Raw genomic sequence first — 101886 nt, forward strand, 5'->3', positions numbered from 1 at the left:
ATGAGCTCTTTTCATGGCAAATATGCTGAGCTAAAAAGGGGTTATTTCTTCCGGAGCTTGTGGTGAATAAAACCTTTACCGGTTTGTGATTTCTTGTGCCTGAGAGATTCACTAGTGGATGCATATAATAACTTTATGTTAGTTTGGGATGCATCAATTTTAGGATTTGTACCTCCGTGTTCTGGCCACATTTTGCTCCGTTGCCCACAAACAGTATACATGCACAAGTATGACATGTAAGTGTTGAACTGAGTTGTGACTGTGCATTTATTCGTTGAGTCCTTACTCGCTATTTCGTACGTCAATTCTCACTATCTTTTGTTTGTATTGATATATTTTTTACAGACAACTTGGTAAAAAAGGGTATATTTGGGGGGCCAAGACATCAGAAATAAAGACGAAATGGTCTGGTGGTATTTGTGTTGTAGATGTCTTTTCTAAGGTGGTGTCAAACACACGCTGTCCCAAATAATATTGAAAGCTGACCCCCCAGCGGTGTACCACTACACCAAGAAAAATGTATTTCATTTTTCCATTTAAGCATGCAAAGTCCCAAGTCAATATACATTCAGGATTTATGAGGGGTTCTAAAATCCTAAACGACTTTAGTTCATAAACTGTGGGTACGACTGTATTACAGTACAATAAACTACACCTGTAAATTCTTCAATTTTTTGCACCCACAGTTAGCCTCATGTTGAAGAAGCATTAATGAAAGCTTTCTTAGGGAACTTACACTTTAACTATCTCCCCCTTTAAAGACTATTATTGTACTTTATAAATAGGCAAAGGGATCTAGCATTAATTCCCGCTTAGCTTGGTCGTATACAATTCTTTGATGCCACCTCGTGATCTGTCTTTCTGCTGATATGAAAAGGTTACATTCTTGAATTTAATGACAAGCCGTTTATAAAAACAAACGTTAACTTGAGCTCGAACACAGACAAAAATGAAATAAATCTTTGAAATTAATACAGTGCTATCATTATCCAGCAGATGGCGGCTGTTCCGCACCGGATTTACTGACAGCCCAATGAACAAATAGGCATCCCTACACCCTGTGAACGCACCACCCACCTCGATGAGACCACTTTAATGATTTTCATATCGTCACTACGTTGCGGCGTAAGACAAGATTATACCTACCCAGGCGTATTGGTCGTGCTATCTACCGGTAAGCAATGACGTAGTTGCCAGATGGCCAGTTAGTATTCGAAGCGGGTGCAGATCACAGTCTGTCTACACTACGCGAAGTCTCCTTGACGCATGTTGTACATATGCTCGCCGCCTAACTTGTGCGTGTACGGTGTGAGGCATCGGCTTACTTGTAACATTTTTCAGTAGTAAAGATCTGCGGAAACTTCTGATTAAACCTTTTGACGCAACTGAGTTGCTTCAGGCGAAATAACGCAACTGCTATTATTGTTTTACTTGGAAAGATGAATCTCTTTAAAGTGTGCCACATCAGAAGTTCCTCCTCAGCAATTTTCGTACGCTCCGCTTTGCAAGTATGTATGGAAGATATTGTGTAAATGGGCAACTCTTCGTCACAATTTGAGAGATACTGCGTGAAAACGAAACACTCTGTACCAGTTAGCCACAAGAAGCCGACGGTTTCCCTCTTCAGGTGCCCACATGGTGCAACCGTGGAAGAGTTTTGCTGTCCACGAATAAGTAGCGCGCCAACAGTTCTTTCGGAACTATGGACAATTAAGTTATGTGAGAGTGATGATAGGCGGGCTCCAGGGCTTTAATGTGATTTTGCTGGGCAAAGGCTGAAGCTATATTAATTGTTCAAGGGATCTAATTAACTGAAATGTAGGAGCCACCTCGACTGGATATCCGTCAAAGCTGTTCGGTTCCAGACGTAAAGTAAGTTTCAGATCCATTTTTTTCTCATGAACTCCGAACACTGTGCCCGCATGAGCTGAAGACACCTATACCCGAGCGGGCAGGACTCTGTCATTTATAGACCTGTCTTCACTGCGTTTGGATTTTTGTATATACTCGTGAAACAGTTACATATCTGCAGCTGGAAAAAAATTCTTTGAGAAAACAAAAAGAAAATAAAGATTCGAACAACCAGCAGCAACCAATCTGCTCGGTGGTCAGAATCAGTGAAATGTCAACTAATCAACTATGACCCAAGTCGCCGAGTTCGTCCCCCTTCTGTTTATCTGTTGCCCATGCTGAGAGTAACATCAGTCAGCGGGTAAATACACCCAGCGCCCTCCCCCGACATTAAGGTTTATTTTGGATCAATTAAGGCACAGACCACGTTGGAGGACTGGTATGCTTTTGCGGGCTTAGTTCACGCCAGTTCGACATTCTATGAACACCGGGCTCAAGCGCCTCACACGCTGATATCGTTATGCATTATTTTGTGCCCGCTGCGCCGTGGACGTTGCCACCTATTCTTGGATCGATACTATAAAGTATCCCCCCCATGCTATCCTTGCAACGACAGGCAACCTAGACCTCTGAACAAGCACCACCAGGCAGCAGGGAGTAACGTAAGAGGCAAGTGAGTGGGCGCGGGCAATACCCTGGTTCGGAGTGTCTCTACACCCACCTTCCCGTTAAAGCCAATCATCTGTGCCGACACGCGACGTAGCCCGCGTTGATGTTAGCGTGCAATTGCAGTGCCTTGAAAAAGAAGACAAGACCACTCAGGCGTGACAACGCAGTTACTGATCGTCTCTACCCGGCCTCAATTCTACGCTTAGTGTAACCATGCCTTGTGTGAACTCCAGTCCAAGTACACCACGTATTCTGAATTTGCCATGGCGTGGGTTGAAACAAATTCGCCCTGACGTGTGAAGGACGTTTTGCCAATTAAAAATACTTGTACATAATGTTTTATTGCTGATGGAGCTAAAAAAAGTCGAGATTTCGCATTCATAATGGGAAAAGGTTGACGTCATCAGACGATATATTACAACATTTACTACTTACAAAATTATTTACAAAATGACGCCAGCAAACAATTTTCATATTCCCTCGCCCTAAGAATACCCATGATGAGTCATGGTTCTAGGGAATTTCCTCCAAGTTAATAGTCCCTAGCGGTGAACTCGAACAATGGATGGTATTCCGATGGACAACCTATCCTCCAACCCGGCGGGGGTTGTGACACAGTCACCAGCACCGGCCCCTACTATCCTTGAGCTGGACGAAGCACCGCTCGTGGACGTCCCCTCGACCCCCAAGCGGACAGGTTTGAAGGTGCAGTGCGTCTACTATATGCGCGTCTTCCTACAGTTCATGTGTTCCTATGTGGGCCTGACGGCCATTCTCGCTGGCTATCTCGTCTTTGGTGCCTTCGTCTTTCAGGCTATCGAGGCACCCGTGGAGACCCGAATGCGGAAAGAAATGCACGCCGACAAGAAGTTCTTTTTCATGAAGATGTACGATGCCGTGTCTGGGATGAAGAGAGAGAACTGGACACAGCAGGCACTTCAAGAGCTTAACCTACTCCAGAAAGACTTCATCCATTTCTATAATTACGACTTGGAGGTAGACGGAGAGCACGTACAGAAGTGGTCGTTCGTAGGTTCTATGTTGTTCTCCCTGACTGTTATCAGTACTATCGGTAAGTCCTTGCCATTACATTAAGACCGTAGTAGTCTGTCTTTTAACTATGGAGGCAAGTATAATGTTCATCCATATTACACTTTACTGAAGGTAGTTTCAAAGACAAGACTGCAAATTACCCTTAAGCACCTAATCACTTGTCCCATAAGCTTTGCTCAAATAGAAACAAAGATCGGCTCATAAGTTGACCCGATAAGTTGTTAATCTCTCTTTCGGGAGTTTCCTTTATATTAACATGCGTTATCATGTTTGCAACAGTCGGAAATAGCAAAATCTGACGGGCCTGACACACATCCCGGAAATTTTGGGAGTACTTTTCGGTACTCCGGTGATCTGTTTAGGCGTTCTGCCACAGCGCTATTTAATGCAACGTTTGGAAGTCTTTTGTGTCATAATGTCTCAGACATGAAAAAATATTTTTGTGTGTGCAGTGAATGTACCTTGATAACAATTTTAGCAGTTTGTCATCACTGAACGGTAGAGCAGATCACCTATTATTTGCTCATGTTGTTTTCGTTTTAAGAGACTTAATACAACGTGATGGCGCTCTGTGCCTTCCGAGAAAGTACAATTTGATACCAGGATGATATTCAGAAGTTGCTAGGTCACGTTCTGAGTTGTGCCCAACTACAAAGTCAGGCCACTCGTCAAAATTATTCAACCAATAGGGGCTTTGCCAGGTAGCCATGTTGCAAGGCAGTTCTTTTGTTTCACAGGGACCCCCGGTGCCTACCCTGTGAAATATAACAGCTGGCCTGCAAGATGGCAACCATGCAAGCCCTCCGTAGAGTATTTACAGTCTGCCAAAATGCAAGGGCCTTCACTTTTAAGAAAGCACAGGAAATCCGTTTTGACGGATGCACGGAAATGTCTAAAAACATGGTCACACACTAATAGAATTAGAGTCTTTCATCTTCTTTTCTTCATGGAAGATGGAATAACTTCAGAGTTTGGTGCCATAACTGCATTTAAACCAAGTGCAGCTGTTATCTGACTGATGATTTGGTGGGTTATTTACCCGATAGCTTCGAGTGGCTCACTCTACCTTCTAACTCTCACAAACAAACGGAATTGTAAAGGAAGGAGGGTCTGCACAAGTTTATGCTTGACATATACTCATGTTACCATTCCTGTTTGATATTACTGTCTGGGAGATATGCAATGTTTATGGGCTAATTTCAAATGTTTGGATAATGAGTCAAACAGTGATGGCTAATTCGTTTCTTTCAGAGATGTGTCAGCTTGATCGCAAACGATGTTCCCCAGTCATTATCTGCCAATAGTGAATGTTTATTTACGGCATCCGGCTGGTAATGTGATTTCCAAACCTCACTCAGCTTCCACCAAGCACATTCCTCTTCAAAATGTCACGACTGTCGATGCCTGGGAAAGGGAGTGCAATCATGTACAGTGCGATGATGCGCAAATTTCATGCCCCCTGTAATAAGCCATCATCTCATCAGTGGTGGTTCTATATGAATCGTGGGTGAAGACCTCAGAGAAATGCAGGGCGAAATCAATGCATGTGGTGCCAACCATTAAATGACGTTAGGACTGAATTGCACGCTTAAGCACAAAAGGCAACCCGTTGCAAACGGAGAATACATTAAGTTGACACATTTCAAGAAGGTGGGAAAGGCCAAGGCGTTTCGAAAGATTTGAAAAGAAGAAACGTCAACCAGAGGTTCGTGTTCCACGGCGCGTATCCAGCATTTCTTATAAGGATAATTTGATGGGTTCGAGCAAGCCGAAGGAATGTCATGCAGGGATGGGTATGGGTCAAGCTCCCTGGCAAAGTTTGAAGGGAGGATGCTTTCTCTGCATTATAATGCATCATGTTTTGATAGCAAAATATTAAGACCTCAGCTAGCAGCTGTTTTTTCCACTTTGGCCGAATGAAAAATTCCATTTTTTCACAAAACTACTCTGCAGGTAAAGAAGGTGGTTGCTGACACCTCCAACTCCTTTAGCTCTGATACCACCGACTAAGATTACAAATCGCTTCCTTTCGCACAAAGTTGCTCAGTCATCGGTACTCTTAATTAATTTTTTTTTAAAAAGCACAATGTAATAAACCCGATGATCACATTCCGATTTTTTTTTTTAGTGCGGGTACCGAATTATGCATCTTTAATATCCAAGTCAATTCCATCCTTTGGTCATAGAACAGGATGTCCCATCCTTCCAAAATAGATTTAAATTGGTACTGTGGAATAGATAATTCCCAGCTTTGTTTACAGTATGTGGGAATATTCAAACACGACGCGATGACAAATGCACTCAAGTTTGGCAGTGGCATTTAACACCAAATCATCAATCTCCCCGCATGATCAAAAGGCGGATTTTGGCGCATGAGCAGTTCAGAACATGCCTCATAGGGCCTAGAGAATACATTAGGTGTGTGTGAATCTTTGTCGCATATGTATTTATTGTCCCTCGGGGTTTGAATGTGGGGACCGGTAGCGGGCAGTGAATGTAAGGGAAAACTATGTAAGAGTATACGAACTACCTGTAGCAACGTGCAAGTCGTGAGAACTACGTCATTAGACAATAACTGGGTATTTTCTCTGCACAAACAAACTTACGTGAAGTAAACTTTGTTTTTGCATGTGACAAACGGACAAAAGAATTATTGGTAGCATTTCTTTAGTTGCCTCATGGCATGATTCAGAACAAGTTCGAGAAAACTAAAACATTTGAGAGTGCATTGCTCTGAGTAGGACGTTGTGTCTCGTCAATTTGATGAACGTCATTCCCAGCTAGTGCAGACGTTGATTAAATAAAGCAAATTTGTGCTGCTGATGAATCAAATAGTCACCATAACAATAATGTAGAAATGTGTTTTTAGAATGGTTGATTACAAACTTTAAGTGAGAAATTGCTACCGGTCCCCTTTTTCGGGAGTAAGCTTATGATATGAATGCTAATTTGGAGCTCACCAAAATGTATGTCTTGAGAAGAGCAACTGAGCTTTCGATTTCAAAATGATTGAAAGTAAGACTAAACCATGTCAGAAAAGGAATACTCGTCAGATGCATGTCAGATGGTCATGGTAAATACAGTCTGCGTTGGAAAAAGTCAAGGTCATTTTGGCCAGTACACTTGGAGAGCGCAGTAGAACAGCTCTGGGAAATTGTTAGAAATGATTTTTGAATCAGGGCCCAAGTTTTTCAGCAGCACCATAGTTGAGCCGTTTGCAATGTTAAAAAAAAAATGTTTGCTTCAACTTCCTAGAGTGTTGCTGTCGGTAGTCGACAGGTGAATAGGAAGCCAGGTCAGAATTGCTGGGAAATCGCTACTCATGTCTGGCCTTCTCCCCACTTCATTTTATGTAATTACAGCAGTCCAACCCGGCAGATTCGACCGATGATGCTCATGTGTAGCCGTGTCATTTTCGACTGTCCACTTAGGGGGTTTACGTTGAATGACAGTGTGTATCTGGCAAGTTCCCCCCTCGCTAGAAACAGTTGTGTAGTTAAGATTGCATCCAGTGCTGAAAAGTGAGGCTTGAAGGGGGTAGAAGCCTATCATCCTCGCAGTTATACCTCAAACAAAATGTTGCTAGTTATAACAAGCCCATCTGCAGTGTGGGTCTTAAAGTGGGGGAAAACATCAACACATGAAATGTAGCAAATAAATTGCCAACAAATATTGTCCGCCTCAAAACAAGGATTATAAAGAAATGAAAACAATTCCAGATGTCAATTCACCGGAATGCACATCATACTAAAATAATTTCAGACACGTCGAATTTGAACTTGGTAGTACATAAGAATGTTACCGGCAGCGATGTCTGTAGGTTGAGAGTCACATGCATGCGGAAAATTCAATATACATTTAAAACAATAGCGGCACAACGTAGTCTTTGCTGAAGGCCCGGCCGTATGTTCTGGTTTCGTACCCCGTTTATAATCTCGAGATGAAAAAAGAATTTAACTCCTTCATTTTTTTCAAGCTTGAGATTATAACTCTGCAATAATCTCATAGTATCTGTCCGACAGATGACACAGAGCAACCCAGGCGTAACGGAACAAGAGACAAGGGCCGTATGGATTCACCCTTAGGGGACATTGCCGGTAATCATATTAAGATCCAACTCAAGATGAAGATGTTGTTCACGAGATTATCAGTCAGCTACAGAGAAGATTTTTTTTCCAGTGATAGAATTCACGGGACATTCGGTCCGTTGGAAAACATAGATCAAAAACGTTTACAAACAGTTGGTTCTGTCATTCCTGTATGACGTCACTGTTAGTGTGTGGGATCTACACTAAAGCGAGTTTTTAAACGTACAGCTGGATACTAACAAACCAAAAGTTCGAAACAAAAGTATGCATGGTTATTCCAATACATTTTGATACTATGTTGTCCAAATTAAAAAAAAAAATACCTGAACTATACAAGAAATTTCAGGGTAGCTACAGTCTACAGCCCGAAGATGTTGGTTCATTTTTATTTCTATTTATTATTATTACTTTTTGGCGAATTTATATTGGTTGTTTTTGTTTTGTTTTGTTTATCTTTTTTTTTTTTCTCTTTGGAAACTCCCTCATCAACTTCCTTAATTTTCAGCTCCGGTACAACATAGGTCATATTAGCTCAGGTACAAAAGAAGCTCTGATGGAACCAAGTATTGTTTTCCCATCAAAAAAAGAAAAATTGTCTGGTTCTTGTATTTGTTTAGATCGTCCATTTGTTAAAAGGATATACAGCTTGTTTCAATTAAGACAAGTAAAACAGATCGTGTCCATGCAGAAATAAGTATTGCTTGCTCTACTACAACGTAGCGCTGTAATGATCTAGGGATTAATATTGGCAGGTTTGCTCTGGCAAGCCAGTAGCAGTGCCTCAAATAATCTTCAATGAACTGATATTCTGACACGTGGACTTTGTGACTCACTTCTGTAAAGATCTTTAGCTGCCATGGTAGCTGACTTCTCGATACTTTATTGATAACACGGCTTGTAAGCACTGCATACAAATCTATTATCAATAGTGTCCTTAAACGGAGTTCTTGAAATCAAATCTCTCAGCAGCATCTACTCCCGTTCGCTGACATATAGCAACGCGCCTTCAGGCAAGGCGACAGTTCATCTAATCGTTGATATAATATGCCTTTCCCTTGATCATTTTAGTAACCAAGTCTTATCAAACAAAGTTTTAGGTACAGGCAAAATTTTATCTCCGTTCACATATACTAGTTATACCAACTAATCAAGCCAGCTGCTTGAAAAACCCCATTGAATTTGTCACAGGAAAAGCGATACGACACAGAACCCAGTAGAAAGTCAATAAAAAGCAGAGAGGATTATGGCTTTTAATCCCCTTATAATCAACAAACAAGACCACATTCTACATTTAATCGCAGGATTTTTTATTTGCTTTAATTTCCAATGGTTTTATCCATTTCATTTCATTTTAAAAAGATATACCGTAATATTTTCTAAGGCATTAAAGAGCAACCCAAAGGAAAACATGTTTCCTCTGATTTTATCTGTTCAAATAAATATGGAAGGATCCAAATCGACGGCGGTGTCATTTGTAGTCAGAGCTCAACTATAACAAACAAAAAAGGACCTTTTTATATTCATGCCAAGATTCGAATTCTGAACATGCTGAATGTAGATTGCATAGTTCTGAGAAAACAGAGAAACTGAGGGGAACCCTCGCCCTGTGTTCGTAGTGGATAAACCCTTGTGCATGTAAACAATGCATGTAGCCATTGTTTGTAGCCACTGTTTGGCATGCACAACGGTTTATCCACTACGAAAACAGGGCAATGGTTCCTCTCATTTTCTCGGAATAATGCAATCTACATTCAGCATGTTCAGAATTTGCATCTTTGTATGAAAATAAAACAATCTTTTTAACTTGTTTTAGTTGAGCTCTGAAGACAAACGACACTGCGTTCAATTTTGATGCTTCCAGATTTATTTGAACAGATAAAATCAGAGAAAACATTTTTTTTCCTTTGAGTTGCTCTTTAAGTAATGTGTATTAAGTGTTATGTAATTGCTCAGGTGTGTTGGTGTACTGAATGTCCAAAGAAGTTAGTTATCACTTTCAAATGTAGTTCTCGGCATTGGTGTGAATTCCAGGGGATGTTGTGATACACACCCACCCTACCTCGGTTTTGGATAGGGACAAGGGCAATATGATCATTCCTTCAGTACAAATTTTAAAAATGCTTTATCTTATCGCCTCCTTGGAGTCAATAAATAGAGAGAGGATGTAAAAAAGGCAGCTCGATGATACCTTATTGTCAGGTTAAACGAACAGATTACAAGCTGAGCTGATATTAAGATGTTATTTTTTTAATTTGAATGACGTTTCAACAATCCCAGTTGGCCGTTTGAGTTGGTGTAGATTTGAGGCGCCTAATATCTTCAGTTTACACGTCGTGTATTAGGCTAATACCACAGCAGGTTTCATTGGAATATGCGGACCCTACAAAACTTAATTCAATTTTGGGTTGTCTAAATGACACCGATGACAATGTCACATTGTTTCCACCCCCCCCCGCCCACCCAACCCTCATGTGTGCAACTGCGCACGGCCCAGTCACAAATGCATTATGTCGATCTGAGACATGACTCCAAAAGGGTAATGGAATACAAGTAGCTGATTTTTTTCCCTGACAAAAGAATACAATGAATGATATGAGGGGGGGTCAGCTTAAACAATATATAGCTAGACGACTGTATGATGGAATACAAGGGCGATTCCTTGCCTATGACTGAACATAAAGTTAACCGCACATCAGCGTTAAGAAGTTGGTATTCTCAAAACGAAGGGGGTAATGCATCCGTGCTAAAAGATGGATCAGAAATGAAATGTTGAATATTGCACGTAGACCTTCAGCATTACAGAACAATCAAAGAACCGTTGGTAGCACAATGTTCTTCGACGATGCAATGTGGTAAGAAGGTCTGTCGAACAAACTGTGCTGTACGACACAAAAGTCAAGCGAGACGACAAACAAGTGAAGTGTACAGAGATGACAAAACTACAGAGGTGCAAAGTGACACGGGGTCCTGCATTGAATTTATACACGTAATCAATACTGAACCTAACCAAGACCAAGCTGTATTCCCAATGCACCAGATGGTTGGTGTGGGCAAAATACAACCAAGGGCGTAGACGAGTCTGACTCAATTAAAGCCATTACTGGTATAGTTTTCCTGTGATCCGGAAAGGGTCATTTTTAGACGACGTGCATCAGGATGTTAATAGCCCCCTTCATTAACGTTTTTACATCTGTGGGCCTTAAGCTGAGAAGTTGCCGTGGTGACGAAGTAGTCTTTCAAGTTTTCCACTATATAGGCTAGATCTATTTATAGTGCTTTCGTATGGCTACACCCTACGTACGTTAGAATCGTCGCAGCCTTTATCGTGTTTGATAACAATACAGCAAATTTGTTGTATATTGGGGTCAGTGGCTTTGCCGGTGACCCCAGCCCTGCTTTACATTTGAGTCGTTTCATATAATAGTTGGGATATAGAAACCAATACAAGCCACACACTAGCTCTTCTAGAAATGGATCGTGCTGATTGTTTCTGAAAGGTCTGTCATAAGTTCTTCAGCCCACATATGCATGTTGCAACATAGTAATATCAGTGCATGTGAAAGAAAAGACAAGGACTATTGACAAAAAAGGGAAGTCCAACTAAAGGGTGAACGTACAAGGAAACTCCTATCAGCAAAATGGGCAAAATATGCCATCACAATGCAAGGCATCCTACTGTACATGTTGGTACGTTCTATTAAAGGACACGATATTTCGAGCTGTAAATGTATAGCGTCACCGTGGTACATCTTCGGCAGTGGCACAATACAAAATGATGCAAAAACCACTTCGTTGATCGTTGGCGGCAAGGGCCACTTCGGATATGCAGCGGAACTGCTGATGCTAATCGAGTCTGACACAAATCAAATACCCTTATGCACTCTGTAATCCATTATTTTACTGTAAAGCCAACGGTGCGTGTGCCGTGGTGTTAATCCCTTTGCACAGTTTATTGACGGGGAATTCATTTAGGAATCTTGTATTCAACCTACTAAATATACTGGTTACCAGAGCTAGTTTAAATTAAAAGACAAAATGTGTTATATTTGACACATCTTCTTACTAAATAATATTTTTTTTGTGCTGTAACAGAACGCCGTAAAACTACTGTTACACATTGTTCTTCTTTTCTTGATTGTGCTCTGAAGTGACTAATCTAAAGCGAGTTTCATTGACACGTATTATTTATTATAAAAATGGGCTGAAAACGCATCAGGAGTTTTGAAATAAGCAAGAGCAATAGAAAAATAAATTCTGTTAGGCTTATGTTTAATATATCACATTTATATCGTGATTTATATCGTAATGTCAAATATCTTGTATATGTGTGTCTTTTGTAAATTTTATTGTATAATATAGGTAAAGTAGGCCTACTATTAAGCCGTCATTCCATCAACTACGTTGCCGCTTCATGTTGCTGCTAATTTGCGAATTACTCATAATCATTTTACTTGATGTTAGCCCCCCAGCAGTAATTTTTGGCCTAACTACTGTCCCATAAATAAAAATATATCAGTGTAATTACGTGTAATTTTTTTGCTTCAACAAATGATCAGTGACTTCTGGGCACAATAAATATTAACCTGTCTGTGGTAAATTGGGCTGAGAAACATTACGTTCATCCAAAATGTTGTAGCGTATTAAATATACGCCAGATATCATAACAAGTAAGATTGTGAGGGAAAAACCCATTCGTCAAGATGGCTGTGGGCAGATCGGTCCTTACTCAATTTTTAGCACATTCAGTTGAGTGTTTTCGGTGACATACAGTCAGTCCACTCATTCAAAATAAAAGGATGAAGGGGAGTTTCTTGGCAAATTTGCTGAAGCAAAATTCGGCTTCAAGCGAGCAAACAGTGTGGGCTTCGTTTGCCGTCATTAAACCCTCTTCAAAGAAGTCCGGTTATGACTCCCGAGGCAAGCTATTTTAACATCCCCGACACTAGCCCGGCCAAAATGGAATGTTTCTCCCCTTCAGTCCATCACGATAAGTGTGATTTAATTACTTCTGCAAGGGTAACACACGGAAATCAAATACACTGATCGGTGCAATTGCTTAGCCTGTACCCAGGATGGAACAAGGCATGAAGGTTGGGGTGTCTAGCATTGGCCAAGCTTGATACGAAACTGTTCACCGTTCACAGTTTGATTTTACCTGATGTCCTGGGTACCAGGCCAGAGGTTGCCTAACGGTCGCCGATCTAAAGTGACCATTGTTATAATTTAAGATCAGAGAAAACTGAATAATTGTTTTCAATCAGTTTTTAGTAGGATTTTTGTATTAATCAGTTTTGCTGACCACTGAACGTTCTATAAATATGCACGTCTGAGGCCTCTGAAACAGTCCTGCGTATTACGTATTACGGGGCTAAAGTCCGGCAGCTGGTCAGATGCTGTGATTGGGCGTTTATCTACCCTTCTATGCTTCTCTCCACCTAAGAGTAAATTGGCATCTGAGAGGACAGAGTTTTTTTATTGTGTTTAATGTCCCCAAGGAGTTGAGAAAGCTTCAGGGATGTGTTTAGCTAGTACAGTAACAATACAGTGCACAAACAGTAACTTTACACGGTAGTCTTGTTGCCAACCTCATACCAGTTTATTTCACGTAGTGCATGCCGAATGAAGGTTGAAATGGTAAAGGAATGATCTCACACGTGAGGTTTTAAAGTTTTATTGAAGTTTATTCAAGACTGGCGACGTTAGCTGAGTTTAAGCTATTTAGCAATTACTTGCGGAATCAGTAACTAGGCCAACTTAAAGTGACGTTATAAGTGATACAAAACATTACCGAATCACATGTTGTCTAATTCTATTTGACATTGTAAAATAGCTGAGACTGGCTCCTTATTCGGCACTTAATCAATACATGTGTTCCGTGTGGGAATGTGAGACCAGGTATATTACTAGGGTCGTTACATAACCTATACTTAAAGAATATACAGTGTCTTGGTAAGCAAAAAATCTTACACAAAAAATTTTGCAAATTCACTTTGTTTTTAAAGTAATCAACCCACCAAGGAGCTCGAATCTTCAACCGGTTACGGCAAACAAGGAGCACAATCGACTGCAGAGCTCCCTGATAGGGATTGGATGCTACCACCTGCTTACAACTTTGAAAGAAGGTGTACATGTTTAAATATTTAACACTAACACACAGAAAACAGCTGATCTTCCCTGAAAATGTTTGCATTTCAATTAAAGTGATTCTATACGTTTACTGTGTGTTTCAGTTATAGAGAATCAGGTGCTTTTCTGCCTAGATTTTTCAACGGTATTATAGAGTCAACATTCCAGTTTTCGACCGCAGAATGCAAGCAGATGTTAATTAAAATAAGATATTTTTGAGAAACTTTGCTCGTTTGTATATCAGGACATGATTTCGTTACGGATGCGACGACGCGAGTAGAGTTTGCCTACGAGTAAGGTTGAACAGCTTATGCAATCTGCATGTGTCAGAAGCCTGGTTGCTGAGATGCATCATCGCGTGTAGTTAGACACGCCATTCGGTTTCATATTCTATTTCAAAGTGATTTTGTACTCATTCCAAGATGACTATCCTAACTCATGCAGAACTTTGACACAGTCTCGTGTTGCTATGTGTAATTATTTATGCAAAATATAATTTCCAAGTGGAATGAGGAATCTTACCGTACCGAAGCCAACTTGAATTCTCAAACCATTACAATTAAAAGTAAAATGTGGCCGGTTCACAGTTCGTGCTCAAAGGACGAATAATAAAGTCACAATTGCATGTTGGATTTCTTGGTACTTGAATATTTACTCTAGTTTTACTACAACATTTCGACTTTACAACAATTTGACGGGTACCGGTAATTTGGCAATAATCACAACTAGGGCACGTTATAGCTGTGGTTTGTAGTTTTGGGTACCGTGGTAGCTTCAAAAACATTCCAGTAAATAATAAATACCATCTTTTTGAAACTGCTACTAGTGGACCGGTGTACGTTCAAAGCCAATCGAAAAAAGCTGTCTGCATACAACACCCTTTTGAGGGAGCAATTTGTTTGTATGAAAGTGAGAACAAGATTTATTCAAGGGTCTCAGTCTGGAGATGCTATCTTTGTGTACTACGTGACTACATTAGGATCCTACAATTGCAATCCCACCGCTATGCGACCTCGGGACCTGTCTGCGAGATTTCTACAGAATCTCGGTACTGATAGCAGCTGTGGTATGTTCTTGTGGGGTCGTGAGGAAAAGATGTCGGCTTCCACTGACGTTTAATTTCAACAGTGTTAATTTTTACTTCTGTCGACGACACACCAGGGAGACATACGAGCACGCACTACGATCTAAATCGAGATCATATAATGTCGTTACGCAGATTCCCCTCGCCAATTACTTTTTAATTAGGGTCCCAGCAAAGAAATTAAAGTTTCGTTTCCATTTAAACGCGGCTCAAAGAAATGCTTAAGCCATATCGGTACACAAGGCAGGCAATCCCTTAGGGTATGAACAAGTGGGACATCAACTTCTGAAGAAAATGTACCAGCCTTCCGGTCGTTGTTCAGTGCTCGAAAAGCCGGGGCCTGGGCTGATCTTTCAAGCGGTGTTCACTTAATTAAAACTCCACAAGAGAATAAACTGGTATCACAGTTCATAATTCTTAAATATTTCACCATAATATGAGCGCTTATGTCGTTTACCATGCTCTGCGGTTCGGGATGATCTTTGTCTAAATCCGATACTGGTATAACAAATGTTATACGGCCAACCGGCAATTTTCGTCTCATCACATCTAATAGTTACTCAAAGTAAATTTAAGAAATCTTGCTGACCTTTACAAATCTGCACGTAGAAACTTAAATGTCAGCGTCCCTACTTTTTGATGTTAACTGTTTCCTGCACAGGGAGAAGAAAAGTGCCACACGATTTACTGCCACTTTAGTTAGTCACCGGAATCACGTATTGATTTTGCGGGGGCCAGCGCAGTAAAGCAGTAATTGGTCCGAAACTAATCATAATATGTCAATTCAGATATCGACATGATCCATAATTTGTGCCGCAGCGGCGGGTCAATAAAATTTCTGTTTAGGGTTTTTAAAAAATGGGCAGGTTAACCAGTGGATCATGGTGTCAGCATTGTGTAATCGGCTCGTCTGTCAAGCAAGCAATAAACCCATGAATCGTCGATTTTTCCAAAAAACAGTTTATGTCATTAAGCTATTCTTGAACAGTTAAAATGGAAAAGAAACTACATGGCTTTATGCTTATTAACAAGAACAAAATGTACCCGTTTCTCTATGTTAACCTACCGATACCTGCACGCATATATCGTTGGACCAATGGAGACGGGGCTAAAGCATCGTTCCTAAACGATGAAATGTCTGCAAAAATAGGTGTGACATGGCCTGAGAAAGATAGATAAATATTACGAGTTCTTTACAAAATATTACAACATAATGATAGAACAGGCCTTTTGACCCGTCGTTGTGGTCTGAATTTTAGGCAGTGTTTGCAGACACTGTGAACATGAGCCTGCAAGTGGGCCTCCATCAACTTCCCCAACCACCCACCCACCCACCCTCACACCCAAATGAGTAAATATTTACAATCCCGTGATGACCTCCCATGTTGTCCTTCTGTTAGGACGTGAAACATTTGGGTCTGTCAACAAATTTGGGAACCCATTTTTCATTGTTCACGATTGAATATAGAAGCAAAGTCACAGAGGTGGCCGTTAAAACGGACGGAATTCCTACGTTTTTAATTGCGATGGAACTATCCTAAACATTCCGTCGTCGCGAACAGAGCACTTGCTCTTTCGTAGCATATGCCACACAAATTGATTTCGTACATTTCTTTCATGAGACCATACTAATGTATTTGTTTTCTTGGAAACCATGAGTGAACAGTGTCAATCGGTCTCCCGACGAAAAGCTCAAGTTTCAGTTTGTCTGGGACACATGTACGGTACAGTATGTTCAGACTCAGTGTTTTTGATGTACTTTTTTCCTCGAAAATATAGCTTTGACATGGAGATCCATATGTATTACCGAGAACCTATTCAGACATTTATCAGAATCGGGCAGTTATAGAAGACTGCGTGAACACCGATAATTTACGATAGTGTTATTACTGTAGAGGTGCATGAGACGGTGAAATCCCTTAACTAGCTGTGTGACCAGTGAATTCTGGTACTGGTTTCACTGAGAAAAGTACATAATCTCACGTCCACACGACAAGGTACTCAAATCATGCACAGAAAAACAGTCGGTCATTTCTTTTGGCACGTGACAATGTCACTTTGCTGACGATTCGAGCCACACAGCTGCCTGAGGCTGAGTTAGTCCATCGAATGGCAAAGACTCACACTTGAATAATTCATCGCTGAATATCGGCATTGAGTATGTAATAAGCAGATGTAGACAGGTGATGGGAAAGAGTCTGAATAGGCGGTATGGTCTCGTGTGAAGCTACAGGGACGCTGTGCGGTTCGACGGGCTCAGCAGGCTCAAATGACCCGTGGCAAGAGCACAGACCACACAAAACCCCTTTCAAGAGGAACTCCGTGGAAAATCTTTGGTGCGATGCACATTTTACAGTTTCAAGTGCCATCTGAAGCCCAGGCCTTGATATCAAAAGTCTTTAATGGCACAGAGGTTTTTTTTTTTTTATGACGGACGAGAAAGTTACATATGGTACGTTAATTCTTTCCACAATTTATCAAGACGCAAAAACCTTTTTACTTTTAAACTTTTTATCTCATTTTTGTGATACCTTATTTTATCTGTCAAATACTACCGTACTAGTAATACTTTCATACTGTTTGGAATAGGCTTTAATTTGCTAGTTTTGCCATTTTTTAGATGCATGTGTGAATCATGGTATCACAGTACCTATATCTCAACTATGATTGTGGAAATAAATTTAAAGAGATAGAAAGTTACGGCGCAATATCATTGCCATTTTCAGCGAAGCACGTCCAAAACTAACGCACGGATTTAGAATCAGCTTTAAAAATTTTACTCCTAGTTTTTTCGTTTGTACAAGAAAACCGGGCGATTCAGTTATCCTGCCATTGTATCTAATGCTTTCTTCCTGAGTTTCTGAGCCTGTATTTCATATTTTGCACCCAAGAGCTACTGACATAAAAGGAAATACATTCAGTTTCTTTCATATAACATGGTGCCCACAGGCACAACTTCAATCTGCAGTTTATGTGGTAGAATTTCCTGAGTGTCTGCTGTGTTCAATTGTCTGAGACTGTAATTACTCCAAGGCATTACAATCTGCGAGGTAAAATATTGCAGTAAAAACTAGCGTTGTTATGTCAGAGACACACACATAGTGGGATTTGTAGAAATATACATTTTATCCGATTGTTCCAAGTAACCTCGCCGTTTGCAGATTAATGCTGTGGTCAATTTTACAATCACGAGTGGATCTTAATGGGATAAGGATGACATTGTAGATGAACGATACGGTTGGCTGTTTCAAATCCATCGAGTCTATGTCGAGGCCATTATGGTAGATGAGTCGATACTGAATGCGTAAAATTGAACTATTGATTTATCAAAGTCGTTGAAAGCTTCGTTTCTTTATTCCGTCATTTGTTCTCATAAAGTATGTCATGTCAATCTACCTTGATAGACATCTGTATAGTTTGAAATCACTTTTTCCAAAAGGAAAAAAGTTATCGAATGGGCATTTTTGTCCCTTGAACAGGGAAATGCCATAACCATCTTTTTTGTGGTTTAGCTGTGCCTGCGTGACTAACGAATGCCATGTCTGCATGGATGCACTGCCTCATTATTCTGGATTTAAGACTGATCATGGTTTGTGGTAACGAGGTTGGAAGTGAAGCTTTAATAAACAAAGCGGGTTTTTTCCTAGTTTTGGGGGGGTGGTAGTGTTTCGTTACTGATCGAACTCACCTGAACTGGCTTTTCAATCAAGAAAGCACACGAAGGTTGAAGGAAGGTTACGGTAAATTTGACGGTTGATTGACTTCAAATGGTGTTTCAGACATTATTTTAACTGCAGAGGTAAACAGAAAGACGTTGCTTTGAAAAACAGGCGTCGTTATTCTACAGTGCAATTTACGTTTTTGCACTGTAGTTAGCAATCGCTCGTGTCCATTTGGGGAGTGTTTGGAAACTTACAAAATACCAAACCTACATAACATCTATACCTCTTCCCCTTTAACGTCTCATTTGCTGTTTTAATTGCTTTCCGATTCGTAAGTATATTTGAATTCGAAAAACACCGTGTCAACAGACAGGTTTTACCTTTATATGCAGAAAAAATGGTTTCCACACCCCTTAATTTCAGTTGGACATGTCCCACGTTTACAAATACCAGGAGATAAGAATGACTTGCCAGAGGCCTGTGTGCGGTATAGACAAGCCATATTTATTACATCTGGCCAGGTAAGCGTGCGCCCTCGTCATCACTCAGTGCTGTATCTGTTCAGAGAAGGTCGGTCCTCGTAGAGAAAGTGTGAACAGACATGGATGCCTGATGGCGGTGTGCAATATTAATCATAAGATCACGTTGGCTTATATCGCAGCATTGGCTGCGGCGCCCGCCTCATAATTTTGTAGGTATACTGGAAGGAACGCTGGCCATAACCATATTTCAATTGAGCATAACTGACACCAGTCGCATGACGTCACTGCGATACGCCACGTGTGCGAGAGTAAAGAACGCATATCAGGTTTCGACTGTAAAACTTCACGGAAAATCTTTTCCTTACGACACTTCAGGCGATAAACATTTTTGTTTCTTACAAGCAGTGATCTTAATTGTGTTTCAGTAATGGCTGTGGGCCGACGGATTACGTGTTTTTTTATCGACGACTGATTTGTTGTGACGTCATCATGCAAACTTTGTTATTATACCTCTTATATCTATAGGAGTAAGCTTTTCGTTTCCGATGTCGTTTCAGCAAATGAACGTGCAAATTTTACTTTATTTCACCGAGTTTCCTTTTCCGATCTTTTAAAATCACTGAATTGAATGATATATGCATTTGAAATCAAGATATGAAAGAGTTTGGGTTTATGGGTAAGCTGACAAAGAAATGAAAAAAAATGAAAACATAAAGTACAAAGGAGCATTTTTAAGTCGATACTTGGACATTGGTACTATGAATTCCCAAGCAGCGAGTTTCTCTCTGCCCTAGTTATCAGGTGACCAGTTGGATCATAAACATTCAGATACTGCATCCTTGACATTTTGTCTTGGGTATAGAAGATTTCGTTAATGGCCATCATCAAAGAATACCCCAAGATTGGCGTGTTGTTTTATATAAGGTAGCATGCTTGGCATGTCAGTGGTTTATGTGCAGAGTCCTGGCTGCTGTACAGTTAAAACCTTTGAGAATGTTAGGTCATTTGATCAGCGTGCCCCCAAAATGACTGACGTTTTCAATTTTATGACGTGGCATTTACCGTGCGAATTTATGTAATTATATACAAAGTGAAAATGTCACGGTCGTATGACGAAATATCCCTGCTGATAGAGTTTAGGCTGTATCCTTTATGGGCAGCGCAAGAGCCTTGGTATAGAACAGCTCATATATGTGTGTACCTTTCAGTGTACAGCATTACTTTAATGCTTGTCTAAGCTAGATAATGAAACAGACTATTTCAGCTAGGGTAAAGGTTCATATAGTTACAAGGAAGTTATTTTAGTTTACAACTACATGTACTTTTTTTCTTGAAAACAAAATACGAAACCATATTTTTACGCATGCCCGTCAGAGAGGAGCACACTCTCAAGTTAAAGAAGCCGATATTCGGAAGATCAAGAATAATAGAAATCGAAATGCCACTCTACCCTTCTGTAATCTGCAAATCCAGTTATACGAAATCAATTTCCAGGCAGGGTGCGACCTCCTTCACACATGACATCGGCCCGCTGCAACCGCTCCAATCTGGGTCTCGTAAACCCAGGTGTCTTCCCGAGGTCACCCGGGAATCCAAGAGCGGTTTTCCGCTATAGCCAGCTGCCACTTCAGCCTTCAGAGCTGATCAGAACGGACTCATAACGGTTTTAATGTTTTAAAACTAAGAGCTCCGCGTTTTCTCGTCATTAGAGAGCAGTAGATTTTGATGGTAATTTATGGTTGGTTAGCGGTATTACCTTGTCACTTTACTGCATGCTTTCGCCTTTGCTTGCAGTTTATTGTTTCATTTAAGTTCCAGCATCAGAATTACTCAGATAGGACATAACAAGAATTAAGAAAAAAGAAGGAAACGCTTAAGTATGATTTGATAGTTATGATATGATAATTTGCTAATCGCTGTGTGGATCTGTTCAACAACTCATGTATCCTGACTGAATAGTATGCTGAATTATACTACAAATGTACAACTAAAAGGTGGTTCTTCTTGGTAGGCTTTTCTTGTGATGTGTCCACTCTGCAAATCAGCTGTTGGTTTGGTTTGGTTTGGTTTGGTTTGGTATAGTTCTCTTTTACTTTTTTGTTTTTCTTTTTGTTTCCAGCTTGACTGATGTGGTATTGGAAAGTACAGTGTAGACCTAGTTCTCTTCCTTTCCGAGTGTTTTCGTTTTGCCCATTGGTCATTGCGACATAGCTGTGCCACTCTTCGATTTCCATACCACTAAAACAATGATCCCTGCAGAAACTTGATCCACTCCCATACTCTTCAAAGGGAACGTATAAAGTTTCGTCTGTGGCGAGGATCGCTCTCTGGAAAATTTTGCAGATAGATAAGAGCGAATGTTAAAACACCAAAGAGCCGCCGGCTCTCGAGCATTCTTCTTGAGCATTCTATCTTGAGCATTTGCTACGCTGAGGTGGTCCCACGAGTGCTTGAGCATTCCACATGGTGTGAAATGACGAGTCCCCATATTTATAGCTGAATTCATACACTATGACACCCTGCATTTCTGTTTGCGAACCAGTACCCATATTTTAAGGTAAACAGATTTGTCACAGAGCCAGTTCTGAATCCTCAGCTGACAATCTGAAATAAATGCTCCCTCAAAAAAGAGAATAAAATTATTAAGTGCATGCAATCCTACCTCACTTTAAAGACGACATTAGGATGAATTCGTAACATGTCTGTCTTACTTGATATAACATATTTATCAACCATTTGTTTTTCCCTTGCAAACGTTGAGGAATTGGTGTAATTGTGGCATCAATGAAGAAAAGATCTGATAGAAGCTTCATTCCCGAGACACATGGACAGGTGTTAGGGGTGCATACCGGATACGTTCTGCTTGATATAAGTATCGTTAAGTTTGAAAAGCCATGTTCATTGTAGTATCAATCGTATAAAAATAGCATAACCAATTAGGGAATTCGTTTTTAAAAGCCCCTGAGTTGAACAACACATTGCAGGATTTGCTGGTAAAGCTTTAACTAAAACTTGGCATTGGCTGGGCGAGATAATTCTTGACAAGCCAGGTGAGTAAGATTTGATCATATACTATTAATTACATTTATCATCAGCATTTTATTCTACTTTTCTCAATGCCAAGGTATTTCGGTTTACTTTAAGACTGTTACATAGAAACAATATTCTGCATGCTGAAGCTATTTGTCCCAAACACGGTCTACGTACCCGGTGTACTACTGCCACGTTGAAAAGCATCCTCGTTCCACAATAAAGAAATACATGTACCAGGCATCTGGCGTGGAGATATACCATTAAATTACTGACATCACTTAGCCCAATTGTGATACATCCATTAACCGCACAATAATCATACCTAGAAGCGTTTGACGCATTGCTCTGATTCGAACCAAACATGTAGCATGTGCGATTTGCATAACTGGTTAAATAGCTCAAAAATAGACAAAAACAGTGTACAAATGTTCATACGGCTTCCGTAAAGAAACACTTTGCTTGCATCTCCTTGTGGATGAATGGAAGCTGCTGCAAAGCCAATGCTCGGTGACAGAACTGGGTTGGTCAGCTGCGTTCAGAGACCTGGGAACTAAATAAACTCTTGGAATTCCAAATAAGATGTCATTCCTTGTAAGTAACGAGTAATACTCCCAGAAGTGCATGGTGATGGAGGAGTGTTCCAATTAGCTTGCTTGGTTGCACGTGCTGTCTGAACATCGCGTCTCTTTTCTTTGATTAAACTCTGCATGGGTATGTTCCCGCCAATGCCATGGGCGATATCAGACACGATAGCATAGGCAGTGTCGCCCTTCGTCGAACATTTCAATTAATTTTTAATAAACAACGACATTGAAGACTGCCATTTTCTGGGAATAAGGCGTTGTTTTGACATTCTGGTTTTCACATTCACTATTGTCAGATTATTTTCTTCGGATGCGATCCTACGTAACATCGTAGCGTATCCCGTCACAAGTCAGATTTTAAAAAATTAATCAAGGGAAGGTGTAATGCAAAGTAAGTCTATACCAATGTAAGAAAAATCCCCTTGATACTGTAATCCCTCGATACAGCCTTTTCTTTACCTGCGCCCCTAGCCGTGGGGGGGGGGTGCTCAGATAATCCGTATGGAATGCCAATTCCTCCAAGGAGCACAAAAGTTTTCCACCAACAGATGTAAACATCCCGCGGCGATCCAGCCCTTCCAAAAGGTCGGCATTCAAGCACTTTAGATCTGCGATAAAATTTCTAGATTTATATTTAGCTTATCGTGTTAAATGGTGGCTGGGCTGTATCTTACAATTGCGTTAGCTGGGTCACAACATTTTGTTTCAATTTCAGACGGCCAGATGCTGGTATCTGTGAAAAGGTTTCATTTTCGAATACACCTGAACGCAATGTAGTCTGACGTTACTTGAAATTAATAGTTTCGCTGCCAAAACTTTTAAACAGCCCATTGCCTCTTGTATGTTCAAGGAAAACTTACTCTAAAAATTAGGCATCCAAAAGCGATAATACAAGTGTTCATATTTACAGTTGAACCAAAGCTACCTGTGGGGAAATTCAAATGTTCGACTATGGTGCAACTTTCATTGACCATTTACACCAATGCATGGAGCCAACAAACTATATACACTGTAGACTTGCACGGCTTTGAACGAAGCATACGTGCCAGCGCAAGATCTTTTAGCAATTCTTATTCACGTGAGACGAAAAAAATCCCTACCATAATGCACCACAGCCCGTAATCATGAACATGCATCTATTCCTCTTACGTTCCTGGATCGATAACGAGTTCAGCATGAATAGCCCAGTAGATCAAATAACTTAATGTAACGAATCCCTCCTCAAAAACATTGACTGACATAATTGAATGCAATTGCATGATCGATCGATGGTAAATACATTATCGGAAAACCAGTTTAACGTAAAAAAAAGTCACTGCATTAAAACAGATGCAACGCTTGTTCATAATTCCGAACGAAGATATGGTGTCTGAGTTCATGACTACCATATTAGAAGACAATGATTCCAGGCATACTGCAAATTTATTTCTAATGAGTGAGAAAAAGTACATGTCATCTTGGTGAAAGTTAAACATTTGTCAGATAATGACTTATGTAAGAATTCATAAGCCGAGTCAAGGTGAGTTGCAGTTTAAATGAAATTAATGGTGATGGAAGTGGGAAAACGCAACCAAAGCGAAAATGCAAACCAAACGCTAAAATGCAAGTCAGGGTTATTTATAAAGTGCACAGATATCAGACATTAAGTTGTAAGTAACTATCATCAACAACAAATACCTGCCCACCCGTGGGCACTCACCCAGCTATTGTTATACTATTGAGATTTTGAAACTGTCAAACTCTTCTAACATTCACCAGCACAGAACAGATTTAGTGATTTCCAATTATGTACAGTAGACGGAAGATATAGGAAAACAGTTCCAACCGAATGCAATCCATGTCAATATATTTTTATTGTCCTTGAATTCAAGGTCACTTTAATAAACACCTGGAAATCACTTGCTCCCTATTCTTTCATTTGATATCAATATTTTACTGCCATACAAAAAAGACAACATAAATCTAAACGGGAATGAATAAGAAGTCGGAAAGTCAATCAAACAGTGCTTGTGGCATAAAAGAAGGTTTCATGGCCATGGGCGTAAATTCCGGGGGATGGGGGTATACATGTATATCCCCCACACGTTTTGAGGTGGGAAGACGCGCCACTGAATCATCCCCCGCACTTTTTGTGGTGAACAAAAAAATATAAAAGCAGACTGTGAAGATTTTTTTAGACCTCAAACAATTAAGATGCATTCAATATCACTAAACAAAGGAAAAACAATTTTAAAAAGCTATAAAATAATAATGCCATTTTGAGTCCATATTACAGATGTACATCAATATTATGAATGCTGACAATTTTTCTTGGTCAGGCAAGTTATCCCCCAACATTTCTTCATCCCCCATTCCCCTAATTTTCGGCACAAATTTACCTTACTGGTCTTGACAGTGGTGCGCATCGCAGGTTTACACGTGCAAATACAATTAAAGGGGAAATGACAGTTGTGCAAAGTACATTAATATGTAATATGAGATCAATAACCATAAACGAGGAACAAAATGCAGCTGGGTTTGAGCTATCAAATACTCTTCGCTTTTAATTTTATATTATTTGTGGGCTGTATATAGATGGCCGAGAATTTAATCATTTCTGTACAGGTGTGTTTATTGGTATCTTTTAGAGAAAATGGGGAAAATAGCATTGTTTCACACAAGAATGCTTTTGTGGCTTTCAGAATCTTCATTTATTGTACATGACATGGGAAGCGAAGTAAAACCAAATGATGGTAATACGGTTTCCACAGCTCAGGCATATATGAGAGCAGAATTATGCAAGGTTGCGGTATATTAATGGCGACATTTTTTGAAAAGAGAACAATGGTAATTGAACTTTAGCTCTGTGACTATAGCATTGTTGCCCGTGCCTGATAGCAAGGTTCCGTTGTGACTTGTGTGTTTGAGTGTGTCCTATTTTTATTTCAGTAACGAAAATCTGTCTTATTACTAATCCTCCTGATGTGATTCTAGACAAGTTTAATTTCCATTAAATCGGCATTATGTCAAAGTCCAAAAACGACTTCATTATTGCCAAGTGGCAGTGAAGTGGAGCATCCATGTACGCTTCGCATACCTGGAGATCCAGATAATGTGGCAAGGTAATCCCTAGAGCCAATTACCATCCCAGCCGCCTTTCCTTCCTGCAGGAATCCAAACAGCCGGGAGGTCAATTCATTTTTCTCTTGCCGGTCAGTGCGTCCTGCATGTGGACATAATATCTACGGTCGCACTTGTTACACGTTATATTTTTGATGCGGCCTTTCAGGTAATCCAAAGTAAATTGGCAGAAATCCTAACTGAATTGTGAGGTTATTCCTGCACCTGAAATGCCAGGCGATGGAGATGGCTTACACTGTTTTACAGAGAGCCTGGGTTTCTCATTAATTCTTTGGTCATATTACATGGAGGACCAATACTCAGGGTCGACTTGTTTTTACGGTTTCTGTTACAGTTTTGAAAGACAGCTCTTGTTTATAGTCATTTAGTTGCAGCGCAGTGAACTTCAAGGCGTTTATTCCTGCAATATTTCGATAATTCAGAAAAGCTGTAGCGATTGTTATTACATGAAACAGTAATGTGTGACTTAGCTATGTGAATCCTCCTGAAAAGATTATAATACGGTCGTAGATTTCAATGTCATATCTAAATACCAAACATGTAACGGTTTAGGAAAATGACGACTTTTGGGTAGATTAGTGATACAAACAGCTCATGTATCTTCAGCTAGAACACTGTTTTTATATTTAATGTACCATGGACATAACACACTATCCATTTGCTGTTTACGACAGGTTACGTTTGAAGATGCAAGTTTACATTTTTTTATTAGTTGTCAATGAACAGGATAGAACGGTACAATTTAAAGCGTTATAAAATATTAATATTATAGTTATGATCGAAGAGTGAAGAATGCACAATCCACGATCCCATTCTAGATAATCTGTGAGTCTAAAGAAAGGTAAAATATTTTCAAAGATCTTTTCCAGTATTGGTTACTTTTGCGTTTTAAATATTTTCCATAACTCATGGGATATTCCCCTTTGTGTGTAGGAGGGACAAATTTAATTAAACCATTTTTCATTTATTAATTGATGTGCTTCAATATGATCTTGCTTTGTTTTGCTTGAAAATAATGAGCCTGTAAAATTTTTGCCTGTGTGTGTGCTGGTACTGTAGCTCGTATCTCTCCTCCTAGTTTGGGTCATAATCTTCCCCGGTTCCTATGAATATGTTGAATAAGATCATATTAGAAAGAGAAGTGCACCAGTAGCTTTTCTGTCTATAAACAGTATTGAACAAGCACTAGTAATAAATTATAGAATGGTAGATTTATACGCCCCGTCAGTTTTGTTGCAAAGACTACAGACAGACGCAACCTATGTGTTTTAGCTAGCAGTATGGGCAATTTAACCTAGGTTAATATTATCGCAGGATCATGTATCCCGGCCTGTTTACAGGTAATGTAAAAAGGGTCGACTTTGGTCAGGTAAACCAAATTCAAATTTTCACCACCAGTAAAACCACATTTAACCCTAGCAGTCCTGAATTCTCCAACTTTAGTATGATTTTGCACACACCCTAGGGAGTTACGGTTAATATACTGTATTTGTTGCTTTGAAGATGGAGTGGTTTTCTGTGTGAGTGCCGCCATTTCGAGGGTAGGTGCAGGAAATTTAAAGCACACCTGGTTTTGACTGTTCTTATTTTAAATCTAGTTGATAAGGTAAACGCAACGCAATACTTCCTATTAAAGCACAAAATACCTCCAATTACACCCTTGAATCTGAAAGTTTCAAGTAGAGATATTTCAAAGATGGTATTAGTAAAAGGAATAGAGGGAAATATGCATTGTTCTTGTTTATAATAAAATGTCATTCCCAATGTGAAACTCTGAAGAATATACGGACCAAGTTTGATCTATCACAATCCAAGCATACCTGCAGACTGAGAGTCACGGCATGATATAATTTATAATGTATTGAAAGCAACCATTTTCAACATATTATTCTTCTATTTTGTGTGTGCGCATACCGTTTTGCATTTCACCCAATCCCTTTGAATGAATTATGTATTTGCCATAAATATATTCTGGGGTTTCGACGCCCGTAGAATGTTGAAGTCAATCCATTCACAGCAGGTGTATGGACAGAATACCGTTCTCCCGGTTCTTTGTGATGAGTAAGGTTTGTGTTGGTTTGCAACAGTGTCAAATTCTTTCACGATCGGAGACAACTCTGCATCGGCTTGTCGTGATCCCTGACCATCCCGTGCGGTAATATTGAAATATTGCATTGCAGGAACATAACAGGCATGTCATCACGTGTACGGTTAAAGACGGTAAAAATGATTAAGCGCTTTGTTGCTGACCTTTCCAGTTATGACAAGTTTAAATCCTAGATGACGCCATCTGTAAATAAACAGCATACGGTTTTACTCATAACTTAAAGTTCGAATGTTTACAGCATGTTTCACGTTCAGACATGTTTCAGATAGTTCCTTCAGATTATGCGTGCTGAAGATTAATTTGTCCCCATAAGTACTGTTGAATTTAGAGATTGCTTTCTAGAAATGTTCAAACAGCCGCAGTTTTCACAAGAATGTAATAACACCTAAGGTGGGCGATTGGTTACTTCATAAAATGACATGTACGGAATTGTTTTGAATGACAAATGTGCTTGTGGTATAAAATATCAGTAGTCTCCGACCCAGGCCAAATTAGTATGACGTTGAAGGCGTCGTCACGGTAGTGTTTCTTTGATAGGATGAAATTATTTTCTTTGATACTAATGATGCATTGTTCACTCTGTACCAGGAGAAAGGCATAGCATGCACACCCATTTATGGCGTGATTCCGGCTATGTTTTTGTCATGACACACAAACCATCTACGGCTAAGCAGTCTGTCGCAATGATTATCATTTGACAATTCAGATACATTTTCTTATTGAGTCAGTTCTGCGTTCCAACTGCGCATGCCCGAATTTAAGCGTGTCGGCGGTCATTCGGGAACTCAATACGCAGGCTCGACGTCTGCCCAATCGGCACAGTGATACACCGACTGGCGGGCGTGCTTTGTTCTGAAATGACCTTACCTTTTTGAAATATTGAACTAGCTCAATACAAAGTAGCTGTGGGACTGTGTTGTAAGTTTGCATATACCTTAATGGTATATGTTATTAAGGCCACTGTAATCAGAACACACTGCGGAAGAATATCAACATGAATTAATAGTTCCAAAATTGTAAAATTCTAAATTAATGTATGTCCGTGTTTCGAGATAATTACAGAAAATGGGCCTGATATAAAAAGCATCTTTAGCAGCCTTCGGAAGAAGTCATTAGTTTATGACTGGCATCATAAGCTATTAGTAGGGTTCTGGATAAAGCCAGCCCAACCCAATTTGAGATGAAAGATACAGCATTAATTTCAGGCCTAATGAGACAGTTTGTTTGCAGACTCTATTCCCTGCCGTTGAGTAGTGTACTAACGATCATTAATTCTTACGCTTGTCATAAAGTCTGATTAGCGTCTACTTTGAACACGCTTTTATCCGCCATTTTTCAACACTTGCGGGACTGCAGTGATTGTTTACCTATAGGATGGAACGTTAAAACCTGGGAATTATTTTTGTATGTTCTGCGGGCGAGGGTCTTAGTAAATCATTGGTACAGCTCGAACAGCCATTAAATCTAACAGTTGTGGTTTTTTGGTTTTGTTTTTGTTTTTTATCAAAACCAACAAATCATATGTGAGAAGGAATATTCTAGTTACGTTAGGCCAGCATTATTGTCATGATTAAATTTCAGTGTAATAAGAGGCATTTCAGAAACCGACAGCACACTCGTCATGGACGCCAAAATGTAACTCAAACATAAATTCTGTGTGCTCGTTCCTCGAGTTCTCGTGTAGACAATTTCCCTACGGTTGGCAACGCGCCTTGCCCAAAATGTCAGGGAATAATTGACGTAGACAGGAAGGCGAAAGTATTACATTGAATGTGGCGGTCCAACTGGGAAGGTCATGAACTGACTGTGAATGAAAATGAAACGCCGTTGCTTTGACTGCTCGGTATCCGGTGATGACTGTGGCTGAGAGAGAGAGAGAGAGAGAGAGAGAGAGAGAGAGAGAGAGAGAGAGAGAGAGAGAGAGAGAGAGAGAGAGAGAGAGAGAGAGAGAGAGAGAATTATATTCTAAACAGAGAATTAAGGTTTACAATTATGCGGAAGTCACTTGTGGCGTGTTCTCTCTCTTGTAGTTGTGTTGCTATTAAGAGCAACTTAGTGGTTTTGCCGTTTTCTTTAAAAATAATTGGCCTAGGCCTCTTAGGGTCGGTTTGTTTTTCGTATTTTCTACATAAAAAGTGCACTTTTTTATCTTATCCGAACTTTGACGACATAGTTTTTATGTAAGAGTTTTGCTGTGCTTTATAATCTCAAAAGATAATGAGAAGTATATTTTTATCAACATTTCATTCATCGGGCATTCCCAAATGCAGTGAAATTATTCAAAGTGAGAGCCTTTGATTTCTCCAGACAACTGGTTATTCGGTTGTATTTAGCTCTAAAGTTAAAGCTGGATCCAGTTAACTATACAGTTTGCAGTCCAAGTTTCCAAACAGTCGCGTGCGTCTGTGTTTCAAGGAGATATGTGACAGACAAAATTCCATTTGTGGGAAATAATAGCTTCCTTGTGTACATGTATCTTCCTTGTGTGTAGATGTATCTGGTGTGATGAACTTGTTTGCTAAAGTGTAACGACAGGAGATGTATTCGTGTGTGACCCTCTTACTGATAGCGCATCGCCACCAATTTGATAAGCCTTACACCTCGTTCATCTTGGTGCCTGTCTGTTGCCAGTATGTCCTGGTCTGTGACACAGTTCATCCATTCCTCCCTTATCGTAGGATGATAGCTGCAAGGATCCCCATGCCACATCACGGTTTGCTGCCTGTGACATAGATGTTCAAGGAGTCTACTTTCAACACCACTGATTGCTTTTGAGGAATGTCTTTGGTTTGACCAAGCCTGCACTTTTTGAGGGGTCGTGAAATCAATATCGATGTAAGGGCACCAGCCTTTTCTCCGCTGGTGCACAGATACATTTTCTGTTATCTGTTTGTTGATTAGCCATCACACTTAATGCACCATACTTCTAGGGAAGAGCAAAATCTCTAATATTTCGCTGTATTTGTTTCCAGACGGCTAAGCAGGGTTTGGTTGATGACCGCGATGAAGATTAGGGGTTTACGGTTCTCGCTCTCAATGACGTGGAAATCCAGCATCCAGAAGACGGCCAATTACAGTTTCTCAAAAATAGCATTGTCAAGGGATGGTTTTGCTGTCCTGTCTACTATTAATTATCTACTTGATCGTCCCGCGTTGCCTTTTAATATGTATGCCGATGATTTCAGAGACACAAAAAATGAGGAGAAACGTGCGAGGAATATGTTTTAGGGGCGTTTGCATCTCACCGGGTACACTATTCTAAGAAGACATATAGAAGTAATTTTCTGCAATTATTTTGCACATAATGAATGCAGACAGTACAATTCAGGAGAGAGGAGGGTTTGAATAATACTTTGTCTTTACGCTTGCGAGTTCAAGAAATATTAAATGCTACAGATTGCGTTCATAATAAAAAGAAAATTTGCAGTACAATTTTTGAATATCCCAGAGGATACCCATTGGGTTATATTATATATTTTGCCACTTACTTCTTCCAGCCAGGTAGAGTGAAATATTCAGTAGGTGACACGCGTAACAACATTGATTTTATTTATTTCAGTCAATCATGTCCCCCACCCCACCCCTTTTTGGGTATAAACATATGGTCCATGATTACGCGTGAGGCTGTTTGGAAGCGTGATCTGCAGCTGCCGTAGGCAGCAACTTTGTTTATTTCCGCTCCCGTGCTTTTGTACATCTTTTCAGAATATTCCAATCAGTGTTGTACGCAGTAAACAATGTTCTGCATGGTCACTGTATATACTGTCCTTATAAAGAAGCAACAGAACCATGCATTTCGACTTTTAATTTGCAATTGCCTGCCGTTATCAATCAACATGGCCATTTGATTAGTATAGGTAATCAAATGACAAGACTTTTGAGAGGCCTAACACACACACAGTTCCTAGATCCAACCTCATTGCTTGATGTGTTCGGATATTGTCTGTTTTCATCCAAGTGTAGGTCTTCGATTTGTAAAACATGTTCAGTGTAAATATAGACCTACATTCTGTATAAAGAAACAATTAAAACATAAAAATGGTAATTATCCACAGCCACGTTTGGAAACCGCCGTTTCTTTGAATATCACAATGTAATTGTCTGTTTTATTCATCAATTTATTATGAAGAAACCAAAATCACTAGGGTATTTCTGTATAATGAGTCATCTGGCGACTTATTGTATTACTGCAAGCATTAATCACACGAGCCAGGAACGTTATACCCTAATCATAACCAGACTTGAGTCATTTTAGTTGGAATTTTCTGAGAAATTTCTTTCCTTAGAACCTATACAATCGGCAATCCATTGTGCGTGCCAAATAATTCTTTCATTCTCAGAAGGAACGCCTCACAGAGATGGTCGTGAGAACTGTTGACTCCCAACCAACCAATCTGGAGAGGTTTCTGTCTGTTGCATAGATATCTGGGTTATGGAAAGCAATTTCAATTGAGTTCATATTAAAGCATCCTATTCACCGCTCTGTGTATATCCAAGTCTAATTTACTGCATGTTATTTTGTGTATTGTATTGTCTTGGTATTGAATTATTTCCTTGTTCTAAGATACGCACGCCAAAGTGGTATTGACCACGTGAAATACTTAGTCTTTATCTTGGGTAACCTTGCAGCGGTTTTGTATCAATCATTTTTTAAGGAACTTAAAAAGAGCGACTATTTCTTTGCCAATTGTCACTAAATTCGGATTTTGAATCCTATTAAGTATAAGCAAAAGACAGGTATTGTATGGTGACGGGGACAACGCACAACAATATAGTATTTCAGTGTAATCCTCCAAAAAAGTAACAACAGGCAATTTCAAAGCTTTTATTTGGAACAAAATTGCAACAAGGTCATCTGTTTGTGGAGAACAAAACCCAGAGCTCAATTAGGCATTTTTTTCACAGATTTAAGCAAATTTCATAATATATAGATATTAAATGTTTCACAAATAAGACTGACCCAATTACTCAAATGGGGAGTTATCATTGTGTACCTTTTCCACTTGCATTATGTTTGGACATAAATAACCAAATTCATCATCTACTCATGTGATGAAAAATGCACTCTGTGAAATTTTTAATAGAATTTCTTCTCAAAGATTTTTTAAAAACCTTGAATGCCGCAGGAAAATTAAAGAAAAAGAGAGGCCTCACATTAATAACAGTGTACACAATGTCTTTACGTAAATTCCTCGGTTGATCATATTATTTTTATTTTATTTGACTGTGAAATATTGTACACATGCATACTTGTTCGCAGGTGTCCTTACTGGTGAGATATTCAATGCAACATCGTTCCTATTCAGCTGATGTAATTCTACCTCCCGATCATGGGATGGAATTGATTTCCTTTCCATTCAGAATCTACGTCGCTGCAAAGCCAAAGATATCTCGGAAATAATGAAAAGTAAACACACCCTTCATAATTTCTATCTCGGGAGAACTGGTACCCTAATCAATAGAGCAGCACATGCAATATAAGGCCTTCTTGAAATCAAGGAGTCTAGGACTGTGAGCAAGCATAACAAACTTCTTTAGGTTTTTAACTTTTTGTCTTTTTAATTTCACATCTGCCAGCTTGTCATGTTTCTTCCATTGCCAATTGGATCTCTTAATAACAAGCATATGTTCCACTCCATGGGACGCTCATCAATTTTGATATTGGCTGTGATACCCGTAAAAGGGGGTACTCCCTCAGGGCACCCTGTTTTTGTTTCATTTCAGTTCCCATTCATAATCCAATATCACAGTGATATTAATTTCGTAAATCACAGACTGAGATAAAATACCATGGCAAGCAGCATTGCGCGAGTGTCGGTCTTGTCCAATGAATATTCAAGGTTGCGGCTCTCACATTGCATCTCAGCAGGTCAGGGGTTCGCTGGGTCCTTATTTGATGATGAAGAGTTTAATTGAATCCCATCACAGCGATGCACCTCAAGGAATCGGTCGACAGATGATTTTCTCTAATGAAACACCCTTTGGTTTGAATGGCCGTGCGGAACTGTTCATAAACACAAATGCCCGCTCTTCGCACTTTCATTTGTACCGGGTTAAGGTGGCTGTCGCTGTGCTCCAGGTAACGAGCACAAACTCCGGCTTTTTTCGAGCATCCCTATGCTGATGAACAAATACATCCCATTGAATCTTCCTCCAGGGCCCTGCATCATTTCCGTTGACCCTGACGGGGTGTGAAATCTACGTCCTAGACACCTCTTGAAGAGTCGAGGATAAAAATCAATGATCAAGCCATAGCAGATGGAGCCCCCCTACATAGCAAGGATACTTAAAGACGTATATGGGCTTCATATAAATCAGTTTGAATAGGAAATATTTATTATTCCCACCAGTTTAAAGTTTAAAGCGTAAATACCGGGCACAGTGGATAGTGACCCTTATATGACAGCCTGACAACACTCATGGATTATGCTTCAAAATAATTTGGGATCATTTTAGACAAACTATGTAGAACCCGATGATATGATTATTACATGTTTACTAAGACGACTAATCTAATAAATCTTGCTGACGTTATACCTTCCAGAGTTACAGTAATACCCCAATTTCATGTCGATGTGACAGCAGAAGTCGACTATCTGTATATATAGGAACCTTGCATTCATTGAAAGGGAGCTTTTCTAATTTATTGTTAATACGTGGCTGTGCACTTTCTTTTTTCAATAAACACTTCTTATTTGCCGTATAAGTTGACAGTAGAACTCTAATTATTCTGGCAGTATTTCAGAAAGTTAAAAACTATAGCCTATGAATGTCCCTAAATGATTGTTAATGGACCTGTGAAGTTACTGCTTATGTAGTTCGAAGTGTATAATTATACTTCATTTTTTTTCCAAGTATATTCGGCAATCGTTATTTTCATTTTAATACGATAAGATTCCATGTACAAGCTAAAAAGCAGCATTTTCCCTTCCGAGGAACAAAGCTGTTTTTTTTTTACCCACAAACACAAGCAAGCATGCAAACAGATTGTACAATATAACTAACAAATCAAACAGGCATTTAAAATGGGAGTGATTAAATACTATATAATCAGGTGAACATTTTGTGGGAACCATGAGCTAGGTCCAAACAAATAAAAAAATAAATTAAAAAAAACAAATTTGAAGTTTCGCTTTTGTGATTTTAATGCTCATTTTGACACTGAGTCACCGATTTGAGGTAACTGATTTCTTTATGTACAAGTGAGGATCAGCGCTTATTGAACCATGTTTTAAAAAATCACCCTTCAGTTCGACCGAAAATAGCAGGCATTTTAATTCAAAGGAGGTTAGAAAAGTACAAGTCGGTCTTGAGGCCTTTGCCCTTTACTTTAGCGAGAAAATGCTGGCGCATATGAACACCGACACACGGTTTCACTGTTTGACCGTTCCTTACCATAACTTCACTAGTGAGCGCATTATTAATACGTGTGCTGTGGCTGGCCCTGCCACCTTCTGGCCTGGTGTTAGCTTTGTCGTGTAAGCAGACGGCACACCAAGGAGGTACATCAACATTTGGCGCGAGACTTCAACACAAAGTGATCAAAATTAATTTCTCATCTCCCCAGTGCAGGGCAGCTGCAACACGAATGGATCTGTTTATCTCCAACCAGGTCCCCAGCGCGCCTGGGCTTAAGCTAATTTTGCACATACCTAGACGAGGCAAATTAGCTAGAAGTGCTGTTGGAGAGGCCAATAACCCATCTTCACCGTTAACACATTGGACACGCGTTTTGATACGCAAAATATCTAGGCTTCTAACTTCACAAAACTGAAACATTTGTTACCTGATCTAAGGTCGAGATACTTTGAGATTTAGCAAGAAAACGCACATGCCAGTCGTGTTAGTTGAACATTGATATCAAAACGGGTCATCTTTATTTCTTTAAACCTCACAGAGCCTGAATAGGAAAGCTCCCCGAAATTCTTCCCTGTGGGAATACTCGGTAAATCGCGATCCCACTTTAATTCCGTTTCAAGCTCTTTAGCCATTAAACAGCCTCAAGATATGGCGATAGAAGGTATATGAATTTTGGAGAGGGTATAACTGCAGATCATACATAACTATAATTGATCGTTGATACTGTACGAAGAGCAAGGGATTCTGCTTCTGCTATCGATATCAATGCAGCTTCTGCATGAGGTGACATTACATTTATGTCACAGACAAATCTTGTAGAATCGAACGCTAAATATGCTGGCAATCCTGAATGATGTACAAAGAGTAATTTGCCTGTTAACGTCTATGAAGAAAAGTACATTCCTTTGTATTAAAATGTCCTAAATATACAACTGTTTATGGAAACTGCCAACGCTGGCTCCGCTGAAATGTCAGCGTGCTGGCCAGTCATTAAAAGCGCCGCTGAACATTTTCAGCAGGCAGCTGGAGTTATTAACCCCTATTATCCACTTGCAGTCTTGGTAAGGGAAGGTCGAATATCGTTTACAGAGCCTGCGGGGAGGAATATAAACACGTTCTTGGGTAGGTCCTCGGACAATTTGGTAATTTATACAGTAGAGAAAATAGAGACAGATGAAAACGGGACAGCGCCTGCTGTTAGAAAAACACACCATTAGAAGAAATGGGTCGTACTTACATGGTGTGGTGTTAACTGTAGCTGACTTGATGATGTTATCGGATACACAAAGTATTGTTATAGCTGTTCCAATGCATGTATGACCGTGGTCTAATAATAAATACTTTTATGAAGTTGGCTTTTCAAATGCATGTAAAATAGATGTCAATTCGCGCACCATTTCCTTCTGTGCTTAAATAATGTTGATGAGTGACAAAGCAAAGTTTATACATTAGTTTAAGTGAAGAGATGATCTCAAATATTCAGCATAGTGTGCTCTTACACAAATTTTTGAAGAAGCTTACAAATAAAAAAACAATTTACGTGCAAACCGTTTATACAGAACAGGTGTTCTTTTATAACGGTTTCATATTACAAAAACGTTAAACACTGTCTTGCCATATTTTTTTTGCACTTTTCCATCGTTTTCCAACAACAACATCCCCCAATTATTTCTGGTTCTTATAAGTCACATAAAAAAACTTAGAAAACATAGTGTTGGTGGAAGTAAGAAGCAATGGAGTAAAATAGTGTGGAATTTTGAAAGCTTATATTTTTCGTGGAAGATGAATTAAAGTAACAAAAATTGCTCAGAAAAATAAAGACATTTGTCAGAAGACCAGTCATTTTTAACAACTGATAAGCAAATATCTCAAATAAGGTATCTGAACATTTTGGCGCACATTACACTTATGCAGTTTCAGGCGTTAAGTTTTAGTAATTAGGTGAAATAAAGGAAAATATTCAAACTAAACTAAATTGAAAATAACATTTTTCAAAGCATTAAAGTGGTAAATTATAAAGTTGTACCTGTGCCCAGTCTTATAGCCCCCCCCCATGTGGGACAACTGGGTTTCTGTTTTTGTGCGATAAATGTATTTTGAAAAGGGACATGACTCTTATACATTTTTTTCAAATCACTTCAAAAAATAATATCAACTTTGCAAGTGCCCCTGTTACTTAAAACGGGGCACATCCTTTTATTATTATTATTATCATTTATTCGATCAGATATTTAAGAAAAAAGAACAACACAGAGATTGGCAAGGGACAAGAAAAGTAAAAATTTTTAAAAATGTGGTGTACGGACCTAATAAATAGCAGTGCTCAAAAATGAAAATAAAATGCCTCTTTTTCTCACATTACATTTTTAAAGCGGAGGGATGAATGTCGTGTCCGAAACAAAAGACCAATGAAGAGACCAAGTAAAAGCTGACACAAATTATCTCATACTTTTCATGAAGCGCACAATACCTACATGTACTGTATAGGCTTCCTTCATACCAAGTAAAGCAGCAAAAATACGCAGACCGTGAATACCAGTGCTTTGGGAAAATGAAAATTTTGACTGACAAAATAAAACAAATTGGTACTGTACTCGGGCTCCTTTCTTGCTCATTTCGTTCAAGTTACTAGTAAATGATGGTATAAACTGACCACATTTCTGGGGAAATGCGCTGGTTCTCATTTCCGCCATTACAGAGGAAATACACGTAATGGTAATCCGTAAATTCAAATTCAAACATTGAACGTTGTGCAGCACTTGACTCAAATGTGAAAAAATAATGTAATGAGAGGGGATCCAAATTAGCGTACAACTTTCCCAATGACCGCGACACAAATTAAGTTCCTGAATGGAATGACACCCTGCATTTGCATTATTTATCAATTCAGCTGCCTCTAATTTCATTGCTATGCGATTCATTTCGACACAAATGAAAATGATCTATTATTCATAATGGTACATAAACTGCAATGGAGCGCTTCGCGCCTCTTGGAGCCATAAAAAGTCAGAGGAGCGCAATAAAAAGTCCACTTCTGTTCCACCAGCTGTCTAAGTGGTTTTATGTTATAGTTTGCATAAACAAAGCCGATTTCTTTTACGGGAAATACCAGCAACTACAGTGTTGCTATTCACACAAGGGAGCCGCTGAGATATTTTTTAGAAATTACCGTTACCAGGGTTATTGATAAAGGGTGAGATTTGAATGTCTGCTTTCAAAATATGGCGTCCATTATAAAATGTAGACCCACCATCAAAATGAATAAAACCATTAAAAAATGGAAATACTAAATTGTGGACAGAAATGTACTTGTATGAATCTTGCTGCTTCTTTTTCTTTTGGCTGTGTAAAGTATCAAAAATTAAGCAATTTTACTATTTGTCCGCAATTTCGGGTTGGTTTGCAAAGGAAACCTCCAGGTTTGCATTAACTACGAATTTACATTGAAAAAATAAAACCAAGTCAACCACACAAATGTACAAGTGGCTTATTGCGAAGAAGACGACTGTAAATTCAATTTTCAAATAATTTTCTGAAGACTTTCCACAAATAGTCGGGGAAATGTACTTTTTTGCACTCTCAGTCCAGTTTGTTTGCAATAAATATACTTGACCTACACCCAGTTAAAGTTTTGTGAAATTGGTCTGGTGTGACTTGCCCCAAAAGGAAATTGTATCATCAAATTAAGAATTTCTCTTGTTTTTCTTCAATACAAAGGTTACGGTCATATCGCACCTGTCACCATACCTGGCCAGATATTTTGTATTCTCTACGCGATGGGAGGGATACCCTTGATGCTGCTGGTGCTAACCAATGTGGGTCGGGTCCTAGCCAACGTTGCCAGACTGCTCTACATCATGTATACCAGCCGGCTGTGCCAACGAGTACGGATGAGGTGTCGACAACGCCGGTCGAGGAAAAGGGCTCGCAAAATGGCACGAAGGAGAGGTATGAAATGCCAATTTGGACGATGCATGGCGTTATATATTCTGGCCAAAAATCCACATGATAAACCCATTTGTAGTCGCAGCAGGCCAGTTTTTTTCTAAGTACTACAATGTACTACAATCGGTTGAATTCAAAAAAGTTCTTACTCACAGACAAGATGACAAGCAAGAATGTTGTATGACGTGCAGTGATTCAAAACTGATGGCAATTGATTTTCGCTTTAATTAAGGCAGGTTCATACCAGGCGTGAAAGTGAATGTGAATTTTTGACATAAGAGTAAACATTTGTGAAGCGAATTCGCCAAAATTTAACACATTTCAACTTACACAACATTTATGGGCAGATCTTTTGTGACGTTAAATTCGCTTAACATTTGCATTCCCCAGTAGTATGAACCAGCCTTAACACATCTTCCAAATTTATTAAATTTTATAGTAAACATGCGGGTCTATAAAATCGCCCAGAGTAGTTACACTACCGCGAGATGGCGCTATTGCAATATACTGCACCGCCTGAGAACATTATTTTAGAGCACGTAGCGGAGGGCGCTGTCACACGTCTGCGTTTTTTTGTTCAATAATATTCCCCTCGTTCCTTTGGATCTGTGGAGCATGTCCTTTTGAATTAATTAGTAAACTTCCTTTTCTTTTCTTTTTAATTCGCTTTAATTACTGCGTTAAAAGTGTTAAGGTCTTCAGTCACCAGCTTGTGTTTTTCATCTTTCACTGGTTATTTGAAGTAAAAAAAAGGCTGAATTAGGACATTCTTACCGCTTGGAAAGCGAGGACAGAGTTATCGATGCAAACAACCTAGGTCACTGGCTACATTCTGAGTCTAGCTGTCAGACCAAACAACATTCCAGAACGATTTATGTGATATTTTCTAACACTATTGAATTTAGGGTATCTTCTAACCCCAAAAACCTTTCACGAAGACGGGGTCTTTCTGCTTGAAGACGCACTGTTCACCTAGTTGTTTGGTTAGGGTCGCGGTTGGGTTATTATCAGCCTGAAGTGCCGTTTTTTCTTCCCTTAGAAAAAAGGTAAACATTAGACCTGATCACAAATAACCACGTTTTCTTTATCGACAGCAATGGCTCGCAAGGACTCGTCAAGATCAACTCGCTCCAACCGCAACCGAAGCAACAAGGGCAAGAAGTCTCGACCGGTGAAGAAGACCCCAAGCCAAGCCACCATCCGCGTGGACACTGAACCGTACCGAGAGGGCCGCCCCATGTCCGTCAACATGGAGTTGATTCGTAGTGAGCCGCCCCTTCCACCGTCTTACGCTGAGTCGAACGAAATGGAAGACAAAATATCTGATACCCGTGAAAATGCTGAGATGTTCTCTGAGGAGGCCAATAAACCTAATATGTCCGAGGCTCCGGGCCCCGTGCACTTTAGTATTTCACCCACTGAGTCCTTACCAGAGGTGTTTCCCCTGGGGGCCCCTCTGAAACAGCCTATCGCAGGTAAGGCACCCAAAGCCGACATGGACGATGACTTTGATGACTTAAGCGACCTTGACGAGCCGGAACCAGAAGAAGAGCCCACAAAGCAAAATGACAAGCAGTCAATGGAATTTGGGACAAAGCCTGCTCAAAATAACAAATCAGATTGCAAAGGGAGCATATCGTCAACGCCACTGTTGCAACCTTTGCAAAGGGAAGCCACATGCACAAACAAGGGGCCAGCGTCCTCTGAGGTTGATTGCGCAATAACAATAGAGGAAAGCGGTGATCATCATGAAGAGAAGAGACTGGGTCGTGCTTCTTCCTCGATCGCTCTGGGAGAACTTTGCGAAAAGCGTCTACCTCCGAGGCAGTTCTCGTGCATCGAACTACGCCAGATAGAGGAGCGCAGGTCAATATCCTTCAACATGGAAGGCATTGCAGAGGAGGAAGACAATTCCCCAAAAGAGAATGATGTTTTCCTATCCAAGGAATCGCAAAGTGTGGACGACCTGAACGCAGAGGTCATCGGTAGTGCCTCTGATCTCAACAAACGCAAGAATAGTCGTGGAAAGGGCAAAACGAAGAAGAAAACTAAAAGCAAATTGAAAAAAGACGGTGAGAAAACGAGCAAGTCTAGGTCTTCAAAACACCGGAAAAACGCAGAGCTAAGAGTTGTCGAGAGAAGGAAAGGTACACCCAAAAAATTACGGACAAAAAGACCAGTTATGTCGCCGCCTACGCTAAGATCGCTTCACTCAAAACAATTAAAAATACTGGACAAAGCAACTGCCGTTCGCTTGGCAACGTATGATAAGGACTTTGGGAACAGCCGTGAGGACCTCACGACACTTATTCCCGCCCTCAAACACGAAAAGGTGCGGCTGTTGTGTGAGTACGATCGCGGTGTCATTCGTGACCGTGTGCACAATCCTCGTGGCCAACGCCGCCGCCGAATGGCAGCATCAGAAAGTGGAAGCACGCGGAGTCGAAGCAGTAGGGGCGCCCGAAGAAGGAGAAGAAAAGGCCGAGAGTCGGGCAGCACGACTCCTGTGGGCTCGGACCGGACTTCAACATTCGACAGTGACACAGAATCCACAGACACGGACGATCCAGGTGCTGATCCACTCCAACAGGCTGAAATCCCCATCGGCCCAGTCCTGGCTTTTTTCTTTAGCTACGTCGCCCTTGGTGCCGTCACGTTCTTCTTTATCATGGACAAGTGGAATCTCTTCCAGTCTTTCTATTTCTGTTTCATCACGCTCACGACGATAGGTTTCGGAGATTATGTTCCTGATGACAAGCTAAGCAGTTTGCTGGCCTGTTGTTTGTACACGCTCGTCGGCATGGCCGTCACGTCTATGTGTATTGCGCTGATCATGAAAAAGTTTGTGGTCACTGTTAAGCACATTGGGCGCCGGGTTGGAATCGTCGGAGAAGACGATTGACAAAGCGCCACAAGCGGTGAGGAGAGTACCCCATCGCACCAGGACTCCTCTTAGTTAATTCTCTGCAAATACTGAAACATTCATGCTTGTACTATGAGTTCCATAATGTTATCGCTGTTGACAGCACATAGATAGAAGCTAAACGTCCACTGTGGTGTAAGTCAGTATTTATGGGTGAGCGGTGAATGACCGATTTTATTAAAAGAAGCCTCAAACTTAGTATATACCTTTGCGCGAAAGCAGTAGTTTTTACATCTTTTGGTAGTGCGCAAACACGCTTTCAGAAAAGATATAACGGTACTCCCTATTTGCACGGAGAGTTGACTGTCTCATATCCGTGACATGTGAGGTTTAGTATATTTCGCAGCCATTTTATATTTTATTTTAATTTACTCCCCATGAAAAAATGAAATAATCAATTTTCCGTTTCAAAAGGCATGTGCTAAACTTTAAGTGTTTGGGCCCAAGCAGAAACGCATAAAAAAGACTGCCTTAAAACAATATATTGTACGCAGATTTTAACAGCCTTCCTCGAGGTAATAATACGTTATGGACGGCCAAAAATATTATGACTTCGGCGAGAGAGGGCGCTGCAATGGATAGACCTTTGTCTTGTTACCCCTAAGCTTTGCACAAGCAATTTAGGCAACCAAAAATCGATTGCTCTTTATAAAGGTTCTTGCACAAAATGCAGGACACAAACGGTCCCCACGGGCCACCATATGGTAGATGTTACTTCTCCAATGTCATTGTCAATTATTTTGGCATATTCACTAGGCAGATACAACGTTTTAGTACCGTGCAATACAACATAGAACGTCATACCTATGACCTGCCAATTTCGGAACCTTAATCGAATGAAAAATGTTTCGACAGTGTTATCAATAACGTTTTGTGAATTCTAAACAAACAAAATAATACAACTGAGCTTGAGGTACTTTGTGAAGAAAGAAAAACAACTGAGGATGGGAACATAGTTTTTAAGGGGACAGGTTCGGCCTCAGGAAGGGCTTGCAGTTGTTTCTAAACAATGATATACTAAATATTTCTTTGTATAATATCCGTCGGCTCGTTAAAAGCCATGTGTTATTGAAATACCGCCCTCTGTGTACCGTTACTTTTCGTTACTCTTATTTAATCAGCCATCGAATTTGATACAGGTGTTATACTTATTGTTGTAATCAGAATTTTTCATAGTTTGTGCAAATTTTTACTAATTGTTACTTACCAAGTCTTTATTCGATGGTTCCATTTACATTGAACACAAAGCGGATTCCCGCCCTTTATTAACTTGACATAATAGACAGTGGATCGTGTCAAACTTTTCTGGACCTAATCACACATTTCATTGTAGGTTGTGAATAATTACTTTTGTAAGTCTTAAAATAACCAGCCTATGGTCACTCGTTTTCGTAGAGGAAGTCCCCTTGAAAAAGCTGTGAATGACTGGTCAAACAAACAGCGAAATCGATATCGGGCGCTGTGTCCAAGCAACATTGCGAGAACTCTCCTGGCAAGGTTTGCCTGGTTAAGTCAGATTATGGTGATTGTGGCAACCAAGACAACAGTTGAAATGTGATGTTGCGAGAAAAGTTTAGTTCCGGCTCGCAGAGTCACACACGTCACGAAGGTCTGACTCACCTTTCAAATTAACGAGGGTAAACTGGTGCAGCTCGGCTTCTTAAAAGGTACAATGGAGGTAATGCAAACAGGGTTGGCAAGGGTTGCCTCCAGCAAATAATCCCAGTATTCGAGTTATGCTTTAAACATTAGTAAAATTTTGTTGTCACTTTGAAATCAATTTTATGAAATTCTGACTTATTAGCGTTAACACAAAAGGGGAGGGTAGCTCTCTTTTGGGGAGGGAAGCATCTTACAGAGACAGATTGACAGTCAGAAGTAGAGAGACCACTTCAGGGGCGTTTTCACGGAAATTATCATTCTATCCATTCTTCTCTTTTATTTGAATTTTGTTCCTATAATCTTTTCTTGCTCATTTTGAAAACAATTTCCCATCATCCTGGGGCTAGTGCCTCCCGCCTCCTGGAACACCAATGTTTGAAGATGTTTTTGAAGAAGTCATGTGCTCTACAGTCCCCCCCCCCCTTTTTTGCGTTTTTAATGGCTATTGCTTATGCACTGTCTGTCACATCTGACAGGGTGATTCAACAAAGCTTTTAGTCAGATTGGATTGAAACTTTGCAGAAATAATGAATTTTTTTCACATTGGCACAAGCTTTCTTAGAAAACTGTCATCAACTCGTCGGGATCTGAAGGGGCCGGGGAAATTAAAAGCGAGGAACCCGTCACTCCACCGATGTAAGGAGATCCCAAACGGCTCCGTTTAGAGAAAAGTGGCTGGAAATACAGGCGCCAAGAGATAGGAAAATCTTTTTAACATGGTTATTTCATATATATTTGAGGTAAGAGCAATGACTGTAATTGATATCATTTTACAGGAATATCTCCGGCGTGTTTTGAGCCTAATTAATGAGGACATCTTTTTAATATTGAATTGCTTCTTTTTTGACTTACGGTGAAGACTCTCATTTTGTACTAAACTCCCAGCGTCAAGTGGTTCAACTGCGGGCAGGGGCGTGGAAGGCTGGAGTCTCCCGGATTTAAAATTTTGAAATTTATAAGCTGCAAGTAATTTGCCTTTAGAGTCCCCTTTGAAAAAATGTGTGTGCATCTGTTGTTCCCTCTCCCAGACATTTCATCCTATCTACGAAACTGTTGTGTCTCAAACTCTTGTGACATGATAGAGTGTCTATCAGTGATTATAATGTTTGCCATTACTTAATCAACCTGACGCGTCGACTACCTGCTTACGTAGTGGCGTTCACAGAAATAGCATGTTCATTGCGATTAAACCTTCAATTTAATGAGAGAGAGGCAGGTGTGATTACCAGAAAAGATCGAGAGCATGACATGTATTGTGTCTTTCGCTCTCTCTGAAACTTCCTCACTAAAGTAACTGAATCTTCGATTGGAGTAGTGAGTAGAGATGATAAGAAACAAATGTGTTGAACGTTAGAAAATAGTTGTGGATGATGCTTGGGTTTAAAAATGTAGTGCTCTGTCAGAAAACAAATAGAGGGCTTTCAAAGGGCTTGTCGGTTCATTTTCAGTGTTTCAAAGTGCTTAATGTGGTTGAGTGGTTGAAGAAAAAATTTAAATGACAATCTTGTTCTGTGAGGATTGTTTCATGAAACACTTAACGAAAGAAACACGAGTATACCTCTTGAAACAATTGAAAATTGATCATTTTACTGATGAACCGTAAATTGGTCGTGTAAGAGATGATTCAAAATTTGGCAGGTGTGTTGAATTAATGAGGAGATTAGTAAAAAGTCTGTGTGACTTGACAACTGACTGCCTACCTGACCAGCATAGACTGACCAAAATTGCCCGCATAACCTAACTGATGCTTCAACTGACTGACAGACTGACCGGCTGGCCCACGACAACTAACACAATGGCTCGCTGATTCCTGCCTTTTTGTCCTACAAATCCACTGACCACTTGCCGACTGATTTACTGACCGACCAACTGGCTGATTCCCTGAACGACTGATAAACCAAATGAGAGTCTATCCAACCGAAAGAGCGGCTCACTGATTCCGACCTACGAAATCGAAAATGTAATGACTTGCAGACACTTCAACTCACCCATCTACTAACTGACTGACTCGGACTCAGAAAGCGACAGACTCAGTGGGTGACTCGCTATTCCAACGACTCCTAGCTGACCCAATTCTACATCTACCCGCTGATTTCATTGTCTGCTCAGTGAACGATCTATGCCGTGAGTAGTTCGCAAGTGGACTAGTGGGTGTGCTCGAGCAAGCTATTCGTGTTAACATGAGTATACTCCTTAGTGCTCGAACAGCTAGAGTACCACCCACGGGGAGGGGGGTATACTCTTGCACCCGAGTGTAATGCGCATCCTGCTCCTGTTAGCTGGAGTAACCCCGGGAACGCACCCACTGACTCGCCTCTTAGACTGGTTCATTGATTAGCTGAAAGACCATCCTACTGACTACCCGATCGATTGGTAGACTGCACGTTAACTTCCGCGCTCTCCCCCAAATGACTGACACATTCATTGACTGAACGACTGAAACGGTGACATCCTTGCTAACCAAACTGTCGACAGACTGACTAATAATACCAATATTGTCCAAACGCCGTACAGACGTTTCGACGACTTGACTAACAGGCCCACTACCTGGATGACCAGCAGACGATCAGAATGAAACCTTCACAACATAAGCCTAATTGATTAGCATACGTTTTTGCAAGTTCAAACACAGGGGACGTGACCAGCAGACTGAATAAAGTATAATGCATAAAGAGCAACAGTTTGGGAAAAAATAAGCCTATCGCTTAACTACCGAAGTTCAGCAGATCATGAGAAATATTCGTACGAAGGTGCGCGATCTCATATACTCACACTTGATATCAGAAGTAACGACAACACGTTTTACCATGTACCAGGACAAGCAGTGGTGAGAATATTTGAATGTACTAGAGACGAAATCAGAACATATGATCCGACAAAGGATTTTGTGTACCGGGTCCGTTGTAAGGATCAGAGTATATTTTAATTATCTTCACGAATTACATAAACATTCTGTTGTCAGATTGGCCCAAAATCGCATAAGTCAACGGATGTCTGTCTTTCGCAAGGGATATTAACTGCCCTTTTGGTCCCGTTTGGGGATGTAAGATGTTCCCAGCAAACACCATTTTAATTCTCAGATATTGGTTACATCTATTATTGGTTTCATTTTCCAAGAGATACCCTGCAGCATTCAAATAAGACCGTCAACATTTGCAACTGTATGTAATTCTTGCAAATGGCAAATGTATGAAACGTTTGTGTTTTCAGAGGGAACGACAATATTGAACCAGTTTATTACCGTAACGAAATTAAACAATGGAGCGTGTGTACAACGAAATTAAAGCAAAATAAGCAGCGCATTCATCACACTATGGTGCGAAACCAGAGGGAAAATAATTTCAATTTGACTTGCCTGTGTAGAAAAAATAAATAAAAAATAAATCCACATCTCATTTGTCCGTATATTATCTGCAAAGAATGCAGCAAGCCTTTTTAAGAGCTTGCAATATGTAATTGTGATAGGTTGGATGAAAGAGGTTTTTCCTACGTCGAAAATAAGGTAAATAGAAAAGTTCACTTTTCAACGTTTTTAATTCCGCTCTCACCAACCAGCAACTGCAAATGTATTGTTGTAAATATTTCGAAAGTTTGTCGTCTGTTTTATCTCTTGTGAATTTTCAATATTAAACCAACTTAAATGTAGCTAATTGATCAGCACCTTGAATTCATTGCTTTTTACGTATACGTTAAATGTAAACACTTTTATCTACTGTAAAATAGAATTGAAACAGGAACGTGTATTGCTAATTGAAATATTCCCAGTGAAATAGAGATGCCCAGTACTGTATTTAAATCAAATATTAGAGAATTCAGAGAGACGGTGTGGGGTTGTCAGAATATAGTTTGTGGGATTAAATTGCTTTTCACATTGTTTCTTTAAAAGCAAAATCTATATTGTAAATAATAATTTCAGGAAAAAAGTATTCATATTCAAATTTGGCAGAGTCCAAACAATAAAATAACAATGCTAACTTTGAAAATCATTATTGAAAAAACAGGTTTGCTTTCTCTGCTCATTGCTTAATTTGAATTGTTTCACATCTATTATTAAATTTTGGTGTGTCTATTTTTTAATTCTCACATTATTACTTTTTGTTTTCCTGCCATAATTCTTGTGGGGAGTTTCAATGGAAAAGTCCTCAAATATCTGTGTTTGGCAGCCTTCCGGCTCGTTTTTCTCTTGACAGAACTTGAAAGGCGATGTTCTGTCGATCTCATAAATGTGTCATGTTTTGTGTCATGTTTGATAATAAATTTTTGGACTTTTTATAAATACGCAGGGGTTCTATATAGAATACCTAAAAGCAAAATAATAAAGCGCAGCCCCTGCTTTGGGCCTCCTGACCAGTTTTCCGTATTACTCAAGTATATCGTGTCTTTGGCATTAATCATGAAGTCAAGTATCTTCACGAAGAAAAAAGAAGATTTGGCGGTGCGTCACAAAACAAATCCAGCTGTTTCTGTCATTCAGCGTGTTAGGTTTCCCGGACTTTTTGCCAAACATGATTATAAAGTGTCACAATGTAGGCCGATGAACCCAAGGTGATTAGGTTTTGTGGGTGTTGTCTGTCTTGATGCCACCGCGCCTCTCCATAACACCCCTCGGCAGCTGTCTCCAGAAAAGTCGTCGTCTTTCTTCGAACAATACACTTCACCCTTGGTCTCCGCAGCTCCGCATCTCTCGGGGCACGATGCACGCTGTTGAAATAAAAATCTTCTGTACGGGTCCTCCAAGTCGGGAAGTGCAAGGGCATTTCTCGTAAGGCCCACTGTTGGAGGTGTTTTGCGTCCGTGAATTGGGCGGGGGTGGGCAATCCTTCTTTTTATCCATCCCATCTCTGGGTACACGACTTCCGGTTTTCGTGTCAACGTCGTTTTCAGCAGCGCACAAAAGAGAATAGTGGCATCACCCCAATCAGAACAAAACAAAATGAAGTTAAAGGTTACAACTTCCTCAAGCTTTTTCGAGTTTCCTGGGTATCTCGGTGAAAACTGTTCAAAGATGAGGTCTCCACCCAGATGCTTGCACTTCTAAGACATGATACAATCCTGCTCGCAATAAACATCTGAATGATTATGGTGTGAGAAATGAAAATATTCGAAAGATGCTCTTAAATTTTCATGTTCTATTATATACTAGACGAATTTTAGAAGCCTGTAACCTCTACCACGTTAAGATTGAACTTCAGTATTAAATAAATGCCATCTGGGCAACTCCTGCACAATCATCAGGAGTTTATATTTAAAAGAGACTATGTGAAATTTGCAGTAATTATTCGTTAATTCTTAAATGTCTTTTCCTGTTACATTTTTTTCCAAACACGTGTAACGCTCATGGCTCATTTCTAAGGTGTAATTGGAGAGGACAACCAATGAGTATTCCCTTATAATGGAGAGGCAAAGTCTCACAGGATTTACATGTAGCCAACATTAATCTCTGGGTGAAATCTGGCCGTTTTGAAAATGTAAATCCAAAGCACGCGCGTCGTTAATAAGATTAAATGGTGACTTAGCACAACAAGGGGCAGTTCCGGCCGTCAGAGACTGAAACTTGGTTATTTACGTGTTCGCCCAAGGTCTGACCCAGAACCACATTTCCGGTAGCTAAACTTATTATTCTTAGGGGGATCTGTAAATGTTTTCATGAAATTTATGACCTCTCTGAGGAATGAAGGTACATTTTTGGAGCTTTCTACACTTATTTGGGGGGGGGGAAAGAACACAGACCCCTGCAATCACTTTTCTTTCATTCAAAAATCATTCCACCTTTTGGGGAGCATAATAGCCCCAATTTCCCGTCCCCATCTGCCCTTGCGTTCGACTGTAATCTTTACTGTATGACATGCATCAATAATTGATTAGTTTGTTGAAGCCACTATCTGCAATTCAAGTCAAATGCCGAAAAGGTCATATAGCAATATGAAGTGAAAATCATATATACATGGAAGGTAATTGACACGTGATTCAATAATCTTAAAGCTAAACCAATAATATGGGGGGTTTGACGTGCTTTCTTTCCCAGAAAGTTTATCCAGCAAGGGGGGCGCTTTTCTTAATAAGGACCTGTTCAAAATTACATTTTATAATCAACTCTACAAAAAGATTTTTAAGTTTTCTAAACGAACTAACTATCAAGGTGAAATTGCATTCTCAAAAGAGAGAAACTTTATTAACAAGTACAACTGTCTTCAAGCTGAAGAAAACTTGCCTTAATGCTGCCCGAATATCTTCATGTGCATAACGAAGATCAACATGAAAATTATTCCATAATGTTCATGCAAATTTAGCCAAAAACTTACATATGCCAATCTACTTTTGCTTCCATGGTCTGACGTGCACGAGAATCATAAAAACTCAAGAGATTAGGTCAAACCATAAAAATTAGAGCCACATTTAACATTCTTCAGCACCTTTGGAGTGTGGCTGTGCGTTAATATGTTTGCATTGGTATAGTGAATGTTGACATTACACAATTCCGAATGGCCTTCGCCGATGAAGAAAAGAACTGATCAAATTATTACAGTCACTAGACAAATCTAACGTTAGGCACGTCGTGGGACGCACTAAACCTTGATTTGCCTTAGCAAGGTCAACACTGGGGGAAAGTGTGCGCTTCACAACATTAACGATACCCCAAATTACAAGAAAGCGATGAAGCTAGGATTAGTGCAGCAGACAGACGAGCGCAGACTGCACTTCCTGAAGGTTGAAGGTCTTAAACCAAGCTTTCCCGATTCGGATCCACTTAGAATGTTTCAAATGGTGCATCAGACATGAGAGTTTTTAAAGTGAAGGTGGTGGCATGTAAAGGAAGAAGCAAGGCCTTCGAAATGTATAATGGCGAGCGTCAATGTTCATTTTTATTCTCTCTTAACCTTGATATATTGTAATACAATGTATGTCCTTTTTGTTTAGTGTCTATTGTAACTTGTCTGTGTAACTCAGATGCCTGTTAATTAAATACCCATGTAGTGTGTGTGGTGAACCCGTGAAAAACAATCAAAATGGAACATTCTGCGATTGTTGCCAGTCTTGGACTCATCTTAAATGTACTAACCTAGGTCATATTGACTACTATATTTTATCCAATGACAATGAAGTTTGGTTTTGCTCATGTTGTCTAATGACTATATTTCCATTTAATTCTTTGGATGACAATGAATTCAAATTAAAAATTTCTGAATTGGATTCAAGTACTAGGAGAGTCCTTGACTTTGAGACACTGATTGGATTGAACTTCACTGAATCGCGCAGTATTGAACATATTGATAACTTACAACATTCTATAATTGATTCTTGTTATTATTCTTGTGATAACTTCATAAACTTAATTAATCACGATTCAACTAATATTTTTTCCTACCAGTATTTAAATATTAGGAGCTCATCTAAAAATATTGACAACCTAATTTTTTTCTGCAATCCCTTATTTAATCGTAATATCTCAGTAATTGTCCTAAGTGAGACTTGGTTAAAAGAGAGCTTTCCCATAAATGTCCTTAATATGCCAAGGTATTCACTGTTATATAAAAATAGATATGATAAAATCGAAGGTGGAGTTGCCTTAAACATATCTTCAAATTTGTGTTCTTTCCCAAGCACTGATTTAAATGCCATGAGCAATGAATCTGTAGAATGTATGTTTGCGGAAATTGTTACACCTAGTTACCAGAAAAACATAATTATTACAAGAGTATATAAGGCACCAGATGTCAACTTTGACAACATTCTTTCTTGTTTTCAAATATTATTCTACCGTGTATCTACTGAAAATAAGTATAACCTAATATCTGGTGACTTTAATATAAATTTACTTAATCTCGACAACAGCAGAGAGGAATTCATGGACATTACGTATTCTTCTGCAGTATGCAAATTAGAATAACACTGTGGATAAGTTGGCCGGAACATTTTTGCTGAAAATGTTTTCCCAAAAAAACACTTGGTTGAATTCTCAGAGAGGCGATATTTTCTTGTCAAGGGGCAGGGGTAGTCTAGCATTATTGGAATTAATTATGTGACTAGTATATGCTTTGCAGGTGGGATTTGTACTTGCCTTATTCGGAAAAGATTTTTAGAAGTGAATGGAATCATCACATTGTCATTTGTTAAACAACGGCTTTTGCAGGTCCTATGCAACCCATTTGATGGGCGACGCACGACGGGCGACGCACGACGGGCGACGGACGACGGGCGACGCACGACGGACGACGCACGACGGAAAATGGCATGTTTGGAACTGGAAAATGGCAGAATTGGGACACAACAAAAAGCAAAATGCGACGGACGACGGGCGACGGGCGACGGCAGATATGGAATTCCATAAAAAACCATACAAATTCTGAAAATACATTAATGAGAGATTATTCACAGGAAAATTTATTAAATCTAAATTCACAATTAAATGCTAATTATTCAGTTGTTCAGTTGTTTATGCACAAGATGCCAACTCGGCTTTTGTTAATTTTGTGAACATTTTTTAGTGAGAATCATATATCATGATATCCCCCTAAAGCGCAGCGATGTAAACTCAAATATGTTAATTCCCAAATCACCTTGGGTCACCATTAGTCTGTGTAAATCTATATGTCATAAAAATAAACTTTACCATAAATGTAAGTGTAATTCCTCTGATGAAAACCGCTCTAAATATGTACGCTATAAAAATATATTGAAAAATGTCCTTCGCCAGGCTAAACGTAATTATTATGCTAAGTAATCCAATAAACAAAAAGGAAATATCAAAAACACATGGAAATTAATTAATAATGTATTGCAAAAGAACAAGCACAAACCATTTACATCAATTAATATTGAACGAACCTCTACCAGTAATCCACAACATATAGCTGATCATTTCAATAAATACTTTTCAAATATTGGTACAAAACCTTCGTGGCCACATTCTTTCAATAATTATAATTTCTCAGACTACCTCCTTAATTCAAACCTTAATTGTATTTTTCCCCGTTACAAATGACGAAATTATCAATATTGTGTTAACATTACTGAATAAAAAATGTGCAGGAGGCGATCATGTTAATAGTTCTTTGATAAAGGCTGTGATCCATGCAATCTGCAAGCCTCTAACCGCAATAATAAACTTATCCATTTCTACTGGGATAGTGCCAGATGGCATGAGGGCTGCAAGGGTCACTCCCGTTTTTAAGAGTGGTATTCCTCTCATTGTTAGTAATTATCGACCTGTAATTCTTACTTCTTTTTCTAAAATTTTAACGCGTGTGATTTACAAACGTGCAGTATGTTCAATACGGATTTAGGGAAAATCACTCAACATCACCTGCTATAATCAAATTAATTTATAAAATAACTAATGACTCAGATTCACCAGTTACTACTATTGGTATCTATCGAGACTTTTCTAAAGCATTCGACCCGGTAAATCATGAAATACTGCTTTCCGTGTTATATTATTACGGTTTCCTATTATACTAGGCAACGTACTTCCACCGGGTTTTATCGCGTACTAAACTTGCTGCAACCACGATAAAACACAAAGGACCATATATCTGCCAACACAATTACAGATTTTGTGTCCGTATCATTGGATCGTAGCAGGACTACATTCACCACGCTTGTAAGCATAAAATGAAAAACGCCCCCACTTGAAACACAACAGAGGGCCACTGCTGCGGTGCACAAGCTAAACTGGTCCAGCTTACAAGGGTGGCGAGCGTAGTCCATGCTACAATCCTATGATACCGACTTACTCATAGCATGGCGTATTTGGTGTGCAACACTGTACTTATAAGTAACGGTGGGTAGTCGGATTGGGTGGATGAAGTCCGATACGTCAACGCCTTTTTTTTACTGATATACTTTCCTTTTAAAACGCAGTCCACTGAATTTTAGGTGGTTTTCATCATTAATTAATCAATAAAATCGGCATTGCGGTAGATTTCTTCAATTTCCTCTTTAAATTTGATAATATTGATGCAGTCACTTATGACACAAGGATGTGAGTATAAAAGGGAATGGTGAACCAATTTACTTTTTGATCACCCCAGCCGGCCACCCATTGAGGGAAACCTTTATTTTGTCAAGATAGAGATATCGAAGTGTCACTATGAGTAACCATGTAAGCCAACAGGGGAGCAAAATGAAAAGAAAAATTGAATTTTGGTTTTCCCAGTACACTTTCAAATCATCTTTATAATACTTAGTTTGCTCACAATGACACTTGAAATAGTTGAAGTGACGCAGATGCCCTTTTAGATATTTTGTAACATATCATCCGCGAAACAGCATACAGTGCCCTTTTTAAACAATTATTTTGAGCGTTTTAGTCCCTGCACTGCGAGAGGTGATGGGGTATAATGGGACTGCTCTATTTCACAACACGACCCTTGCAGCCATTAAGCTGCAGCTTACTCGTTCTTACTAGTACTAACCTATCCCTGGCACTGAAGAAGGTCTGACCGTCTTTGCAGTGGTTCGTCAAACATTCGTGTCTATAGCAGTGGTAGCAGTCAGTGACTTCCGCTGATGTAGATATCATGCTGACGTTTGGCCATACTTTAACTCTATAAGAGCCGGCATTTTGTCGGACCATCTTGCTGCCCGGGTGCGAATTCAGCCGACCCATGCTCGATATTTAGTAAACTTGGTACATAGGTAACCACAATCATTATCACCACAAATTTTACGATTCCACTCACTCCAATAAAATTGTTTGATGAAACGGTCATTCTAAATTTACGCTAGTCGACCCTTATGCATAAAGCACATCAGTAAGAAAAGTAGACATTTTTGGCTGACTTCTCTCGGAACAAAATGTGCACAGGGCAGCTTCAGTTTGTCTGGTGTATGTAACAGTGATTCAAAGGATTAGGGTGTGAAATAATACGCTGCGATAGTGTTTAAACACTACAAGGGGTAAGATTGCGCCCCAGTCTCTTTTAGGATTAAGTGCCCGTAAAGGTATAGTCCTGAATTTGCAGTTTTCCAAAAAGTAACTGACGAAATTATTATTGAAAAGTACACCTAGTTTAAAGACGGATATTAACTCCCTGTGGAACTCTTCTTTCTTGAAAGCTGTCCACTTGAAAAAAAAGTGAAACAAGGTTATTTCCGACGATGCGTTTGAATGTGAATTTTTGGAAAATTGCCTTTCGAAGCACACAACACAACACGCGCGCTGCTACTATGCTTCTGTGGTTCAGAACATGTCCCAGACGCCGAATGCGGGCGCAGCTCAAAACACGACTTGGCATCTTTTTTCTCAGAATCTCAGATCTTTTTCAATTCATATGCACAGTATGCACTGAGCTAAAAAGGCATCAGTTTTAATCTTAGGCATCCTTCTTTGAGTAATTTTGTTGCCTCCAAGGAACAAAATGCACAAATTGCACATGATAGACTGCACCTCTAAAGACCAACCATTAAAGATTTGTCTTCGATCTTATTGCACTCAAAATCGAATGAAATTTATCAGATTCGGCGATCATACAATATAAAATATTAGACATATGCCAGTTAGACAATTCAATACAGATTTTTCTAGTTTTTAAAAGCAAAACTCAAACAAATGTTGATATTGATGCTGGAATTAAAAGTTGGAAATGGAAGATTATAACTCTTTAAACAGAGAAGTCAAAAGACCTGTTTACAAAACGTCTTCATAGTCGAGTGTTTTGAAAAAAAATATATATAAAGAACTCCAACGCCTTTCCATTTTTTCAAACGTTAACTTTATTCATTGGATCTGACACAAATAGCTGTAACATTATCTGCAAAGATATGTTGAATATCAGCTATAGCAAACTACATCATGTGCCGTTGGCATACCAAACAAATAGCAAGATAAATTTGTTACCATTATGCATTGACGAGCCTAATGAGGCATGTTTGTTGACTGCAGGATTTTTTGAAAGCTGAAAAATTGATTTCAAAGATTATTATTATTGAAATCATCTAAACAGGCATCTTGGAATTTCCAGCATCTTTAACCCCAGCTCATTCCAATGTTTGGACAAAAAGCCCATGTGAGCTGGAGTGTAGAATTATATCGTGCGAAGCTGTGTTTACCCAATTAAAACCGCCTTAACCTGCCTGCATTAATACCCATTCCACTGCTGTCAAACTTCCAATAAAGGCTATATTCAACCTACAACAATCAGCAGAGCGATACCAATGGATTCCTGAAAAGTCTCCTTTTGTTGGCTCGGCTCTTAATCTAAAATATCAGAGTTGATATGGCTGCGGGCTATTTTCCCTCATTTTGTTGTCCGCGGGAGTGGGTCGGGAGCCTTCCCTTGATTCGTCGCCGACTCTTTTCACGGAGTTTCCGCTCCATATTCCAGCCCAAAAGGGGGCAATCAAAAAAAAGGGGAATGACATCATTATGGTTCCTTGGAAGGGGTTGAGTTTAATTGGGAGGAGAGAGTCATGATCAAAACCTATTTGAATGGTCCGGGCTGCTGCTACACAGCATTTCGGCCTCTTCCCCATGCTGGTGCACCCTCGCTGCACGATCTGCCCTGCACACGACGCAATTGAATCGTTTCATGGTAGGTGTCACTATCCTTTTTTTTTTTTTTTTTTTTTTTTTTGCTCTTCCCGAGCAAAAGAGCGTCAAAGCAAACGTATTTTGAAGGCTCAAGGAAATGTTTTGTATCTGGCTAGACAAAAAAGTAATTATTTTCCAGTGTGACTTTGAAGGTACTCGTGTTGCGTTGAAAGAAGCCTTTTGTGGGAGCGAAACGATTCTGAACATTGTTAATTCACATTAAGAAATCATTTAAATCAACGTTACCGTACTTAATTCACATTTCAACAAATGGATGATGATACATGCAAAACATTTTCTGGCAGCCACATGTGTAAATCTGCAATCAAAGGAGAAAGAGGATTGGTTTCTTTGACCTCAGATCTTGCTTCGGTATTTTGCACCAGATCTCCAACCTTAGTCCTTAAAATTAAATAACATATTTTTGTTGCTTTGAGTCCGGTCTTTCTTGTGACGTTAGTCACCGTTTCATTTCAGCCACGTTGACAAGTATTGTCTTTGAACTGCTGGCTCGGACTCGGAGTGGGAACCATTGTGAAGTCGAAGCCCTGGGCAAAACACTTTGCTATAATTGCTTTTCTCCGCCCTACAGCTAATGTTTACCGTAGAGGCCTCACTTGCTGTTTGCGCTTTTGACTGTGAACCAGTTGTTATTTTTGGTTATTTTAAGTGTCCAGGCAAAAAGAAGACACTCTCCGTTGAAATGACACAAGCAATGGTCGCCAACATGCTGTAATGCGTCACCCCCCACAATTTCTTTTGTTTCGTAGTTGAGTAACTAGCCATTAATACCTTAAATATGAACGAACACGGACAGAATGACGGGCGAATTACCTCATTAGGAAAAAGCAAAAAAATAGTGCAGGTCAAACTCTGTGCCATTCTGTTTTCTTTTTAATTCCAGGAAGACATGTAAAGAGAGAACCGGAGTAGTTAAAGAGTTAGTTCTCAATAATATACTCTTCAGTTCTAACATTAACGATAGCCGTCTCCACAAGTAAACCGGTCTTTCTTGTTTTGCTGCCCAACTGAGAGGGCAAAATTAAAATGTAAGGATTAAAAATTGATTAATATTATTACCCCGTCGTTGGGCTCACAATTACAGCTTTCCACATCAAACTGGCTGCCGAATATAGTTTCCGTCCGCAGACACTTATTTTGTAAGGATCAGCTAATTCAATTTGCGCGTGATTGATTGGAATAACAGTCAGTGGAGAATGGATAAAAATTTAACCAACACTTAATGGAAGCATGTGAAACATGACAAAAAATTGACACCGCCAAAAGGACCGGGTAAATGAAATCTATAATGATTGAAGGGATTTGTCAGATTCAAAAGCGGCCAAAAGGAAGAGGCTCATAAATCAGTTCCCTTTTAAAAAGTATTGTCAAATAAATTATATGATCACACTTACAATATACGAAAGTGCATGAAATAGAATATAAAGTGGTTTGCCTGCGCTTCCAAAGCGGTTTTCTTTGTGAGGAAGTATTGATGTCAGGACATATCGCCTGTGTGGTACACTCAAATGAAAAGCCTTTGGTGCCTTGCAATTTTTGAACTTGTTTATCTAAACCGCATTCACTGAAGGGAAAAATATTCTGCCTTCTTTGTCTTTTTCTTGGAAAAAAAAAAGGTTTATTCAACATAAAAACATAAAAAAATGCGATTTTGCTAATTGACGTCATCGCCTTCGCACGGATGAGTATAATAATAAGTAATGATAACTATTTTTGTGAAAAACACATTTGATTCCCGAGTCGAAGATTTTGTTAGGGGATATTGGTTAAGAATTTAGGTGCCAGAAATTTACGCCAAAAATGCATACTCTTTGAATCATTACTCTTATTTATTGCATTGTTGTTAATTTATACTATAATTTTCTGAACAGCGATGCCACCTGGCACAAGAATCCTTGTTGGGATCTTGTATTACGAGCAGACGCCAGAATTATTATTGTGCGGCTTACGTCAGTTCTGTCTGCTACTCGTGTTTTTTTTTTTTTTTCGTGAAGCACTTAAAAGCAATGGCCAACGTTTTCATGCAGACACGGCTTGCTTTATTGTTATTCTGTCAAGCTTCAATATAATTATTGTGAGTTCAGTGTTAATTAATGGGCTCTCTACTTTGGCAATGGTTGATATGTTAACATGTTTGAACAATGCACAAGGAAGTCCTGGATTTAGCAACAGTTAAAGATTCCTCGATACCACTTAATTTTTAACTGTTGGTGAACTGACACAACAGTTTCTTATATTTTAAATCTGACAAGTCGAATCATTTCGGTCAGTGTTGTTGGTTTTCCTCTGGTGCATGTCATTGCAGGTTTTTATAAGATAAGCCACCTGTAGCAAGTATTACTCTTTCAAGTTGGCTATATAGTACCTTGGTAACAACCTTAGAGTCATTGATCAAAGTCGAAGACACGAAGCAAAAATTGGATCCAAGGGCGTGCACATATATCGTAATATTGACATAAACACCGCCAGGATACAGGATATTACATATTCAATACGTCCTTTACTTCAAGGGGTAAATAATCAAGCCCACTTCGGGTAGAAGTCCAACGCCCGCAATGACCCTCCAGATGTCCTTTGGAAGTCTTGCCGTTCTTCCCTTGATGTTTCAAATTACTTGAATCTGAGAAAAAATTGCATAAAAGTTTCGTGCTTATGAAATTTCACTTCGCGTGTAGAAGGACACAGACGGAGGCAGATTTTAAACGCGCGTTTCCCTGAATAAATATATGTACTCTCCTACAACCCTTGTGACAGAATTATATTTCAGTTAAGTAACCTACGTTAACTTTATTCAAGTTGTCATAACATCACGCATAATTTTAAAGAAAAGGCAATATTCTAAACAGAATCACCATCTGCTTTTAAAGTTTTTACAAGCTATAGCATTCTTCCTCAAATTATGGATCCTAAAAGAAAGGTTAAATCTTTTAGAAGTCCTCTTTACAGCCTTCATGTCTTCCAGTGGTTATTGAACTGTACAACAAGCAGTGACGTACATTAAAAAAGGTGTCCTTCAACTTATCTGATCAGGGCTTGAGGTTTATAGATGAATCCTCTTCTCTCTATTTGACAAACTGTGTAGGCCTTACTCCATAGGGAGTCAGGCTTAGCGCGAAACCAAGTATTATAGCCTCTCAGATTCGCTCGAAGAACACATTAGCCTCCCGTGCACATGTCCAGGTGGGTGGCTGTGTGAGGAGCCCACAGAGTGCCGAGTCACAAAGGGGGTTAATAGAATCAGCCATTCTTAGGGGCCAAACGGGTACAACCTCTCAAAATGCACTGAGCTTATATGTATTTCTCATTACCTCCTGCGTGTCTTGAGTACTTCAAGGTTGCTTGCTGTATATGCTTCGGGAATTAGCATTGTTGATATCTATTTTATTCTGGAATCGTACACGTTTTAATCTTAAAAAAGTATCATGGCAGCTGCTAAGAAAAGTGTTCTTTCTCACGTTTTTCAAAAACTGTCTCACGTGTTGGATTTTTTTTCCATTGTGCTTATTTGACCTGTTTAAAATCTTTTCTTAATAGTACTTCTCCTCTCAGAGGCGCCATTATGTTTCTCAGTTTGATATTTTCTTTTGATATCAATAACCCCAAAATGTAAGTCTGATACGCTGAGCTGACGTCGAACTCGTAGATAATCGTGCTTAAGCAACACTACGGTACTGGGCGATATTCTGATATAATTCCCATCTTGTCTGGACCCTATGCTCCATTGACACCGCGAATCCAGTGACTTGAAATGTAAAATCTGCAGACTCAACAGGACAGGTGCTTTTCACATCCTTGAAATCCCGCGAAGGAAATCCAGCCGCACTTCACTGAAACAGTTGAAATTCAAAGGAACCACACTTTTCAGTTTTTGTTCAGTCTTTTAGCAAAATGCCTTCATTTGTTGGTTTGTTGGGAAAAATCGAATCTTCAAGATGAAAAAACTCTTGGTAGGCATAAATTACAAATAAAAGCAATAGGAGGAGAAACGAGGCAAGAAAAGGGAACGCACAAAGAAATAAAATAGCTGATACATCATACCATACATTATGAAAAGCAGCGTACAAAAACAAGCAAAATACAAATACGACCAACTTATCCTCAACCCATGAGTCATTTGTAGATATCGTCGTATCCTAGCATATATCAGTAAAATAAAGAAATTTCCTTCTTGTGGTTTGGAGTGGGTAGGCTGAAAATCAAAAATACGTTCAAGTAGCCTCTTTTCAGACGAATCGTTCTCTTTTCAATACGCCAATTAAAATAAAAACAAGAAGCTGTCGCAAACTGCTCACTAAAGCCGTAAATGCTTACTAGCTGGGGTAGCTGGAAACGAATTTTAGCGCGTAACACCATGTAAGTTGTGAACGAGAAAGGAACTGAGTGATGTTTCATAATTTCCCTTCTAATTTCAGCAAAGAACAACAAAGTCACTCATATTCTCCTGTAAGTCCCTAATATACAGCCGCTTTAAAGAGCACCTTTTGGGCTACAAACAATGGCAACATCATTGTTTGGCCTACAGAAGGGTTTATCCACTACCTACACAGGGCGAGGGTTCCCGTCGTTTTCTCTGTTTTCCCCGAAAGATGCAATCTACATTCACAATTGTCATCTTGGCATGAACAGAAAAAAAAGAACTTTTTGGCTTGATACAGTTATATAAAATCAGAGAAAACCTGTTTTCCTTTGAGGTGCTGTTAAACACCTCAAGTGCTGAAAATCAGGCAGAATCACTCCACATGCCATTTGTCCTTTGACTTTGCCCAACGACAGTCACAAATACAAGGTTGCAAGTGTTTCCTATTTTCTCAATATTGCACTCACTTGTAGCTTTCACCACAATTCGCACGTTTGTTAGGCAAACAGTTCTTCCAGACTTTGGTGTTTCAGACACTTCTCTAGGACAGTTTGAAGATCAAACAGAAATTACAGTGACTTTTGAGTGTTGCCCCTTCTCTAGCTCCGAAGAAATACACTAGTAATTTTTCCTGGTTTTTCCTTTTTATTAAATAAAATTGGAACTATATCTCTCAAATCCCAGCAGAGGTAATTGCTGTTACTGGTAATATTTACTTTCCATCTAAAATAGCTCTGTACGAAGGCAATTAAACTCAACCTACCAACTCAGGGTATTTTAGATTCCGTCTCGCTCAAACTCGGCTCAGTTTTGTGCGACTGAGTTCCGGTGAAGACCCGGTCAATATTTGACATGCGCCGTAATTTGACGCTGGGAGAGAAATCACCAAACCGCTCATTCGTAGAGAAACACTGAAAAACAACGTAGAGGAAGTCCACATTTTCCAAAGATACAATGGCTTCTTGGTCTGCCATCTTAATTACATTTCTATCACACTAAGGCACGGCATTGCCAATTTGGCAGCCCATCGTGCGTAATCAGCAACAGTGGTAATTATTTCACGAGGTGTGCGCCCTATGGTGCTTTTTGCACTTTTCTTCATTTCTTTAATTCATATCGTATCAGTCGGGACACGCTCATTTTTGCCTGACAGCGGGAACTGTAAATAATTTCAGCAAACAAAGCTGCACGTCACAATTTATTCTTGAATATCACGATTAGCAAAATACGGCGTCTTATATGAGACCAATTTGTTGTCTGTCAGTCAAATTTAAAATTACATTACTGAAAGTGCACGCAGGTCGAGGGCTAAGACATTACCCCGCTTCAATTTTACCAATAAACCTAGTCCTTGGAGAGACAGCAAAATCCAAAGGGGTATCTGTCAACAAGGTGTCATAGATGATACTTCTAATTATATTTTCTTTTCCAGAAAACAATTCCTACACTTAAATGTCGTAATAGTACTTTGCAAGCTTTTACCTGACGGAGCACGAGACTAAAAATGAATGGATGAGCGAAGGTTGCGGTAAAGAGGTTTATTTGTACTACAATTTCCGCTCGTTATCTGTTGTTAAACGAGCAGCGTTGCACAAGCTCTGCCTCGGGGCCAGTCCTGATTGCAAACTGACGACAAATATACGCTAGTTTGTATGTACACAACATCGCACATCGTGAAATTTTGGTGTTCCTTGTAATTTTAACGCTATCAACAACAGTAGAAGATTTGACAGCATGTGAGTCAGTTTTATTTCCAGTTTGTTTGGTTCAATACCTCCAACTATATAGCTTTGTGCAAATTAATTGTAGGTTTGTCTTCAGAGTAGTATACCACTTGCGATGACCTAAACTGATTAAAAGTTTGTTTACACCTACACACAAAGCAAGGAAATTTGGTGTTGTTTTTTTAAAGGAGTCAGGTTTGATGTATCATTTCACGTGGCTATTAATAACTGTTATCTTCTCCAGATGCAGTGTCGTGACCAGGCAGTTTCTCTTATACATTGACAATATACAGAATCCGTCTTCACTTTTAGTCAACGTCGACCTCAAAAGCACACCCAGGCATGGGAACTATTCTGATTCATTGCTGTGGTAGTGAGAAGTGGACACGTACCAATTCTCTTGCAATTTTAGTTGAATACGTGCATTACATGACTTGACCTTCATTGTGGACGTACAATCCTCACAAACACTCGTCCATTTTCAGTTTGGTGTATACTGATAGGATGGAGATGATTATCACGATGCAACTTCTGGAAATTATTTATTTGCGAATTAGACGTTCATTCTCGTACCCGTAATGCCCTATTCATAAACCAACCCGAACTGTTGGGCAAAAAGGTTATTCAACCGCGATGATTTTTCTCCTAGACTATGGGCAAACCTATTTCTTTTTGCCTAATGGTTGTAGAAAATGACATTGTACTGCCACTTTTCTACCCAGCTTTTTCACCTTTTTGCCCAACAGTGAAGTGATTCACCCGGAACCTAACGTTGGGCAAAAAACGTTGCCCAGCGTTTTTTAACCTTTATCATTTTATTGAGACTCAGTAGTGCATGATTCTTGCTTATACCTTCCTTCCCCTACCGTTAACTAAACAGATTATCATTTCTTCGTAAAGAATACCACATTCCAAATATGTTGAAGTTGTCGCGAATTTCCTGACGCTTCCTACCTCTAATACAGATTATTAATTACTGTTGCCATTGCTGCTTAACTCTGTAAGTCCATATCAAACGACTTGACAAAATTCTTTGTGGACAGAGCGTAAACCTCACTGGACTTTTAGGGAGAGGAAATACATGCGATAAGTGAGGCTCCTGCAGTAACTGACATACATCAAGCATACCAGTAATATATTACTAAGTACAAGAGAATATGTTGCAACTATTTGGATAGCATTGATAAAGTTGTCACAGAAGGTCAGTCAGTCCATCTGGCTTTCGTCAAATACGGGTTAGTGGAAAGCCGAAACGGTTCAATTAAGCCCCCCCCCCCGTTTTTCTGAAAGATATATTCTGCGTAATATAATAATAGGCCTAATGTAAATAATAAATCTGCGATATAAGAGGAAACAGAAGAATTTAAAAATGTCTCTGATAATGCCTGCGACAGTTTCTTGGGCTATCTACACCCCCACACACTATTATGGAGTGGTTGTAATATTGACAATGGGAGCTTCCTTCGTATCTAAGTTGAACACAGTCCTCAGCCATAAATTATCAGCTTTCTAACGTGACAAGAATGTAAATTAAGGAATAAGTACGCGTTTTAGAACCATCGGACGACTGGAAGTTGGGCAAGTTACTTTGAAGTTCATGTATATTTGATTTGAGAAAAAAATCTTTTCCAAATAAGAGTAAAATGCTCATTCAAACAATTAGTAATTTAGTATGCTCTTGGGTTGCTAAAATGTTCGCAGTAAATACCAATGCCCATTGTAAACGCATTTTTGCGTCAATTGAAAACATTTAACCGTTTAAATTAAACACTTTTCGGAAAGTGTGACTACCCGATAAACATGTTTTGTGTCTTGTTATTAACACCAAAATAAGTCACTGTGTCTAAATTCCTTAACCCATCAACACGTATTTGTTTAAGAAATGAACACCAGAACTTGTTTAGCTTTTGATTATTAACAAACCAACGCGTTCATTAAGTGTTACCAGGAAGGCGTTTAAAAGGGGTTGAAATATGAACACTTATTTCTACAGTGTTACATTTAACATTTCATCATTTAATGGATCGGCAAGATCGAGAAAATGTAAGCTCCTGAAGAGAAACTGCGAGAGACGATAATAAATCAGCCATGATGCCTGTCGGTGAAAGGATCGAAGGTCTGGGATGAAAGGATCGAAGACCTTGCTTTAAAATTATCCTTTCTTCAGTAGTTTTCAATATCGAACCAAATTTTTGATTCATGATTGAGCAAAGCTTGAGCATAATGCGCTCCTATTGAATCGTTAACCATAAGTGAACCCAACTTTGTTTGCCTATTGCTTTTGTCGTACGGTCACGCCGCTAAGTGAATATTTTAACAAAATAGTTCAATCACTAAAGGCTTCCCTACTAATTGCTGGTTCCACAATGTGTGCATTCGACCAGGCTCTCCTTAACTTAAACACCGTAACCTCCGCCGCATTTCATCGCTAGGGTTATAGTCACACCTCGTTTTATTCAAAACTGAATCCACTATAGCACCTAATGATTAAGTGGTTCAAGATGCCACTGACTGGCAATTGTTTAAAAGCGGTTCCGTTTGTCGCTCCAGAGAAGAGTTAAGTGTGATAGAGAGGAGATGGCAGCTGCTTCGGCGCTACATTCCTGTGTGGCAGCGTTCTCCAGCCACGCTCGTGGTGATTAATGCACGTGCCTGTTGACTCACTCAACACTGTCCCCTGGGGGGTCTTCATCTTAACAGCTCTTAATATCTCATATTGAGAGTTTCGTACCGGCCATCATTACCGGCTATCATAGTCCGAGTACGCAGTCCCGTCCCGACCAATGAAATTTCATTTTTGCACGAGTTCGACAGACTTTCTGTTCTCGTTGGGTCGTGCAGACTTTCTGTTCTCGTTGGGTCGCGCATTGTGACCCACAAGGCATGTTCCAATCAAACTTCGCCGTCGTGGCAAGTACATGTTCCTCCCGATGTATTGACTCTAGATCCCAGGTAGGAAATTGAGGTTGTCAATTAAACCCGGCGTGGTTGATACCTCTGGGACTTACTTGTCTCCTCCACACTTGATCCCATTTTGGAAATTCTCGGTACTGTCCATCTACTTTCTGAATAAAAGGGCTGCATATTTTTGAAATTTATCTCAGACTTACTGAAGACAAATTGTATCTTAGACGGAAGATTCTTGTGGCTGCCTGGGCTTGAAATATACGAGTTTCTGGAGAAGGCGACTGTTACATATAGCCAGACTAAGAAAGCTGTATGTTTAGACCTTATTACGTAGCATAAAAGTGAGCATACATGTAAGTCAAGGTGCAGGCATGTCCCATGCTTGAAAATTAAATACGTTCCTTGGCGCTTCAAATAATGAAGTAGGCCCTAGTTAATCATTATTAATTATGCATAAATATGACCCAGTGATTTCATAATAAAAGAACAGTCTATACCGTAACGCGTACGTACTTTTGTTGCGCACATGGGTGTCGCGCGGAGGCCCTTACCCTGGGCATTTTTATTGAAAAAAACAGTTTTCTATAAACAACATTGGCCTTTGACGCATTTTCTCCAATTCATTTAAGGAAGATCAAATTGCCCTGTGACTCCTCACTTGACAATAGTGAGTTGGTGGGTCTTGATCAGGAACTTGTTGACTTGTTGTCAATATCTTTGTCAATATATATGTTTGAAAAACATATAAGAGCTTGGCAATGTTTCTGGGAAACTTTAGTATGCATGTCATTTTAAGGGTATATATACTATTTCCCACAATTGGGTTGAAAAGAAGAAATGTACGAGACCTTTTTCACGTCAGTTGATTGAAATTGGCCAAAAAAAATCATTTCATCCATTATACCTCATCCTAAAATTACTATTTCTCATTAACAAAAATTATTGCATTAAATTTGGTCATTTTGCCACATATCCTTCCATATTTTTAACATTTAATTCCATCCTAACGTATCCCATGCATTTGGTGGACTTAAAAAATAGACCCAGTTATGTAATTCAAGGTCTGTGAAATAGAATAAACTTTAAGAACCAACTTGACGCTTTTTATGGACACATACTACCTCTTTGTGCATAAAAGCAAACTATGGTTAAGGATTTTCCTTTAAATCTACCACTTCTTTGTCCCAAAAGAAGAGGTCTCTCTCGGACGTTTGTTCGACGTATACCATCTAACAGGTTTATCCCAGTGGCGTATCCAGCAGGGAGAAAACTTGCCTGCCCCTTTCGAATTTTGGGGCTAATGTTTCAATTATAATGTATGTCGGGGAAGCCCTCCTGAACAAACACATATGAAACGAAACAAATGAACCAAGCCTACCACGCTTAACAAAACCCTGAACAAGTCGGAACAGCTAGCAGAGATTGTTACATTATTTCATGTACGCTTCCTGATGTAATGTGCTTTAAGATCATAGTCTGGATAGGGATGTTTCATTAACGAAAAATATTATCCTACGACATTAAATTGCTTTTAATTAATATTTAATTTACTTATTACAAGAACCACTGTTCTTTTTGAAAAGTGGTTGGTTATATGTAAACAGTCTCCTAGTTACGGAGGCCGTTATCACTACTGTTTAGACGAAGTATATTTTTTCACCTTCCCAGCCACCAATAAATAACGACTTGAAGCATAACAAATATGCGTAGTTTGGATTCTGCCAAATTTGCACAGCTGCCTCAATGACACACTAACGAAACACTTTAAGAAGGAAGTGTCTTTTAATTTTTGGTTTCAAGTTAAATCAAAGTATTGGTTAGAGGTTAGTATTTCACTAGGCACGGTCAGTAATAAAACGGCTTTATAAGAGAGGGATTTCTAACGTTAGATTTAGGTTAAACTGCACTAGACATATTTGAAAAGTACTGAAATGGACTGTGGAAAGACTCGCTCTATATAATGGTGCACTTGAAAAAAGGGGGCGAATTCACGGAATTCAGGGTGCGGCGATGGATTCCCTATGTCAAGGGATGTACGCACGCGCACCAGGATAAATTTCTCTCAACTGCCGAATTGTGGAAATTTGGCATTACAGTGCAATACGGACTGCGTGTTGCATAAGTTACGTGGGAAACCTCGCAAATCAATAAAGTAGCCTGCAGGCATGACTTTGGCAAGGTATCGTATGTACATTCTGAATAGAGTGCAGGAATCTTAGTGGCCATTTCTGTCAGGAGAGTAAAAGTTCTAAAAATGAGTGGTTGGGACTCACAGCTATAGTGCACATGCCAGAGATGATGGGTCGGCCAGTTCATTTAATTGCACCGGGACAAACGTACAACTGCTTAAAACCTGTCTTACCAATAACGCTAAAAGAGGATGGATAGGCTTGTTACATTGCTTTTAACATCAGTTTCACGATCATCAGATTAAAGACAGCAGCCGAAACACAATACATGTACAGAAATTTCAGTGGTAAAGGAGTGGTATGAATCTCAGTGTCACAGAACAAACCTTGATTCGCATACAAGACTTTCGATACCGAAAATATTAATTAGGCAAATATAATCTGCAAACATTTTTACAACGGTCTTGGCACAAGGTTCTGCCCACAGAATGCTGGTTATCTATCGGACTCTTCAATCGCTGCTCAACCGGCTTAGGCAAAAATGAGAATACCGGCCATGTGGAACGCTTCACCTCTGCCAACAAAGTTCATTTGGCGGGGTCTTTGTACAAAACATCAACCCAAAGCGCGGTACCAGCCTGCATCCATTTCACTGAATTAGCAGTAAAGTAAAAAGCTATATGCGCCAGTGTTATTATGTCTCAGATATCAGTTGTAGTCCTTACACCCACAACATGTCCTTATTTGGTCCATGTTAGCGGCTTGGTTGCCGATGAGTTGAAGTGTAAAGCACTTACAGCAATCGAACCAAGCTTCTCAGCGTTTGGAGGTGTCCGGAATGAAGTGCACGGCAACCTGTGCAATCGCAACTGGGCTAAGTAATTGCCAGGGTGGATGTTATACAGAACTTTCGCAGATCGTTCACGTAGCGATGTCGGAATGAAGCATGTCTGAAACGACCATGATTTTGCTGCTTGAAATTTAACCCTTAGGCGTTGAAATCGATCAGATGTGATGGCATAACCCGTTCCATTTGCACATCGTTTGAGAATGCAACGGTATAACTGAAACTGTGTTACCAAAGGGTGATGACAGTATAAAGATCGAAAAGTCGTTTTGTACCTGAAAACGTACTTTATTGCGGCACAAATTGGTTGTCTTATCCAAAAGCACAAACGCCAAGGAATGTTGGCCCTAAGGTTTTAACCCCCCCCTTCAAAAAATAGACACGTCTATGGTTCAAAAAGACATGGACCAAGACACAAAGTTATTGAAGTCCACTATAAAGTAAAATTGTGTACGCTTGTTCACGATGTTGAACCACCTGGAATGCCCTCGGCGAATACATAAGTTGGAGTCTTTCAGTGCAGGGGAATCCTTTTATGAAAACTGATGATAATCCAGCTGCCGCATGCGATGATTATGAACACCTGTCAGTAGGAAGCCGTGGAATCTTAGCCTTACCTAACAAACCTACTCCTTTCTGAACCTTGTCTAAGGATATAACGTGTGACGTGAAATTTCAACAAACTAAGACAATCATTACGACACGGAAGAAAAACCACAGGCAATTTTCCTTGTCAGGATGCCAGGCAGTTATATTCGATTAGTGTATATTAAGAAAGTTTGAATAACGTTATTTTAAAATGGCTACGGGAGACTTTATACTTGAGCATATAACTAGCGGCTGCACCTGTTTAAAACAGCAAGACATAAGCCTCTCCTCCAGCGACTACTCGTGTAAGCAAGTTGAGATACCAAATGTTGGGCAAATTGGCACTCAACCTCCTCTGTGTATGTGCAGTCTGTTCATCGCAGATCTGTGATCTCAGGAAAGCATTTTGGCCATTTCCAACTACGAATACGCTGAGACTATTGACAGTACCTTACTGGGCCGAATGACAAAAACCGAGGTGGCATGATCAAATAACTGATTCGCAAACGTCTGTAAATGAAAGACGGCAGACAGCAAAGGATTGTAGGTGCAAAGGACGTTGGTTGCAAAATATATGTGATTAATCTACAGAAAGATATGGCTTTATCACGTTATTTACGAAAGCATATCATCCGTAATGGCTTTTATAAGGGAATAAATACGTGCTTAGTGAGTATTAGACGTTATTGAGCACATACTTATTCCCAATTCATAAACACCCCCTTTTTAGTCAGAGAGTCAAAAGAAGTCAGTATATGATGGACTTCAAACAATTTTGTTCTAGAATTTTACTTTAATTTTCCCAAACACCCTGTCCATTCGAAGGTGTGCAAGTTGTCCAAAGATGGAACCACGAATTTCACGCGTAGAGCATTATCACTTCTCAGCGGGCATTATCAAATACCAAATACACGGTCAAATTGCACGTTGTAGATTAGAGAAAACTATCTAGGGTATTTATGAATTAAGCTTCACACAAAAGAGTGGGTTAACCTGTAAACAAATGGTAGGAGTTTTTAAATGATCTTGCACATCGTTGGTTAAACAAATAAAATTACCGAAGAAAACAGCGGACATGCTTGGGTACAAAAAGAACACACGTCTTTTTGGCAGAGTTTCGAAATCTTTAAAAAGTAATGCCACAGAGCATACAGTGGTTTTCGCAAGGGCACAAACCAATCATTTCAATACACAACATTTTAAACCAGTTTCGAGTCCAATGCGTGCAATATGCATCGTCGGGCTTAAGCTTCGGATTAACTGGAGTTGATTATACACATACAATAAATGAAACGGTGTTCCACCTCACGTTCGGTGATCGTGTATGAGCGGAACTTCAGAGGAGCAGAGGGCCTGGTTCCCTTTAAAATGTAATGGCGTATGGAACACGTGCTCTCGCTAATAAATCGATCCAACCGCCTTGTCTTCTGACTACACCAAGGTAAACTATGGAGAGGTCTTATTAGCTGTCTGATCGTTATTACGTGACGCACATAGCTCCAGACGCTGCCCTGGACTCTCGCTGCCCAGCCCCCGCAACAGACCCACGTAAGTGAGCAACCGATATCTCTTAAAAAGACTGCCTCCCAAGAGCGCCGGAATTATTTAGCTACTTTTTTGTCCTCTATATGCAGCCAACCCGAGATAAAGCTGATCGACCGGCGTGGCCAGCCAATAGACGCGAGGGAGAGTGCAAGAGCCCAAACTCAGATCAAGAGACCGAATCATTTGGCGGAGTGTCTACGGGCGCGAGAACACCTGACGCGTTCACTGCTCCAACGGTGCACGGTTTGTTTCAACTCAGAGGGATAACAGGATAGTGAACACCAATTATTCAAGACTCAGCGAGGAACAGGTGGTGAGTAGGAAGTTGTTTCAAGTTCTGGCCTTTAATGTTGTGGAACACTCTAAAATTCCCTGGATAAAGAAGGAAATCTCGCAAATTTATGTGTGTATGTACCGTGTGTAGCAAGAAGAGAGCCTTTCGTCCTTATTCTGACACCGGTTTATATTTTCTATCCTTTAAATCAAAACCACTATAGCAATAAATACACATGGATGAAAATGTAGGAATATTAAATATACGTTAACATTTGCGTAAGGTTGGTTTTTTTTTTCATTTTCAACATAATTCGTTCTGATTTCCGATCCGAGTTCCCGCCTCAGTTAATTACTGTTAGAAATTAATGATGGAAATGTGTTGTGTTCAGGGGCGTATACTATCGAGGAGGGCACGGGGCACGTGCCCCTTCCCCCCAGCAGATGCCCGTGCCTCCCTCCAACCCATTTGAAATCTGTGAAAAATCTCCGTTCAAATGCAACTGCAGCTTGTTTTCTCGCGGTGCCCCTTTGAAGAAATGTGTGCCCCTTCGGAAGCCCCCCCCCCCGTACATTCAGCTCTAATGACGCCAGTGGCTGTGTTACGGCGTGCAGAACAGTATCGAATCATTTACTGCAAAATTTTAAACAAAGGCCATTTAAACTACAATTTCCTTTTTATGCCGTCTTTAAATTACTTTTCTCTCTACATCAAATAGGTTAAAACGACTAATTTAGCGTAATCATATTTTTCTCGTTTTCAGAACATTCTGTCTTTTTCATAAAGCATCCCAGAACAGCAGAATTCTAACAGTGAAATTTCAATAAATTCAGTACGGCATTGTACATGGCTTCTGGGTTTTTTTAAACAATTGAATTTTGTCATATTGACATATGCCGGTACCACTGCATTTGTTTGAATTTACTTTGGAATTAGAGAAGTATCAGAAGGCGACAGAAGTCGTGTTTGTTTCGTTTTCATTATCCACTGTAAATGCATTGTTCGTTTTGGTGTATAATCTTTAAAACACGCAACTAACTTATTAAATTCTGTGAAAAATAATCCGGTTTCCGGTAATGATAAAATTTATTGCCCATAAAACCAACGCTGCCGTAAGCTGAAAGAAAATAAAATGTCCCTTTCTCCTTGTTACCTTTTTTTCATCGCTTCTAAACATTACATAGCCTAGGGTTTCAACAGAATATATGACCGAATTAAATGCAATGTATTTTAAAGTCGTTTATCAGCGCAGATATGTAAGTGTCTTCTTTGGAAGGCTGAAATTTTCAAGTGGGCTTGTCGGGCTCATATCCAGCAGTAGTGACGCCAGACCGATTTATACCTAAATGGAATACAGTGCAGTGTCTTACTGACGTCAAACAAATTTTTCAAACTATTATTAAAAGGATTCACTGTAAATAATTGAAAAAGTGATGTGCACTGAGTACTACATTTCAGATCTGAAATATTTGAATTTGCATGTACAGTTGACCAACAAGTATACTGATCTGACTCGCTTGAGAAGGCATTCTTTTCGTTACTTTCCATCAACAAAACATTGTTTCTTGTAGAAATGATGCAAAGCTGTGTCATTCTTTGTAAGGAAAGCGGTTGTTTGATTGTTAGGACTCAAGCGAAAATTTGAAGATGAAAATTCGCAATCAACTTTACCCCCTTCCCGTGTGGCTTATGTCATTCAATTTGCATTAATTTCATTCGTCCGCTGTGATTCGGATTTCTTGTCAGTCCTTAAATTCTGTGTTCATATTAATAGCACTTCTGTTCAGCTGTAAGGAAACGACGGTAGTGACGGTAAAACGAGACTGCAGCGTAGAGTTGTTACGAGTTGTCATCGTAACGCCGAAATCCGAACGGCAGGGACCCATGTTTTTAAACACTCTAGAATGAGCACATCCTGACATCCTGACCATGTCAACTTCTTCAACGTCTTATGTCACTGAGACAAAGAAGACCCATGCTTTATCATCAAAACACTCTCAGATGCGTCTGTGGAAATATCTGCAAAGCAATCACTGTTATTGCCGGTTGTTATTATAAAGGTAATTCATTTCCCTATGTAAATCGCAAGCATCTGTTTGTTTATTGGTCGAGCGCAATTCTCTTTCTCCTTCTGAGTATATCCTTAATCTTTGTTTCATTTTATTCATTTCCTTTGTTTAGTTGCAAAATGACTTCTTGAGGCCCCAAAAGTAGGTACATTTTGCATAAACATTATTGATATATGTCCCTGTACAATGTCGCTCTCAAACGCCCTATTGAGTATATAAGTACGAGGCCTAAACTCGTTCTCTAACTGGTTAAGTTTTCAACTGCACAAACATGCACATTTACAAATATTTGGACTTAAGTGGTAGTTTTTCGTCAATACTCACTCGGTTTTAACGACTGAAATTGTTAAAATATACGTAGCCAATTCCTGCCATTAATTTTATGACAAAAATCCCTTGCGAAGTGTTCAGCACGAGAATTTGGTTCAAACAGCATTTTCATCGACCTCGTTGCGCGCGAACTCTTTGTCTGCGCTCCACATATTATTAAACAAGCAATTTTAGCAAACCCTTCGTCTTTCCAAGATAACGACATAGTAGGTAGATAATTCCTCACCTCCACGAGGAAAAAGAAACGACGTTGAATCTGGGCACACAACTAATCAATTAAAACGTACTCTGTCTCCGATTCGGATCGAACTCAAACGCCCGCCCTGGCATTCAACCCTGACATGACGGACTGAAGGCATGTTGAGTTATATAGTCGACATACACCCAAACATTTCGGTTATCTAGAGCTGAAATGTTACAGGCCGAGAAAAGAAAGCAATGCCTTGATATAAATCAAGTAAAACGATAGGATTTAGGTCTTACGAAGGAGGTGAGTATAATAATTTTATGAACGAAAAAATTGGCGACCACGAGGTAGCATTTGTCTCTTTACTTTTCCCAGAACTCGACAGCATCAACTTACAACAGCTTTGACTATCATTGCCAATGGCCGTCTGAGAAAGTTCGCCATATTTTCCATGGCAAACTATAGCTATTCCTGTCGTTTCTCTTCGGCATTCTTTAAGTGGTGTAGTGTGATAAGCTCCAGGCTAAAGCAAAGGTGTTTTGCTGTTTAGCTGACCACACATATGGTCACTAACAAAGCCTCAACTTTTCAATTCAGGAAATGAATGAAACACGATTGTCCGTCTCCTTTTCCTTTTTGCTTTTATTTCCTTGCCTCTTGCGTTTTACTATTAAAGGGAGTCTAGGCAAATAAAGTGTGCTTAATTCACAAAAAAGAAGACTTCCATTCAACGGAATTTTCCGCTCTGTTTGTATATATTCTTTATTAATAGACCGATGCCAAAGACAAAACGTTATTTTGAGAAAGGAACAGCCGCAGAGAGTAACTAGTATCCCTGTGCCTGATTTTTTTGTAACTGTACTTTGTGTATACAAAAAACAGCATAGCCAACTTAGGGGCAGGAAGTGCGCACTGTGGAATATGGAACCAAATTAGGAAAATACGGGGAAAATATGAAATTAGAGAAGGAACAAGACATTTATTTGTTATCTTAGGAGACGACTGGATCGAATTTATTTAAGGATTTCAAGGTAAAACAGCAGGTGGCAAAGCTTAGAAACACATGCTAATTCGAGCAAATGTGGCATTACATGCGGCGAAGAAAAACATTGTGAACCCGGCCCCGCGGTTGATGGAAATGAACATTGATCTCTGTGAGCATTGAGCTCTGTTAGCATACAACGCATTCAAACCAATAGGGGTTTAATGAAAACCAGTTTTGTTTAGAAGATACTAAGACGAATGGACATTGTACAGCCGAATGGACATTGCGGCTGAAGTTAATCAGATTTGTAGATTTATTAGTCAAAAAGAGTTGAAAAACGAGGACAACGACCACTCGAATTACGAGAATTATATAACATTTTGAGCAGCATTTTTAGTCTCGTGCAACAATGAAAAGAAAACAGTGGCCGCTCTGGTGGCAGCGTGGAATAGTGGATAAGATAAAAACGTCCGTCCTTGTTTCTAAGATGACACTCTTTCCTTTCCCTTTTTTCCAATATTTTTTCTTACAAATTTTCTCATTTTCTCTCCTGTTAAAGAGATACGTTTTGTGGTTTATCTGATTTCCTGTCCCCAAACCTGTAGATTTAATGCTTGTTTCATTCAGCTGAAGTTACACTCACTTCAAAGCGTGCCTTTAACGTTGGTAAGCCAGTTTATAAATGTGCAAAATGTATCACATTATACGATAATATATTACTGCAAAGTTTCGAAAAGTGACATTTTTTTCTGTAAACACTTCTTCTATTAACGCCGCATCTGCTCGGGGGAAACGATATAAAATTGGCAGGGCAATGTTACCCCTAAAAGACATTAAGTGTTTTGCCGAAAAAAATGATAAATTCGGCAAGCAAGGTAAAAGGAAATGGAAACACTCACATATTTCAAATTAAAATGTTTGCTCCTTTAATTACACCACTTAGCGGCGCTCTTTGCCACATATTTCTCATGAACTGATTTTGTACGTGAGCTTGCTGATCTTCCTCATTTGTTATAACACTGTGCACCATTAGTAGCAAAAACTTCAGGTTCAAATGAAAAGTTGTGTTTTTTTCAAGGATTCGATTCTGAATACAGATATGCCCAGTGCATGTCAAGGGATTACACATCTACATTCAAGACAAATATGCAAATGGTCAACTACGAGTAGATATAATGCGTTTTGGGGAGACTACGAACAGTCCCACTGAGTAACATCACCTTACACCCGAGTAGGATCACCTCAAGAACACTTCAATATTCGTCCAAATGGCTAAATTTCTGATAAATCCGAGTACCTTTTATCCATGCAGTCAACACAAAAATTGTCAAGCAATTCATGGAAATGCTCTATTTTTTGTACATGTAACATTGGCAAAATCTACCCAAACTCTTCAAGGCAAGTGTGTACGAATTTGACACGCTTGTGTTACTTATCCAGCCGTGACACCGACCTTCATGACATTCAAAGGTGGAGATAAGCGTGATTTAGATGGCAAGTTGGACATGTTCTACTGGATTTAGTAAATGTCGCACGAGTTATTGCTCAAAGATAAAGAATACTGCTTCGAAGATTTCACTACCGGTAACTGACAAAAACAGGTGGCTGAAAACTTGAGATGTGCACATTAATTTAGCCTGCGCTCGGCCAAATATTCTTGCGCATCTTGTTTGAGATGCGGATGTTTGCATTTACTTTCTATTCCAACAAATGTCATTTGGTCATTTCATTTCAATATTTGTTATTTAAAGCCTAAGTTGCTCGATATGGTCATATATTTCATATGTTGAACGCTTTGTGACTAGTTCGAATCTAGCAAATTATAACACCATGGATCACGTTGAATTTTAACTTTTTGCTCTAAATGTAATCACAGGTACTCGAAATTGCCGAGGTTGGGAAAGGAATTGCTTTGGTCAATGCATTTTATCTTGTCCGTCAACGTCTGGAGCGGTGCCAAATATCTTTCAGCGATTCTTTACTCCCTGCATGGAGTAACTGAAGAAACAGGAGCATACCGGTACAAGATTGGTACCCGAAGGCGAAAGACTAAAGCCTGTCATTAACGAGTCTTACTGCTAATCCGCCATTCACTTCAAATGCAGAAAAATGGTCTTTTAATGAATACTATATGGCACAGCATTTATAGCATTTTGGATGCAACCGAAGTTCATAAGGTATATTAAATGCAGGCTAAAATCTACACATGAACAGGAAACAGATCCTCTCATCCGAACACCGGTAATTTCTAGATGGTGTGGAAGGAACAAAACGCCGTCAATTTCTCATCACGCAGGCAGCGAGCCGTGCTCCAGGATACAGCACACTCACTGTCAATCCAAAGTAGCGTGAGAGGTGTCCACTGAAGCAGGTTTGTTGGCATCGACTGGGATGCATCCACTTGTCTTTGAGCATAATTAGCTTTACGGATGATAGAGCCACATCATTTCCATCCCGAAATTAAAAAATCAAAAGCGAACTCTGGGAAGTCGCCTGCCTAGCACGATTGCAAAGGACCGTCGTAGGCAGTTTGTACTATGTTAACACGCACAACCATATGCACTTAAAATGCCCAGGTGAAATTGATCGGTAAAATCACCGATGATCGTGCAGGCAATCGATGTTAGAGATTCCCACACTCAGGCATGCTCATCATATCAATAAAACAGTTCACCAAATGCCTTAGAAGTGAAAACACTCGTTTTGATTCCATTCATTTTTTTTAAATAACACATTTTTTTAATGCCACTGACAAGCTGTTGCTGAAAACTGGTGCAAAGTCTTGTTTTGTAGGGGTAATTCGTTTATTTTACCCCAGTTCCAGTGAGCTGTTCAGTGGCCATTCATTGTGTTGGAAAATGCAACTCTCATTAGACAGGTGTGAAAAATATCCTAAGGATTTGGCGAGTTATGCAGCCAATAAAAGAATTGGTTCGTATTTTCATGTTATTCAATTGTTCTTCCCATTTCCTCTTAATATACCTAACATTGTTGCATAAGACCCATCAGATGATTGAAGGTACACCAAACTTTCGGTTTAATTCTACCCAACTTTTGAAAAGCGTTTTTATCCCATGATGAGATACATCTACTTTCAGAATTACGGTGTAGGTGTCACTAGAAACCATCAGGTATTTTGCTATACTGTGGACTTGGCAATATGGATGGACCTAATATTGCAGACTATATATCTTCAAAATCAATTGAACTCTGAAAGAGTGAAGCTATAGTGACAAGATGTTTGAAGGTGAAAACTACTCTGAATTTAGATTGAAACAGTTCGAAGAAGAACCCGTTCAGTGGAACATCAGGTGAAATCTCGGATTTTTTGGGTGAAGAAACATTACACTGATTCATCTGGCCCCTTTGGGCTCAGTTGGAGGGAATGAAGTTTTATTTGAATGGAGTGAATTTCACTCTTTGGAATTAAGAGAGATAGCGTCTTTTTTGTAGTAAGGAGCAAACTATATTCGTACCTGCAAAATAGTGCCATCTTCTTGTGCCAACATGGTGTGATAATAACGTTATGAAGGTTGTTTAGAGTCTTAAAAACGGCACTGGAGCCCCGGGCAAGCTATTAAAACACGATTTATCAAGTTATCGACAATCGATCTTACTCTCTGCCTGATTAATCTGTTGCGACAAGAAATGGTTCCCACGGCCAACGAAGCAACATCCAAGGGGACATTAGCCATGGTAACAAGCTTGACTTCCCTTACGGCAGCGTTAAGACTGCACGACAAAGAAACGCGATCGTTCATAACTTCAGATTTTATATCTTGAGCACAAAGCTCACCAGGGATGCTACTGTTAGGCAGCTAAGCTCGTGGGAAAAAGCATCTATATTCATTCATCTTCATGAAACGGCGGATCGACCTTTGTAATAAATTAAGCAGAGCCTGGCAACGTAGGAAATAAATTCAATTTTGTCAACAGTCCAAGGGATCTAATATTCTCAAAGGTAGAGTCTGCGGAAAGAGAAAAGGGAAATGGCTCGTGGGAAAGAAAGGTTCTGTATAACAAGGAAAATGGAAAGCAAATAGGACAGTCTCTATATAAAAGTTAGCAATAGTGATGGATTGAGAGTATATATCACCGCTTGCTGAGTCACTTATCCACATGGTGTTGCAGTACATGTATAACTAGGGTGAGAAACTCCACTTGTTACCAATTACAAAGGGGTCCCTGCCGTCTGAACCCTTTTAAACATCGTAGAAAAATGTCATACAGCTGTGACCAGTTAGCCACGAGTTTTGTAAATGTGGTGTGGCTATATTCTCTCCTGTTGGTGTAGACAACTTTTTTTGTGGCCACTACGCATTGCCTTTTTCACAATTTTGCGGACACATGCATAGAGCTTGTGATTCACTGTTCCGTTTCATGATATTTCTTACCTTCTTCACACCGTAGAGATACAGAATACATTCCATTTTTTCTTTCTTTTTTAGTTGTATTTTGCTTTGTTTTGTTTGGTTTGGTTTTTTGTTTGGGTGTTTCTTTGTTTTTGTTCAGTTCGGCCGGTTAGTCAGCTTCATGTTGCAATATTTTTTACCCAATTATTTACCTAATGTTGTTGACCTCTCTGCTCAGTGCAATGTATGCCTATTGGACGGCGGTGATCCTCCCTTGTAATAGAATTTGTCTGATCACTCTTTAGCTCTAAAATTTTACACTAAAAGTTCTATACTCCGAAGAAAAAGGAACTTATTTTCACTTCATTATTGGTTTTAAAAAACAGTGGTTAGCGTTTACGGTCATCATTTCCCCTGGGGAAGTGTTCAGATTTTTCTTTATCAATGCCAAATTTCATTCTAGGGTGATAGTTTGTCTCGACTGAAGCACCGCTGAGTCACCATTGTCTTTGCTTCTGAGTTTAAACGCTGCAATGTATGCACCATTTGGCGTGTCTATCTTCGTTACAACATCCTTCAGTGACTGTGTTTTGATTCGCAGTAGGCAGTCACTTGGATTAAGTTTCTCCCTTGGGGAATTTTCTCTGACTGATTCATCCATTTTCCCCTTTTCGCTTGAAAGACAGGTCTACTTCCTCTTAGTAGATTTGGAACTTGAGTAAAGATATAAAAGATATAAGGCACTATACAGAAAATCCTGCTTATGGAGCTCAAAGCCGATATAGTGCGTAAAATGTTGGATGTAGAAGTACCCGATGTCCTTTGAGGGATCAAAATGCATATACACCTGTACACTCGACGTGACGGCTGTACAGATAGAGACGACACATTTCACATCAAGAAGTCCCTCTCACACTGTTGCTGTACATGTACCATACCATAAAACAGGACATACTGACAGCACCAATCAGTGATCTACAACGCCTAAAACAGCAATATTTGGTTCTCCTGTTTTGCGTGTCCTTGAGGGAGCGTGGCCAATTGTGGGGTACAACCGCAAACATCATAATTATCACGGTGTTCTTTGTTTCTGACCGGCCAATTTTGCCAGTACCTTTGGCAGCGTAGCCTGGCCAGTTGTGTAAAGATTTGAGATCCGAGCTCACCAAATACAGCCAAACAGATGATATTAGATTAAAGTTTACGACGTGCTTGGCCTGTTAAGCATCTAAATGTTTATTTAACCATAGGCGGTTTGGTTGATATTCCTTTCAGTTACTTATTTTTAATCTTGTGCAATAGGTTTAATTCATCAGATTGAATCCAGTACATAAACAAATTTAAATCATGGTCGTACATTTCAGAATGGCAGTAAATACAAATTATAATATTATGTTGCTAATAGGGCTAGCATGAAAAAAAAGATTTCCGTCGATGAATAGCTAAATTATCTCCTTCAGCTATACTGTGAAGCGTCAATTCCTTCCAGCTTTCTTACTGAATTCATTGAAGATTGATTTCAGGAGACTTCTTTTCGTACTTGACTTTAAGAACAACTCCATGTCAGATGAAGTGACTCTTGAAATAAAACTTATGACTGATTTCATTTAAGTGACAATTTTAATCAAGTCTGTTACGAGACGCGATATTTGTTTTTAATACCTGTCTCAAATTAATGTCAGCAAATAGAGGTTGACCCTGAACATTGGCGGTGAAATCAATGCCATGTTCTTATGTTCCAAATCTGTCAAATGCGTTTTTCAAATTTGACACAGAACAACATATACAGATTTTTTCATCATCGGTGTATTGCCAAAAAACTTCAACACAACAATAAAATAAGCTTTCTTTGAAGTCAGAATGAAGTGACTCCCATCCATTTTAGAACTTCCCAATTTTAGAACGTCCCAAGCGACGTCGAAATACTTTCATTGCGCTCCTCATTTACAGCAGTTGCTAAGCAGTATAGGAAGGAATTGCAGCACTGCAAGAAACAGCTTATTTTTGCCTTATTTCTTATAGCAGCAGGGTATTTTAATTTTGACACATTTTATTAGTTTTGGTGTTATGAATTTGTGGACAGTACGTGCCAGGTATAACTATTCTTAAAAATTACATTAACGGTGCGGGTTACAGTTTTGACATTACCGTGGCGAGGCCTTTTAGTATGCAGATCTGATTTATCCTACATTCTGTGCAAAGATCTTCCATTATCGAAGTTTTTGACTCCAAGGAAACTTATTTCCGGACACGTTCCTGTGAAATTAACGCTTGGCCTGACAGATCGCTTTATCCCGTTTGCATCAAAACCACTAACGGTTGTAGTGTGATGCAAACCGTTAATAATTTTAGTTTGCACGTGCCCACACGTGCCAATGCATGACCTAACGATTCTCACCCTCCTTTTTCTCTCTGTCTGTAAATTTGCAGGAAGATGATGAGGTCATACTTGGTTCTCTGTTGTCTGGTCATCTGGGTGATTCTTGCGACCGGCACGTTACCAAGTAACGCGTTGAGTCCGTGCTGCGCCATCACCTACAAATGCCAGCTGCGAAGCGACTGCCCGTGCGTCAGGAGACAGATACAATGCAGAGACCCCGTAAAAGGCACGTTAAACAGCGGTAAAAGGTCGCCCCCTACCGATAGGCAAGCCAATCCTTTGGAGAGTAGTGGTTTCTACGGCGACCCCCGGATGCGAGCATCCTTGTTTCGGAGGGCGCTGCAGTTGGCCAACATGAACGACGGTGTCTTGTGATGATGCTCGCGATTCAAAATGTCTATTTTTGGTTCCAACTCCCTCATCTCAACCACGACGACGCTGACCAACCCTGGACCTGCATTCTACGACAGAGAGACTTACAAAAGTGTAATAGACAAAGTGACCAACGCAAAAAGAAACAGATATCAAGCACCAGGAAGACAAATACAACAAAAGATGGACTATGGGAAATATAAAGGATTGACGATATCAATGTGATAGTGCAAATTGATTTAAAGAACCAATACGCAAATAGACTCTGGTGTGTGCTGATTGAAAGGGAAGCCCGAATGGCAGCCTGAAACTGCTATTCAAATGCTTTACCATAAATGCTGTTAGGTTCGTGATTTCTTTTAGTTTTAAAACTTAAGTACGGAATGTAATTCGGCAGAGGCACAGTCAGCGTACGTAACAAGAGAGTAAGACCATTTAGATTTCCTTTAAAACAAGTACCATGATAGAAATCTGAAAGTTTCCCGAAATAGTCTTTCTACATTTTTGTTTTCAGTTAAATCTGTTGACAGCTCACTTGTAGACGGATATTTATCACTTTATTTATTGTCAGCATGTTCACCTATGAAAGTTACTTCGTTCAAAAGTCCAAGTGATGTAAAAAATAAAAGGAATTAATTCAGCATGGCCTCTAAGGGCTGTCCATCAACATTGTAGGAATAATCTGAGCCGTTTTATATGCATGCAGTGGAGATCGAGGGAAAAAAGAAAACATGTTACTTGAATTTTAACTGAGCGCATGATGACTTCATATCGAAACTTTTCTAGCTAGCGTGTTCATGGTGATTCATAGAAGCAAATTATATTAGTCGCTTTCTTGTAAAGGCTTGCAATGACAAAAAAGACTTGGCATGAAGATAAACGTGATTCAGAGGTGCCTGCAGAGAGCTGTGTTTGTGCCAGCCCACTTGGGTGACAAAGCATAAAAATTTGCACCGAAAAAAAATAAACGCTCCTGCGATAAAAGCATTCGAGTTTATTTAGTATTTTCTGCAGAGGCAAAACAGATAAGCCTTCTCAAAAGCCTTTTTTTTTAGATCCCCCCATATATATCTTATGCATGTACATTAATAAACTCTCGTCCCACTGGAATGGCAAAATGTGTTTTGCCGCTGAAGGAAGAGTTCAGCAAGGAGCATTGGTAGTCATGTTCCGGATTGAAAGATTGTTAAGCACAAACGCGAGATACCCGAAATCTATATTGTAAAACATCAGACAACTTGCTCATTAACCAGACATGAATAAGATCAACGCTGATAGGTGTTGCAATACAGTAGGTGGTTTCATTTAGCAAAGCTAAGTACAGTGCTATTGTAATCCTCGATATGGCGAATCTTTCTGATATTCTGGTCGTGTTTGTATTTTAAAGATTTATTGACTCAAAATAGAATGCCATCATACATAACTCTGCACATTTGATTCGGTGTCCGTGTCAAGTGACGTTCGTGGTATGTAGATTTGTCTGTTGTCCGGTTAAAAATTTAACGCAATGAAATACAAGAATTGGGTTCAGCCAAATTATTTTTGGACAACTTCAGAAATTTCACAGTCATTGAAATAAAAACTGAAAGCATAACACAAAGTATTATAAGCGCTACAATAGTATGTAATAGAATAAAAGTCAAATTGAACCTTGACAAACTTATATAAAACAGAAATAATTACTATAACGAAGTAGATGTGTCCACGGACATGTTAAAGTCATATTCGACCTATTCCAATTTTGATTTGAAGTTTTCGAAGCAGTAATTGAAGAACAGAAATTTCAATGAAATCATGTTTGTAAACGCTTGATGTAGTTTATATGTTGCCTAGTGGATGACGATGCAATAAGTTAAAACAAAATTACCCATTTATGTTTTTCTTTCTGGCTATAACGAGTCATTACATCGTATTTACAGGCCATTTCTGCGTAATAGGGTTAATTATGCCTTAAAACAGACGAATTCTCTGTCATTATGTGGTATGTCCACTTTCATTTCCAATGCCATTTTTTAATTCAATTAACATTAATGAAAATTTAGTTTGAAAGTGTGTTAGTTAAAAGGTTTAGCCAATGAATTTTGACATAATTATCGAAAGCATATAAACATGTCATGAAACATTTGCACAATCTTTTCGGCAAATGTTACAAAACAAAAAGAATTAAGTTTATGATTAACGTTTCAGCAAAATGTCGAGTAGCGTACAGTTACAGAATTCATCACGTTACTGTGTCATGCGGACAGGCCTCATATAACTTTAAGAAAAGCGGAAATTGAATTTAGTCTCCGATAATGACTTTGCGGATGTAAATACTGATTTTTATTACCTTTGCAGACAAGGAGGTAAATCAGACTAAAACTAGAGCACTGACTCAAAGTGGAATATGATATTGAATACATTAATCAATCTTGGGAAGTGTGAAATTGAGTTTGGATAATAGTCTGCAAACAGAGAAGCGTGGTTCACTATTGTACGCGAGTTCGCTTTATGCTCCAGGAAATGTCCCGTGCTACGCATGCAAAATACCGAAAGAAGCGAATAAAAGCATATACCTTTTCTTGCACATAGTTTTGTTTTGTTTTTTTAAAGTAGGTTTTGGCTGTAATACAGCCAAAACCTACATTGAAGAGGAACACCGCTGAAGATTAGGATGTCCAACACCTAATTCACTTCTTGTGCAGTCGGATCCTTCATAAAGAAAATCCACTGCCGAGGCAGAAGGGGATGTATAAACAAATGGTGGTGACTTTCTTTTTTATATCTCCTATAAGTTTGAGGATGTATCTTTAAAGGGCATAGATATAACAAGAACTTCACAAAGGGTCATATTTAGATCTCGTAGTTGTGTCATACCAAGAATCTATTAAAAGATAGTGCACTCACATAAAATTATTTAAGGTTGATAACAATCGTCTAATACAAGGGGTGGCATTTACGTTTAGGTTCCAATAACTAAATACCTCTTTAATTAGTTAATAGAGTTTACTGCAAAATATTTCACAGCCAATAATTGGCTAATTAATGGCTAGATTTTCGTTTAAAATGTTGACTAAAACATACGATGTTATTAACGACTGTCACGTAAAACAACTTGATTGTCGGAAGTTGCAGTAAAAACAAGTTGTTCATCCTCAAATGATCGAAATAAATTCATGGCACTTTTTTCTGTGGCTACAAAGACAACAACGTGTTGTTCATTATTCTTGTCAATTAGTCATAATTTTGGATACCGTTTGTTAATCTTTAAAATTGGCGTTCATGCAAACAAAATTTGCGGAAGGGCAACAATAATTTTTGAATTCACCAAGGACCCTAGTCTCTCAATCAAAGTGAAGGTATTGCCTGAAGTCAGATGCATTTTATTTTGTTCCTTATTGATCAGTACCATAAATATCAAAAATGATGTCAAGTGATTGTAATTATAATGCACTTATGATTCGGTCAATCAGGTAAAAGTCCCTACCATTGTGATTTTTACTGCCAAAAACAAAAAAGGATACTTGTGAATGGACGTGTTTTATACGTTTTCATCGCGCGCTGTCTTTACCACTGGCAGGTCCGTCCCCCATTCGATTGTCAGGGAAAATTGGCCTGTTCAAATATCACTCTTTCTGGATGCATGGTGCCAACTGCTGACGTCACTGTCAGACGAGAAGATGACCACTGGTTTCATATGCCTCCAAAAGGTCACCTTATAGGTTTGCGTGCATCTCACCCACGGCAGCACGTAAAAAAAATCACCGGTTTGTGTCTAATTTTAGAAGGCCGAGATTTGTTTTCGGCCCGTTCGCCATTAGTTAGAACGTCTATAATAACATCTCAGCCAGGTTGAAACATAAGTGAAATGTACATGGAACCTTACGTATTTTCCATTCCTTTATCTTAGCACGGGGCAGAGGATACTACCTGATCATCAGAATACCTACATGCTGAAGTATACTTAATTTGCATTTATTGCTGGATAAATCCAAGACTACTCTTTCGAGTAATTGGCATTCGTGAAAGCAGGCTAGAAGAATGGCCGACTGCAAGAGAATCGGTCTATAACATGGGCCCCAACGTGTAACAATTCGAGTAGCGACATTACAAAAATCCGTCTGTAATCAAAGGATGTTCTTCGTCGAGCTGAGGCATGTCATCCCCTCTCCGTTCTCCCATAGCCTTAAAAATGATACAATGTACAGCAAGGTCAGAATCCGCACTCCTGCATCGTGCACAGTACACTGGTCAAGATACATGCGAGTGGAACTATGATTGATTATAACAATAACGTCCCCAGAGGAATTAAATTCATTGCCAAGTTCAATATATATTGAACAGGGGACAGCTAAGATCTTAAGACAAATTTTACCCCATCCCCAGCAGTGAAAAGGTCTGGGACAAAAGGACTCTCATGATACCTCTTTAGATGCATGAAGTCAACGAAAGTGGTCTGGTTTCTGTCTTGAAAATGGGAATTCCCGCAAAACCAATCATGAAAACTCGGTGACGTTGAGAGAAAAAACGGTTGCTATAGAGTCCTTTTGTAACTTTTGGTTTGAACAAATGAAGTTCAACTGCTTCTTAGGCACCTTATGTGCCTTTGCTGTAAATAACGAAGTTAATTCCACCAATGTGGATTTCAGGCCGAGCTGGATTAGTAAACATGGACTGCTACTAATTTACCGTTTGAAATCAACCTAAAAGACACGAGGGCGGCTGTTAAACTGCTTTTTTCAGACTCGTATCTTACATTTGACAAGCTAAACAGTCCATAAACCCGACAATGCTATGACGTTTTGACGGTTTGTGTGCTTCGTCACGGCAATTTATTATCCTCTCGTGTGGTCAATATTGAATTCATGTCGTCAGTTTGTTTTTCAGGCAAAGCAATTGAGTATACAGCGACAGTTTATTATTTGTCAATTTGATCAAAGACCTGCGTTTTGCCAGGGGAAACCTTGGGAAACTGGATGCATATCGATTACTTGATACCGTATTCACTGCAATTTCAACAGTTTGGAATCGTGTTGGTCCAAAATGAGACAAAGGTTAAAACTGACAGCATATGGTTAATGAGGCATTCACCAACAGGCAGATGTGGAAAGTTTACAATTTTCGCTGGACGAGGAATGTACGAAATCTCCACCACACAACTAGTTCAGTTACAATTGGCTCATTGCTTTTCATTCTTTTATTACCTATTCTCATATCATGCAGAGCACAGAACTGTCATACTGGTTGCTTTTGGATTTACGGATAGCATTTAAGCCTTCGCCGACCCATCCTTTTTAAAACTATCTTCAAAATTCTCTCTAATATCTAATGAAACGTTTAAAGTCAAATAACGATCGTGCATTTTTGTCATGCTAAAAATTGTGCCAATTTTGTTGAACAAGTATGGTTTCTGCCTATCAAGTACATCTTTGTTTTAACGCAAAGTTGGCAATCAAGAGTCACTAAGTCTAGAACGAGAAGGTATTAAAAGGATGTGGTTGCCGGCATCACATATTCGACGTAGTGAAATCGTTTTCCAATGCAACTGACGCCATCCTCTGGGGTTGGTAAAAAACAGCAAACCCTTTATGACGAAAATATCGGTAGCACTGAAAGAACTGAAACAGTTTGATTTCTAAAGTTCAGTTTAGTCAGTCAGTCAAGACTCATCGACATTTTAAATTGTAAAATAAGTATGCGCATTCCCAATCTTCCTGAACAAACCTGGTTTTGAATTAATATACATGGTACAGCATTTATCTTACTGTCAATCCTTTTTTTCAGGTCACCATGGCCTTGAAGCATTCGGCCAGGCTAATTCAGTCAGTAGGCTTTTGAATTTTTACTTGCCTAGCTAAGAGTAGGATTGTTTTACCCCGAAAACAGAAACTCCTCCGAAATGTCGACAGTAGTGTAGGAGGCCTCCAACGTGTTCAAACTTATGAGCAACATTCCGCCAGACAAGTTATAGATTACTGAATCCATACATCCATCATGATTTATAAGGATTTTCCTTTCCTCCAAAAGTATTTTTTCTGGTTGTCCTCTAGATTTTTTTCCATTAAAATAGATCGACCTCACTTGACGTTTAGAGACGGCACGATTCAAACTCATTCTTGATGACGTCATTTCAGCAGAAGCCGGAGGGTTGCTTGACTTAAATCTATCGCTGGTTCCAGGCCTGTAGCATACTATTAAGTACATTATTAGCTATTAGCGTTCCACCCTTTAGTTGTACAGCCATCAGCGAAGTGAACTGATCAATACAGTGTCCAGCTTGGATTTAAAGGGACTGTAACTTGCCGTGCATGGCCTGGAAGTCTTGGACGCGTTCGACTTAAAGACCAAGTCCAGCGATGCTAACTTTTCTCATATTGAATCTTATTCAGAAGAGCCAAGTCCAATAAAAGTGGCACTTGTCAATATTTCCCCTGCAATACACATTTTTATGTTAATTGAACATAGTTTTGTACCCATTTTCCCTGTTAGTCCACTCAAGTATTGTGAAAATGGAGGTGTCGTCATGACTCATTAGCATCTAATGAATATTGATTTTTGTAATGTATTTTAGTACCGTGGAGAGAGGAAATACCACAGTACATGTGTTTTAGGCATACGTAGCACACGTAGCCGTGGACAACAGCACGAACTTGAAGAACGCTGTCATTCTTCCGAAGAATTTCAATCCCAGTTCTTTAGTAGAATTTGTGCATTCACCAATGACGCATGATTTCGGCATTATTGTAAATCATGAAGAAAAGAGAACAAACTCTCGACGAAAAAGAGATAATGCGGCACATTAGACCCAGCACACAAACGTGTTCATGTTCATGTACTTGTACGTTTGTAGCGGAAGCAGTGGTGCCACGGATACCAGTTTCAACGTTTTCTCCCTTATTACATCATACAAGTTTGTTTCTCAACATCATCTCCAGCAGTCAGATTGTGGAAATTTTTGTCGTTCATGTTTAAAATGTTTCAATGTTGTTGAAAGAAGAGACTATATCGAACACCGACTAGGCAGAATAAGAGAATCAACAATTATGTATCCGGTAACTGGTGAAGATGAAGTGGTCCGAATTTGCCCGTGTCAGCGCATGCAGATTGTGACTTTAGAAGCAGTTTGCCGCTAACTGAATGATAATATCAAAATAATTTTCACAAACTCCACTGACACCGTCAGATAGCACACTGGTTGAAGTTAAAACCTTGTGAATGATTCACCCACTGAAAGAGGCAACTCGACTCTCATTGATAAAAACAGATGACCGCTTTCGAAGAGAATATTGTACCGGGTATAAAGAGCCATTTGTTTAATGACGTCTCCAGGGTAAAATGTAACTTCACGTTGCCTCTAAGTGATAGCTTGGGTGGCAGGGAAACTGACGCCAAAGACGCATTTGTTCTCGGTAATCTAACCTCTTTTGGCGGGGTGCTAGCCAGTAAGTGGTGACTTGTCGCGCATATTGGCAATCGTTACAAATTATCTAAAAAAAAAAAGGGGGAAAAGATCGTGTCGCAATGCCAACGATTTCTGTTAGTATACTACGTATACGGAAATAACGCCTATGACGGAGGCAAGTTTTTTCACAAAGAAGGCCTTAAAAATACTTTAACAATGCCTGTTTTATTTTGTGTTTGTAAATCTGCAAATTCGTTACAGATATTTACCTCCTATTGAAATGATTTTATTGCAACAAATGGTTTAAATGCGCCCTTCTGCCAAGCAGCAGATGAGTTTTCTTTGGCACAAGCATTGTAGGTTGCAGGTTGGACAAAGTATATTTGCTAAAACGATATCACTCGGATAAAAGTCGCACCAATCATCAACTAGTCAAACAAGTGCAAATTAGTCAACCAAACTCAATCTTGGTATAGACTGTATGGGTAAAACTGGTAGATAATACGTCTGAATGAGCAGTCTTCAGCATTGTAAATGACAAAATGCGATTGGTCAACTCCAAGACGGGATGACGTTTGCTAAAGAGGGAAAATATGTGACACAATTCTGGGCTATGATGAACAACCATAACACAAGTTGCAACAGGGTCGATTTGGTTATAAAATTCAAGGGAAATGTCTTTATAGATGCATTGCCGATATAAGCAAATGTGAAAAATTTGTACGATATCTTTAGAGTGTATAAGCCTCCGTTGATGCCGTTCCAAACCTGAAATATTAAGACTGAGAGACTGTCTTTTTAGGGAGAGAGGACAAGATTATAACAATCTTTAAACCTTCGTAACAGGATATATTAACATCAGCCAAACTGAAGACATGTACTGACAACTGACTACCCTTCTATAGATTGCCATTCTGATTGTCTGCCCCGTTATGTTCTTCTCAGGGCTTGCTCCTCGAACTGATTCAATTTGGTATCCCCCCCCCTTCCCAATGGTCTAAATAAACCATCGTTATCGTATTGCCGCGACGACTATCTCGGAGGCCAGGAACTCGGTGTGCCGTGGCCGATAAATCACCCTAGGCCTCCGTAGTCAACCTAATTGTTACCGCGTCAAATGATATTATTTTCATTTTCTGAGCGTTGTAATTTGATTTGGGGTGCTGAGAGTCTCGGCTGAGATGTCCTGCCCCGTTTCTTGGTAATCACATTCTGACGCCAAGCCGTTTCAAGAACTTTCCCGTCGATAGTTGTCTTTGTGTTTCTGTATATTGTATGTGGGTCAGCTCATTTGTGGTTCCCCTGAATAGAAAGTTCATATGAGTACTATTTAAGTAACGATTTTACCATACGTGTTAAGACAGTACAGTTATAGGAGAAAAACTTCTTTATTTTTACACAAAGTAAACTACGCTGGTATTGACATTTTTGTTTTCAAAGAGGATAATGATTTTATGCCCAACCTCACCAAAAGCTACATTAAATGATGACCTTGTAAATTGCCACGTCACTTTTGTCAGGAATAACCCGCTCAAATCTTAGGATTAAAGCTGTTCAAGATTTAAAATACAGTTTTAAGAATGGCTAACTGTCACATGAAAAGAGACACTGCGCCTAAGTTTTATTTTACTTAGTTTAAATTTAAGAAAAAGCTTCATTGATAAATGATGCGTTTGTAATGGTGAACAAATTCCAATTTTCATCTGAATTATTAATCCTGCAACTGTGCCTAATAACAAAGAGGCGTAAGGAACTTTCAATGAATTTTCTAATTAGTTATATGAATTTTAATGAATTCACCAAAGCTTTGTTGAATCGTTTCTGTTAATTTTTAAATATTTGAGAGCTAGATACATTCTGCTTAGTGTCCACAAAAAAATTATTACGTTGGGGAAATAGACACTAAAATGGGTCCCAAAAATCTGTTGGATTTCTCAGGTCTTCCTTACAAAAAATAACAGAGTGCATCTGATTGAAGTGTAGTTGTAATGATTGTTGCTAAGACACAATTTTTTTGCAACTGTATGTTCTTCAATTTGTAAAAATTGCTTTCATCCCTTTTTGTGTGAATTGCATTGAAAGGTGTACTTTTAAATTTTATATACATGTATTTAAAATTATCTATGCTTTCCTGGACAACTGAGGGCGATGTTGTGGGGCATTCATGGAAGACTTAATTCAGCGCATAGTTTTTTCTGTTCGGATTGTGAACTTAGAATTTTTTCTCACGGAAACAAATTCAGAGAAATACCATGTATTTAAGATCTTTGAAAAAGGAGTTTTTATGTACACACCAATGTCACATGCAGGGTTTCGTCTTGGGATGAGTTCACGGTTTTTCCCATGAATACGGCAACAGTATTCGCATAACAAGCAATAAAACACCTTTTGAAATAGTAAAACAAAAATCAAAATGAGATTCAATGAAACACAAAGGTGCATTTTTAAGGTTTGTATTAAGCTTCCAACATATCGTTATTTCCTAGGAAAGTTACAACTTACACTACGCAAATCACTCCTAAACACACACTGGAGATGGTTTACATTTCTTCAGAAGCGTACAACAACAAGAGTGATGATTTAGAACAGTTAAACTTTCAGTTATCCGTGGTAGCTGTCTAGAGCCTAAGCTTCGTCACCTTGGCTAAAAATGCATAACACTACATCAGCGGTTGAATGTTCTAACGAAGGGTTTGGGGGAAGGGGGTAACAGTTAAAGCTGCAATTGAACCCGAACCATGCGTCTCGTGTTCCTGTATCTTGGATACGAGGGAATGTGTTGTCATATTCAGAATCTAATGGACATGTTAAAAAAGGAAATGATTGATTTATGAGTATTTGTGGGTTTTGAAAGGTAAAATGCATAAGTCACTTTATGGAAGTTGTACAGGCTGCAGTTAGTGAGTAAAGAATTTGCTGACTTCGGTTTATAAAATACAGCATCGCGTTACAATACAGGCTGATGTCTTGACATCTCACTCTGGTCAATAGCCTTCCTACTTAAGTAAGACTGGGAGGCACCTTGCTTTCCTGATTTCTTTCTTTTTTCTTTATCGTTTACTGCAAAATCCTCTAGTAACCAGTTAAGGTGAGAGGTAAAACTGGAATTTTATTTGTAAGTTCTTGAATCATTTTAAGATTGCACAGACAGGCAAAATTCCTACGCAATATCATGTCGTGCTTAATGACTAATGCCTCCCTTGTTGAATTCATTTTAACTAGTTTTCGTCAAAATTCCTCGTGGTACTAATTGGGATACGTTTGCATGTGGAGGAACAACTGTCTCAAGCGGATGAGCGTGATAATGTATGCTCTGAAGTTCACGTTTCACACATTTTGAATTCTACTGTCTCATTCACTTCGGCGTTGCTTTCCAGTGTCCATGTTACGTTTCCTTGTGCAGAAAACTATGTCAACAGAAAATCTTGTGTTTGAAATGGTCACTGAGCAAGCAATTAGAAGTGCTATGACATCCTTTTTACCAAACGCTGGAAATTGTGCTCAAGACCTAAGTATTTGTACAGAGCTTGGAATACACTTACAGTGTGGTAAAAGTCATCATATTACTTAGTATTGTGTTGAGACGTTTCTTTGAAATGAATAACGGATAACATCGCCTTGATATTTACTAACACAACGCTTAATATCTCTGCATACATGTACATTATTTGTAAATAATGACGTGCCTGTCTCTTGTGACTTGAACAAAGAAAGGCCTTTTCCCCTTAACAACCTTCTTGTGTCTTTTCTTTTCATTGTCAGCAGCTTCAGTAATTTGTCAATCTATTGTCAAACCTTGCTAACTCATTACTTCATGATCGATGGAGAGAGGTTAAGTCTTCACAAAAAACCTCCATAATTGAAGTGCTAGGTCAGTTTAATTAAATGAATAAGCCATACAAACAAACACAGGGGCATGTTTCAAGCGAGCGTCCAAATTTATTGCATTGGATAAGGGATAGGTGTTTTTAAGATTCTTCCCAAGGTGACGATTTGCTGTCAATTTTGTTATAGGTACACTTTTAAAGTTTACCTGCATTAAACAAAAGAGACTTATTCCGTTGTTCAATGAATGATAATAAGTTTCAATAACAATAATAAATATAAGTTCCACATACCATTGTGTACTATCGTTCCACTGATTTGACTGTAAAAACCATTGACTCTTATGCTGTAGTGTTTCCAAAATGCCAAAAGAACTTCATTGTTGGTAATTGAAGATAATTCTATTTTGCCCCCCATGAAATGGAAAAAAGACATTTCTTTACGTTAATTGCAGTTGATATTCAGGGTATCACGTTTGATGCGTGGGGCATCATCCTATTTATGTATATCAGTACATCTTCAACGATCTTGACGACCCCGTTTGAGAAATTCCATAAGTAATGCTTTTACCTATACCACTCTGGGAAAAAATATTTAGCCTGAATAATCTGCACCTTGTCTCTGAGTGCTACCCTTTATTCAGTTCTAACCCTCAATGAGCCGGTGCAGAATTCCCGCCCGCCATATTTTCTCCAATGTCGTCGCAGTGCTTTTTTTCACACGCAAAGCAATTTTCAGATATATCTTACGGTAATTATGACCAATGTGGTGGAAATCGGACATGCTGTTCTCGTGGAACGCGTATTTTTCCCAGACAGGTCCGTTGAAAAATATTGTTCTTCCATGCTCCAACCCCATGTGATATTTAATTGAAACTTTTTTTGTGGATGATGATGTATGCGTGCCATGTTTCAAAACGATCAGACTTGAGACAGTGAGAGGGGGGCCCGGCTGGTTTGTGATTTTGACACTTCCTCTAAAAGTAGCATCAGGGATCTGGATTAGGTCATGTGTAGAATTTGGTAGAACGAATACATCACGTGATTTCTGGCCCTCCTGGGGACAATGTCCTACGTCAAAGAATGTAGGTAATCAATGTCGTCGTTTACAAGGTGCATGCATGTCAAGGTAGCCTGGAGAGTTCTGAACTGGCAACATCTGACAGTCCACCAACATCATATTCTAAACTTGCAACAGCTAAACATCACCGCGCCATGCTCACAGGCACAGCCAGTGTGGGTCATTTTGTTTATCGTGATGTATTAAGATCGTTAAAGTCGGTGATCTTTTGATGTATAATTGATATCTACTTCATTTGCCTAACCCTAGCGGCCGAGAGTCTATATATAGGCAGACCACAATCGATTCTCATATTGCATTTGCCAGTAATTAGCACCATGTTTCCATCGGTCAGTCTATACCTTATCTAAAATAAGCACAACGATTTAATTTTAAAGCAGGTGTACCGCAGGAAAGGTGCACGCTATATTTGGTTGCGGACAATGCGGCACACACGACAGTTCATTTCATAGTATTCCATGGATATTATCCTGCAAAGCTGGTAAAGGGAAGCTCTGTTACATTACCCCATACGTCAGCTTAGCCGCAAGACCCCATGCATTTTACCCAAATGGAAATACCAACCATTACAACAATGTGGTTGCAATACTTTAAGCAAACGTTGAGTTTGTCAGAGGAATTTTTCTACGTAATTTTCTGTACGAGCACGCTTACAGTCTGGTGGTATGTCACGTGACTTCGTTGTGACCCTGGAACCCCTTGAGTTAGCTGTGTTGTAGTTATGACCACGTTGAAATCAAATCTACAGATACAGTTCCACCCGATCAACATTCGTGGTTTTTATGTCAAAACAGGGAGCATTATTCTGTTTCACAACAATTATGACGTGCTTATTTATGTAATGACAGGCTTAAGGAGGTCCACTTAAATTATTAGTTTAAGGTCGCCAAGGCAAAGGAAGACAGGCAGTGAAAGAGTCCAAATGTAACTGTCTCAATTATATGTTATCAGTTTTATTTACACGTCATCTGTTGGGGGTTCAAATGTCCAGGTTGGATTACAATTAAATGATTAAAATTCTTTATTCTTTTATTGTCTTTACATGTAATTCCATATCTCCCGAATTTCTCGAATTCCAGGCAGGTGTGCGACCGTGTAATTGGCCTTCACGACAGCATTCTATGGTGTCCACACTGAAGTGGGATTATGTCACTCGCGCACCCACCCCACTTTCTTCGCGGGCATTTGATATACATTTCTAAGGGGCTGGGCGGCGTGCCAAATAAACTATGGTGACCCCTAAAACACACTTCCCTACGTGTATAACAAAGAATTCTTCCTCACCCTTCGCACTTTGCTTTCTTGTGTTTATTATTTATTTTGATTGGAGAGTAGTTTTTAATGACAACCCTCTAAGGGCACACAAATGTATAGTTTCAATGAGTTTTAACCAATCTTAACGCGCCTTTTAAAGTTTATTTTCTTCCACGTTTTTTCAAGAATTCAAATGCCTACGAGTGGGCTTAAATAGGTCAACAAAGTCTTACCAGGTGCATTAACTAGAGGTTCCAGTTGCTATTATTGTGTACACACCAAAAGAAAGCTTGTCTGTAAATAAGGACGATTCTGAATGAGAGGTTAACCTTAAACCGTAAAAGCAAAGAATGGCAAATGGAAAAGCATTATAGAAACGTCTTCAAACTACCCCTATTTTCGGTGAGGATCGCTTGCGTACACTGCTCTTAAACTGCACTTTAGCACACTCTAAGAACAGACTGGTTCGGATAGATAATAGCCGACAGTCACAATACAGTGCGCCACCAAGAGTTTCCTGCAGACAAGCCACTTTTCAACTTCATTGGCGACATTCACGCTGCCGAAATTAAGCTTACTTGGTGCGTGACTTGGGAATATTTCATTGGTTTAGGCGTTCCCATCATTTTCACAACCTAACACCAATTCGCAAAAAGCAATTTCGAATTCTCCGCGCACACTGCAGCGAATGAGACTTTGTCGACTGTTTATCTTAATGCACTGCGAAAAGGCCTCTCCAAGACAACCTGTTGGTGGCGCACTGCATCGTGAATCGCCAGTATTGGCTGATTAAAGACTTTGGGACTTTGAGTAGGCCCTAAACGGTTTTTATTGAGCTCGTCGTTTGCTTTGTGGTTAAAGTATACTGTGAAATTAAGGAAAGTGGTTTGAACTGGAAAAATATTGTTTTTTTCTGTGTGCTAACTTTTGTTTTGTGTTTGTTTTGTTTCGTTTTGGTTTTGGTAGGTGGGTGTGGACTGAGGGGTTGGTGGATGGGGTGGGTGTGTGTGTGGGTGGGTGGGTTGGTTGGTCGGTTGGTTGTTTTTTAATTTTAAATAATGGCAGGAAAGAACGTAAACATTCAGAATAAGGATGGAAAAATTTCGTTAATTTTCCTGACATTACCTCGCTTTTTGTCAGTCATAGAAAAGTCTTGTTTTCTGTCCTGTGATGGGTATATTGCGGGAATCTTCACAAAATCTTTAATTTACAGAGCATAATGATCTATAACTTTGTAGTTCTGAAAAGGCAATACTTGCCGTCAAATAACGTGGAAATTGAAATTAAATATTCGGAAAATGAACATTCATTATTTCTTAGGTATAATTATGTCAGCAAACGGGCCTTAAATAATTCCCACGATACTTAAGCGTTTTGAATTATTAATGAATTCTTAAAAAAATCATAATAAATCTCAAAGTGCAAAGGTCAAATTTCATGTCTGTTAAACAGAATCATCGTTTTCGCCCTCAGAAACTGTTTTTCCATTCCTGAAGGCAAAGTGGAGGTTGTGTGATAATAGACTGCACCTTTGTGTTTGCATTATGCTGGACGCACTTTACCACAACTTTAAAGGTTGCAAGCCACTCAGTAAACCAAAAATAGCCTATTCTAAGAAAAAAGTATTACGATCGGTGCGTCTCAGGTTTGCTGCTAATAGGGGGTTCTGTAGCTTCGGATAGGATAGGCTATGTAGCTTGTTGAAAACACGGCTTTCAACGGTACTATATTATGAAATGATAAAATGAGATAATCTTATAAAGGCGATGAATTCAAAGCAACTTCTAATTTGAAGTGACTGAATCATTTTTGTTGGAAATTTTCCCGCAAGAAGCAGCCTGAAAAACAGTAAAATGTAAGCTTAAATTTGAGGTGTGTACAGTTAAATACTTGTATTTCACTTTTTGAGGTTTTAATACGGTTATTTTAATAAACATTGTCTTCACTCCTGTACGAGTATCGTATTTTTTTGCAACTCGTCTCTATGCTGTTTTCTACTTTTTTGTAAAAAAAAAGGGACGCGCCCTCTGTCGTCGAAGTATAAAGATCGTAGAAAAGAGACCGTTGAGGCAAGATGTCGCCCTCTTAGACTGCAGGTGTGCTGCTTAGATGGCATGAAAAATAAGTCAAAAATATATTACATGTTCTTCAGTAGCGCTCATGGACGCCGCAATTATTCAATCCAACTAGGGTGGGGTTGGATGTCCGTGCGTTCAGTTATCGCTGCGTTGAGACTTTTTCTCAGAAATTTATTTTGTCAAGTACATCAAGTTAGTAATGTATTCACTTTCAGCCTCTTCGTCTTCTTGTCACTGCTCCAGGACGGTCATAACTTCTATTCTCATTCCCTACAGAACTTCTGATTATCAGAATTCGTCAGAATAAGCAAAAGCGTTTGCTGTCTTCGAAGTACTTTTGCCATCGATGTCATCTATAGAGGCCTGTTCATACTTGGCGTGAGACCGAGCACAATTTGTGACGTAAGAATTTGTGACGTCAATTCAAATATTCATAAAGCTAAACACAGTTCAACTCAAGCGAAACATATACAATTAATTTCTCCTTGTCTACGTTAATGACTAGTTTCACAGCCTCAGTTCAAATAATAAGTGTTTTTGCTGCTCTTGTCTCCCTATAGTAAAAGGCATAGATACTTCATCTCACCACATAAAACTTATTTTGTTTAGAGAGAAACCGTGAGATGTGATGTGTCAATGTTAAGGACGATCGAGCGAGCCAAAGGGAAATTGTTTCCGAGATATAATGTTCGGTTTTCAGTTCAAAAGTAGATTAATTAGGAAAATTAACAGTTTCTTTAGGTCATCAATAGATACTTCATTTAACTTTTACAGTTGCTTTTAAGTCATGAAAAGCAGTACAGGTAGTTTGTATTAATAGCTAGTTAAATCCACTTCTTTCGTCTTGTTTGACTTGAAACCCAACAATGCACTGGCATTTTTACAGGAGCCGAAGACGTGCCGCCACCAGGGTTTAAGGCAATATAATAATGTCAAGTTTGTACAAGAGCTGCAGAATCTTCAAAATGCTGTTTTGAGACGAATTCTGTTTCTTTGTTCTCTTTACAAATTTGAGTTTCAAAAGCCTCACATTTTAGGGGTGCGGTTGCATAAAGAGTGACAGAGTATAGCCGCTCAGTAGCCTCAGGTGGAGTGAACTGTTAAAAAACGTTCAGGGGTTCGCTGACACTCATCAGTGCTATGATGTAAAGCAGTTACAAACCCGTAAGCTTAAGAATCTAACAAGGCTCAGGAACTTTTTTTCCCATATCTTTTACGCTGTAAAAATTAGTGTTAGTGGATGGCATTCGACTTAAGCTTTAATGTTGTATATCATGTTCATGCAAATCAGTAATAGGTGGGTGGCACTAGGAGGAACAAACTTCCAATCATCATGTTCATTATGCAGTGTCACGCATTATACTGATTGTACAATGCGCCTTCTGTCTCCTAGGCTTTATGGAATACACTGGACATGACTTACAAGGGAACATTTTTTTCTCATCTCGCTTTATCTGTTCTTGTTTCTACTTTTTCTTTTTTCCTTAACGATGCACTTGTCAATTGCAGAATGCAGTCTTTGCTCTTACATATACCTAGCTTCAGGTGTGAAATAGCAAATCAGTGGTATCCTTATCAGGCATAGTAAATTTATAATTTGAGGTGTGGTGTGGTGTGGTACTCGTAATAAAGCCGGTGAGTCAGGCTATTGTACTCGGCGGTATTTATGCACAAACCTCTGGGTAAACGTCATAGGGCACGACTGATGGGCATCAGTTTTTCCATTGGCAAAGCATTCATAGTCAGCAAACTTACAAACAGTAAACTAGGGGCAATTTTAAGATATTCAATAAAGCAAAGTGGTGATTTTTATCCCTGTCCTCCTTTTTTTGTAGCTTCTTTCGCATCCTCCTTTCTTTTTTCCCTATTTGTTTTCCAATACAGGCGATTCACAATAGTGCGTTGACCAACCACAGTGCGCGAAATATGTCGACCCAAAATGCATTTGAAAACGGTTGGCAGACTTTGCGCACTGTGATTGGTCAACGGGTTGCAAACTCTTGGATGTGCACTATTGTGAATTGACTGTATTATTCACAGGGGTCAGGCGGTTTCTTTGCCCCCACAACGCCCCATCGCACATCGTCACGCTGTGAAACCAAACACAGAGAACAACTAACAAATCATTTCTAGTGTAGGCTCTCCCGGCCAATTTCGGAAAATGTGTAAATGAATAATTAAAAGCAGCATTCATTTTCGAGCGAAATAGAACGAACATTCAAATCCCCATTTCGATTTAACAAATCAAAATTCTGTTTCAAAGAGGGCGCCTTCAGTCGTATAGACTCAGCGTTCAACTTCCCGATATTGCACTAGTTTAGCATGTTGCCCCTCATTTTTGCGCGAATCGAATGCACCTCTGCAATCCCGCATTCATCTTAATTTGAACTCAAGCTATTTCGGAAAATGGGCAGGCGATTTCGCGCGAAATGTTATTTAACGTATGCTTGGTCAAGAATTAGAATTCGTTTGTGTGCCAACAGACGTTACATACTTAGAAGTATTTGATTCATGATTGAAAAAAAATCCATATTGTCATTGGAAACTACCAAATATTGAAGGAGACCTATAAAATCCGGCGCTGAGGGAACCTTCCTTCTTGTGCTGTTTTTCAATCATAGTGTGTTTGACAACAAACACACTATAAATGAGTAACGTGACATTTACAGTCATTTGCAACAGTTTAGGACCACCTTGGTACCTTGGTTGAACATTTTTGACTACATTTCCTTGATTTGACATGTTAACAGTCTAATATTCAGTGTGCCCTCCCTTATTTATGATTGCTTAGACTGGCTTGTTTTTTACCCATGCTGCCTTGCAGACAAAATGTCATACAAGACCTGCCTTTGCAAAAGAAATACATTCATATGGGTATATGGCACTACACTGATGTTATGCACCACTGTAAAATCATGTTAAGTACTCATTCAGTGAGACAGTGTAATGCAGGCCCAGTGACACAAATACCAATAAAATTCCAGGTTGTCTTAAACTTTTGCAAATGACTGTATTATCAAAGTGGTGGAATGATTTGTAACATTGTATATTCTTATCAAATTGAACGTATATTTTGCGATTTTAAATTACAGCAAATGAAAATGAATACTCACCTCCGAAGGGTCACGGTAAAAGACAGATTTTCAACGAATGAGATTGCACATTTGTTGTAACTGGCAATGAATACGTCTATCCGAATCCCAGTCACGTATTTGTAACTTCTTTAATGAAATGTAATGCACATTCATTTATTTGAAGGATGTAAAAAGAAGTCGGAAGCTTGTTATTGCGAAAATGATAAGCTTTAAGCCGTTTTCAAAATCTAGGCTACGCTAACTTGAAATTTTATTTTACAAATTAGATGACACATTTTCCGAAATTGGTCTGGACAACCTTTAGTAAAGTTGTGATGACTGATATGAAGTTTGAATTTCGGTTAAATGAACACTGCATAATCGATTTGTCTCTGATTGGCTGAAATCGTTTGCTTTTTTAACATTTTAAATGTTGTCAGGTTTGTGACGGGTACGTGCATAAACAAGATTCTAGCCCACTTCAGTGTCATTCTAATATTCTATTTTATTCCTTCTTACTGTGCTTGGCGCTTACCTTACCATTATTGTTTGGTACATTCACCCTCAAGCCCTTTACCATCTTTCAAAACAATTCTTGAAGACAATCACTGTTGTTAGTTTCCGGAAGAAGAGCGGGAGAGGTATGAAATTCTATCTCTCTGTTGTTTTCTCAAGCAAATACCGGGTGTACGTTGACGATTAAAACATCTTTAGTCGTCACAAGACGTCATGAGGTCGCAATGGTGATGGTACGTCGTTAAAGTGCGGTACCGATATGTCAATCAGTGTTGAGGGAACCCGCGCTTCAGTTCCTCTAAATTCTTTTACATATGTATTTTTTCCTTCTTTGATATTGTAACCTTTTTATAACAAATTATCTTCACCGTTCAGGTCAACGGTGCATATTTCGAGATTCATCTACTGAAATATAGTGTGTTTTACTCAGTATAAAAAGTAAATAAAATAACCTGGTCTGAACTGTGTCACACCCAATTGCAAAATCCCAGTGTTATAAATAAAAAACAATGTTATAAATAAAAAATCGAAATTCTGGTCAGGAAACTATAAATTTTTGGGCGAGCACGAGTGAAAAGTATTTACTACAAGCAGGCGAGAATTAGTTTTGGTGGATTCTCAGGCTGCTCTGTCGTCTAGTTGTCCGATGTTTTCGTCGGTGGTGTGACATCAGATTTATACTCGTTGATGAGCTAATTACTGATGTAAGGCAAGTGTTACTTCTAAAAGGAAGTTTCGTATCACAATCGATCGGACCATTATCAGCACACCTGCAGAAAGTCAATCATGTTGCCGAGTTTATCAGGATGCACCCGCCGAAGTGGAAAATTATATGAAATTGTATTAGATCTTCTCCCCGCCAAAATGTGTCTACACACGTCATGTTTGTCAGTTTGCATTTGTTTATAAATAAATGTACTAGTAATAATAATTATATTCCTAAGCAAATAATCACGTTGCTGGTCCTTGGAATGTAGTTTTAAATCGGGTTTTCGTGGTTTTATTGCTTTTTATAACACTTTCTTTTCATATTCACAAGACAACTGCAAAAGGGTAGGATGCCGTCTTAAATATGCCGGTAAGAATGCTCACTAAGTGTACGGTCCACTAGATGGCGTGCACAATGCGAACCTGGCATTAAAAAGCATCGCTAATGTAATGTGCCTGTGAATCAAGAGCAGCAGGGGGGGGAGACCCACTTTTTATAACGCCCAGTGCAAGGGTCTATTTGCCTATACAAATAGTCTTGACTAGTTTTTAGAACAGAAAATTCCAACTATTTGTAAGAAATTTTAGTCACATAGCTGTCATTTTCACGTGACCAAATGGGG

The 101886-nt window shown here is 39.3% G+C and overlaps 2 protein-coding genes across 4 annotated transcripts; both read left to right on the top strand.

Annotated features, from left to right (window-relative positions):
- Nucleotides 1-1147: 1147 nt before the first annotated feature.
- On the top strand, nucleotides 1148-48929 carry LOC110991222 (uncharacterized). Its single transcript, XM_022256493.2, has 3 exons — nucleotides 1148-3592; nucleotides 38936-39166; nucleotides 40258-48929. The coding sequence occupies exons 1-3, from the start codon at nucleotides 3082-3084 to the stop codon at nucleotides 42063-42065; spliced, it is 2550 nt and encodes an 849-aa protein (XP_022112185.1). The 5' UTR covers nucleotides 1148-3081; the 3' UTR covers nucleotides 42066-48929.
- A 7224-nt stretch (nucleotides 48930-56153) lies between these two features.
- LOC147799714 (uncharacterized) lies at nucleotides 56154-84536 on the top strand. Of its 3 annotated transcripts, none has more exons than XM_087134873.1 (3): nucleotides 56154-56281; nucleotides 70488-70711; nucleotides 81026-84536. In XM_087134873.1, exon 3 carries the CDS (start codon nucleotides 81030-81032, stop codon nucleotides 81348-81350), a length of 321 nt encoding a protein of 106 aa, XP_086990999.1. In that variant the 5' UTR covers nucleotides 56154-56281; nucleotides 70488-70711; nucleotides 81026-81029; the 3' UTR covers nucleotides 81351-84536. The 3 variants fall into 3 exon arrangements, with proteins under 3 accessions (XP_086990999.1, XP_086991001.1, XP_086991000.1); XM_087134875.1 differs by lacking the exon at nucleotides 56154-56281 and adding an exon at nucleotides 70297-70401; XM_087134874.1 differs by lacking the exon at nucleotides 56154-56281 and having other exon boundaries at nucleotides 70453-70711.
- Nucleotides 84537-101886: the final 17350 nt, after the last annotated feature.

The sequence above is a fragment of the Acanthaster planci genome, linkage group LG03 (genome assembly GCF_054643075.1).
Source record: "Acanthaster planci isolate LZ-2023a linkage group LG03, COTS_SCS, whole genome shotgun sequence".
Lineage (NCBI taxonomy): Eukaryota > Metazoa > Echinodermata > Asteroidea > Valvatida > Acanthasteridae > Acanthaster > Acanthaster planci.

Excerpts from the sequence above, each read along its gene's own strand:
- LOC110991222 (XM_022256493.2), top strand. The coding sequence starts at position 3,082 with ATGGATGGTATTCCGATGGACAACCTATCCTCCAACCCGGCGGGGGTT. Across the intron at positions 3,593-38,935 it reads GACTGTTATCAGTACTATCG|GTTACGGTCATATCGCACCT; the intron begins GTAAGTCCTTGC and ends TTCAATACAAAG. Across the intron at positions 39,167-40,257 it reads CAAAATGGCACGAAGGAGAG|CAATGGCTCGCAAGGACTCG; the intron begins GTATGAAATGCC and ends CTTTATCGACAG.
- LOC147799714 (XM_087134873.1), top strand. The coding sequence starts at position 81,030 with ATGATGAGGTCATACTTGGTTCTCTGTTGTCTGGTCATCTGGGTGATT.